The sequence below is a fragment of the Dicentrarchus labrax genome, unplaced genomic scaffold (assembly GCF_905237075.1).
Source record: "Dicentrarchus labrax unplaced genomic scaffold, dlabrax2021, whole genome shotgun sequence".
Taxonomy (NCBI): domain Eukaryota; kingdom Metazoa; phylum Chordata; class Actinopteri; family Moronidae; genus Dicentrarchus; species Dicentrarchus labrax.
This window is the reverse complement of record NW_026136714.1, coordinates 29,275,207-29,419,385: the sequence shown is the minus strand read 5'-3', so window position 1 is coordinate 29,419,385 and position 144,179 is coordinate 29,275,207. Positions and strand designations below refer to the sequence as shown.

Here is a 144,179-nt window from a genome sequence, read left to right as displayed (position 1 = left end):
CTGTTATGAATTGGCGCTATACAAATAAAACTGAATTGAATTGAATTGAATTGAAAAACTAAAACTAGAATTCACGGATGGGTGTGGAAGGATCTAGGAGGTTAAGAGAGCATTCAATTATGTATTGTAAATGTAAATTAATGAGACTTTAACATCTAACTTCTTTTAAATGCTACATTATCCTTTATCATCAAATAAAAGTGTATAAGTGTATTTTAATGTGACTTTTGTCATCTGCTTTGTGTCAAAGGAAATGTGCCATGGGTGCATGCTGAATGACATGCCACAGGCAGACCTGACCCAGCTCTTTGGGTCACAGCCCCTCTCTTCCTCCACACCCAACTAGCAGGAACAAAAGAGCAGAGTAGCATAGCGGAGACTCAAGCTGAAGTCAGGGGCATTTTGGGCTGCATGCCTCCCCAGGGCACTTTATTTGGGGCAGCCTGAGCCTCCAGGACTTTTATTTTTTGCACTTTGGAAAATATTGACACTCCCTGAGCTTTTGACCCTGTGCCATTGATTGGAGCTTAAGCTACACGGTTGGACTCTGACCAAAGCTGCTCCATAGTAATAGAGTGATTAATTAAAAAAAAAAAAACTTTTTTAGTATGGCTGACTGCATGGAGAGTGGCAGCAGCACTGAGAGAGATAGGGAGGGGCCGTATACACATTCACACAAGCTGATTGGCACACTGCAGTAACTGCTGGATGAGGGGAGGTGTATGAAAAACATTAACCCACAATGCACTGCTGAGTTTTGACAGATTCCTGCTCCAGGGCTGCTGAATTTATAAGCCATTACTTTAGCCAGCCCAGGATCTAGTTGGTGCATTATGTTCCATGTCAGCTGCCATTAGTGGAGCAGTGACTGACATCCATTGAGAAAGCCAATGCTCTCTGACACCGATAGGGCCAGCGTGGCATGCTTGGACTAGGATGTAGCCACATTGTTGTTTTGTTTCCAGGCCCCCCTTCTCTTTTTCTTGTGCATCCAGTTGAGTTCATGTCTGCAGTAATCAGGGGACAATACTGCAACCTCTGAGCCCTCACAGCAGTCATTGTGCTCTACAGTAAGCACCAGCTGGCCTGTTTCCATTTTGTTTTTTTAGGACACGGGACTTGGGTTATCTCCATGAGAAGGATTTGATGTTCATGTCATGTTTAGAGCCATATGAAGTTATATTACACTTTTTAAGAAAAATAATATGACAAAAAGGAGAGAGTCAAAAACATATAAGACTGGGAAAGGAAAAAAGTAAGAAATGAGTTGGTACTTTATGTGTACTTTATCTCAGAACATGTTATATCTATAATTATAAATATACATAGTTCCTAATACAGATCTTTGGGTACAACCAAAGAAGAAATTAAAAGATGGACATACCAGAAGTATTTGTGTTAGGGTTTTTTCTGTATGTTGCCAACAAACAACTGAGATATCCACACTCACAAAGCAGCAGCAGTACAGTAATGGAGCAGCATTCCTCCCAGCCAGTCTGTCCGCATTAGCTTACAGTCTAAATTGCTCTTAAATGTGATGATAGAGGTTAATAATGGCATTCAGTGCCGTCTGTTGTTGTTTACACACTTCTTAGGGAAGGTCAATGTATTGACCTATCTAGATAGTCTGACAAATAATCTCTGTGGCCTTGATGTTCCATTAAATGATCGATTCAGCTGGTTTGGGGTGGGGCGGTGGGGTTGCTCAGGGACTATGCAAAGGTCAGTATCTGTTAGTTCATTGGTAGAGTGATTAATAAATCAATAAGAGCTGGAGAGAGGCTCAGTGAATCAAACAAACTCCACAGAGAGTCCTGACTTCTCTTAAAAGGAATGAGAGGTGGGTGCATGGCAGGAGAAGTTGCCACCACACGTCAGCACTGCTCCACAGAAACACTCTTAGATTGTATGTATTCCTCTTTTCCTTTCTGCCTGTTTTTGGGTGTTAATGCAGTGTCTATTATCAGGCTCAGACATTTGAATTGCTATCTTACTCTCCCATAATGGGAAAGTACTAGTATATTGTAAGCATTTGGAGTTAGTCCCTAACACTACTTACCACAAAATGATGTAATTTCTTTTCTCACCTACTTACTATACACAGCTGTCACTCAAAGTGGCCACACCCTTAATTATGCATAACTTTAAGCCTTGATATAATTTAAATAAGTGAGTTGTATAAAAATTCAACCCCTGTACAGTTGTTATGAATGGGGAAATTACCAATACAAATTGACTTGCTGTTTGATGCTGTGTGTGTGGTTTCTTTACGAAACCAGTACGCATTTGTACTGGCAGTGTGTGGAATGCATGTCTCTATGACAGATTCAGGTTACTGATTGAGTCTTTCCAAAACTTCTCAGTATCTTTGCATTTGGTTGATTAGAAAAACAAGCTGGCCCAGTGAAACAACTTACCCTGTTCTCTCCGATGTACAAATTACATCAAAAAGAAACCTATGAAGAATAAATTTGACCCAATCATTTTTTTTCCATGTCCAGGATGAGCAGCAGTTACTCATTCTATGGGGACTTGGCTTGGAAAATGGAGGGTCGCCAGTTCAAGTCCAGCACAGACCACAGTATGGAGTATAGACTGGTAGCTGGAGAGGTGCCAGTTCCACCTCCTATGCACTGCTGAGGTGCCCTTGAGCAAGGGCCCAAACCCCTAACTGCTCCTGGAGCACCGCAGCCCATCACTCCACCATCTCTCCACATTTGCATGTCTATAAGCCCTGTGTCCATGATTCTATTTTGGGCCTCTGTGTGTGTAAACATCGAGTGAAAAATAATTCAGTCTTCTTCTTCTTCAGATATGATGGCATCTAGTGATGCAGTTGCAGATTACAACCATTTAAATATCACTCCACTTCCAACCGTGTATGAGAAACTACAGTGCTTGCATAAAAATGCAAGAGGCACATAGAGCAAGTGGTTGGTTTGGTACTGTAGAAACATGGTGGTTCAACATGGCAAACTAGAAGAGGACTTGTTCCCTTTGTAAATAAAAACAGCTCATTCTAAGGTAACAAAAACACAGCAATTCTTATTTTCAGGTGATTATACACCTTAAACACAACATACATTACATTCCCTTATTCCAATAGATCCTCCTAAATGTTACACACTTTAAGAATATGGAATGGAAATCCATGAATATCACATAAAACCAGAGCAAAATACAAATAAGTGTACAATTTCATAAAAAAAACCCCAAAAACAAATACGCAGTGAAAATATATTACAATGTAGACTTCATAGAAAATGAAACAAACTGAAGAAGATGGAACAATTAGAAAAGGGACATGTAATTGTATGTTTTTATGCTGTATTATGTTCATGACTTGAAAAAAAAACCCGAATATGATTATTAACCCAACTTAATAATCATAATAAAAAATCTACAGCACCAGCAGTAAAGGAGCAGAATATGAAATGAACTAAAAAGGCCAACGTATAAAAAGTGACCAAAGCATCCATGATAGTACAAGATAAGGGACCCATATAGCCTGCCATAAGAAAATAGAAAATACCTGTTCATGTTCATCTTCAATACCCGTTCAGCATCTTCATGACATTGTTTCAAACTAAGATAAACATCATCCCCAACAGGGCTGAGCTGGTACATACTCACCCAAAGTTCCCTTCAAAAAGTGAAGGGACCATTGATCAATTAAGAGCACAACACACCCACACACACACACACACACACATACACACACACACACAAACACGGTGCCCCCCTACATGTACCTGTGTCCCTCATTACTGAGCCCTGACGCTCCATTGGTTATTCATTTAATGGAGTTGGTGTTTTGTGATTGGGCTGTGCCTTCCTTGACATGTCCTGCTGTTGATGAAGCTTACATATGCGCTGAAGCGAGAAAACTAATAAACAGAGTAATTAGAGAAACCAAGTGTCACATGTGAAAGGGGGAAGCTGCAATTTGTGAGCATGCAGTTTGTTCATCAGCAAATTGCTCAACTTTGCAGGAAGTTCTGCAGTTCTGCCTTTAGCCAAAAGGGGGCAGTAGCACCCCATTCCTCAGAGGGCTTGTGTCCCATAAAGCCTGTGTACCAAGGTGAGGGAACAGAGATGGTTGCCATATGTTTATCATCTAATGTATCAGAGTATGTTTGAGTGGATTTCAAACATATCCCTTGGAGGCATCTCTTTTGAATGTCCTCCTCCATGTAGGGAAAGAATGAGATGATTCCTCCCTGCAGAAGCTTCCGGGGTAATGAAGGGGAACTGTGCGCGCGCGCGCACACACACACACACACACACACACACACACACACACACACACACACACACACACATAAAGCATTAAAGTATACAATATAGAGAAATACAGTCATGGTCCTTTAAGGCAAGTTGAATACTAATTAAGCTTTCGTTTTTCTCACATCAATAAGCTGGCTGGTTGGACAGCTTCCAGCATCATGTCCAGAACAGCTTGGAAAGTCTCACTACCAACTGTTTCAATAATGGCATCAATCAAGACTCTACTCCTTGGACTATAGCACTTCACTAAGAGCTTCAGCTAAAACACAGGTAAACACGAAGGTCAACAATGATTTACTGGATGTGACTTTGACAGCACACATAAAGGTTTCCACTATCATCACTCATAAGCACAACTAGCAAATGCTTCAGTATGATGGAAAGGTGGTGAAACTGAAAGCAATTTGTCTGTAAACCATCTGCAGTGATGGTAATAATTAACATGGGATAACTTTTGAATCTGGATAAATCATGTGGATACCAAAGAAGAAGCAAATACACAGATCATGGATGTACAGTTTAATGTGGGCTTAAAACAATTAAGGTGGGTGTCCTGAGCCTAAATTCACTGAAAGGAAAACATAACAAAATTGAAATAACAATAATAAGAAATAAACAAAAATGACAATAGCAATGACAACAGCTACATCAGGGCACCCTAGTCTGATCATCAAAGCACAAGACACAAGAGTTCCTGTCCTAAAGCTTCTTGATATACTCCAAAATGGACAATGATATGGATAGTGGAAACACACAGGGTTCTGTTCATACTACATTTGGACAGCACATGGGCATCCATAACGACATACCTATGTCCAAGGATACAGACAGACGTGGATGGTCATGTTTATGCAGAGGGTGTAAGTACAATTTAACCTGAAGACGTTACATTTTAAAGCTGCACTAAATGATTGTTTGGCCAGCAGAACAAGCTGTAAACCCAAAATTGATATATCATCATCTTACACAGTTGCCTATTTACACATCCAGTAGACACAGAGGAACCTAGGAATTAATTTAGAATGGTTTTGTGTCCACCTGATGAATATTGTCCAATATTCTATCGCTTTGAGATTTGGCGTAGTACAAAGAGTGACAAAGTCCTCTTCAGGTCATGTGAAACCAAAAGTCAACATTGGCTCATTTGAAGTTTTTCTTGCTTTATTGAGAAACGTAACTTGTATGTAACTTAACAAATCCCAAACCATGATGTATCCCAAACCTAACCAAATGGTTTTGTTGCCTAAACCAAATGATCACCTTTTAAAATGTCACAACGAAGGCCACCTGACTTCCTCATTTCCTGCAGGTCCAAAACAGTGTTAAATGGAATGAGAAAAGCTGACAATGCTTAGACATACAGTACATGCAAGTGGTGTGCTATTTATACTCCATGTCATAATATCCCATTTTCTTCGTGGCCAAGTTAGCAATTTTAAATATAGAATGTCCGGTTTGACTTTAAAAATAAAGCTTCGTAAGTTATGTTACGTACCCTATGTAACTTAAGTACATTAGTTAACAAGTAAATTTATGAACGTAACTTAAAATAAGTCAGTGTTGACTTTTGGTTTCACACAGGACTAGGACCATCTGCTGTTGTTTTTCTAGAAAGGACGGTCTTGAAAAATTTAATGAGCTGTTTGTGTGGGTTTGGCCACAATGGTGGACAGCAAATATAAGAGCATAATGACTGATTATGACCCTGAATATGTGACTGATGCAGCATTCACCATGGGAAAAATTGCAGTGCAGTAGTCGGTTCCTGTAAATTTCAGGTTAAGATTAAATTGAAATGACAAGTTAGTTGAGGCAGTCTGAAGCCCTGTCTGAATATGACATGAGTGAATTTTCCAGCTGGGTGGATATGTTTATTGATCTGACCAGCAGACACTCCCAGCACTGTGCTGATATCAAGGACGACATTTTGATTTCAGAGGTGGGGGGGACACAAGTATTTTTATTTTATTTTTTATTTTTGGCCTTTTGATGGCTTTATTTATAGAGACAGCTGTGGGGGGACAGTGGTGGTGGGTGGAGAGAGGGGGCATGGCACGCAGCAAAGGGCCGCAGGTCGGATTCCAACCCGTGCACGTGCTGCGACTCCGCATACGGGTAGCCAGCTCTACCGACTGAGCTAACCGGGCGAGTGCTCCCTACACATTAGTAGTTCTTCTAGTTTTCTATTGCTACTTTTACGTTTACTGTTCATTTTTTTGGTTTGACTGGTTGTAAAGCATGTAAATGTATATATAGAAAAAACATTCTGGACGCACGCACGCACGCACATACGCACATGGACAACGATTCAAACGTTAATATAAATGAAACCTCTGATATTACCTGGGCAACTCCAGCAGACCGGTGTGCAAGCAAGATGGAGTGACAGCGGGGATGGCCAATCACACATGAAACGGCAGAGCCAATCGAGGAGCTTGTGGGCGGTCTAAACTAAGGGATACAGGCTTCAGCTTGAGCGGCCGTTTTCCGCTTGGTCCTAGTGCTTGACGTGTCTCTGTTTACTATAGCGTAACATTGTTTTTGGACGGTAAAAAACTGCTGGGGACCAAAACGGCCTTTTGAAAAAGTGCAGGGGACATGTCCCCTGTGTCGTCCCCTGTGAAATTCTGAATGGAACTGGTTCAAGAGCCTGATCTGTACTTCCATTCCCAATAGTTCCTGTTTGACCAGCTGATGAAAACCAGTAAAAACACTTAATAAAGTTATTCCAACAAAAAAATCAGTGTTTCTCCGATGCTGTTAGGCAGACAAATTTTGTTGTGAGTTAAAAACCAACAAGATCTAAACAGTGGATGGTAAAAATGTAGCTCCAAACTGGATAAAAAGTCAATGTATGACAGCTTCTGGCAGACAACCACACCACTGACGCATCCACAAAGGGGATATGACGCCATTGACAGGTTACCTAAATAAAATGACTTTTCTGGGTTTGAACATTGTTAGAAGCAGTTGGGATAATATAAGTACACAACTTAAAGGTCCAGTGTGTAACATTAAAAAGGACCTATTGGCAGAAATTGAATATAATATTCATAGGCGGTTTGCGTTCTTTGCATGTTTTGTGGCCCCTGTAGTTTCTATTCGTGCCCGGAAAGGGAGAGTGACGTGAGTGAGTTGTGACAACACCACTAGATGCCACTTAATCCTGCACACTGGAAATTTAATAAAATGTAACATAGGACTAGTATTTATAGATATTGTAATGTGGAAATGTTGCATACTACTGCTTTAAGGTGGAATATGTATAACATAATATATAATACATGAGTAGTAGCCCAGTGTCTCTGAGTGATGGTGTGTGTAGCTCTCATGATAACAGATAGAATCTATGTAAAGTATCCTGCACAGAGACACACAGGGCTTGTCTGTCAGGTCATTCAAGCAGCTAACAGAGAGTGATTAATCACAGGAGAAATCAGGAGAGTCACAAACGAGTCAGTGGTGGACGCGTCGCTGTTGGTCGCTGGTCTTTGTCCAGGACTAATCTCTGTGCAAGATCGACTTCAAAGTAATGGCAGTGTTCCCAGTGCACTGCTGCCCACAGGCAACATCTCTGCTCTACCTCCATCCCATAAATCTAGGATCTGGTCACAATGACAGGCTATTGTTATTAATCTGTGTAGCTTGTTTGATATCTCTATGAATGACATCAAGGCTCACACTGGGTAAAACAGGGATGGCAGAGTATGTCCCTGCAGTATTCTGTCCACATGTGTGGACAAAAATTGTGCTTTAGACACAAACGACAGAATTTTTACAGTGGTGATAACCACTAACCACTACAGACATGGTTAAAACCAATTAAAAAAGGGCAGGAAACACCAGCAGTCAGACAATCAGACGCACTTCCAGGTTAGAGGAACTTATCTGAAGACAAATATTAGGTGAACAGAAAAAATCTTATCCAAATTGTCCGTTGTAAACATCTTTCAGTTCACAGAACCAGTCTGCTTCAACTTTGAACCTACAGTACTTGTAATTGTAATTGTGTATGCACAGGGATTATAAATGACATTTGAGGTGCGTACACTTTCAGACTGACCTGCAGATAAAGTGATTTATGTAAACATAAAAATTGGTTTTAACTTATAACAACGATGACCAAAACTACAAAAATAAGATCCAAGTTGTAATAAACTGGAATTATCCTCTTAACGTGACCCATGCGGACAATTGTCACAGCAGACGACAGGTTGTTAAATGTTTCCAATCTTCACATTTTGTCTCATCAACTCATATGGTTTAATGCATTAGAACATCGAGTCAGAATGTTTCGTCTGCATTTTTTGAAATTACTTACTCACAAATTATCTTATTTTGCCTTGTGTAGAAACATCTTAAAGTAATATGCCTATATGAATGTTTATTTGAATGAATGACTACATTTATGTTCCAACCCAGAGTCACAGAAAGGTGGATGGAGTACAACGTGCAGGACTTTGACTATGGTCAAGAGTTTACACCCAGACTCCCATCTGTGGATAGGTTTAGGCAACAAACGCACTTTGGTTAAGGTGAGGGAAAGAACATAGTTTCGATTAAATGTAAATAAAGATGGTGTGTCTCGAGTCAGAGCAGACTTTTCTTTAACCATTAAAAGTGAAATAGGGGCGCCTTGGCAGCTCACCAGAAGGCTGGCGACCCATGTACACCAAGGATTTGAATCCAACCTGTGGCCCTTTGCTGCATGTCATTCACTCTCTCCCCCATTTACTGTTACTTTACAGCTTTGTAAAATATCAATTAAAAAAAGACAATAAATTCAATTTTATTTGTGTAGCGCCAATTCATAACAAAGGTTATCTCAGGACACTTTTCAAACAGAGTAGGACTGTACTATTTCTAAAAATATTTACAGAGACCCAACAATTCCCACCATGAGCATAACAGTTATGCATTTAACTAACCTAATAGAATTTCATTAAACTTGTTATATCAACAATGTACCATATGAATATTGTCTAATAAAAGATTGTATTCACATCAACCACTACTACAGCTATATAATAACACTTGTTACCCATGTTCATTTATTCATTTTCATTTTTTGTGGGCTTTTAGAAGACTTCAATTTCTCTTTCTTTTTATTTTACACCCACTGGCAAAAACTGAAAAAACATTCTCATACAAAAACATAAACAGAGTGATCTTAATCCTTTGGCGAGTGGACCTCTGAAAGCAGATCAGTCAGTAGCCGCTGTGACCCTGGCGGAGGTTTTGTCATCTGGCTCCTTGCCATTTGTGGCTGGTGTGTGTGTGTGTGTGTGTGTGTGTGTGTGAGAGAGAGAGAGAGAGAGAGAGAGAGAGAGAGTCCACGTGTGTGCAGAGTCTTGTTCCACAAGCAGCTGTTCAACTATTAACACTGCCCCCTACCCCCTCAGCACACACACATTGTGCTCTCGCCCCCCTGTTGCCTCGCAGCATGCTGCTCCTCAGGTTGAGAGGTCCTGTGCTGCTGCTAAATGGCTGAGCTGCTGGTGGATTAGCAGCAGAGATGAAGAGAGAAAGTGTGGATGTTTTTATCCCCCAGCTCATAGCAAGCTGCAAGGAAAGCTCCTCAAAACTAACCCCAATCCCTCAGATCATGAAGACCATTTTAGACATGATAAATTCTGTCTCAATCAAAAACACACTTTCAATTGTTTGTTGTTTTATGAACAAGAGAAAAAATAGCAGGAAGTTTATTCAACCTAAATTTACCCTTTGTGTCATTCTTTAAAAAAAATAAATAAAAATAAAAAAATCTTTACAATTGTATGAGATTGCTTACAAATCATAGAGCATTTCTTCCTCAGACAGGAGGATGTGTTGCCACATAAGTTTGACATTGTCCAGCATGCTCAACCAAAGAGCAAGAGCTTTCAGGTTTTTTTAACTCTTTCTTTTCCTTCAAAAATGACTGAACCTGACACTGTTGACATCGTATATGTGCAATGTATTGTCCTTAGTTACTTCACCATGTACAGGTGTCAGAAAGGCGTATGTAAGACTGACTGTTACTCTATTGCTAATTAGGCTATTGTAATGCAAGGAATTATTGACCGTGCGAAGGCCCTATTGTAATTAGGGCCCGAGCACTGACCAGTGCAAGGACCTGCAAAAAAATGTGTATGAATGTTAGTTTCTGTTCGATGGACTTTGCCATCACTGAGTGAATGTGTGTGGAAGGGTGAATGTGGCATGTAGTGTAAAAGCGCTTTGAGTGGTCGGAAGACTAGAAAGGCGCTATACAAGTACAGGTCTATTTACCATTTACCATTCTCCACATTGGTATGTCTGATTTACACCAAGCTTGGGTCCATAGTTCCCCATGTCTTCCTTAGGCATCGTGCACAATTTCAGGCCATTGCCACATGGTGGCGCTCCTTAAAATTAAGAAGTTTATATCTCCGCATCGGCATGTGTGATTATGATGCTTGCCCATGGCTCCCTGAGGCTTGCTAAAAAATGTGTCAACAATGGACCCATACCCCAAACCCCACGGGAAGTCAGCCATTTTGATTTCTCTTGATTTTTTTTTTGAAATTCAGCTACGTTGAATTTCGCAGCCATTTTCGGCGATTTTTTGCGTTGCGTGAACAGACTCCTCCTAGGGAATTCATCGGATCTACTTCAAAATTGGTCAGTACAGATAGAAAATGTTGCTGATTGAAGGTTGTGCTATTTGTGCATGAACATTAAAGGGCATGTCCGTGGCGTGACATCAAAGTCAGCCCTTTAGAATTTTTCTGTCATTTTCTGTGATTTTTTCTGTTGTATTTGAACTACTCCTCCTCCTAGGGAATTCATCGGATCTGCTTCAAAATTGGTCAGTACAGTCAAAGTATGTTGCTGATTAAAAGTGCTATTTGTGCACATACATTAAAGGGTGTGTCCGTGGTGTGCCGTCAAATTTAGCCAGGTTGAATCAAATGTCAAACTGTGATGCCATTTACTGCATTTCGCAGTGATTTTTTTGCGTTGTAGTTCAACAAGCTCCTACTAGGGAATTTATCGGACTAACGTCAAAAAAAAAAAGTACGGTGTACAATGTCCAATGTCAACTAAACTTCACATATTCTGTAACAGTCCCACCCTGAACACGTCCTCAGAACTTCAGTGTACATGGTCCAATCTCAATGTAATTCACACGTCCTGCACTGAACACGTCTACATCACATATTCAGATAAAGTGAGCGTCAACTACTGGCAACGGGAAGTAAGCACTGCGATTATGATCGAATTTCCGCCAAATTTTCATGTTGTGGTTCGCATGTGTTGTGACGGCATATGACGCGGCCCGAGCACACCCCGAGTTGCGTGGAGTGCTTTGCAGCTTTAATTATTATTATATTTATATATTATATAGTTTTTGGAGGCTTTCCCATGCTTGAAAGCTCACGAAACCTTGCACAAAATTCAAACATGGCGAGAATTCATTCTTTTGTAACTGCGCACCGGCGTCACCAAATGGCTAAGCCACGCCCCCCTGAATCAGCCCCCAAAACGTGTACGACCCACATGTACCAAAATTGGTATGCATGTGTATCATGCTCAGACAAGCAGAAAAGTCTATTGGAGCCATCCCCCAAACCCAACACGAAGTCAACCATTTTCGTGATAATTTCTGGCGATCTTTGGACAACCTCCTCCTAGGGAAGTGATCAGATTGACTTCAAATTTGGTCAGTAAACACAATCAACGAAACTTCACAGAGTCCCGCCCTGAACACATCTACATATTCAGTCATACTCATAGCGCCCCCTACTACACCCTTAGACTGTTGACAATGACATCTTATGAATCTTATGAATTTTTATTGAACCTTGTTGACGTAGCGACGGAGCGAGCATCACCTTGTTGTTTAACATTTGATTGCATTTTGCGGGGGCTAAACAGGCTCAACAAGTCATGAAACTTGGCACACAAGTCCCACATGGCAGCATTCTACATTTCATCTGGGTGTTGCCCGTGGGTTTGTCAAAATGTCTCGATAGCACCGCCTGTAAATTAAAAAAAAAACAGCCCCTGTCCTGTCCTGTTTCGTGGACATGAATGAAAATTGGCAGGCATATGTATCATGTCAGGAAGTACAAAAAAGACTCTTGGAGCCATATCCTAAACCCCACAGGAAGTCGGCCATTTTGAATTTAATGTCAAATTCTGGCACCATCTGAATTTTACGAACTCCTCCTAGGGAACTGATTAAATCGACTTCAAATTTGGTCAACACATTCTGAAGACCTCCAGGAATAAATGTTTTGCTCTTCATGAATATACATATTGAACGGCGTGTCCGTGGCATGGCGTGAAAGATTACATTGTGCCATGATATAGGCATTGATTTTTAAAAATCAGCCCCGGCATCCTGTTTAACTGGCATGTATGAAAATTGGGTGGAACATGTATCACATCAGAATGTACAAAAAAGCCTCTTGGAGCCATATGCTAAATCCAACAGGAAGTCAGCCATTTTGAATTTAATGTAAAACTCTGACGTCATTTCCAGGAATTGCAAGGCTTCTATTTTAACAAACTCCTTGGTAATTGATCAGAACGACTTCAAAATTGGTGAATACAATCCAGAGAAGTTCAGGATGGTACGTTCTAAAATCTTTACATTCAGTGAATCAGTGTGTCCGTGGTGTGCCTTGAAAAATCAGCGTTGACATGATGATGGAAACCTTAACCCTACTACTAAACCTAACTGCAGTACAGATTCTCCATTTGGACCCAAACTTCACAAGTTTGTTAAGAGCCCTGGTCTAAACTCATCTAAGTGCCAATATTCAGCCGCTGTCATCGTGCCACCTACTAGCAAAAGGAAGTAAGCCTTGTATGGCGATTGTGATGGGATTTCTATGAAATTTTCATAGCTTGGTGTTGGCATGATATACTGGTGTAACCAGACTGTGGCACACCCCGACGTGTGCAGAGTGCGAAGGCCCGTTCAACGCTGCTTACAGCTTTAGTTTTAAAGTGTATTTGTTTTTTTTTGTCTTCCAGTTGTAATATTTTTTATCATTTCATTCATGATGATATAGTTCTGGGTATACTGGTTTTATTTTGCTGTATGATATGAATTTTTCATGTAGTAACCTCTGCATAGCTAAAATAACTACTGTAACTAATTTATTCCTTGTGCATAGAACACTTGAGAAATATCTTGTTGAGTACTTAAATACTTTGAGTATTCATTGTGTTTGTGCAACTATTTTAAAATATTTTGCAGAATAAAAAACACACACAACTGTGTCATGCATTCGGATTTCTTCACAATATGTGTTAAGCATTTTGGGTTACATTTTGCTTGTCTGAAAAGTGGTATAGAAATAAAATCAGACTGACAGATTCTTTAAAAAATCCTGTGATACATCTTTTTGGTCATCATGACATGATCTTATGATATTATCTTATCTTATATCTCTTATGTTTTTTCTTTTTGGCCTTTTTTATTTTTTTTGCAATAAGTTAATGTGTGTTACAATAGTAAGCGATTAAAAAAATATTTTAAGGTACTTTAGTCTTAGGTATGACATAGACTGTGCAAGTAAGGCCTATTTCTACATGAATCATGCTGTCATAAGTAAAATTGCCTTGTTTTCAGGCAGGAGGCCGAAGATCAAATGTACTGGATTCAGAGTCAAACCCCCAGCCCCGTCAATGGATAAGTAATTATTCATTTTGTGCTAACTTGGTTGTACATTATTTTTTATTATGCAACAATTATTCTTTGCTCAGTCTGCCCCCTATAAGGTGGTGGTACCTTAGTAGAAGTGTTAATGGCAGTTATAGGAATCACGGCACAGAGAACCTGTCATGGTTATGTCACATCTATACCAAGGTTAAGAAAGAACAGAAACAACTTTATTTCTTAAGGAAACTTAAGAAAGCTAATTCTGTGCCAAGTTCGTGTTCACTTTTACAGAGCAATAAAAAGCATCCAGACTGGAAACATCACCAACTGGAATGCTATGTGCTTGGCCCAGGACAGGAGAACTTTGCAGCAGGAGATTAAAACGACCAAAAGATCATCTGTACTCAGCTACCCAGCATCAGTGATATTAGAGAGGTGAGGTATCTGTGCAGAGCCCAAAGGATACTAAAAGACAGCATCCAACGAGCCACAACCTGTTCACCCTGCTGCCATCTGGGAAGTCTGGTAGTAACCAGACTTAAAGACAGCAGACTCAGGCTGTGAAACTGTTAAATCTTGAACCCTAATAGTTTCAAACTAACATCAAACTCTAAATGCTAGAAAGTCGTTCTAACTCTAAACATGCTCCCCATTTTTTTGCTCATAATTAAGCAGGCAGTTTAAAACTTGATAATTGTGATAATGCAAAAAAAAAATAAAAAATTAAATTCAAGTTAAATTCTGAATAATAGTTCAAAGTCTGGTGATTTTGGCCCATACTGAGCAAAGCATATTAGTTTTTAGTTTTGAGCAAGTGCTTATTTAGAATGGGGAACATATTCTGAGATAGAAAGACTTTATTTAGAGTTATTTGGACACTCATTCTTTTTTTCGTTTTGTTAATGAATAAAGAGCCAGTATGCTAATATGCGTGTTAATAAGCAAGTAGTCAATAGTGAATATGTGTACCTTAATATAAAGCACTTTACAGTTTACCAAAATAACTAATGTCCTGAACAATGCAGTTTTGTCTCTATGTCTGTATATTATTTATTATTATTTATTTAGAGCAGTCATGTAGTCCATGTCTGCCATCAGGTCAAATATCGATGAACTATATGAACTCTCTTAATTTTTAGGACCTCACTACTAAACAATGTGGATCTACTTGAAAATGAACATTGTACTTGACTCAGACACAATGCCTAACAGTACAGACTGTTTTCAGATGGAGAAAAACGTAATTTCCTAAAAGCACTCAGTTTTATTTGGTTACAGGTGATGTAGCTGTGCTTAATATGAATCAGATTTCTAGCTGCGAAGAAAAAGAAATCAGTGTAAAAGCTACCAGCTTCAGCCAATGAAACTTCACTGTGGAAGCCAAACATAATTTTTTTCCCTGTATGAACACCCAAAGCACAATCACCATAAAAAAAGGAAAGTACAGTACTCATAATAAAAAAGGACCAAATCCAAAAAGAAGAGGAGATAAAATAAGACATCTATACAAAGTGTATCTGGCATCTGCTGGGAGGCTTGATGTTCACTGGGAGTGAAAGGAGATTATGTTAAAGCCTAAATGAGGCTTTTACATTTTGTCAAATCCTGCTGGCATAATCTAATCTTATCTGTCTCAATCCAATTTTTAATGCTGGCTACACATAGGATTAAAGTAGTGCAGTTTGCTTTGTAGGCCATTTGACAGTGGAGCAGCATCTGTTGCTGATGGCTGGAAGATGTGCAGGTTAAAGTGGGAGAGATCACAAGCAGAGGAAAGGTCAAACTGGGTTTGATGTTTACAGAGGCAGATCTATAGGAGCAGAAATAACTGTGTTTATTAATGTTGTGCTGAGGACAGTGGTGACTATTTTAGCCATATGTTTTTCATTGTATTGAATGATCAAAATCTATATAACATCAAAAGTATCTATCTTCATGGTTTTTATAATAACATTAATATAACATTTTGTACTACGTTTTCTCTTCATTATTCAGTCTGACATGGTGTGCCAAATTAGCTGTTTTATTTTTGGGGGTGGGGTGGAGAGGAGGTGTGTTTTAGAGGTATGCTTAGGTAGGTATTTCTGGGTTTGTAGTGTTTGCCTTCAACATCACAGGTTCACATCAACACCAGTACAGCACTAGTTTGGGATTCAGGCCAGGCGGTCCACAATTACATACAGACTGTGTACTGACAAAAAGATGGAACTGATTACCTTCTTAATCTTCATGTTCATCATCATCAGTCACTACTATTAGTGTAGTTGTTGCTGCTGTTGTTGCTGTGCACCTCTGTCTGTCTGTCTGTCTGTCTGTCTGTCTGTCTGTCTGTCTCTCTGTCTGTCTGTCTGTCTGTCTGTCTGTCTGTCTCTCTTTCTCTCTCTCTCTCTCTCTCTCTCTCTCTCTCACCCCAACTAGTCAAGGCAGATGACCACCCACCTAGAACCAAAGGGTCTGTCCGAGGTTTCTGCCTCTTAAAAGGCAGTTTTTCCTTGCGCCTGTTGCCAAGTGCTTGCTCATGGTGGGAACTGTTGGGTCTCTGTAAATAATGTTTTAAGGAGTTCGGTCTAGACCTGCTGTATTTGAAAAGTGTCCTGAGATAACTTCTGTTACGAATTGGCGCTATACAAATACAATTGAATTGAATTGAATTGAATTACAGACATCCAGGGCCTGCCCTTCAAGGCCCAGTATGTAACATTTAGGAGGATCTGTGACAGGGGTGTTCATGTTTCACGGCCACTATAATTTCTACTTCGCACTTGGAAGGGGAGGGTGAAGCAAGGGAGATGCTATCTCAAACTACACCTCTAGGAGGTTTTATACATTCAAAATAATTTCCAACAAACCCATACCAGGCCTCTGATGGAGACCTGTATTTATTTGTCAAAATTTGTAGACACACCAGGCTAATAAAGGGGAGCTGTGTCTAATTGGGACCCTTCTTTTTAATTGAAGTTCTAAATTTCTGTAATTTACATGATCCATGAGTTTGACTTCTAAAACTACTGTTTATTTGAAATTAAAGCCATCTTAAAGGTTCAGTGTGAAGGATTTTGTAGCATCTAGCAGTGTAGTAGCAGATAGGAATGGCCTCGCTCCACCCTTGCCTTCAAAACATAAAGGAGAAACTACTTTGCCCATGAAATGCAAGTATGAACATGTATGCCCCTATCTAGAGCCAATGTTTACTTTGTCCCTTCTAGGTCACCGTAGAAACATGGCAGTTCAGCTTGCTTGACCCCATGGAAGGTGACGCACATGTCTGTAGATAAAAATTATTAGGTACAGATATTCAGGTGATTATATACTAATAATATCATATTCTATTCCATTTCTGATCCTCCTAAATGTTACACACTGGACTGTTGAGTCAAAGCTCTAGTCTGCCATTAAATGGCATCTGATACCGTATTTATGTCATCTTTAAGTATCAAAATACTAAATAATATACCGATATTGGTGCACCACTGATAATTTCTCTTTCTCTCGCATTTAGCATTTTAATCTGCTTTATTACATAATCAACTGTACTAAGAAAAGGGAGCCATGGCTGGTGCAACTTCTTTCCTTCTTTTAATTATTAATTAATTGAATCAGTCAGAATGTAAGTGTTAGGGATGCATCAATTTGTCGTAACTTTGTAACTGTAACTGTAACTGTAACTAATAGACTGATATTCTCTTTTTTCTTGTGATTTTCAAAAGACCCTACACCAAAAAATAGACTTAAACAGTCCTGTGTTTTCATTATTTCTATAAACTAAAGTGGATATAATAGAAGAATATGGAGACAGCTTTCAGCCATGACCCCAGGGACTAGGGTACCAGGTCATCTTGTCCAGGTCAGATTTCTTTGGAACAGATGGCTGCTCTGCTCTCTGCAGAGCTTTGCTGTGTAGATGATATGGGATTAAAGCTAAACTGATTTTAATCAGGTAAACTTCTCAAACTGCACATTTGGTGCAAAAGGAGCAGGACAAAATATCTATCATCCCTACTAGTAGAGACCAAAAACAGAGCTAAAAGAAAATTAATATTTGATTTGCATTCATAAGGTGAACACAAACATAGATCAATAATATTGCTTAACTGCATAACTTCTGGATGTAGAAATAAGAGGATAATGAGAGGTATACCATATCCTCACCAAGTGGCCAAATAAAATCACAAGTTTAAAATTGCAGATAAAAAACCTTTTTATATATTTGTATATATAGTGTATTTGAGTCAAATTTGTGTGGGGTTTATTTAGCTACATTAGTCAATAAACCAGTTCTCAAATCTATGGGCATACGGTCGCTAGTGGGACTTTTCTTTATACCTTACTTTTTTTGGTGTAGGGTTGTGACTGCCACTGTGTGACAAGAATGATGGAAGTCAGTTAGGGGTGCTGATCAGATCAATGTAGATGAGCTGTGAAGACAAGGATATATCAAATGGATCTAGTTTGTTACTGTGACTCCAGTCTATAGTTCATACACTTGATTGATGATCAGGCTTCACAATCTCTCTTTCTCACTCTCTCTGGAGAGAAATAGGCAATGCAGTAAGATAATCTTGACTCATATTTGATCAACAAAGCCTAGTTTGACAGTTTGATCTGAGTTTGGTGAGTTGTGCTGTTCTCACAGAGAATGTCCATCACAAGGTAACCACGCCCTAAAGCATACCCTGCCTAATGGTCTGTTTTACTCTAAATAGATCCATAATTTACTAAATTAACATCATGTTGTATGGAAGAAGGCTTGAAACTAGAGATTGAGACCATAAACTCAATTGTTTACTGAGCTAATAAAACAATTGAGAAGTAGGGTCTTTTTTCATAAGAATTCATAAGACTGTGGGACTTTATTTTTTGCAGCCCATGGACCTGACCCCTACTGGCAATTAGAAAGAATGCAAGTTTATGACACTTCCATGTTGGCTTCACTTCATAGACCTGGAAGCTCTGTCCACAGTGATTACAACAGAATAAGAACTAGCACCGATCTCTCCATCAACCCCACACAGGGAATTAAATTATTTAGATATTTTCCTGTGTAATGGTAGATAGATAGATAGATAGATAGATAGATAGATAGATAGATAGATAGATAGATAGATAGATAGATACTTTATTTATTAAATTCAAGCATCCAGTAGCAGCATACAAACATACATTAGACATACATTAAACATACATTAAAATAGAAAACTATACAAAAAGTAAAAGTAGAAATAAAGCTTTTATAAATAAAATAGCTTTAATTAAACTATGTGCAATTAAAATTAGGTTGTCGACCAATGAATGAAAGTCACAGCATTTAGCAGAGGTAGTGCAGATGGAGTCAGAAATGACAGTGAATGAAAGAATCTCCAGGAAAACAGTGCAAATGGAGGAGGAAATTGTCCATTGTCTATTGTCCTCCGTGCCTTAGTGAAAAAAAAAATGGTGAAACTTTGTCCAATTTAGCAACAGTCAGGAAGTCACCAAATGTATCTATCCATCAATTCATCCATTTTCAACAACTTGTCCAGCTTCCTGGTGTGGTAATTCCTCCAGCATGTTCTTGGTATGCTGCAGGGTCACCTCCCAGTTGGATTTGCCCAGAATACCACCACAGAGAGTCTTCAGTGTCAAGGGACCATGAATATCCATTCCATATTAGATGATAGGCTAGTAGGTGTTGAGATCTTTTGCTGTGGTCTGAAGTGTTGAATGGACAGACAAACAAATGGATATGTCATGTATCCAGACTTATGTGCACATGACTGAGCCCTATAAAAGTATGAATCTCTAAATAATATTTTTAAAGGGTAAATGGACTGTACTTGTATTGCACCTTTCTAGTCTTCCGACCACTCAATACCACACCTATCACACACATTCACTCATGATAGCAAAGCCCATCGAACAGAAACTAACTCATTCATTCACACTGACACACCGATGCACAGCAGCAGGAACAATTTGGGGTTCAGTATCTTGCTCAAGGATACTTCGACATGCAGCTGCCCACACAATGGTCCAGTGTGTGATCTATTGGTAGAAATGGAATATAACATTCATAATTATGTTTAAATTATTGTATAATCACCTGCATATAACAATCATTGTGTTTTTGTTACTTTAGAATGAGCCTTTTTCTATCTACAGACACATGGGGTTAGCATACATGGTGTCTGTCATGTTGAACCGTCATGTTTCTACAGCAGTCCAGAAAGGACAAACAAAACACTAACTCTAGCCACCGTAGTTTCTCCTTAGTGCTTGGAAGGTAAGGGTGAAACAATGGAGTTTTGATCTCTATACTGCTAGATGCCACTAAATCCAACACACTGGACCTTTAAAGAGACACTTAGACAATTCAACTGTTTAATATGTAACATTTTTCTATATTTCATTGTTAATTTTTATCAGCACTGGTCATTGTTTGCCTCATGCGATTTAGAGATTAGTGTTCACAGATCATACTATTTTCATTTTCTACTACACCACTGGCTCTGAATGAATTATAACCCCAAGATCATTCAGTATGTCATCTACTCTATGTGGCTGTCATGAACTCATTGTGCTATCCTGGTGACCTGCGACGTGGCGTTAAAAGTCCTGGTCCCATTAACCGCCAGGAAAAGATCATTCTCAATGGCCTGGTCAGCTTGTGGGTCATGCTAAAGGTGTTTATATAAGCTGTTTGAATAATGATACAGGGACATGATGGCAGATAGCGAGAGTGAACAAATATTTGACAGAGGATGAGCAGCTGTTTATCAGGATGCCATTAAGCCACCAGGTTGCATAGCACCTTCGACTTAATGCTTCAGTTTGTCCCCTCTGACAACAGTCCCACAACTTAACCATTGCGTGTTCAAATATGACATAGATGTGTAAAATAAATCTTACACACTGGCCTTTTATTGCCTTTATTTGATAGTGACAGCCAAAGAAAGACAGGAAAGGTGGGCAGAGAGAGAGAGAGAGAGGGGATGACAAGCAGCAAAATACCACAGGTCAGATCAAACTGCAGCAACTCCGTACATGGGTCACCAGCTCTGAGCTAACTGGGCGCCCAGAAAGTCAGACATTTTTGATTTACAGTGCAACTACAGTTTGCCATTCCCAGACATTGTACTTAGTGTTGAGTTAGGAGAAGAGAAAGGTTGTGGCAAAGGGGAGACAAACAGAAAGATAATATAAGATAATAATAAACAGAAGAGAAAACCACAGAAAGGTAATAACTCTAAATCTAAATAATTAAATCTGAAATGTGCTACATGGAACCACTCTCTCGCCACCGCCCCTTCAGCTCCAATACCTGCTCTCCCAAAGCCAGATAAATGAAACAAACAGCAAACTGCCCTTACTGCAGCAACACTCTCCACTAAATGGATCAGTGCTTTAACTTTAAACTGCTGACAAATCAGGTAACTAAAGTTACTTCTAAGCAGTAGACACCACAGATTACTGTAATAATTGTAAGAAAAAGAAAAAGAAGACTAATAATATTGATTGTACCTTTACTATGCAAGACTGACACTGATCCACATCTGTGGCTCTTTTAATTTAGGTATACATAAATCCCCTTGCCCAGTGGTATATGTCATATTAACATCCCTCAGCATGATATAAAGAAACACAACCCTTTAGCATTAGTATGAGATGTCTTTTAAATATGTGGTTGACATGAAAGGGTGACAGTTTAGTTAGGTTAAGGCAACAAAACTACTTAGTTCCTTCTAGAAAAAGATCACGCTTTGGGTTAAAATAAGTATGTTACGCAAGTACCAAGCAACAAGTCATGCGGATCATAGGAGTTGTTGTCTTCACCACCATTACCGTTATTGCAGTCAGCTTAGTTAGGATTCCTTCAGTGTTCATGTTCAGGAGGTTTCTACCAGGACCCACAGCAGTCTCCTCCCAAAGCAAACGGACAAAAACCAGTAAAAACACTGAATAAAGCAGTTCCACCTTAAAAATAACTATTTCTCTGATGCTGGCAGACAAAGGATCTCTGGGAAGGGTTGTGAGCCAAGCTGCTGCTAACATTGGCTCAGTTTGTTTCTCTGATAACTTAAGATCCAGATGTCCGATGACTAAAATTTGTTGAAATACAGAGTTTAAAAAACACTAAGATCTAAAAAGTGTATGATAAAAATGTGGATAGGCAACCGGTGAAATGCACTGTTACCTGTATAAAATTAGTAAGTACACAACTCAACAACATATATAACATAGATCCAGTGTTTATACACACACAGAAATGTTACATATTATAGCTTCAAGTCAAGGTCATTCTCTTTGGTAAGAGTCTATAGTAAATTACAACATCTATGCTGCCCCTAATCAAAAATATATCTTTTATCACATTTAAAAAAAAACTCAATCTCATAAAATGGAAATTATTGTAAACTGTGGTTGCTGTTTAGGGATATATGTTAAGAATTAACTGCAGCACACAATGAATGAGTAATACTGAGTGAATGAATTCCTTGAAGATCTTTTCCTTATCAAAGTCCCACCACTGACAAATGAAGGCAATGGTAAGCTTTTAAAAAAATGCCGTTTTTTTTTTCTTTCTCTCGCCAAGCTGTATTCCCTCTAAACTCACAAATGGCTGACCTTTGAAAATTGCTGTGTTTAAGCCTTTGCTTTTTAGCCTTCTGTAAATGTCACATAATGTTATTGGGCTCTAGCAGCACAGGATCATTAATCTTTCCTGTGCCGGCTGGCTGAGGGAAATACGGCGGGTAGAGTAGCTATATCACTAAGTAGGGACATCAGAGCAGAAGTGTAAACATCATTTGGACAGTGCAGTTTTTTCTGCTCAAATGGGTTTGATGTTGATGAAGAGAGACCTTATTTTTAAAGTGCAGCGATGCACAGTGTTTGATCGATACTGCCATGAATGTTGGTAGTTATTCCACCACTGGAAGAGGTGGAAAAGGTGGAATCCTCCTCTTCAACAAAGATGGAGAACAAAGTTGTCTTATGTGCTCCATTTTTCCACTCCAGCAGATAATGCTGCTAGTAATGAATATGCTGAAGCTAAAGGCAGGGATCTTCTTGCTGAACATTTGGTTCTATATCACATCAGCTTTCATTTGCTGTTCTAAAAGTAAATTCTCTCAACTCCCATTGTCTTAGCACAGATGCAATGTCATAAAGCCGTGCCTGGTGGAATTTACTCCAACCCAATTTAACCTACAAACATTTCTCATATAGTGAAAGTTTATGCTCTTGAGTCACGGAATATAAAAAAAGAAAATCCTATAAATAACCATTTGCCTATTATATCTCAACCATTCTATGCAGTACATATTCCATTTATATTTAAAAATAAATATATTTACAGTAGAGGTGGCAGCTTTCAGTTGTGGTCATAAGGTCATCAGTGTCTGTCGTGGTGGCATGACCACTGGAAATATAGTACCCAACCAGGTAATCAGTGGACTGTAAAATAAAGCCTTACCAATGTACCCTTAGACATGTAAATACAAATTTTTCCTTAGTTGTTTGAGGGTCTTGGAAAAAATAGGTTTGCTGCTGGAAAGTAATTGATCAGACCAAAACAAAACAGTCCCCTTGTGCAGTTCTGTATGTTTCAGAGTTTCTAAGACAAAGGTCATTGTGGATTCAGGTGTGACAGTATTTTCTTTATACACTTGTTTTAGATTTTTTTGTTAAAGTTTTCTATAATGCGGTTTTCCACCATTTTTGTTATTTGTTTGTTGAACCATTTTTAATTTTGCTATCCTGTTGCCATCCTTTCATTTTTGCCAGAATATTGCAGCTCTTCTCACTGCTGCCTAATGTATTCTGTGCCCTTCTGTTAAGAACAGTAAATAAGCAATAGGTTGTGGCTGATATACATAATGAACATATTCAGACATCCTTATGTAAGTACATGCACACACAATCTGAAGATAGAGTATCACACAGGAATGCTCCAGTGCCCAATTAGATTCTCAGGAAACTTTGATTGTGCTGCCAGCAGGCCTTGTTTGGTATTGGCAGGTAGTGTCATTGGTTGGTGACAAACTGTTGTTTTCTGCTTCACAACACCAGCAGCCTGGAGCACTTTCAGACTTTCATCAAGTAACACACACACACAAACACACGATACCACGCACACCCTTTATGTTATTCATGCATGCAGACTGTACACTTGCATGCACATGCACACACCTTGCACTAATTTGCAGTCTTTTCACACAACACACACACACACACACACACACACACACACACACACACACACACACACCCAGAGCTTCTCAAGCATGTCACAATGTCATCTTAGCCCTGTGGAGTCACTTTATTATGAAATGTAAAAATCCATTCAATTTTATTTAATCAGATGAAAAGATAAGGCGTTTTCAGGTCATTAATCACGTAGACCCTTTCAGAGGGGACCCTGTCTACCTCCACACAACACTCTCACAATCATTTAGGAGAAAGAAAGCAGACATAGAGGATAGACTGGATTCAGAGGGTCTGAATAATGTCCTAAACAGCAGCAGCCTCTTTCTCTAATGGAATAAACAAAACACCCTATGTTCATGAGACAGCCCTGTAAGACACTGATAGAGCCTCTGGTTGGATCTTTTTCCCATGATGGCATGTTGTTTTCCCTACATGGATTTTAATTATTTTGTCCGTGCTTGTTAATTGCATGGTAGTAGCAATGACATTACATTTTTTAAATAAGATCAAAATCTATGGCTGTGTTACTGTGATGGACTTCAGAGGTTGTAATGTTTATTACAGCTTACATTTCAAAAAGTATTGCATGGAGCCAACAACATAGTTACAGTTTAGAAATGTTTAGAGCCTAACATTCAATATAAACAAAAGCTAAACATTTGATTGAATTTATCCAAAGATATATAGCATACTCTTCAGCCAAATTTTATTTAATTCCAAGCTTAAGCCTAATATTATTATTGCTATTAATGGTGTGAAAGGTGTTTATTTTAGCAACTCAGTTCTTGACTTACAAGTCAGTCTACGTTCCAACCCTCACCTATGGTCTTGAGCTTTGGGTAATAACTGAAAGATTAATATCACAGTGACAATTGGCCAACTTAAGTTTCCTTTGCAGAGTGGGTTCACCTGTAGAGACAGGGTGAGAAGCTCAGACACCTGGAAGGTGCTCTAAGTAGAACTAGAATGAAGTGCTTCGGGGCAGCTAGTTAGAATGCCTCTGGGATATCTCCCACTTTTCCCGGTGAATCCAACTGGGAGCAGGCCCTGGGGCAAACCTAGAAAATGCTGTAGTTATTAAATGTGGTCTGGGGATTCCTTGGGATCCCCCAGGAAGAGTTAGAGGATGTGGCTGAGAAAAGGGATGTCTGGGATACCTTGTTTAGCTTTGCTGCTACTGCAATCGGGACCAGAATAAGCAGTAGAAAATGGATGGTAGGATGTGCAGGAATTCTGTTTAAACCAAAGCAGGCCTGTATAATTATGCTTTATTGGTTTTGTTACATCCCAATATACAGTACGTCCACCCACTGCTTATTGTATACCCATCTGAAATCACATGGGCAAGCTGAATTGAAAACACCACAGTGCCAAGGGATGATAGACACAGACTTTATTTTCGAAAGCAGCTAGGAGTGGCATCGCAGTTAGCTAGCCAGCTAACTGGCAAGTCAAAATAGTGCAGACTGACAAAAAACCTGAATGCATCCCAAGCTACAGACAAGGTCAGAGCCACCCAATGTGTAAGAAATCGGGAGCTGAAGCTATTATCTTTCCCTCTTTGCTTGCAGAGCAGTGCAGTGACCTGACATTATAACAAATGGAGGGGAAAACTCTGCCATGAGATGTAAATTCCCACTCTGCTCTCCTATGAATGGTGGAGTCTCTTCAGAAAGTGAGGCACTGACCCGTGGCTTCAACGAAGATCTGACATGACAGAAATGGAAGGATTAGAGCAATGGAAGGATGCTAGTAGAAAGAGGTAGGGGAGGGGCGGACCTGCATACGAGAAGGCTGTGTAAAAGGGAATTATGATTGCAAAGGATAAATGAGATGTCGTGGCAAGCAACCTATAACTGTCAAATGGACTTCTGTAGTGCTCTATACAGTACATAACAGGCAGTGGGCAAAGTAGTGTGTATGAGGTGTGTTTAGTGTGTGTTTGTGTGTGTGCGTAAGCCTCTGTTTAAGGAAGAAGGTGGGGCCTCACCTCATATGTTCTTTTAATAAGAAATGTTTAATAAATATTGTACATTGATAGATAGAATAATATACACATTATACAAATTTTGAGTCAGTGGAAGTTGTATTTCACTTTCTATAGAGATATATTTTTTCTTTTTTTTTCTCTTAAGAATGTGCATAATTATAGTATTTTATGCAAAGGACCCCAGTCAACCAGATCAGTCTGGGTTAGTCTCACCTGATGCTCAAAGCATTTTGGAGGCAGCAGAGTGTAAGCAGATATGGTTAAGGAATAAGAAAAGACATTCTATCATTCAAACTGACATGTAGACCGCTCTACACTTACATTAATCACAAAAACAGGCAGATAAATATGTGACTATTAAGTAAACATTAACTTATAATTAAGTAACTGTTAACTGTAACAGAAGAAACCTACAAGGCTGTTATTATAATAATACTACTGAATTGTATGTACAGTATGTTTTCTATTTGATCATTAAAAGCCATGTCATTGTTCTTATAGACCACTGTAGATTCCTGTGTCGTTGTGTTAAATGTACAAAGCTGTATCTAATGCAGTCTAAGTCAATGGCAAGGGCCCCCCAAATGGCAGTCGTTTATAGTCAGAGCCCCCCTTTTGCAAGATGTCTTTAAAATCCCATTAATAATGCTAAAATAAATGTAAAAAATCCCCCCTAAAAACAACTTCTGAATATATATTTTCCCTCTTCCTTCCAAATCTGTGATGGAAAACCAGAAAACAAGCATGAATAAAAAATGTAAATAAATTAAAATGTGTTGCTTTGTAAAGTAATGACAAACAACCTAATTTGTCAGTGAGTTTGGAGGACATGTTGAACTGAACCGGAACTAATGCAAGTCAGTTAATAAGTGTATATATTTTGTACATACTTTATATTTATATTATTATTATGATAATAACATATATATGTTGAATGTCTATGGTATGCATTATGATGCCAGTTAGGAAAAAAATGTTTGGAGTGTTTTTGTGTTTTAAAATAGACTAAATAAACATAATCTGCAGAAATTTTATAAAAATTATTTTTTTAAATACATTTTTGGGGTTTGTTGCCTGTAGGCAACATTGTACCATAATGGTGCTAAAGTGAAAATATATATATATTTTTAATTTGAACATAATTTATTAAATAAACATGTGTAAAAGATTCAATAGCTTCAACAGGTTACAATACATGTCATTTTAAATTGAAAAATATTATAAAAGGAACTATTTTAAAGGGTTTCTTGGCTGAACGTTGCCTGTAGGCAACATTGTACCATTGTGGAACAACCCACTGAAATGAATGTTTCGAAGAGTTGTAATTCTAAGCGTAAGCGTAATTCTTCAAACTTTAAATGAACTTATTATCAAAACAAAGATCATAACCATTTGCCAAACAAGAAACTGGTGTCAGATTCCAGTGTTTGATCATCACTCCTTCATTTCAATGCATGTTTCCTATCAGTCCCCTGTGTCTTTCATGACATGCGTTGCCATTATTTCTGGTGTTGCTGCTCAATGCTCATGGAACTCCATGAAGCAGTTTTTTTCAGGAGTGAAGCACAGCTAGGTGACACATTGTGTGCACTGCACTTCCACTATACCCTTACATCCAGGGTATTTGCACCTGCCCTTTTTCTCCACCCAAATAGGTCAATGGTCAGTGTGAGGTGATGATGGCACTGCATTCTTCATCACTAATTAATTCTTATTCAACTTCACTATGCTCAACATGAAGTGTGATTTATACTCTCTACCTCCTTAAAGGGGTATAGAATGAGGCTGAATTCATTCTGTAAATGGAGGAAAATGTGTGGAAATTATAAGCAAAGAAAACGAAGTTATAAGGCTAAATAAGGCAAAGTTCACTATGGCCTACAGAGTATAGTAATAGTCTGAACTTTACTATACTGCAACAAACAAATGTATCTTTGTTAAATTGTAAAGATCACATGCTTTTGAACATTATACTGTATATGCTTTTGAACATTATATATACCAAAATCTCATGCTGCCATGGTGATTCCATAATGGTTCACTGTTGCCTCAAGGCAACATATGCAATTGCCCATAATGGTATGTTGTTGCCTCTGGGCAACAGTTGCATTTTATCAAGTTTCCATTATTTAATTAGCAAAAAAATTGCATTAAACTATCAGAAATGAAGGGTTAGTCACATAGTAGTGTGAATATTTTTTTTTCCAGCTGGAAAAGTTCCCGGAAATGATGTTTTCAGACCCTTTTTGTGGCGCAAAATTGCAAAGCTGTTTCCTTTAAAAATGTCTGCAAAAAAGGGTTTCAATATGGCTTCCTGAAAGTCATGTGACAAATAAAAGCATTGTTATTGGTTCCCTATGGTCTTCCCTCTTTTTAAAAGTATAGTATCATTTAAAAAGATGCATTGTGGAGATTTGACAGGCCAAAAATGGGTGTGTTGCCTGAGGGCAACACTGTACCATAGAGGGTTAATTGTTGAGTGATGTATATATATATTTTTAGTGTGTTATTTCTATTACTTTTTTTTTTACTTATGTGAAGTGTCTTTGAGTTCCTAGAAAAGCGCTCTATAAATAAAATAGATTATTATGTAGTATATATTTTTTGATTCATATTCAGGCCAGCAGGATTGCATTATGTTCAATTTTATCCTATTATTGGACTGACAATAATAATTCAGAAAATAATTGTTAGTTTATATTTACATAGATTATTTGACATAATTTTTGTTATTGCTACAGTCTATAAATGAAAAGTTGGATAACTGAGTCATTTGAAACTAAACAACATTTTAATCCATATAGAGATTGTTTGATCAGTTTTGTTTTACATACTTTCATTGCATGCATAAAATGATTGTGATCACTTGATGCAGGCCTGGATTTGGCTTCATGCAGTTTGCTAATATGAAAATTGCTTCCACTTTTGGAATTGCTTTTGCTGATCTTGGCAGATTATTTTTCATTGCTTTACACTGCTATTACAGTTTTTTACAGTGAATTTACTTTTTCGAAACTGCTCCTTTTTACCATCAAGTAACGATGAAGATTCTGAGATGTGTTTTGTTTGCGTTGTATGGGAAGAGTTTTAAAAAAAGCTGTTCCGTATATGATGATGATGATGATGATGATGATGATGATGATGATAATGGTGGTGATGATAATGATGATAATGGTGGGGATGATAATGATGATGACGGTGATATTTTATTGTCATATCAAGTCTGAAATTTCAACAACATCAGCAACATCACAGAAAAGACATAAAACACATACATAACATATACATTTAACACAAAAAAATAAATTCAAGGCCCTTCAGTGTACATTTAATCTGGGATTAAACTCTCTATCTAATTTTAGGATTGGTGCACAAAGGAGTGCTTCAGTCTAACTTTGTTAAATACTGGAACCCCGTATCTCCAGTTTGATGATAACAGTTTGTATTCACTGTTTAGGACGTGGTTTTGGTTAGAGACAATGTTGTTAGCCAGACTTAATACATTATTATGTAAGCTGATTCATAGAGTTTCTCAAGTGTTGGCCAAAAATCTTTGAGCAGATTTTTATTTGTAGGAGCAGTTTTGACTTTAATGTTGTAGGCAAACATTTGCAACGTGTTGTATTACAATACTGCAGAACACCATAACACTCATATAGACAAATGTGTGTTACAAATTGTAAAAAAACTGCCTCTTTTTATATTGTGTTATTCATCTAGTTTATAGTTTTATTCATACAACCACCTTCAATACCTTCAAAGGCCTTTGACCTTGCCCTCTACCTGTATCCCTTATTTTTTGTTTCAATGCAGAATTTAACAACTCCTCTTGTAGTTAATGTGGTTATTGCTTCAGAAAATTCCACCATTTTAAGACCTGACACTGTGAAAAATGGTTGCTTTGTGCTTTACATTATTTTTCTCTTTTCTTCACCCTTTCTCTGCTCTGTCATTGTATTCTACTGAAGCACTCACTGATGAGAAAAGAGACAGGCTGCCGCTGAAGAAAGGAGCACCACTCCCTAATTTGAATCCCTTCTAATTATGAGACTAGCAGGTGGTATATGGAGAATATTGCTATTTAATAAAGGTTCATTTCACAGATATAGTGTTGCAAATAAGTGCAGCTCTACATGAGCTTGGCTTTATTCTCTCGTATGAACACATGCTCACTTTGTTTGGGTGTATAAATCAGTTTTGTTATGTCTTTCACAGATATTTTTTTGAAGACAGTGTTTGTTCAAATTTACCCCTTAATTTTGTATTTTCTTCTGCCTGCTATTAAGACTGAACCATAGTAGCAAAACACTACATATTACAGTTAATTCCTGCAAATAATATTCAAATACTTTTTCTTGTTTAAAAATTATACTACCATCAATGAGTATGTGCATCTATAAGCTTTTGGCCATAATTTAAATAATAAAATAAATAAAGATTTTTCTATTTTATAAAGATTTTTAAAAAAGGATTTTTTAAATGGGGTGGCACAGTGGGGGCCGAGAACTAGTCAGGGGTGGCCCATGGGAAATCAGAAAATTGTATCAGACATAAATGCAATATTCAATACAAACATTTTATATTGCATTAGTAGTGCATTAGTAGTGTACCAGTAATCGGTGACGTGCTACGGTAAGCGCACTGACTCATTTCCGGTTTACTTCCTGCTCTGTGTACACTGTTTGGTGCTGTAGCTCTGTCAGTGAACGCTAAATCTAAATTTGTTTTACTCGTTACAGCGGTTATTTTCCCGCTTGACATTTAAACGTAGACTCGTTCTATCTGAACACTCAGAGTTACTCCGTCTTTTAGCGACTTTTTGCTATTTTCAAAAGTTTTCATACACGCTAGCTTCATTAGCGTTAGCAGTTAGCTATGGCTTCTCCCTCTCCCTCTCCTCTGTCCTGCTCAGTATGCCAGATGTTCAGTTATTCCTCTGCCTCCTTTAATGATAATGGTACATGTATTAAGTGTAGTTTATTTACTGCGCTGGAGGCGAGGCTTAGTGAGTTAGAGGAACGGTACCGTACCACAGAGATATCTTTAGCCGCTATAGTTAGCCAGCCCCCAGTAGCCGGTGTGGTCCGACCGAAGGTAGTTTCTGCTAGCCGTCCCTCGGCAGATCCCCCGGTAGTTCCCGAGCAGCCGGGAAGACAGGGAGGCTGGGTGAATGTTCGGAGGAAGACTAAAATGCGGGCGACATTGAATCAAATTTAAAACTGCTGCCTAAAGGTAAACGTAAATACAGTAAGATTGTTATTCACGTCTGCGGTAATGACACCCGTTTACACCAATCGGAGGTCACTAAGATTAATGTGGAGTCGGTGTGTAACTATGCTAAAACTACGTCGGACTATGTCTGGACCCCTGCCCTATGTGACCAGTGATGACATGTATAGCCGCATGTCGTCGTTCCACCGCTGGCTGCCGAGGTGGTGTCCAGAAAAAGATGTGGGCTTCGTGGATAATTGGCAGCCTTTTTGGGGAAAACCTGGTCTGATTAGGAGAGATGGCATCCATCCCACTTTGGATGGAGCAGCTCTCTTATCTAGAAATATGGTGAAGTTTATTTCTAAAACCTGACAGTCCAGAGTTGGGGAGTTAACAAGGGGAGTTAAACATAAAAACCTAATAAAAATTCAAACTAACTCCTCAGTAGCACAAAATAAGAGAATGAAATGTGGACTGTTAAATATCAGGTCTCTGTCCTCTAAAGCCGTTTTAGTGAATGAATTAATATCAGATTATGATATTGATTTGCTTTGCCTTACTGAGACCTGGTTGTCCCACGAGGAGTATGTTAGTCTTAATGAATCCATCCCCCCCAGTCATATTAACACTCACATTCCTCGAGGCACAGGCCGAGGAGGTGGAGTGGCAGCCATATATGATTCGAGCGTTTTAATGGACCCTAAACCTAAACTAAATTATAATTCATTTGAAAGCCTTGTTCTTAGTCTTTCTCACCCAAACTGGAAAAAACTGCAGCCAGTTCTATTTGTTATAGTGTACCGCGCTCCTGGACCGTACTCTGATTTTATATCTGAATTCTCAGAGTTTTTATCAAGTTTAGTCCTTAAATCAGATAAAGTAATTATTGTAGGTGATTTTAATATCCATGTGGATGTTAACAATGACATTCTTAGTAACGCATTTATATCATTAATAGACTCAATTGGCTTCTGTCAGAGTGTAAAAAAAACAACTTATTGTTTTAATCACACTCTTGACATTGTTCTATCATATGGCATTGATATTGACTATTTAATAGTCTTCCCACATAATTCTTTCCTATCTGACCATTATTTAATAACTTTTGAATTTATATTATTAGATTATAAGCCATTAGGCAAAACTCCCTACAGCAGATGTCTATCTGAAAGTGCTGTATCAAAATTTAAGGAGGAGATTCCATCAGTGTTTAATTCAATGCCATGTCTGAATATAACAGAGTCCTATAACAACTTTAGTCCCTCCGAAATTGATAATCTTGTTGATAGTGCTGCAGGCTCACTACGACATTAGACATTAGACTCTATCGCTCCTATAAAAAGGAAATTATTAAAACATAGGAGAATAGCACCGTGGTATAACCACCAAACCCGCCAGTTAAAGCAAATAGCTAGGAAATCTGAAAGGAAATGGCGCTCTTCCAAATTATCAGAATATCGCTCAGTTTGGCAAGATAATCTTAAAACTTATAGAAAGGCCCTCCGTAATGCCAGAGGAGCCTATTACTCAGCACTAATAGAAGAAAATAAGAATAACCCTAGGTTCCTCTTCAGCACTGTAGCCAGGCTGACAGAGAGTCACAACTCTATTGAGCCACATATCCCCATAACCTTAAGTAGCAACGACTTTATGAGCTTCTTTTATAATAAAATTATTACTATTAGAGAGAAAATTAATCACCTACTGCCATCAACAATTATCAGTGGCTCTCCAAGTTCAGGGACTTTTACTAATGTAAACTCAGATCTATTTTTAGACTGTTTTTCTGCTATCGATCTTCATCAGTTAACTTCAATAATTTCTTCATCGAAGCCATCAACCTGTCTATTAGACCCGATCCCAACTAGGCTGCTTAAAGAAGTTGTTCCCTTAATTGGCACTTCTTTACTGGATATGATTAATATTTCTTTATTATTAGGATATGTACCACAGTCCTTTAAAGTAGCTGTAATTAAACCCCTTCTTAAAAAGCCCATTCTTGACCCAGGGGTTTTAGCCAACTATAGACCGATCTCTAACCTCCCCTTCCTCTCTAAGATTCTGGAGAAAGTAGTTGCCAAACAGTTTTGTGACTTTCTATAAAACAATAGTTTATTTGAGGATCTTCAGTCAGGATTTAGAGTCCATCATAGCGCAGAGACAGCTCTGGTTAAAGTTAATAATGACCTTCTGATTGCTTCTGACAATGGACTTGTCTCTGAACTTGTATTATTAGATCTTAGTGCTGCATTTGACACCACTGACCATAATATTCTTTTACAGAGACTTGAGCATCAAATTGGCATTAAAGGAACCGCACTAAGCTGGTTTAAGTCATATTTATCAGATCGTTCGCAGTTGGTACATGTTAACGATGAATCTTCAATAAATACTACAGTTAGTCATGGAGTTCCACAAGGTTCTGTACTTGGACCAATACTATTTACTTTATATATGCTCCCTTTAGGCAACATTATTAGGAATCACTCCATTAACTTTCAGTGTTATGCAGATGATACGCAGTTATATCTCTCGATCAAGCCCTCTAAAATTAATCAATTATCTAAATTACAAACACGTCTTAAGGACATAAAATCCTCCATAAAACTCAGAAAAAAACGAAATTCTTGTTCTTGGCCCCAAAAACCTTAGAGACTCACTGTCTAAAGATATAGTTACTCTAGATGGCATTACCTTGGCCTCTAGCACCACTGTCAGGATTTGTCTTTTAACTCCCACATGAAACAGACCATACGTAATATTACAAAAATTAGACACATCCTATCAGAGACAGATGCAGAAAAACTAATCCATGCATTTGTTACTTCAAGGCTGGATTACTGCAACTCTTTATTATCAGGTTGCCCCAATAAGTCCATTAAAACGCTCCAATTAATTCAGAACGTTGCAGCACGAGTACTGACAGGATCTAGAAAAAGAGATCACATCTCTCCTGTACTAGCTTCTCTGCACTGGCTTCCTGTAAAATGCAGAATAGAATTTAAAATCCTCCTCCTCACCTATAAAGCTCTTCATGGTCAGGCCCCTTCATATCTTAAAGACCTCATAGTACCCTATTGCCCCACTAGAACACTACGTTTTCTGAATGCTGGGCTACTTGTGGTTCCTATAGTCTCTAAAAGTAGAACAGGAGCCAGAGCCTTCAGTTACCAAGCTCCTCTCCTATGGAACCAGCTTCCAGTTGTGGTTCGGGAGGCAGACACCCTCTCCACATTCAAGAGTAGGCTTAAGACATTCCTCTTTGATAAAGCTTATAGTTAGGGCTGGATCAGGTGAGTCCTGAACCATCCCTTAGTTATGCTGCCCCAACTGGTCGAGGCAGACGACCACCCACATAGAGCCGAATGATCTGTCCTAGGTTTCTGCCTTTTAACAGGCAGTTTTTCCTTGCCCTTGTCACCAAGTGCTTGCTCATGGTGGTACTGTTGGGTCTCTGTAAATAATGTTTTAAAGAGTTCGGTCTAGACCTGGAATTGGCGCTATACAAATAAAATTGAATTGAATTGAATTAAAAACACCACTCACGTCTGTATTTGACGACCAAAAAATGTCTGTTCTGGTCTACTATAGAAACTTGGCAACATGGATAGATATAAAATTGCAGATATAAAAGGCTTATTGTAAGTTAACTAAAACACAACAATTCCCATATTCAGGTAATTATTTGCTAATAAAAAGATACCTATGAATATTATATTCCACCCACCTTCAAATATAGAGGTATATGTTGCCCAAACTGCTGCAAATCCTCTGCTTCTGTTTTCACTATTTTGGTGGCAGTGTTTGTCTTTTAAAACACATTAATGCTTATACATAAGATGATAACTGAATAATAATAAAAATGTGCAATATACCATAATATTTATAATTAGAGCCCCAGTCATGTCTCATGGAAAATTAACACTTACGGCAATGTAGCATCTCACAGTAATTTTCTGACTTGCTTTCATCAATGTTTCCCCGTTTTGACTTTTTCCTATTCTGATGAGACTCTTCAGCCTTTAGCTGCTGAGTATGTCTTGAACTGACAAGATCTTCTTAGTGTGATGTTTCTCCTTTTTGTGTTTTTGTTTTGTGTACTCTGTTGGACAGATATGTTGTACCTGTCAGACTTGTATAGTGTGGGTGAGTTGTTGAGGTCAGTAGACTGTAGGATGAGTAACATTTAATCAGGAAGTCATTGTCATTTAGCTCAAGATCCGTCACAAGTGTTTGATGGTAATCTTCAGCCAGTTGTCTAATATCAAACATGAGGCCAAGGATAGAGTACTCAAGCTCTTTAAAGTGACCTGAGTGTTTGACCCAGATCTTAGCTGTACAATACAGGGGATGCGCAGCCTAATTGAATATACAGCTAATGAGGGAAATTGCAGGCCCAGAAATCAAACGCAGGTGCTCTCTTGGATGTTCTTTGTAGAAAACCCTGCTCTTATACATTAAAAGACATCTTAAGCAAAAAAACAACAAAAAAACCAAAAGGACTCTGAGTGTAGGGGACACAAGCCTATTCAACCAGGTTGTCAGTGATATAGCCTCCTTACAGCGGCTTTGTTTGCTCTGCACAGGTTCTTAGACAGCAGAGAATGAATTTTAAGAGACTTCAGGGTGGAATATCAATTAGCTGGCTGGTCAATTACCCAGCCCTTTGGCAAAAATTGTACATATATTTGCAATGCAAAATGCAAAGGAAATGCATTTGCATTATTATTCAGTTATCATCTTATGTATAAGCATTAATGTGTTTTAAAAGATAAACACTGCCACCAAAATAGTGAAAACAGAAGCAGAGGATTTGCAACAGTTTGGGCAACATATACCTCTATATTTGAAGGTGGATGGAATATAATATTCATAGGTATCTTTTCATTAGCGAATAATTACCTGAATATGGGAATTGTTGTGTTTTAGTTAACTTACAATAAGCCTTTTATATCTGCAATGTTATATCTATCCATGTTGCACCGCCAAGTTTCTATAGTAGACCAGAACAGACATTTTTTGGTCGTCAAATACAGACGTGAGTGGTGCCTTTTAAAAGGCAGAAACCTAGGACAGACCCCTCGGCTCTAGGTGGGTGGTCGTCTGTCTCGACCAGTTAGGGAGAGAGAGAGAGAGAGACACAGACAGACAGACAGACAGACAGACAGAGGTGCACAGCAACAACAGTACCAACAACTACACTAATAGTAGTGACTGATGATGATGACGACGACAACAACAACAACAATGGGGGACAATGAGCAGTGATTATAGTAATAATAGTATCTGTAGTAATAGTAATAATAATAATAACAATTTACAAACAAAATGTAGGTGGATATATTATCAAAAATGTAATATAATATTCATAGGTATGTTTTCTTTAGTGTATAATAATTGTGTATTGTTGTGTGTTTCATTAAGTTATGAGTCTTTTCTATCTACAGACGCCATGGGTCACATTTTGTTGAGGCCTGTTGAAACACGATGTCATTTGTACCTTTCACTGCCACCATAGTTTTTCCTTTGTGCTTGGAATGTAGGATTCAAATTATACAGTGGCTTTCAGGGGAGCCCTAATTTCCAGTGTGCACCGCTACTAAACATGTCACATGTGTGGACGTGTCCCATCAACTGCAATTGTTACTACAAAAAAACAGTCTACTCTTTCTACTCCCAAATCAGCCCCAAAGACACGTACAACCGACATGTGTGAAAATCGGTACGAGTGTGTTTCATGATCAGACAAGCACAAAAGCGTCTTGGCTTACCCCAAACCCAACAGGAAGTGTCCATTTTGGATTTAGTGGTAATTCGGCGATTTTTCGCGTTGTATTTGAACAAACTCCTCCTTGGGAATTAATCGGATCAAATTCAAATTTGGTCAGTGCAAACTAAAAGTATTCTTGATTAACAGTTGTGCTATTTGTAAATGTTCATTGAACGGCGTGCCCGTGGTGCCGCATCGAATTTCAACGAATCACCATGAAACGGGAAGATGTCTTAACTTCAGTGTACATTGTCCAATCTCAATGAAATTCACATGTTTGATAAGAGTCGTGCCCTGAACACATCTACATGCCAATATTCAGATATAGTCATAGCGCCCCCTAATGGCAACAGGAAGTAATCCGATTTTGATCTGATTTACTCGAAACTTTCATGTTTTGGTCCACACGTGATACACTGGCACGTGTCACATCTGCAGCACACATGCGCGGAGTACGACAGCCTGATCACACTTTAACGTTTTATTTATTTTTAATCATTTTGAGGCTTGGACTGGTGGTTGGACAGAGGAAGCATTATGAAGTTGTGACTAATTGTGACAGCATTTATCACTATTTTCAAAATGTTTGAGTGATGCGTTATGACATTTTTTTTTTAACCAGTAATTTTATCTTTAATACTTTGAGTAAATTTTTCTGATTGCATTTACATACTTTTACTTAACATTTGCTGGACGTTTGTAACAGAGTGAGTGCAGCATGGTATTAGTATTGTTAACGATCTAAAAAGTTCTTCCATCAGTGTTGTGTGGCTGTGTGTGCGTGTGCTCAAGATCATGGTTGAAGAGTGAGATTAAAAGCTCTTAGAAAAGCTAATAAGTGAACATTGTGCAAGCTTCTATCAGGAATGAACATTAAAGCTCAGGGCTTTCTCTTATATAATAATTATTATTTATCATTTGTTGAGAACATATTTCATAGTGAAATCAGGCTTCTTTTGTCTGTGCCCTCTCCTTTCAAACTTGTGTAGAGTAGCTACCCCTGTGTGATGAATTGACTCACACAGTCCCAGGTAGTTTAACCCTATATTATTGACATAATTCACACTTATACCCATGGCAGACTAACCTTTTAATCTGCTTTTAGGTTGCATTGCCCTTTATTGTTTGAACTGATGTCCAGATGTTCTAGGATACTGAGTTTAAATTCTCTACACTGATCCCCTTTTCTTCTATCTGTGGTAGCAAGGCTGCAGCTTTTGTCCCTGAGCTTCTTGCTGATCTCCAATTTGGTTGATTCTGATGGGGAACCACAATGTCTGACATAAATCGCCAGTGTGTCCCAATTACCTACAATACACTTATATTATAAAATATACTATGCTAGTACTCAATGCTAATATTTACAATGCAGTTAATATATAGTAATATGTCTTAGGGTGGGGGAAGCACATATGACTAATTGGGGGAGGGGGAAGGGTGCTTGGATTTCTACATAGTATTTTGATAATTGATTCCAATATTAACATTAAAGGAACAATCTGTAGGATTTAGTGGCATCTTATGGTGCAGTTGCATATTGAAACGCCCTTGCTTAACTCTCTTTCCAAGTGTGAAGGAGGCCATGAATTTTGCGGAAAATGTGAATGTCCCTATCGAGCTAGTGTTTGGTCTGTCCATTCTGGGCTACTGTAGAAACATGGTGGTTCAACATGGTGGACTCCATGGAAGCCTACCAGCGGCATCTGTATTTTAAAAAAGGCTAATTTTAAGGTCACAAAAATAAATATTCTTATTTTCAGGTGATTATACACTAACGAAAACATACCTATGACTAGGGGTGGGCGATATGGGCAAAAAATAATATCTCAATATTTTTTGGGATTTTGGCGATAACGATAATCAGTCGATATCCTTTAAAATGTGATTAGAATTGTCTGAGCTGGACTTGTGTCCACCAAACGCGTTTACAGCGCTGAGAGAGCTCAAAAACTCATTTTCCGAGCGCCCAGGGGTGTTAAAAGTTGAACAGATTTCAACTTGAAGCGCTCTGAGCGCTGCGCTAAAAAAAACCCGTCTCCGCTGACATCTTTTTTACCGCTGAAGGCGCTTAGCGCTCTGAACGCTGAAGCCCATAGGACCCACGTCTCGGCACTAAATCATCTGAAGTACCGGTAGCTTCAGGGACTGGAGGTGTTTGCATTTTCTCTCTACCATCACAACGCGCTGCTAAACTGTTGCAAGGAGGATGCTAGCGAGAGGTCACGTGATCACGCCATGTGATCACGTAGGCCCACTAGTTGTGTGACTGAATCCTGCCATGCTGTAGAGAGCGCTGCTGCACCGTGTATTAATGGATGTGAGGAGTTTCCGCGGGCGTTTCATTGTTTTTGTCGAAGTAATTTAAATACTCGATAATGGAAATTTGCACATCGTCAAAACAACAATGACGATATTATCGCAAACGATATATATCGCCCACCTCTACCTATGACTATTATATTACATTTCTGCCAACATATCCTCCTAAATGTTAAAATGTTACACACCTTTAACCATCTGTTCAGATTTAAATGTGAAAACATTTAGTGTATATATGTATATATATAATATATTCAGATATGTAAATATGTTATGTTTTAAGTCCACTGTTTGACATGTTTTGTCAAAAAAAAGTGTCTGATTTTAATCAGTCCAAATTGAGTAACCTAATTTTTTGACCTGACATTTTTAGATCATCATTTTGAATTTTAGTATGGTGGAAATTTGTTTTTAGAAATACATTTTTATGACAGGGAAACACTGCAGTTACTGCCACTTCCTAACACATGATGATCACAATGTCCCCCATCCTGTAGTCAGTGCCAGTCAGACAGTTTGGCTACAGCAGAGGGCAGTCTTACTTTACACAGCAGCTGCCTCTCACCTGGTGTTATTATTCCAGGCATGAGTCTTAGGTCTGTCTCCATTGTCTTGAGAACCATAGTTTATAGTTGATTAGAAATTTTTTGAGTGGTTTCTAACGGACTGTTACAGAATATTGGAATATTTTTTTCTGATTTGACTTGAAGAGTGGAAACACTATGGTAATTTGGTGGCTTATGATATAAAACGCAGGTAGATTTTAGAATTGTTTTAGAAAAAGGTTTCTGTCAAGGTTATAATGAAAATTTGCTGAAGCTATTACATTTAATGGTCAAGGGACTACATTGGATTCTTCACTAAAGGTACATAACTACTAAATCTAATTTTAAGCCAATTAATTAAGCAAATTTTGCAGAGGTGGAAGAGCTTTTCATTCAATACCTACCTACAAGCACTCTTTTAGAATGGTGTCATGCATTTTGAGGAAGTATTATTGATAAGTAATTGATGAATTGAAAAATATATTTACTTTCAGAATATTCATCAATTTCACTTGCCATTGCTTTTATAATGAGAAACACACACAAATTGAGGTGCCAGGTTGTGAATAGTGGCTGAATAGTCAAAACAAAGTGTGCTTGTTAAAGCTGCTATCGTCGCAGTGAACCTGCAGTTTGCCAGCCATATCAGCCCAGCAGCATGTACAGATTGCTATCAGGTGGCAAAGATAGAGCAATCACTGCTGCCATGGCACTGAAAAAAATATTTTTATAGTATGATGATAATATGAGGATGATTAAAAGCAAATGGCCTTGAGAATAAGATTTCTCCAACACAATGTAGCATATATTCATCATTGCATTGAGACTAACTGAATGTGGCTTATGAAGGCAGAGCAGAGGACAAAATAACGACCCACAAGCTAATGTGACTTTGCAAAGGAATTTCAAGTTGTACAGGTAGGATTTTTGCTAATAATAATGAGAGGAAGAAGACAATGAGAAAAATCAATACTTTATCGCACAATAGCATTGTGGAGAAATGTTTGCGACGAGCACAGTGGAGCATTTAGCAGCTAAAGAGCCAGATATTTCTCTTTAAATATAGAGCTAAATTGAGAATGAATATTGGACTTAGACGGGGCTGTGCACATTCCATGCCATGCTTAGCCATTTGGATTCGTCAAGTTTCGCCACGTTTGAATTTTGTGCAAAGTTTCGTGAGCTTTCGAGCATGGTAAAACCTCCAAAAATGTGTTTAAAGGGGCAGAAAAATAATAATAATAATAATAACAGAGAACTCCTTGAAATACAGTAGGTCAGGGCTATTTAATTAATTTGGAATTTGGGCCAGTTCATGAAACTGAGGCAAAATAAGGGGCCGGAGAATATGAGTAATTATGGTAACAAATAAAGAAATTACAACAACATACTGAAGGAGTCAATATATTCTATTTTGTAAATGCAGAACAACATATGCACATTGTGATGCACTAAGACACATAGGCCCAAGGCATTGTTACATTCAAACGGCAATACAATGTTGAAAAATTAGAGAAATGCAATTAACTAACAGAAAACATCCACTTAATTGCACATAACTGTACCAACTTTACAGCTCGTTATCCTCAATTGACAATGAGGAGATACATTTCAGACACCTTAACAATCAGTCTAGGTCAGCCATATAACAGATATTTAAAATTGCACTCATTTGAGTGACAGGCAACATCAAATGTAACTCCACCAACAAAAATAAAACCAAAGTGCATAGTGTGGTACAAACTAGAATTAAAACAACATAACAGTGCATGGTATTTTATCAAGGCAATGTATTTCAAATTGCATCACTCAGTTTAGGTGAGCCATATCAGTTGTTTAGAATTTCATTCATTTAACTAACAAACAACTTCAATTCCAAGTGCGCAACAAAAATAAAACCAAAGTGCATAGTATGCATCTGAATAGAATTATAACAACATAACAGTGCATGATATTTTATCATGGCAATGTATTTCAAATTGCATCACTCAGTTTAGACCAGAGAAACACCAGAATCTCTCTCTTAGTTTACAAAACCGTTTCAAAGCGTTTCCTTTGCTCAGCCATCTAATGTCATTGTGAATGAGCAAATCTTTATATTCAGTAGAGATGTCAGTCAACAGCTTGCGGAAAAGGCGGTGCTGTCAACTGGAGGTACAACGGATGAAGTTTATAATTGCCATGACAGAGTCCATGGTGTCTTTTAACTCAAAATTGAGCTTGGCACACAGGAGGCTTTGGTGGATGAGGCAATGTAGAAATCTCACCTGCGGAGCCACAGCTGCCATCCTCCCGGCGAGCCCCTGATCCCTGCCCGCCATTGAAGGCGCACCATCCGTCACCAACATGTTGACACGCGCCAAATCCAAGTTGTTCTCCTCAAAGAATGAAGCAATTTTGGTGAAGAGAATCTCACCGGTAGTGTGGTCCTCCATGGGAATTAGTCCAAACGGATCCTCAAGAAAACATTCCCCATCAAAAAATCGCACATAGAGGCACAGTTGTGCAACATTACTGTTATCAGTCGACTCATCCATGGCCAAAGACATCACCTTGGCCTTCCTCAGCTTGTCCAAAAGCGTCTCGAAAACGTCTGATGCAAGGGACTCGACTCTCTTTGTATTTGACGTGTCAGAAATTGGAATTTGCTTGATCGAATCGATAATGTTTTTTCGGGTTTTCTCATCTGTTACCACCTCCTCAATGGATGCCACCAAGGCCCGAAACAAAATGCGATGTCTTTGCTCATAACAAGATGTAAGCCCTGTTATCTTCTGCCTCCGAGCAGCAGAGCCCGGTGGGAAAGTAGCATCAAAGTTAGCATGCGTTGTCTTGAAATGCCTTCTCAAATTACACTCTTTGCACGCGACGAGGCACTCGTTGCAAATTAAGCACACAGGATTCGCATCAACAGCAATAAATGCGTATTTCTCTGTACATTCATTGTTGAACTGCCTGTTCTGAGTCAATTTTTCTTTTTTTTAAAGGTAGAGAGACATTTTTTCTTGTTAGCCAAACTTCGTGCTTGGCTTGAAAGAAAGTCAGAGTGGTCAGAGCGCGAATGGGCGACTTTGATTGGTCATGTGTGGTCCCCCAAAATATATGTCCAGCTGAAACAGGTATATAGTCTACCTGTTTTGCCACCATGGCTTAAAAGGGTGCAAACCGCCTCCTATTGCACGAAAGAATGTACAATTAACCATAGTCATGCGCTGTATGAGACTACCCATATGTAATAACTACACTTCACTCCAAGGGCCGGTACAAAATTCCTCAGGGGCCGGACCCGGCCCTGGGGCCGCCAATTGAAGACTGTCAGTGGCAAGAACAAGCACTTTTAGAGGACGTATTTCGACCCATTTATTTCGAGGCAGATGTTAAAGATGTTAAATTTTCTATTACATGTTTTGTTTCAAACTGAATTCGCCTGTGTGGGTGACCAAGATAAGATGTCCTGATGTATTTGTCAAGTCAGTATTCACTGCTTTATTTTATGTTATTGCATGCCATCACTTTCTTTTTGCATTGAATCATACTAGAAAATTTGCTGAAATTCATTAAATGTGGCACTGTGTACAGTATAAAACTGAAACTAACTAGTAACTAAGCTAAATAAACTGTGCCTGTATCTCTCATATTCAGTCGTACTTTAGGGGTTGCTAGTCTGGTGTAATTTCATCAGAAATATTGATATATCTTGACAAATGACAGGGGAACGCAGCTTTATCGCAAGCCTTTTTGATCTTCTGGAGAGGTGCAGCCGCTACTCCAAACAGACCAATGCGTCTCATTGTGTTACACAAGACAGATGCAACAACCCTTGATCTAATTTTACTCAAAATAGTCAGACAAAATTACAGAAAAGTATTGCAATTTTTTCATTTTCCTTCAAAGGGATACAAGATACCATTGGATGAGGTGCAGTGATACAAAATAATGCCATTTTCCCTACAAAGACATATTTTTTTGTTACAGTCCCAGCTGGTATTTTTCTCTGCTCCTTTTGCGTATTCCACATCTGAAAGAGAGTCTAGAATGTTGTAGTGTGGATTTTAAGTCCAGGTCAGACGATTGTGTTATAGAGGTAATCTCTGATAGGTGCAATGAGGATGACAAGCAGTACTGCTCAGCTTTGATCTGCAGCAACATACATCAAGCACTTTTCTTCCTTGCATATAATTATCAGACATTATTGATTTATCTTATGCGAAATTCAGAGATACCCTTCATTTCATGCAAACACAAATGTATTCAAATTGAGATATGCACAATTAAGTACAAGGTTGGTCCTCTATAACAGTGGTTCCACACCTGGTGGTTGAGACCCCCACTATGGGTCACCAAAGCTTCATGGGGGGGTTGCAATGCCTTCTTGAATTAAAGGGTCTACGAAAACTCAGTTCGATTACTATTTAAGATAAAAACTGTGAAGACCTGAACACAAGCTATATTCACAGAGTCTTTAGTCAATGATAAACAGCCTCGTACTGCATTAGAAAAGTTAAAACAACCAAAGAGCAAATAGAAAAGTGAAAAGAAAACACTGAATTTGTCAAAAAAGAAGCCTAAAAAGCATGTATGATTGTTAAAAATGGAAAACTCATCTCTGATCAGTATTCACAGGAAATAATTCATCCAAATGCATCTACCTGCAGTTATTGTGTTCACTATTTGGGTTCATTTTACCATTTATGAGTTGCTCTGTACTGTTATTGTTAAATATTTAATATTTTATACAATATCAGAAAATATTTCAGTCTGGGGTAGTTTACTCAATGATAGAAAAGGGGTCTCCTAAGGAAAAAGGTTGGGACCACTGCTCTATAACATGGGTCCCATCACACACACATACATGTATGTGTGCTTGAGCATTCACATGTGTAGGCACACACACACACAAGCTGTAGGGTCTTTACAGAGTCCCCAATTAATGGCTAATTATAGTTTTTTTTCTCCTGATGGTAGGAGGCAAAACTCTATCAGTCGCCTAATGGCTGTGGTGCTTTTGTGCTCCTAGCAACTGGCCGTTCTTTTGTATGGGCTGCATACACTCTGAGGCCATGTGAGAGCTGCCTATGGATCGCTTTGTTATTTATAGAGCAAATAAATCAGTTATGATAAACTGGTGTCTGCTGGGACAGTTGCATAAATTCCATGAGGAAAATAGTCAAATCTACCTTGGGTTTATTGCTGAGACAAAAAAGTTAATCATGTATGAACTCATCATATCATCACAGGGAGATGGAAGGTCTCTAGGATCTGTATATCTAATAGATTCACAAATATTTTAATGCTATGTAGGGTTTAACCAACATAGATTAATTAAATTAATTAAATATTTTTAAATTTGACTATTTTAAGACAAAACATGTACATTTGTGATTCTTAGAATTTTCTCCTAGTCAGGCTGAAATAGAAATTATGCCATCACACAAAACCCTCCAGTGAAACCCAGTGAAAAGAGTCTGATGAACTATGATATATTTTGTGTCTTCAGTAAATGTATATTTTAACTAAGTCTTAAAATAAAGTTATTTGAACAATTTTGAAAAAAAATATAGTTGATTGTTGAGTCTCATACACAGGTTGTCAAATACCGAGATTTTGGTTTATGGCAAATGGGAAACAAAAATGGCTCTGAGCGAACTGCACAACACAACTGGTGGCGATTGTACAAGACTCAACAATCAACTAGCTTTCTCCAGAATGACTGACCTAAGGTTTAAAGGTCCAGTGTGTAACATTTAGGAGGATCTATTGGCAGAAATGGAATAAAAATGTGTAGGTATGTTTCCATTACTGTATAAATATGAAATAGAGTTTCATGGCCACCATAGTTTCTCCGACACAATTGACGAACGAGTGATATTCAGTTGTTGCATCTGCCTTTAAAGGACAAATGTGCAGGATTTAGTGGTATCTAGCGGTGTAGTTGCAGATTACAACCCTCTCTCCTCACTCTTCCCTTTTAAGCATGTAGGATTAACTAAAGTGCCCGCAAAAATTTGCAAAAAATGATAGAAAGACCCTATCTAGAGCCAGTGTTTGTCCATTCTGGGCTACTGTAACATGTTGGTTCAACGTGGCGTTATTTGAGCCCACTGAGCCAAAGACCAATTGAGAGGAAAAACAAGTATATAGCAAGGATATTTAGATATTTTTTACTAGGGTGAATTAAGGGTTTAATTCAGCTATCTTAACAACAGGGAATACAGTAACAATGTAATTCACACAGACTGAAATCCAGACTCTTAAGCGCTCGGTATACTCGCCATTCTCGACCTGTCGCGCGACATTGTGACATCACGGGAGCGCCGTTAATATTTATACTTGTGCGTGGTGGTTGCGACACTAGTTGCAGTCTTCTCCTGAACAGAGGTGTCGCTACTGAGGAAGGGCTACCTACTTTGCTATTTCCAAATCGGTTCCTCCAAATTTTCCAGCATATGGCCTCCTCTTTTCCAACATTCATGGCGATTTCTCGCCATGAATTCTGGCACCTCTGGGCATCTCTGTGTTCCTTCATTGAAGGATCGTACAGATTGTCCATCTTCCTGTTTCCGGTTTCAGCTGAAAAAAAAAGAGTGGTGTGCGACAGGTCAGGAACAGTGAGTATACACAAGCCTTTACTCTGAGGAAGATGGGGACACGGCAGGAACAAGCCGGGGCAAGAGAGGCATGAAGCAGTTAAGGAGTAAAAGGGAGTAGAGATGGGATTTATGGCTCTTTGAAGGGAGCCGGATCTTGAGGAGCCGTTCTTTTCAAAGAGCCGTTCAAAAGACTGGCTCATTTTTATATTTATTTATTTTTAAGAAGCTAGCCTGGGGGTTACCCATTTTATCTGGGAAATAATCACTGGGAGGAATGATAAAGTAAGGTTTGGATCAGAATAATTCAAATTATGGGCTGTGGCTCAGAGGCAGAGCTGTGGCTCAGAGGCAGAGCAGGTCGTTCCTCAATCGGAAGGTTGTGGATTCGATCCCCCGCTCCTGGTGCCACATGTCGAAGTATCCTTGAGCAAGATACTGAACCCCGAATTGCTCCCGATGCCGTGCATCGGTGTGTGAGTGTGTATGAATGTTAGTTTCTGTTCGATGGACTTTGCCATCACTGAGTGAATGTGTGTGAAAGGGTGAATGTGGCACGTAGTGTAAAAGCGCTTTGAGTGGTCGGAAGACTAGAAAGGCGCTATACAAGTACAGGTCCATTTACCAAATGTAGACAGATATTTGAATTATTTTGAAATATTGATTATAATTTCATTTAACATATTATTTTGACAGATGTTACACTTTGCTTTGCAGTTTCAAAAGTCCAAAAAGTGCATCCAAATGCTGCTGCGCTTTCTTTGGCTAATTGTAGCTGCAGCACTCACGTGAAGGCAGTGTGACACTGTGTTGGACAACTCAGATGATGTCATGCAAAATTTGCATATCAAATTAGCACCCCACGTGTACTCTGCTGCTCCTCCCCTTGTTGTGCATGCTCTCTGTCTCAGTGGAGTAGCAAAGGAGGAGCTTGTGTGCGCATGCTGTGTGTGTGACAGCGATTTAAAAGAAAAAAATAAGAAAAAGAACGGATCTCAACTGCGACTCGGTTCCCATCGTTCGTGTTAAAGAGCCGTTCAATAGATTTGGTTTGTTCGTGAACGTCACAACTCTAAAAGGGAGGCAGGGCAGCAACAGCTCATAGAGCCAGAATATTTTCACATCTAACTTAGTTAGACAGTTAGACAGCAGAGATGCTGATTGTTGGAACAGTGGAAAGACTAATAAAGACTGTTTGGCGAGTTTTATTTGGTTTGAACATATCAATTCAATTCAATTCAGTTTTTCAATTAAATTTTATTTGTATAGCGCAACAACAGTTGCAACAACTACACCAATAGTAGTGACTGATGATGATGAACATGGAGAAGACGATGACAACAACAACAGCAACGATGGGGGACAATGAGTAGTGACAATAGTAATAATAGTAACTATAGTAATAATAATATTATTAATAATAATAATAACAATATCAGTGATATTAGCAATGGCAGTCAAGCAGGACCATGGCAGGAGGCACCACCAGGATTGATAAGAACCTGCGAGACGAGAAAGCACAAGAACTCCGGGGAAGAAGTAAAGTTAGTAACATGCATTAATGGGACATGAATGAGTGCAGAAAGAGAGAGAGAGGAAGAGAGGAGCTCAGTGCACCATTGGAAATCCCCTGATAGTCTAGGCCTATAGCAGCATAACTAAGGGATGGTTCAGGACTCACCAAACCCAGCGGGATACTGGCAAGGACTACAGTCTAACTCTATATGAACATTGTCCTTAGAGAACTTCTGTTATGATGTGACATTATACAAATAGAACTGAAGTGGTAGTTGTGTACATTGTAGGTTGGTTTCAAAACAGTGACAATAAACCTACATGTGACTGCTACTATATCTATTTGATTTGAGCAACCAAAAATACTGAATCTGAACTTCAGAGGGAATGTTAGTTTAGAATCTCATTCACTGTTTTATTCCCTACCCCCCAATATTTGGTTTGTCTGTTCTAGGCTACTGTAGAAACATGAAGGTTCAATATGGTTCAACAGCTCATTCTAACAAAAACACTATTCTTATTTTCAGGTGACTAAACACTAATAAAAACATACCAATGAATATTATATTCCATTTCTACCAAAAGAACCTTCTATATGTCACACACTGGATGTTTATAAGATAAAATAAAAAATGGTAATGGATTACTGACATGTATGGACTCACGGATGTTAACAAGTAAAGGTGTATAGAATGTAAATGGTAAATGGTAAATGGACCTGTACTTGTATAGCGCCGTTCTAGTCTTCCAACCACTCAAAGCGCAGACATTGAACACTATCACTGTTGAAACTACATAAAAGCCAACAATAGACTGAACAGCTTTACATTTAGGCTCAGCGTATTTGCTTGACTGACCATTTCTTGATTTTAGATTAGCCTTTTTCAGCTTTGCAGCCATTTGACACACAAATCAATACAACTGTTAATAGCAGGTGGGACATGCTTTATGTAAGAAGCAAATTTAAAGACACGGGAAAATATTTGACTTCCATGTCAGGGGTCAGAGTATAGGTCACAGGGGAGTGAACAGTAAATCTTTTTAGTCATGCTGCCACGGATTTTTTTCTTTTCTTATTGAAAATGCCCTGACATCACAAAGAAATTATTCACCAATAGGGCAATAATGTCTATGGCCTTCACTACATAGTGCATTTTTGTCTCTGTCCAAATTTCTCTTAACATGTTTAAGGATTTTGTTAGGGGAACTCTTTCTAGACAAAAATGCACCCCAGAAACAAAACTTTTTAAATTATACTACATATTTAGCTCCTCTCAATCCCTTTTAAATAAAGCTACTTTATTCAAACCCTATCTGTGATTGCTGGCTTCTACAATAGTCTATTTGTCAGCAGTCATTCCGTCACTCAGACTGCACTGTCACAGTGGAAGCTCCATTGTGTCCTTTTTCAATTCAAGTCAATTCAATTCAGTTTTATTTGTATAGCGGCAATTCATAACAGAAGTTATCTCAGGACACTTTTCAAATAGAGCAGGTCTAGACCCAACTCCTTATAACATTATTTACAGAGACCCAACAGTACCACCACGAGCAAGCACTTGGCGACAAGGGCAAGGAAAAACTGCCTGTTAAAAGGCAGAAACCTAGGACAGATCTTTCGGCTCTAGGTGGGTGGTCGTCTATCTCGACCAGTTGGGGTGAGAGAGAGAGAGAGAGAGAGAGAGAGAGAGAGAGAGAGAGAGAGAGAGAGACACAGACAGACAGGTTCACAGCAGCAACAGTAACCGTAGCAATAATAATACTACATAAGAACAGCTCATTCTAACAAAAACACAAAGATTCTTATTTTCAGGTGATTATAAACTAATGAAAACATACCTATGAATATTATATTCAGTTTCTGACAATAGATTATCTTAAATGTTAAACACTGCACCTTTAAAAGATAAAGTAAAAAGTGGTAAAGGTACACACATTACTACAACATTTTGTCCTTAAGTTGATGGGTTAGAAGCAGGAAAAATGGGCAGCCTAAGGATTTGATTGACTTGATTGGGCAGCTATGGTGCAGAGGCAGAGTGGGTCGTCCCCTAATCGGAAGGTTGTTGGTTCAATCCCCGGCTCATCCTGCATACATGTTGAAGTATCCTTGAGCAAGATACTGAACCCCAAATTGCTCCTGATGCTGTGCATGACAGTGACGACAACAACATACTATGTATGAATGTATTTCTGTTCGATCACTGAGTGAATGTGTGTGAAAGGGTGAATGTGGCATGTAGTGTAAAAGCGCTTTGAGTGGTCAGAAGACTAGAAAGACACTATACAAGTACAGGTCCATTTACCATTTGTGATGACTAGACAACTGGGTCATCTCCGAAACTGCAGTTCTTATGGGGTTTTCCTGGCCCACAGTGGTCACTACCTATCAAAAGTGGTCCAAGGAAGGAAAAGGGGTGAACCGGAAGGGGGGCAAAGGCTGGCCTTCTGACTTGAAAAGTGGGATCTGACGTCTCTCTTTTCTGTACACACTTATATACTAACCCACACAAACTCTTGTTGCATTATTTTGTTTATTTTGCTTCTGTTTGACATGTGTTGCATGTTTTGTGTCTGCTCCTAGACTCTGTTTGCTGTTTGTTTACTTTTGTGGATAATATATTTTTTGTATCTGCTTGTAATGCTTATTCTCCCAAGGTTTTAAAATCTCACCTGCACATTGCTTCTTTTCTTTTATTTGTAATTCGGTTGTGTTATATTGTGCAAATAAATAAATCTCAATTCTAAGTCTCTGACTTGGAACACTGTGTTCAGTTCTCTCAATAAACCCATGGTACCTTGGCCAACTAAACAAGTTGATGAAGTCAATACTCATAAGCCTGCAAAGAGACACATGATATATAGTTTTGTGGAATTAATGTTAAAAAATGTAAAAACTTTGAACAACTGTTGCCTGTTATTGGCCAGTTGTTGGATGTACTATAAAAATGTAAACTTTAACATGGAAGAGGTGAATTTTGACACTCTACCTTTCCTCTGAAACATTTGTTGTAATTCATGGTTGTGTAAACACCCAGTAGTGACAGAAAAATAAATCAAATAAATCATAACCTCTGAACTTCTCTTGATCTGTGAAGGAAGATTGTTTTGATTTATTTAATTTGTAAAAGTATGCAATGATGTAACATTTTGGAATAATTGTGCCATCACCTATTTCTGAGCCAAGATTTGTGGTATGTTTCCAGGGCAACAGTCATCCACCAGTTGTGACAAGATGCAGAGTAGAGCTGTGTTGTCCAGCCTGTGTTCTCCCTGGCTCATAGGGTGTGATGAATTTCCAACTTTGTTATCCACTGCTTGCGAGTGTGTGTGTGTGTGTGTGTGTGTGTGTGCGTGTGCGTGTATGTGTTCTGTTGGTCAGACAAGTCCGAGACAGATCTTTCTCTCAGCCAGGCTGGAGACAGAGACTGCCCTCCTATGTCTCCAGGGAAGCTTCTAGTGTATCTCTGAACGTGGTGGCGGCACGTTGGGTAACCAGATCACTACACACCCAGAGCTAAAAAGCTAACAGTCTGGACTCAGAAAGCATCTGTGGTCAATACTTTCTCTCTTCCCTTTCTCTCACTTCCTTATCTCTGTTTTCTCCAGTAGGAGAGCATTAGGGCTGCTGCCGCATACTACACATCAGTGACAGAGGAGCAGAGAGGCAGGAAAGGAAAAGGAAAAAATACAAATAATGGAAATTCATGTTCTTATCAGTGCAAGAACTTTAGGTTCCTCTACATATTGCAATTCTCCATGCAAATATATAATATTATTTGGAGCTTATTAAATGAATTCACCTTATCAATTTTACATTTTTAACACATTGCTACAGACACAAGAACAAGTAACAAGTACATTTTACTCAATATTATGAAAGTACCGTAAAACTTCTAATAATTATTTTAATTTATAATTTATTTGCTTAAATCACTGAACTCCCCCTGCCTTTATTTGGGACAGGCGTCTATTTGGGACAGGCGTTTAATTCCTTTACCACAAAAACTAAACTAAACCCTAACTGCTGCTTCTCTTGACATTTTGTTCAGCAAATTTGACAACTAACAGGCAGTTTTTCCGTGCCCCCATCGCCAAGTGCTTGCTCATGGTGGTACTGTTGGGTCTCTCTAAATAATGTTATAAGGAGTTCGGTCTATTCCTTCTCCATTTGAAAAGTGTCCGGAGATAACTCCTGTTATGAATTGGTGCTATACAAATAAAATTGAAATTGAAATTGAAAATTGAAATTATGATCGCTTCAGAGGTTTTTTTCCTTCTCTTTTGTTTACCATGTTCAGAATGAATTAACGTTATACTTTGTTGTTGATTGTTTTCGTAAAATATAGTAAACGATTGAATTGTGGATGTGCAGCATGTACATATTTACAAAGGTTTAAACATTTAGATTTGTGTAGGAGATTGAAACGACTTGTTCAAGCGGGCGACCCGGTGGGTTTTAAGAGTTTTTATACATCAAGATAATTTCTATAAAATCTAGCCACACCAGGCTTTTAAATGAAACGGGCGTCTATTAGGGACCCTGCTTTTATTGGAAGTTTTATGATATTTGCATTATCATATATGTTCTTTACAAAAACTAGTGCAGTGCCCATAGGAAGTATGTATCGCTATAGAAAAGTGGGAGGTTAAGTAGCTTTTTCATGGATGGCCAAATGAGGTTGTGTTTGAAGGTGTAGCAGCTAGCTACAGACGAACATCCACAGATTCCGATTCCAGTTTGTTGTCCTCACATATCCGGATCTCCTCAGACCGGAACAGACCAGACAGTCAGTTTAGATGCACAGAACGGGACCGAACAGCCGGCAAAATCTGCTGCAGGTATAAAGCCGCTCGCGCCGCTGAAGGTATAGATCAGCGTGTTTCTTAAGGTGTGTCGTGGGGGTGGGCTCTGCAGTGATTGGCTCTGGTGTGCACGTGGCTATGGTGGCTATGGTTGACAATGCTAGCGGAATTCGTAAATCATTTATGAAATAATTTATTAACGGTATCTTTGTAGTCCAAACAAAGCCAATGTTGCACACCCTTAAACCACACAGCAGCCATGTTGAAGCTCTCAGGTCAGTCTGATCCTGATCTGCAGAGATATTTGAGGCACACACACACAGACAGACATACAGAGACTTCTTGCTTTTATAGAGAGATGACTGCATCTGCATTGCATTTTTAATAAGCATGACAAGAAAATGTTTGTATTGAACATATTTATCAATGTGGTTTGCTGTTAATTCAAACTAAATGTTTCCTGCATGTTTACTGGTTTTCTTCTTTTCCACAGCACTAATTGCATTAGCGACATAATTATGTCATACAACAATGTTTTCATTCACTAATTATTTTCCGTCTTGCTTTCTATTACATATATATGTATATATGCAGTGTATGTTCAGTATATGAATATATACTATGTCAACCGTAGTGCATGTAGATGCAGTGGCCAGTAGTTTCTTCAAACTCTGTTTTTATTTTTTATCTGTTTTCTGCTTTGTTGCGGAAACACATATTACCTATGACATAAATAGCCAGTCATCAGAAAAGGAATTGGATTAAAGAGCAGTGGACCTTGAGATGTTTTACCAAGCCAGATCAGCTGGATCAGGCACCATGGTGGGTGTTGTGGTGGCCTCAGGAGGAGAGGAAGAGAACTGAACAGGAGCCATGCTGGCTGAGCTTGAACTTAAGGCTTCTCTTGGCTATTGGTCTTGATGAAATTGGTCTGGCCAAACAACCAGAAATCAGACTGCTGTGCCCACATCTTTATAGAAACCTGCTCCATCAACATCCCAGATGCTCAACAGGTGGACTGTGTTTCAAGCCAACAGATGAACCTCAAATTGTTCCTGAAGGCTGTGCCACTGTTACCAAAAATGATAAAGTTAAATTAAGAAGACATAATAAGATTAATGAAAATAATTTCTGTGTGGGGACAGTATTTATATATATTTGTACAAGTTAAAAAGAGAAACAGAGCATTACCATTTAGAGTACATATTTACTTCCCATATTTAACAACAGGCCTGTATTTGTTCATACTGGCAGTATTTGAATACTGGCGTTTATTTTCTTGTATATTAAAAAGACATTTGACATTTCAGGTTAGCAGCATTTTTTTGTAAGAGACAAATATGAGTATATATATATAATATAGAAATATGAAAGTTGTTCACATTGGTTGTTCTTTGCTTTATTAATACCATTTAAAGCTTGATATCTCCAGAGACATAGACTGCTGTCAACAGCAATTAATGGGAAATATCCAGCAACACTTTCAACAGCAGAACAGAAAAAGTTCTGCAAAAAAGAATTAAAGGTCAAGTGTGTAACATTTAGGAGGATCTATTGGAAGAAAGGAAATATAATGTTCATAGGTATATTTTCATTGCGTATTATCACCTGAAAATAAGAATCGTTGTGCTTTTATTAACTTTGAATGAACAGAGGAAGCAGATCTTCAAGGAGTCTGCCATGTTGGGCCACCACGTTTCTACAGTAACCCAGAAGGAACAAACCAAACTGTGGCTCTACATAGGCCTTCCAAAGTTTTTGCAAGTTTTGCAGCCACCATAGTTTCTCCTACACGCTTGGAGAGCGAGTGACATTAAGTTTGTTGCCACTAAATTCTACACACTGGTCCTTTAACTCTCTGCAAATACACTCCATCAGTGAGCCTACAACCAAAACACCTTTCATTTACTCACATAAGCAATTGGTAATCACCCCTACTAATAATAAGTACCTATAGTTCTCAGAAAAGTCAACAAGAACAGACTCAGTGGAAGAGAATAACAAACAAAATACAAGCTCAGTTGAATCACAGTTACAGGCAGTTGATGACTGACTGCTGACATTATTACAAAGTGATATACATGTTTTGTACATATCTTTTAGAAATCAGTTTTTTGATATGGGATTTCTAAAGCATCAGCCACTCATTAGTAAGGGTTCACCAAAACAGTGGTTATTACATCTCTCTGGAAACACCAACCAGTTATCATAGAAATTTCATTGATGATGACTGTAATTATCTTCAGTAATTAAGATTTGGATGAATAAAGGTTAAATAATTCTAATGGCCTAAAGGTGTGATTAGACTGATTGCAAAAGCTGTCTCTGTTTCTATCACAGTATATTCATGTCTACTTCTATCTGTGAGCTGGTGTACATCCATCTAAACCTTTTAATAATGCAGATAGGAATTTCTTTCAGATTTTTGAAGCAAACTGAAAATGGTTTCTTACATTAACTTTTTCTGTACTCCTTGTGTTGGTTGATATGCAGAAATTCAGATCCATGTCATGTTAGCATATTCCAAATTTGCAAGGTTATTTGGAACAATAAAACAATTACGACCAGAGATTAGCATACAAACAGTTTAAAGGTCCAGTGTGTAACATTTGTTTATCAGCCTTGTGAGCACAGTCATTGGCTGATGACTAGTTTTCATTAGTTTATAATCACCTGAATGTAGAAATCATTCTTCTCATTATTTCTTTGTTACCTTAAAATGATGTGGAGATATTTCATATCTTCAGGCGCCTTCCTTGGAATTCACCATTCTGGACCACCATGTTTCTCCAGTGGCCCCGAAGGGACAAACCAAATACTGGCTCTAAATAGGGGCATTCATATTTTTTGCCTGTTTTGTGACCTGTAATTTCTCCTTCTCACTTGGCAGGGGAGGCTGAAGCGAGGTACACTGCTAGATGCCACTAAATGGACCTTTAAAAAAAAGAATTATAATGTAATGTCCAATATTAGAATATCTTCTATATATGCTCTACATCCTTACCATCTCAATACGTGTGTGGTGCAAAAATAAAATCCCACTAATTAGAATGGAATGGTGCAGTAGAGAAGTTCATATGATCACCTCATTTGAGTCATTGGAGAGGATGTTTATTGGCTTCCAACATATTTATTCAGTGGTATACCATATTATTGGAAGGGGAGCTATATTTTCTGCACAGCTCTTTATAATGTATCCCAATGGAGTATAAAACATTAATTGCACTGTGTGTATCCCAAAGCGTAAGATCACACTAATGGCACTGGCAGATCAGGGTTACACACCTCCCACCTGCACTTAAAAGGATAAATCATCCATCACTTCCCTTTCAGAAAATGTATTGTTCCATACACTCTGCCTCATAGCCCCAACAAATGAAGAAGACAGTATCAGCGTGGGTCCCAGGCCAGACGCACAACAACGTATTGATGTTCTCCCCCCTTCACCCTCTAAGTGAGTATAAGGTATCCACAAGCTCCAAGGTTGGCGCCAGCCTCTGTCTTTTATGCACCGCAAACCAGAATTAATTGCAAATCAATCGAACAAAGTACAACTGATCAGTAAACCAATTAGTAATTTTAGCTCTTTGTCGAGCTTTAGCTTTCCTTGGGCTTCCACTGCCTGATGTTTTTTTCATTCATATTTCTGGTTTCTCATCTTAATACTGATTTTTACATTGTAAAGCAAATTAACTGGAGTACATATAAACCTCAAACACTGATACATACAGACAGGCAGAGTCTGTCATTGGCACTGCAAAGATTTTAATGTTGTCTTATATAGTGAGTGAGGCATATTCTTTTCAGTTTTAGCTACACATAAAAAGCTAACCTTTTCTCCCCAAAATTATATTTATATTATACAGACAAGTACGGGACACTGGACACTGAGATTCACGTCTTGCATCCCATGTGTAGTGAGGTTCAGGTATAGTACTGGTGCCCTAGCCCCCAAAGGATGCTACTGCTGTGCGTAAATTATGTAAATCCTGCAGATGATTGCACATATTCCTGCTGCTGTATGATGACTACAGGTATTTAACTGATGGAAAATAAAGGATTTCATATTATTTATATTGTCCAGTCAGGATACTTTCTATCACTCAGTAAAAGTTAACAAGAACCTGGCACAGGAATTCTGCTTTCTTTTTTTACCAGGGTTGAGATATGAGGGTACCGTCACAGGTTGTCTCTGTGCTGATCCCTAGGAACCTAAAACTGTTCACCTGCTCCACCTCAGCTCTACTGATGTACACAGGGTTGTGTGTCTTTGCTTAATTTTTCCTAAAAAATAACTTGAGGGCGTAGTCCCTTGAACAGAAGCAAATGTTGTTTTGGGGCACTTACTGAAATGACTGATGCTGTCTTGATTTATTGTGTCGAGACTAAAATGACACGCTATGATATGCTTCTATTTAGAACAGGTAGAAACACTACAATAAGCATCATAAGCATAGTGAGACCTTTACAACTTTTAAGGTTGCAGTCATTCTCTGTTCAGGATACTGACTCCATTGAATCTTTACATAGCATTCATTCATTCAGTTTTAAATATCATATTTAAAATCTTTACGGATGGGTGAGCTTTTAGGACAAATTCAGTTATGCTTGGTACCTGAAAAAAGTCTTGGACTGGACCTGAACAGATAGACAAAGACGCAAAACAAAGTAGTGTTGTCTATCGTGACTGCCATTCACTTGAAATATCCAGGTGAGCAGATTTTTAATGAAGTGCACTATGTATTTTAATCATCAGTGATGCATGGGTACACTAGTCTGTAAAAAACATGAGGAGGCTCTGCACAGAGCTGTCACATTCTGACAGACTGAATGTGGTATCCAGGAATATGGGGATGTGATGTTTGTTTAGTATCTATTAATCCCTCCAACAAACTGCAAGTCAAATTGGTGCTGTTGAATCAGAGATGGTTCTGATAATGATGACAGAGGCATTACATGTCTGGCAGTCTTATCAGGCATCCAAGTATATCTCATGTCAGTTGTTTGTGCTGACACCAGGCACAGTCAGAACTATCAAAGTATTTATGCTGTCATGTTTCAACAGAAAATCACCTCCCAATCCTGCCTATCCTTCCCTCTAGCATAATAATCCCTAATTTCAATGTGTGCAGCTTCTTGGGTTTTTGTGGGCATTTACTCAGTGGAAGGGTGTAATATCAACATGGTGGGAGGATAGAAGAATAGAGCTATAACACATTCTTGACCAGTAATTTCCCCCTGACAGCTGATAAGTAATTTTCATGTCCGTTCAGAGGTGGACCAGAGCTACAATTAGGACAGCGTATGATAAAGACTGTGGTAAAATACCTGCTTTCCTGTCCTCATTCCTCAAATTGTCATTGGACGCTGACTCTGCTATAGAAGCAGCCTTAAGAAATACTATAATACTATGATTTAATTATGTTACAATAAAGCAGCTTCTTAAACAAAGGTATTAGATACATTTTTCTCCCTCTGTGGAAAGGGTTAGGGAAAACTGATAATGTTCTGCTTTTCATCCCCCAATAAGATAATTTCACAGTTTTGTATTTTAAAAAGTTCATAACTTGTACTTTATGTTCATGTTCAGTTCATGTTAGCAAGGTCTGATACATAAGCTTTGACTCTTAGCATCTCTCATCTTCATGGGATGTCAGTGTTGGCTGGTTGTATGATTGTAATATTATAGCCAAATATTGAATGGAATGCCATGAAACTCTGTAAAAACACTGTTGTTGTCCTAATGATGTTGTTGATCCCCAGACTCCCCACTAGCACTACCAGCAGGTAAAAGTTTTTACTTTGGCACAACATTTTGTACAGTCATTCCTGGTCATCCCACTCTGATGATGTCCTGGGTTTTTCTGTAGCACTAAAACCAGGTTGACATTTTTGATTCAGAGTGAAATGTCTTGACAACCTTGGCTGCGATATTAATGTTGCCCACAAGATGAATTGTAATGACTTTGATTGTCTCAAATGATGTTAGCATTTAGCTCAAAGCACCACTGTACACTATTTTATCCAGTCAAAGCTTTTAGTGTGGCTGTAGACAGACTGTTCACACATATGCACTCAAAATGAAGTGGCAGCCCAGGACAACAGACTTAATCAATTGACACCCAGTGGTGTTACAGAGGAAGGTTCAGAATGGCTCAACTTTATGCAAAGTGCTCCAAAATGTAAAGGGTTCTTCCTTGGCCCATGCTACATCCTTCCACTAAGTTTCAAGTTTCATTCCAACGGTAGCTGAAAGATCATTGCATACAATGTCGAAATACTTATGGCTATATTCATCAAATCTCTACTTGTTGCATTAGACCAATTGGCTGTGAGTTAATACAAAATGTCTAAAACAAAACAGTACTGCCGCAAATTAGGTGCCAAAAGGAAACCAATTTAATAATTAACCAACAGTTACAGGATGTAAAACACTGGTTCTCTAAAGATCCCTTTTTCTCAGCCTGTATGAATGAAGAGAAACTTTACCAAAACAAACCTTTACTTATAGTGGCAATCAATGCCTTCCATTATTGATATGTGATTCCCACATTGGTTATAATTGTGATTTGATTCCCATTGATGTGAGAGTTGAAATTTAAAGTGATACTATAAACCAACAGGAGAGGCCTTTATGTGGCTTTGCTGGTTCTTAATGATAACATTCCAGCAAACGTACACATGATAGCATGTGCTGAGATAAGAGTATTTGCACTCTGCTGTTTGCACAGATTGATAAAAATGGTTTTACTTGACAAACACATTTGAGACCAAGAATCCAGTCAAAACAAGAACTGAACTTGTTCCCAAGGTCTTTGAGTGTCTTGTGACACATTATCATGAAAATTCTTTAGATTAATTTTCATAAAACATGAAGTTATCCAAGTTGTATATCTATCTATCTATCTATCTATCTATCTATCTATCTATCTATCTATCTATCTATCTATCTATCTATCTATCTATCTATTAACAAAGAATAATTATATATATACAGTATTGATAGATTGATAGATAGATAGATTGATAGATTGACTTTATTAATCCCTGAAGGTAAATTGGGTCGTCATAGCAGCCAGGTACATTTAAATACAATAAAATACAACAATAGAATAAAATACAACAATAGTACTGAGGTAGAAAAGATAACATAAATAGATAGATACGGTGCAAAAAAGTTGTAGTTGCAAGATGGTGGTAATAGTACTGATGATATGAAGGGTAGTGTTATTGTTAACAGTATATAATAATACTAATAATATGTATATATAATATGTACACATATATGATATATAGCATATGTATAATAGATACTTGACTATACAAGAAAGATATACATACAATAAATAATACATTATATTAATATTGTAATATAATAATAATAATTATTATTATAATATAATTATTATTAATATAATAATAATATATTGTATAAATATAATATATAATATCAACATGGTATATATTAACACATATCACATATGATATGAAGTATATGTTCCACAGGTAGATTTAGTCTAGTTCTGTAATTGTGGATCTGACAGAGGCAGATGAGTTATAGAGTCTTATTGTAGTGGGGAGGAACGATTTTCTGTATCGTTCCTTCTTGCAGCGGTGTTGAATGAGTCTGTTGCTGAAGCTGCTCTTTAGCTTGTCCAGTCTTGTGTGGAGGGGGTGGGAGGGATTGTCCATGATTGCCAGCAGTTTTGCAAGCATCCTCTCCTCCACCACCTCCTCCAGGGTGACAAGCTTAGAGCCAACAACAGACTCAGCCTTTTTAATGAGTTTGTTCAGTCTGTTGGCGTCCTTTGCCTTGATACCCATACCCCAGGACAACGCAGCAAAGAAGATGGTGCTCGCCACAACAGACTGATAAAACATCTGCAACGTCCTGTTGCAGACATTGAAGGACCTGAGCCTCCTCAGGAAGTAAAGCTGGCTCAGGCCCTTCTTATAGATGGCCTCTGAGTTTGTGAACCAGTCCAGTTTATTGTCCAGTGGTGACACCCAAGTACTTGTACGCCGACAAGGTTATTAAAGTTAAGGCTCTATGATTGCTATCATTGTTGTATGAGTCGGAGTTGGTCAAAACTTCTTTATCCTGGGACAAAATAAGGCGAGTGGGACACAGTTGGGAAGTAGCAGGGTCCAATTTCAGGGCTAACGTTTTATGTGGCATCGGATCAGTGCACAGACATGTGTACTCACCAATACCTGATACCACAGTTTAGACAGTATCGGAGGAATTTATGATTTATAATGCCAGCAGCATCTACCATAACCTCTTTAGCAGCAGCCATTTTTTCTTAGAGAAGTCACACATGTTGTCACACACACACCTACTTTTAAGCCACGCCCATAGCTAATGTTGTAACTCCTTTCAAGTTTTGGTGCTTTGCAAGCTTAGGTAAATTGGAGGGGGAATTTGAAATTGAGCTGCAATCCCATGCCAAGCCATTTCAATGGTTAGATGTGTTAAGAGAATAAGAACGACCCACAATACAATACAAGAGCTGGTTTCATTACCTTGCCGCCGTTGCCAGGTGCTCGCTCAAGTCTGCTCTACTCAGCACATCTATTACTCAATTTGGGAGATCCTATTCACCTAGCATAGGATACTACCTGTAAGAGATCTACTGAGTGCAAAGAATGTGTGTGTCCACAACAGAGGGTTTTTTTTTTTTAAGTATTATTTTTTTTTGCCTTTTATGCCTTCATTGAGAGATATTGCTAGAGAGAGATAGGAAAGGGGGGCAGAGAGAGGGGATGACATGCAGCAAAGGTCCGCAGGTCGGATTCAAACCCAGACTGATGCGTATATGGGTCGCCAGCTCTATCGACTGAGCTAACCGGGTGCGCAACAGATGGTTTTTGACAACAACAAACAAGAAGAAGTTTCAAAAGAACCTTCTTGGGGTACAGATGATAGTTTCTGCTGATGCATCATCTTGTTGACTTGGAGCTGTATTGTTTCAGAGACGAAAGGATGGCACATTAGAAACAGTTGCCTATGGTTCAAGGGGTTCTCAAGAAAACTGACCCTTAAATAGAAAAGGAGGCTTTAACTGTCAAATGGGCATGGGAGCGATTCTCAGACTTCCTGATTGGTGTTTTACATAAATACTGAACATAAGCCTCAGGCACTGCTTCTGGGATTGAAGAACTCCACACATTCATAGATTGAGAACGAGACTGAAGAGATACTCTGTTTCACATGTTCCATACACGAACACGGCAACCACTGATATGCTGTCCAGAGGGACAGAAAGGGCTACAGGTGACAACAGAAGCAGTACTGTATTAGAGGCTGGCCTGTAAAACATATCACAACAGGACCATGTTACCCACAGCATTATGGAAATCTTCAATTGAAAATTGTATGATGCTAAAAAGGCTTTTTGTGATGCTGAAAGACAGCAAAAAGCATCTGCATTGAGCTGAATCTACAGCTGAAACAATTCATAATTTTCAGACCTATGTATTAATTTACAACTGCAGACTTATTGATTAACATTAGAGATTTAAAAGTTTTTAAAAGATGCCATAATGTAGAGGGCCTTATGTAGTATAGTATACATAGTACTTAGTATACTTCGGGACAGAATTTAAAAATGTCTTCAAAATTTTACATCCAGGCTGCAAAACACAAACGAGCTATACCTAGTGAGCTGGAGATCCCATTGATTATTTCATTTAGCAAGGTGAAAGAAAAAAAAATAAATCTGCAAGGAAAAATGACTGAGGCTAATACCATGATGTACCATCTTAAGGCTCTAAGATCTTTTTAATGTAGTCTCCTCTGTAGCCAGGGCCTGAAAGGGAAAGGGAAAGAGGATAGCTGAATGGATTCCATTAATTTAATTGAAGCAAGCCCTGACAAGAGATAAAACATCTTGGGCCCACATCTCTTCAGGGTTGGCGCTGGGCTTCATAGTAAACAAGCCGTGATCCGTAAACAAAGCCCAGAGAGCACCGCCACGCTCTACAGAGACTTCAAGGCCATGGAATATGTCAGAGATGGGTTTGAATGGATACTGAAGTGCACCCCTCCCCCTTCCTGGAGCCCCCCCCCCCCAACACACAAACATCACACACACACACACACACACACACACACACACACACACACTTAAGTATTCAAGCTGTATTGTGACCATTTTGCCTCAGCTTGTGGATATTTCGATGCTGGTAGCTAGCTATTTCATTGACTGTACCTGCAGTGGATCAAGCAGAAAGAGAGACATCCACTCCAACAAGGGCACTGAAATGTGGATAGTATTGTTGAATTCTAGAGATAAAAACCACTTCCACTTTGATGTATTCCCATCAGATAATATACACCCACATAATAATGCATTGTAAGCTAATGCACGGCATTTCACACACAATATTCATGATTAATTCCACAAATTTTGATTTCAGTGTAAGTAGGGACAGTACACTGTATTGGTGTATGTGACAGTATGAGTCTATACTGGTGAAATAATATACTAGGTGAAAACAGTATAACTGTTAATCCAGCCCACTGGTGTTGAAAGCTCTGTAAATGTGGGGTGCTGAATACTGAGCGTGTGAAGCGCATGTTTGGCCACTCAAAAAGCAACTGGTATTTGGATATGTCACATTCTTTCCTGAATTGTTCCTCAGCAGGCACTGGCTTTTCACTGAGGTTGAATAGCAACACAAAACCCAGCAGAATCCATTAAAGGACGAATAGCTTTATCTTCAAAACAGTGAGAGTAGAAGGCTTGGACAATACAAGCCATCTACCGCAAACTGGGCCTGCATGGTCTACAAATGTGGCTTATGAACAGAATGCCAAGGTTACAGCCTTTGTCCAGATCTCTATAAGCTCTGCTGGCAATTCAGCTGCATTGTGGTGTGGAGTGTGGACCTGTCTCACCTTAAAATCACTGCATACAGGACAGGTGCAGCCTCTGTAACTTTGACATCAATTGTTTATTGTATGCTTGTTTAATAAATGTGGCTTCAGTATCATTAAACTGATCCAAATTACAGATTTGATGCTGACACAAAAACCAGGATAAATACTACATTGCTATCCGGTGATCAAATACTCTATAACATCATGCAAAAGAAGAATCGAGTTTAGATTTACCCATTTGTGCTTTTCCTGTTACACATAGGAAAGAAATGCACAGATGAATCCATGTGGAAACTAGGACCGAATGCTTTTGAATTATTGAGAAATGAGAGGGTTATGATTAACATTGTTGGGATGTAACATACAATGCTGACATTACAGAACTAGCACTCACAATTCTTCTAGTCATCTCACGTCTTTGCGTTGAACACACTACAAAGACTGCAGCCGAAGGCCAGCTGGACAACAACATGCAAGCATGAGAATCAATAACTTACATTGTCAAGTATACTGAAGGTCTTACCACTTCTCACGTTCTTCACCAGCAGATGAAGTTTGCTCAATTCTCTGACAATGAAAGACCTCGAAAGTTCTTGGTTGTGTTTAGACCATGAGGTAAGATTGGTATTTAAAAAAAAAAAAAAAAACTTCATAGTCTCACAGAGGAGAGAACATATTTTTGGGAACTCAGTGGTATGTTGCAGATCACAAGTGCATGTTACTCAGTACGTCTAGGGAGTACCAATCGCACCTTTGGTTATTTTGTGTCCAGGCTTGCCTAGTGCCTAGCATTGCATTTGTTGCACATAACCCCTGTCTTTGGTTATAATCTGTTGCACCAAATAGTCCAGTGATTACGATAAACTGCTGAACTGGCATTGCCACACCCTCTACTGTGACTAATTTCAGCCCAAGAAAAGGCTACTTTGCCATCAGTGTATGAATATGGGTGAATGTGGCATGTAGTGTAAAGGGCTTTGAGTGGCTGGAAAACCAGATTGTGCTATATACTTATACTTGTATTCATAATGAAGCCATTTACTGTGATCAGACTGCAACATCAACTTGTTCACATGGAAATGAATAAATGCACAGAGGTCAGTAATGAGATAAATAACTGAATCCTTCATGGCAAAGAAAAGGCTTTGTTCAACCATGCTCTTACAGTATGTTTGCACATTTGTCTCTGGAGCTTGTCTCTCTCATCAAAGCTCATGATGTTATTTAGAAAGTCAGCCTCTATATGTCAGTTCTTTTCGCGCATTGATACTATACTGGCACACAACAAAGTAGTTTTTTTCAGTATTAGTATTCCAGTTTTATTCCAGTGCCAATAGCTCATTAAAGTGAGACACTGGGGGTGTCTCGAGTCATAACATGTAACTGCAGTGTCCCTGTTCGGGTTCCAAGTGAACTTTGCTGCATTTTTTGCTTAATCATTAATGCTGATCATAATGACACATTATTGTGATTCACCAACTTCTACGAAGTATTATAGCAGTTGTTAAATGTTCCCCCCTGTGCTTTTGTATGTACCTTAATAGGAGCCCCAAATTGAGAAACTGAAAGATGGCATTGATGCTGACAATCTGCCTCCAGATCCACTTGAAGCCATCACTTTCGTCGTTTGCCAGCATATTCTCAGAAATAATACAGAAGGACCTAAAAAGGCCTGTGAAATCAGAGTATAATGACATTTTGCGATCATTTAGCCTTGGAGATGCTGCCCAGGAGCTCTAAAAGTAACATAAGAATATTGTGGTGAATCAATAATGAAACTATCTAATGTTTTACCGTCCACCTATGCTTTTCTTACGTCAGATTGATATCACAGCGTTGGACATGAGTTGTTAAGTGGATTCTTGCTGTGGAACAGCAATCCAGTAATAGAGCAAAAGATGCAACTGAATCATGCAATATGTTGTTTAGGTGGTAAACCCTGAATAGTTCATATATCACTGTTAAGTGATCTGAGATGATCTGCACCATCTCTCAAAAACACTGTATCTTATTTTGTGGTGCATCTTCTCTCTTTGTATTACCTCATTAGATCCCAGCTCTTTGTTGTACAAAGGCTGACCTTGCAACCATTTAGAGAGAAAGATCATACATCTTAGCTGAACTTTTGTTTCATTGCATTTGAAACCCAAACAGTAGGGCTACACCATTAAAAACAGAAAGGTTGTTAGATTTTTGCTCGTGAGGAATGCTTCACAGTAGCCTTATCAGCCTCACACTGGATAGTTTTGAGATAATCTTCCTATTACAAACAATGGAAATCCTTATCAGGAGAATTTCTTTAAACGCTTGAGTGATTATAATGTTTGCCAAGCCGCATATACAATTTGTCCAAAAGATAACATTTACACACCTATCAAAAGCACAAACACATACTTAGAGGCATGAAAGATTATGCTTGTTCAGTGTGGAATTTTAAACTTTTTTTATCGTCTCTGACGTCTAATATCAACTGAGAATGCCAACCTTCTTCTCTTTACTTTTGGTAAGACTGTTGATTTTCCCACATTGAAGATAAACTTCTTTCCCATGTCCCTTTAACACAATGCAGTGTAACATTAATATTTATATCAATTTGGATTTAATCCGCTATTTCATTGGTTAAATGGTCTATTCAACAAATTAATTTCCTTGTGCATATTGTCTATCAAATACAAACTACAGTGTTACTATAGTGTTGCTGTATTTATTCACACTAGAACTGTGCAGGAAGAGCACATGCTCTCAGATTCCGAAAAGGACAAAAAGGTTTTCAGATTCCTACCTGTCTTCTCCTCTAAAGGAGGATCATTGCCAGTATCTCCTTTTGTGTTAAACTGAAATACATGATTCTGATTGAATAACAGTCTTTGCTAAGATCGTTGAATTTCTTTTTCCAAATTTCATGATGCTTTACATCACTTAACGTACAACAACTTTTATCTCAGTCTGCTTGATCCCTCTATCAGGGTAAATCAAGTCACAGCGCTGTCTTTACAAATGCTGAAAGTCTGCGATGACTATCTGACAGGAGGACACTGTCACAGATTCAAATCTGCAGTTTTGTCATGTTGCTCCCTGTCTTCAGAGATCACAGCTCATCTTTCAAAGCAGGCCTGATGCTGGTGTTGTGGACCTCCCCCCTCTCCTCCCCATGTTTCACCTGTTGGCCTTCTAATCAGATCCAACCACGCTGTAGCCCACACCTCGGGCCCGCTTAATCTGCTCCTGAATCATCTGATAACCTCTTCCTCAATCAGCCCCCATAACTGGATGAAAAGGAGAAACAGATCAGTTACACTTGAATGCTTGCGTGACCTTTATTTCTTGCTTAACATCTGTGTGCAGAGTGCAGCGGGGAGAAGGAAACACCAGCACTTGTGCTGATTGAGCTGAGATTGGATTCACAGCCAGAACAAAGAGGAGAAGGAGGGACATGGAGACTGATTCAGTTTTTAGGGTTAGGATTTAGATTAGAATTAGCATCAAGGGCCACATTCATCAAAACTTTAGGAAATCAGTCTTGGCCTAAAATTCAGTGTTACATTTTCTGTCCCACTTTTAGGACTAGAGTAAAAGCATTTTATCATCTTAATTTACTTCTATTTTTGTTCCAGAGGTGTCCTATCCTATCAAGAGTTACCTTGAGATGGCGTTCAGCCGTGTGCTTTTTAAAAGTCTCCCTATTAGTTTATGAAAATAATGTCTTGTAGTGTTGTGGGTTAGTGTCATCAACAAAAACGTCAATAAAAAATGTACATTCAATGTATCGATTGACAATCCATTGAAAAGTACATTTATGATGACATGTACTGCACCAACATACTACTATCAACATATCTATGATATCAGTATATAGGCAATATATCTGCTATATAAGGCAATATAATCTGCATATCATCAAGAATCAAACAAAGGAAGATCAACACCTGGCCTGAGTGACTCAGAGGCAGAGCGGGTCGTTCCTTAATCGGAAGGTTGTGGGTTCGATCCCCAGCTCCTGGTGCCAGATGTCGACGTATCCTTGAGCAAGATACTGAACCCCAAATTGCTCCCGATGCTGTGCATCGGTGTATGAATGTTAGTTTCAGTGTGATGGACTTTGCCATCGCTGTGTGAAAGGGTGAATGTGGCAAGTAGTGTAAATGCGCTGGAGTGGTCGGAAGACTAGAAAGGCGCTACACAAGTACAGATCCATTTACCATTTACTAAAACTGTTACAGTGGAGTGATAGAAAGCATCCTGAGAGGAAACAACTGGCATGGGATGTGAATGGCCCAGGACAGGAGGACTCAGCTACCCAGAGCCCAAAGCATACTAAAAGCCACCCCAGCCACAGCCTGTTCACCCTGCTGCCATCTGGGAAGAGGTAAAAAAGCTTCCACTGCTGTACCACCAGACTTAAGGACAGGTTCTTCTCTTAGGCTGTGAGACAGCTAAATTCATCCTTAGCATTTCATCATTCAAAAAATAGTATGTTTTTATTGTATATGTATATATTTATTGTTTATATATAATATTATTGTTATATTGTAAAACAATAAACCTTGGACTTTTTCTGCAGAACAAAGGCAGGTGGGAAGAAGCTGAGGTTGGATTGGAAAATGATGGAAAAGCTGAATACTTATGTCATCTCTCTCCAACTTATTTAATCATCAGGAGTGCTGGGGGAAGACCGACTTTGATTAAGACCACCTCACAGATCAATAAGTCCTTGAACTTATGTCAGTGCTTGCCACTCTCAATATTACTGATAACTGCCCCCAACAAACAGACACTGTCTGGCCACCTCACCTGTGTGATTGTTTTGACCTCAGCTTTCAGGGTAAACAGGAATATTATTTTTATTTTATAAGGAATATTCCAGTATAAAAATGGTTGCACATACAAAGCTGTGACATTGCATGAGAAGAGGAGGGGGGAGGTTATTTTCCATTTGTGTGACCCAGCTGAAATGACTTGGCCTCAATATTGGGTTGCGGACGAGACAGAGGTTGAGGTTGTGTACTGTGTGCAGTGCTCTTATTCTCCCAGCCACCTGTCCCAGATGTGCATCCTAAAACAAACAAGGGATTACTTTCATTGATTGAATGCAAATTGAATGAGTTCCCTGGCAAAAAAATGCTGTGTGCTGTCAGAGGTGGCTCACCTTCGTCATTGGTTAACACAGGCTGACAGATTCAATCTGTTTCAGCTTGCCACCAGGGTTATACAGCATGTGTCACTCAAACAGGAGCTCATAAAGACAAATGCCAAGTAAGGACCAGCTATCAACAGAGCCCCAAGACACATGCACTCTCTCTCTCTCTCTCTCTCTCTCTCTCTCTCTCTCTCTCTCTCTCTCTCTGTCTCTCTTACACACACACATGCACACACAGAAGCCAGCTCAGCAGTATCAAAGTTCAGAGGTCATACACACACAGTTGCCATGCCCTGAAACTGTGCTTATGAGGTGCTCTGTGTTATTCAATCAGCCATAAAGAACCTGCCAGTAAGTGTTCTGTTGAAAAAAAGAAAAAAAGTGTAACTGAAAATGCCTGGCCACCCCCAGTTTGGTGTCCAATGCCGTCAAATACAAATATAGATTAATTTTAAAAATGAATTGACACATACTTTAATGATCTATCAATGAAAAAAATCATGTATCTGGAAAAAAGTCAGAAGATTTGTAAATAAAACAATTTATTGATTTCTAATACAACCTTTATATATTTCTATTCAATGCTTTACTAATGTGCCACAATCATGTTTTTGAGTTCTAATATCTTCATTTGGGGGTTTTTCCACACAAATATTGATATATGTGATTGTCTGAAATTAAATCACCATTTATTATTAGAGAGAGAGAGAGAGAGAGAGAGAGAGAGAGAGAGAGAGAGAGAGATGCACAGCAACAACAGTAGCAACAACTAATAGTAGTGACTGATAATGATGAACATGAAAAAAATGATGGCGACGACAACAACGATGGGGGACAATGAGCAGTGATTATAGTAATAATAGTAACTGTAGTAATAATACTAGTAATAATAATAATAACAATAATATCAGTAATATTAGCAATGGCAGTCAAGCAGGACCATGGCAGGAGGCTCCAGCAGGATCCATGAGAACCTGTGAGATGAGAAAGCACAAGAATTGAATTGAATTTTTTAGAGAGATATAGTTCAGGAGCACAGAATGCTTTCCAGTGCCTTAAATAAGACACCAGCTCTTGGTGGGTGGCCGTCTGCCTCGACCAACACACTTCATTATAACCAGAGGAGTCATTTTATGAAGATCTGTGAGATTTGTTAGCAAGGGAGAATGAGAGACACTCTGTGTGTATGACAAATGAGCACAGTGGGTTTCGCCCCAGTTCCCCCAACACACACACACACACACACACACACACACACCCCTCGAGGTGCTGGAGCAGGTGGCTTCCACTTGTTTTCAGCGAGTAAACCATGCTCATAACCTTCAGCCTGCTGAGGAGCCTTTATGGAAACACTTGATATCTAGCTATGAATCTCTCTTTATTAACACAACTTTATTGACTGGTGAAAATAGACCTGTACATGTCAGGACAGTGCTGCAAGGTCTAATGTATGGTGATCTAAAGGAGAAAGAACACAGATACAAGAGCAAAAATCCATCTGTTAAATGTTGCATCGGACATATACTTATCTTCTTTGATTATTCTTTGCTGTGGCCAAGGTTGGTGATACTTAAATAAATGCAGCATGGACTATGCCCTCCAGCTTGGAAGCATCATAAAGCGCAGAGCCAGTAGTGTGTACCAATAAATCAGACATTTGACACTTTCCTTGGAAAGATTATATTCTTATACAACTGGATAATGTTTCATCGTGGTTTAAAAGGGGCAACAGAATTTAAAGGGTCACTTCAGTACACCAAGCTACAGTATCACAACAAACACTAATGTTGTTGTTGTCACATCACCTCTCCCAAGATTTCAGAACAAGACTTGACCACAGATTAAGTGAAAGGAGCAGAAAAAAGTTTTATTTCTCTGTGGTCGTGTTTTCAGACGTAGTCCAGACTAATAATAGCAAAATCAAGCACTTTTAATGCTATTGCCCATAGGATTACGTTGTAGCAGCTGAAGGCTGCCGCTCTCACTCAGCACTGGACCAAATTAAAGAGCTTGTCCCCTTTGGGCTGTCCAAGCCCAACCTTCCCCCGAAACCGGGGTGTCGTGTCGGGTCCAGTCAGGTTTGAGCAAAGAATTGAGTCCCCATCTGTCACTTCGATACAAAAACATTAGAAAAATACCCTTTAATCGGAGCACAAGTTCACTGCCTTATTTCAGGCCAAGAAATTAATCCATACTAACTTTTAATATTTTGAAATAGCCCTATGGTTTCTGTCATTACTATTGTCTATGAACCTCAGATACTATCTTCTTGTATATTCTTGTATTGACATAGCTTCTACTGTAGCTTTTTCTTGATGCCAGTGTATCAGTACAATTTCAGTCCCTCCAGGAATCCCTGTGAATTCTGCACATTACAATTTTGTCTAATCACTGCATAACATATTATACAAAAAAAAACAACAAGACAAGCAAACAAGAACTACTACTTACTTACTACTTTTACATTTCTTTTCCAAAATTTCAATGAAAAAAAAATGCCTCAACATGCATCACACTTTTTAAAAAAGCTGAAATCAGTCATTTTTGGCCACAACAATCTCACAAAAATGCTGCGAAATCCTGGATGGACTGGAATATTAAAGGGACTGTGCGCTTTACAGATATCAGAGGAGAGTAGGCAGAATATTCATAACACACCTTAATCAAGATCAGCACACCCAACCTAGTGATACGGGCCAAACTGGGAACTGGACATTCTCAGACGTTTCCAGTTTACTGTCATGAAACTAATCTTAATTTTCCGTATTTTCAAGGGCATTAAGTCCACTAAATTGGCCCTTGTCCTGGTCATGTACACAAATAGTACACCCATACAAATAAGTAGGCTAATTTTAGAAAATGTGTCGTCATGATGTACTATAACCTCAACACTGTCCAACACTTAGTGTCTGCTTTTGTAACCTGATATATGACTGTGGCAGACTGGGCCTTGAGACGATGTTTGGGTCCACATCAACCAATTAACCCATTTAATTAAAGGGTTAGGGTTAGGGTTAGCACAAAAACACAGTCCATCTTAGTGCAGACTGATAGGTTTGTGTATGTTTTCATTACCATATCAGAGTGATAAAGAAATCAATAGAGAAAATCAATAGGATATGTTTTATCCTTGTCTTTTGTTCACATGAAGGGGCTACATAGGGGTGACAACTTTGAGCTTGTACAGCAGTAGTATATCACAGCCTCCATAAACTATTGATTTTATGATAAAATCTTTCAGACAATCAATAGTAATCAACGGTATAGATCAAGAGAGTGTGGCATATTGAAGTAGAGAGAGAGCTTGAGAGGATCTTTTGTCTGAGTGAACAATGTTGGATATTATATATTTTTTTAAGAGCATATCTATCATTTTCTAGTCAAAAGAGGGAAGAAGGGCAGAATTTTCTCTGAGATTAAATTAATTGAATGGAACAGGCCACAGTTAATAGCAAATTAGTGGAAACAAAACGGTAAGTGGTACTTTTTAACATCAGAAAGGCATTTATCACAAAAACACATTTTCCCCCTCAAAATGCTAATGGCTGTGCTTGCATTATTTCTAGTAAAATGGCTCTGTGAATCTATCATAAATTTGCCCTACTGGCCACTTAACAATGAGTCAACTATCTGAATAAACTTCCCGCCTTGGTCTGCACCACAACACAGTGGATAACCAAAGAATGTGGCTGCTAGGTGACTACTGATAACACAACACTGACTTAACTATTCTTGTCTTTGAAAGGAAACATCTCTCAGCAGGCTGTGGTTCACTTGTCAATTGCAGTCTGAGCACCTGATAAAGACAACAATTGGGAAAGACAAGGATGCTGTTCATACATCCTCAGACAGGACGGGACAGGCCTCGCCTACCAGCCACAAGTCCACACTGCTGTGATGACTGAGGAGGATGGAGCCTGGGCAGGAGGAAGTTGGAGGACAACAGTTGTGCATTGACTGTCTAAAGCCCTGTTAAAACAGAGTCCATCCCCTCCCATGTCTTCTCTGTGGTCAGAGGGAACCTGACACCACTCAGTGTTTGGACAGTCTGTGACAACATGGATATCTGATCACAGATAAGACAAGAGAGATGATGGCTGTATTTGAAACTGCCTACTATACTAGCAGTGCATACTGATTTAGTCAAAAGTAGCATGTAGTATGCAATGTAATTTCATTCAGATATCTTGAGGTCAGAGGGCAAAGGATTCCTTTGAAAAGGACCATGCCAGTTTTTCCCTCACCAAGATGTAGCCTGGAACGTTATTAACATGCCAGCATAACATGATTAATATCAATGGATGTGCTAGATCATCTAGTTTCATATGATACTAGTATATTCACTACTTTAAAACAGAGCCACATTTTTACCATACATTTTTTTGTGTTGGTGGTTAGTGGTCACCAAATGAAGGATTTCACCTTGCAGCCCCTCCTGGACGTTGTTTGGAAAAACAGTGATTTTTAAGGTAACTGATTGGGGAGGTGGGTGTGGTTTGCACTCAGCTGCAGGAGAGAGAGGTGTGGGGAAGGCTTGTGAGAGCAGCACCAGGTGAGTTTATTACCTCAGCTGCTACTCATTGTGTAACCACTCTACCCTGTATGTTACAGTAGCGTGCTAGACCTGCAAGACACACAACACAAGAGACACAGGAAACCTTCATGGACTTTGGAAGTGAGCCAAGCTGTCTCTCAGCCAAGCTGTGCCAATAGTAATAAAGTTGTCTTGCTTGTTAATCTCTGTTGTGGTCCGTGTGCTGAGTGAACCCTTGGTAGTAGCGAGTCTTGCTACACTGATGTCACTGTGTCTTTACTAGTGTTTATCAGCAGGTTTTGGAGAGAAGGACACCTCTGTGGATAATCTGGCTCCTGGTAGAAATGTCCTGAACAATGAATACTGAAGGAATCCTAAAGCTGAAGCTGACTGCAATGACAGCAATGGTGGTGAAGCCAACTTCCAAGATCCTACGTGATTTCACCAAACAGCGTATTTTATTTTTCTTTTGATATGAGTGACCCCATAGTGGCAGAATTTGCATACTGTATGTTTAAGAAATGATAAATGGCATGAGTGTAACAAAGACAATTTTGCCCAAGCATTAAGAAAATATAAAGTAAAAAGAAAACAAGCAAACATTAGAATTCATAAAATCAAGAAAATATCAGAAAATAAATTAGAAATCTGCCGATAATTAATCATCAATTTTTTAAAACTCCTGAATATTGATATTAGTATCAAAACAGCTGTGAGGGAAACTGTACTCCCTTACTGTTGTATAAAAATAAAAGCATTCTTGTAGTGGCCATAGTTATATTGGAAAGTTGAGCTAATCTGGGCAGCAAGGTCAAACAGCTCTCAGATAGCCACCTGCCTTTGAGACTTGCCATTCTCTAATTGAAATGTTGTGATAAATTTCCTAAGCAGGTCAAATGTTACATGCTGCCTAAGCATGGGTCAGGAGGACAGAGGAAGGGGGGTCTCCTATGGGATCTGCTCTTGGAACATTTCTCACCTGTGAAATAGGATGAATGATTACATGTAAGATGCAGATTTATTATTTATTTAGGGACAGTCATTGCAAATTAGCTTAGACTATATGTGGTGTGTGTTGTGGTGTGTGGATGTTGTTGTGTGGGGCCTTTGTTTATGATACATACTTGTCCCTATACAAATAAACAATTAAAAAAAGAATATTATTCTATGTCCAGTTAGAAAATCACCACCTCATAATGTGAGGCCTGATGGGACTATATAGGCAGTTGGCAGGTTAGAAATTAACTATGGAGACAATTCATGGAGAGCTTGTAAGACTTGTTGTCCAAAAAAGGCATAACAAAAGCCACAAAAATAATTTAAATTTAAATTTGTTGTCACTAAATTAGCAGAACTGTGCTGTCAATGGAACCATTTGGCAACTTTTTAAAAGTAAACTTTCCATTCAGAATATTATTGGCATCCATTTCGGCGTCTTGTCTACTACTCTTTAACAAGTGTAGTGCCTGTTGTTTTGTTTCCGGTCTAGCTAGAGCCGGTGTGGTGTTGTAGTTTTTCTAACGTTACCAGTTGTTGCAACAGCATGTGAAAAAAACTACAAGGTATGCTAGGCCAAAAAGAACGTTAATCTTGCGATAAAAAAATTGACGCCGTTAAAATGGGTTTGCGTTAACACCGTTAATAACGCATTTAACTGACAGCACTAGTTATGAGTTATGTTTCCTAATTATATTGCCAATTAGCAGCACTGCCCAATAGGAGTATTTTCTAAAGTTTGAAATAAAACAAAGAAGAGGGTTACAAAGAGTTAATAAAAATAATGTGGGGATGAGATTCCACTGCTCTGCTATGTGCTCATTTACCTCTACTCTGTGCTCTTACTTTGCATGACAAACTGCTTGACTGCTAGACGTGAGGCCTCCATTCAGATGTAAATGGAAATCGGGTTCTAGTATTTGGAATTGACATGGCCAGACAGAGACATTTTGTGGCCCCAACTGTCTTATATGACATCAGCTGTGAGAGCTACATGGTTCTGCTTTTGTAATGCTGAGGGGACTGACTGCTGGAGATAAATGAACAGCTGTAGGATCCTCTAATACCCATAGATATGTGGATGGCCTGTAGGTCTGGTGGGGCATAAACAAGTAGGACACACATGGAGATATCCAGGCAACAAAACTGATGGTAACCCATCAGATGGGGTTGCTTGTAATGCGTTGTTAAAAGGCCAGTTTGGCATGTAAACTGTAGATTATGTTTTATTGTTTTTATTGTCATTCAGTGGGTTTAAGAAAACTGGGTCAAGAGGCATAAAAACAAGGCACTTGCTTTACAGCACAATTTAGCATTAAAAAAAGAAAGTGACAGTCATATCAACTTGTTCTCCTGTGATAAAAAATGGTGGCCTCAAGTGACATTATGTGCAGGTCTAGTTCATTTTCATTCAGTTTTTGTACTGGTAACTTTGAGCCATAATAATGGGCTTACAAAGCATTGTATTTATCATAGACCCTATAACATCCAACATCCTAGCCATCATAGGTACGTATTGAGAACTGATACAATATCACAAAACAAAATATTGACTAAATATTTTTCCAGTATTTTCTTACACCCATAATACTTATCCCATGGTAACAAGCTGAAATAATGAATATAAACACCATTTGTCATCCCAAGATATAAAAAAACACAAACGGGTAATTTCACAGCATTTGTGTTCTAGTAACAGGTTAAAAAAATAACTTTTGTATAACCATAAAATTCCAGAATAATGTAATTTAAAATGTATATATATATATATATATATATATATATATATATGACAGCTTTATTGGATTATTTAAAGTTCCCGTGGCATCTAGCAGTGTAATTGCAGATTTGCTTCACCTTTCAAAGTGCAGAAGAAACTATGGTGGATGGTAGAGCCAGTATTTGGTTTGTCCATTCTGGGTTACAGTAGAAACATGGTGGTTCAACATGGCAGCCTCCATGGAAGTGTTAAGATAATGAGCTGCTTTTGGTTCCAGCTTAAATGTTTAAAATGAATTAACCTATTCAATAATAAATCAATGAGTTTGTATGTCTTTTTTTATTCTCACCATATGACTATGGAGGCCTAAAACTTCCCACCTCTTAGTGGTATTTGTAGCTACACAGTAAGAAATCCAGTTAATTGAGAATAATTTGTTCCTTGGGTGTATTTCCATGAGTTATGTTTAAAACATTTGCTTACTTTGGAGTTTAAAAACCCATTAAACTGACCACAAATCTTGTGTTTCTAAACAGTGTGCGGATGTGGAAATGGTCTTTTATCATTTACACAACTGCAACAGAAATACATTTGTTTTCAAATAAGACATCTGATTAACTGCTCTTAGGGGTGTTGCTCAAATTGCCAAACTTGATTTCATTCTTAACCATATTTCAAACAGCAACTCTGTTGTTCTTTGACCCTCCTATCTTATATTTACATTTTTTATTGATATTTGTATTCATCTGCACACATTGAGATGTATGAAAATCCACAACTTGATTCATTTGGTAACAGGCACGACTGTTACAGTATTACATATCTATTGATCTAGCACCATTGACTGGTGAAATGATCCACCATTGTACCAGATCCTTCACAGTGGTGGATGGAGCTTTAAAATTATTTTCAATTTTCATATTCAGAGACATTTACAAACTATTACACATAACATAGCAGTAAGCATACAGTATACACTTTCCAATCCAATCCAACTTTATTTGTTAAGCACTTTAAAAACAACCAAAGTTGACCAAAGTGCTGTACAGGAGAATAAATAGGACATCATAAATGTAAACAGTGATGGTGATGATGAAGACCACTGTTAGGAACATAGACAGTGATGGCGACAACACTGGAAAGTTCCTGTGGCAGACAACATGGACGAAGTCCGACGGCGATGAGCTCGATGTCCGGGCTGCAGACGCTCTTTCACACAGACGTGCCCGGCGTTACACCACCTGTTGTTTATGAGCACGGACAGTCCCCCTCCTTTCTTCATGCCGGTCGCGGTGGTGTCCCTGTCGGCTCGAACCGTCTGGAAGCCGGGAATGGTGACGATGGAGTCCGGTATCTGCTCGATGATTGCAGGGATGTAGAGTTTAAAGCTCCTCTTCTTCATCCTCCGTTTAACCCCCGCTCTGCAGCCTCACTGTCTCCTCCTTAGCTCCTCCGGTATGGAGGGTCTCTCTCCAGTCAGGATGCTAGGGGGCCTCAGGGCGATCGGGTGAAAACAATGCAACTCCCCGTCGCCATGGAGACCAGCGTAAACAAAAAATAAAAAGTGCTCAAAAACGCCAAAAAAGTATTTAGGCGACATGAACAAAGTAGTAAGAAAGTAAGAAAAGAGTTCAAAATAGCAAAAACACACTGAAAACACACTAAAACTACAACAATGAAAGGAGCAGCCATGACAGGCTGCCGTTGTCGCCGGCGCCATTCCATGGAAAGTTTGTATGGTTCAATGTAGATATAATTCCCTAACAAGTTATTTGTATGTATAGTGTGCACGGAAAGTATTCAGACCCCTTTAAATTTTTCACTCTTTGTTTCATTGCAGCCATTTGCTAAAATCAAAAAAGTTAATTTTATTTCTCATTAATGTACACTCAGCACCCCATCTTGACAGAAAAAAAAACAGATGTAGAAATTTTTGCAAATTTATTAAAAAAGAAAAACTGAAATATCACATGGTCATAAGTATTCAGACCCTTTGCTCAGTATTGAGTAGAAGCACCCTTTTGAGCTAGTACAGCCATGAGTCTTCTTAGGAATGATGCAACAAGTTTTTCACACCTGGATTTGGGGATCCTCTGCCAGTCTTCCTTGCAGATCCTCTCCAGTTCTGTCAGGTTGGATGGTGAATGTTGGTGGACAGCCATTTTCAGATCTCTCCAGAGATGCTCAATTGGGTTTAGGTCAGGGCTCTGGCTGGGCCAGTCAAGAATGGTCACAGAGTTTCTGAAGCCGCTCCTTTGTTATTTTAGTTGTGTGCTTAGGGTCATTGTCTTGTTGGAAGGTGAACCTTTGGCCCAGTCTGAGGTCCTGAGCACTCTGGAAAAGGTTTTCTTCCAGGATATCTCTGTACTTGGCCGCATTCATCTTTCCTTCAATTGCAACCAGTCGTCCTGTCCCTGCAGCTGAAAAACATCCCCATAGCCTGATGCTGCCACCACCATGTTTCACTGTTGGGATTGTATTGGGCAGGTGATGAGCAGTGCCTGGTTTTCTCCACACATACCGCTTAGAATTAACGCCAAAAAGTTCAATCTTGGTCTCAGACCAGAGAATCTTATTTCTCATAGTCTGGGAGTCCTTCATGTGTTTTTTGGCAAACTCTATGTGGGCTTTCATATGTCTTGCACTGAGGAGAGGCTTCCGTCGGAACACTCTGCCATAAAGCCCCGACTGTTGGAGGGCTGCAGTGATAGTTGACTTTTTGGAACTTTCTCCCATCTCCCTACTGCATCTCTGGAGCTCAGCCACAGTGATCTTTGGGTTCTTCTTTACCTCTCTCACCAAGGCCCTTCTCCCACGATTGCACAGTTTGGCTGGACGGCCAGGTCTAGGAAGAGTTCTAGTTGTCCCAAACCTCTTCCATTTAAGGATTATGGAGGCCACTGTGCTTTTAGGAACCTTGAGTGCTGCAGAAATTCTTTTGTAACCTTGGCCAGATCTGTGCCTTGCCACAATTCTGTCTCTGAGCTCCTTGAGTAGTTCCTTCGAACTCATGATTCTCATTTGCTCTGACATGCACTGTGAGCTGTAAGGTCTTATAAAGACAGGTGTGTGCCTTTCCTAAACAAGTCCAATCAGTTTAATTAAACACAGCTGGACTCCAATGAAGGAGCAGAACCATCTCAAGGAGGATCAGAAGAAATGGACAGCATGTGAGATAAATATGAGTGTCACAGCAAAGGGTCTGAATACTTATGACCATGTGATTTTTCTTTTTTAATAAATTTGCAAAAATTTCTACATTTCTGTTTTTTTCTGTCAAGATGGGGTGCTGAGTGTACATTAATGAGAAATAAAATGAACTTTTTTGATTTTAGCAAATGGCTGCAATGAAACAAAGAGTGAAAAATTTAAAGGGGTCTGAATACTTTCCGTACCCACTGTACATAGTAATATTACTTACAGAAAATCTGTACAAGCAAACAAATATATTTGTTTTCTCTACTGAGTTGTAAATATCACAGGTGTAACTGTATAAATCCTGATGGCAGACATGAATGAGAGCACTTCACTTCCAGTTCACTACATGTCAAATAAACAGCTCAAACTAACATCAAACAGGCAGCAAATGACCCCCTCAGATTCATCCCCTTTGACACAATCTCTGACATTATCCATAAAAAATAACACTAATCCCCTCTAAATAATCCTAATCCTGTTCAAAGTAAGAAAAAACCCCAGAATAAATCCTTGAATAAAGATACATCTGTCAATGGGGGTGCAGCTATTTAAACATAGCCTGCTATGGAGGCGGATGCATGTCACCCAGAGTAGAACAATTGGGTGAACAACTCCCTCATGGCCCATATTCAGCCTGGAAGCCATGTGGCACAACAAAGCCTGTTCATCCTGCTGCCGACCTCCTCTCTGTCTCCCAGCAGCACATTGTTAACACTCAGCAAGCCTCTGTATTGACTTTGTGACCCCTCTGCCTGGTGGCAGTATAGAGCCACACTATTAGAATCCCAAAAATGAGGGGAGCAGAGAATCTGTCCAATTCCAGGCAGACGGGGAGACTCTTTCCTTTTGTCAAGTAATAATAGTGACGGTTTTACAGCAGAATTGAATTTGACAGTGACAGTATCCAGGCTAGTTTTACCTATTGATGTAGGTTAGAAAAATTATTTACGTATTAGATTCAGTGTATGTTGATGTTAATTGCTCTAAATGGAATCCCATAAATTAGCCCGTAGAATGACCTTGACAACAAGATGTCAGAGTTTTTCTGTAAAAGACTTTTCAGTTGAATGATGTATAAGTAAGACAGTGTTGTTGTTTTATAATAGAGCATTATTTATAATTCAAGTTTAAATTATAGGGTATATTTTTTTTCCTGGCAGTTATGATGACTGGCTGTACGTAGTGGTTTACTTATTTGCTTATTGATGACTCGGATCAGTTTTTTATATGACCACACAAATCACGTTGAATCTGAATTTCTTCTCAAAGATGATTTGGACGATTTTCATATGTGGTCCCAAATCAGATTCAAGTCTGAATTTTTGCTTAGTCATATAAGAATTCATGTGAATTTTATGTCACTCTAGACTCTAGACTGGCTCAGAGGAAGAGCAGTCGTCCTCTAATCGGAAGGTTGTTGGTTTGATACCCGGCTCCTGCCGCCACATGTCGAAGCAAGATACTGAACCCCAAATAGCTCCTGATGCTGTGCATCGCTGTTTGAATGTGTATGAATGCGTTAGTTTCTGTTCGATGGACTTTGCCATCACTGTGTGAATGTGTATGAAAGGGTGAATTTGGCACGTAGTATAGAAAGTGCTTTGAGTGGTTGCAAGACTATAAAGGCGCTATACAAGTACAGGTCCATTACCAACTATGAGATTGCTAAAATAACATTTATTTATTTATTTACAATTTTTTATATTTTGTTTCAGTATCTGCCTGCTACATAGTCACATTCAAGCATGTAGTGTCCATACATCCATGGTTTATAAGGAGCTTAAATGTGATGGTAAGATAGTAAGCAAAGGTAAAATGAATGGTTCAAAAACACTGCAATTGTGGCTCCAAACAGGTACTATTAGGAAGAGAAGTATGGATCAGAAGGACCCCTTTTACACAAAATTAGCTCTGGTTCTTGAACCGGTTCCACTCAGCATTCAACAACAGTCAGCAATAAACCTATGCTTATATATTTTAACATCGGTCATAATGACATTAAGAACATTAATGCCCAAAACACCACACTCAATCGGCACATCAACAAAACATCATATCGAACATATTTTACCCTTCCAATAACATCAACTCTATAAATACTCTATACATTCTATACCTGAAAAGGGGAGTGAATGAATGAAACGTATGGACACGATGCTTCTCTTCTGGGAGCTTCATTCAGAATGAGGCATCGTGGCCCGAGAGCTCCCCCTTTCAACCTCTGCAGGCATAACTAATCGATCACAGGTGGTTTCTCAGAAAAGGATCAACAGATGATCACACATTAATTGAACTTCTGACAGGTAAGTATCCTTATGCCATTAATTTTTAACTCTGTTAATTAAACTTCTTTGACAGGTAAGTATCCTTATGCCATTAGTTTTTAACTCTGTTAGTTCAACTAACTCTGTTAGTTCAACTTTTTAGCATGTATTCTGTATTCAGGCTTTTTTAAACAACTGTTTTTTTTTTTTTTTTACATAAAATCAATCTATCACACACTCCCCTGCTAAATTAGATGTCGTCCTGACATCTCAATGTTCATGAACCAAGAGTCCTCAACATAACGATAAGTATAGATGTACTGCTTATACATGACCCTACTCAATTTGGTGATATTTTCTCTTCAATTAAACAGTTTCTTTCTGTACTGACCAGTCCACACCTGTGTCATGCCTAATATCTCTGCATAAGTACATGTTGGTAAATTTGATATGGATTTGTCCACATTGGCTGAACTTCTCTATATAGTACAGGCTGATACTGGTAAAGCATTTCATTTGCATGTGCTGCACTATAACATGTTGGAGTCCCAAGCTGGTCATAGGTGAAGATTTTAGGAGCTCTTCTTTCTCTCCTCTGCAAGTCATGTCTTGTTCCCGGTCATCCTCACCTGCATCTGGATCTGGGGAATCTGGAATCTCATCCTGTGTTTCTCCCACTGGTTGTAGATCCTCACTCTGATCATCTTCTTCTTGCAGCCCATTCTCCTGCTATATCTTAGGCTCATTTGTGTTTGTTAGGAGTCTTTCTTCAAACACTGGCTCATCAGTGCTCAACACTGGTCATCTTCTTGTGTGTCGTCATGCTCCATGGTCGTTTCCTCTGTTAGTTCTCTGTTAGTTCAACTTTTTAGCATGTATTCTGTATTCATTGCTTTTTTAAACAACTGTTTTTTTTAGTTTTTTTTTTTTTTACATGAAATCAATCTATCCCATACGCGTGTAAAAAGTGTGAGAAACATTGATTCACACTGGAATCTGATATGGGTCAAAAATAAACATGATAAACAGCTTAATAAACATACAAACAAAACCTGAATTGTGTTCTAATACAGTTTAAAGTCACTTTGAATTCTTTTCAGAACAATGCAGCCACAGAAACATAGATTAGTTTCTGAAAGAATCAAAGGTTCAATATCTAACTATGACAGTAAAAGTTGCTTGATGAACATTTAAATTAATGTTTCCTTAGCATTCTGTAGGATGTTTCCAATTAAATTAATTTTCTATGACCATACACTATCTCTAAAAAAAAAAAAAAAAAAATCAACCAGACCATCATTGGCTACAAATGACTAGCTGAATCTTTTGTCCAGTGGCTGCAATATCTAAAGCAAATGTAAATTTACATTTATATGTAAAATGTAACAAACTCACAAAAGGTAAGGAGAGTCCATGCAGTTGCAAAGCACATGCTAATACACACCTACTGACCTGACTGTGAAGTGATTCAGACAGACGACTCAATTCCTGTCAATGAGTAGACACTCAGGCTTTGAGTGGTAGCTTGATAGTAGTACTTGTAGTAACAGTAATGGTAATCTAGTACAATACATTATTAGTCCAACTTCAGCATGACACACAGGTTTCCTCCATCACATGAGATTAAACATCTGCTAATGCTGTCAGCAGCCAGTCAATACATGCTCACTAATCACAGGTTTAACTAAATATTATCATATTTTAGTCTAAAATTTCATTCCAATACAGTGACACTGAAAATAAAAACATAGAACCTACAGTATAAAACAAGAGACATGCAACTGAATCTAATTTATCCTCTAGCCTGTCTCCTCTGATTTGAATCTGCCAGTCATCTAGCTCCCTAGCGAGCCTCTAATTACATCCTACATCTTGTGTATTTGTGCTGACCTCTGGGGTGAGTCATCAATCTATCAAAGTGTCTGGCATCTCAGACCTAGTTGGGCTGAGAGTTGCCCTGTGAGTTACCCTGCACGCATTTACCACGACAAGACTGTGAGCTAAGAGAGAAGAATAGGCTCACTGAGGGACACGTCCTCAAAGAGAACACATTTAATCTGGAGCTGATATCCAAAGAGGCATGATCGCATTGGGAGATTCCACTAATCATTCTCTCATCACTTATTAGTATACAGCTAATCAATACCGTAATTCCTACCAGGAAGGTACAGTTTTTAGTCTAACACATCAAAATGTGTTAGCAAATTTAGGTGAATCTTTCATATGTCATGGGTGCATCAGAAAATAAGGGGGGGGGTTCATTACTTGCATTAAGACTATTGTTACTACAGAGACTATTTTTTTGTACTACAAGTTTTCTGAAATTTTATGTTTAAATATTGAAATCGGGCCTATTAAAATGTACTACTGCATACATTTTTAGAACAGAAATCTAAATACTGGTTCAAAATTCTTGTTTGATTTTGTTGACATATTAAGGATTTTTACAGAGGAGATTTTGGATGTCTCTTTTTATTACTCCATAAATACGAAAATATTGAAATAAAAAATAAATAGAATAAAACTGCTGAACTGAAAGTTTTATATATTTATATATTTATTTTCCATGACAATCCAATGTTGATTTCAGTGTAATTATTTCTGTAAATTAACTTACAGCTGCAAACCTCTCGTCCATGTTTGTCAACATATTTGTGGCCATTTTTCTATCTGTATTTTTTATGGGTGTTGCTCGATAGGTAGCTGTAGATGACCCCATTCTTACTCAAAGCTCTGATTGACTGTGTTTCTCCAATAGGGGGAAACAGCTGTCAATAGGCACATCATCAGACATTTTTGAACCATAACAATATTTAATTGTATTTATAATATATTCTTAGAAAAAAAAGTGGTCTCTCTTCACTGCAGTGTAGTGTTAATTCAATTCTATTTCAATTTTAGCATTAGGATTAGTAACACTAGCATTCCCCAGAATACTGCCTGTCCTGTTCCCAATAGGAAGTCAATGCAGTAGATGAGTCAGTGCAGCACAGATGGATGTCTGAGATTCTAACCAGCCTGCTATGGTCAAACTGTTGTCCTGAGTGTCTACAATGATAAATGGCTGTTTCTTTGATTGAGATTAGTGAGGTGGGGCCCGGCCCTGTTTGATGAACCAGAAAATGAAATGATTACTATTGGGCTTCTATTGACTGCACTGCTGGTGACACTCTTGCTTCATCCCAAAGGTTAATTGGACTTGAACCCGGAAAATCAAGAGGTTAAGCAGGGTCAGTGTGACAGCAGGTCCTTCTGGGAACAGCCCTCTCAAATGGCTGCTAACCAGATTTGTCATGGGGCTTTCCTTATTGTAATGCTTCCATGTGCATCTCTGTTGTTGCTGCCGCACACTACAGTATTGATTTTAATATAATAACATTACCCTTGCCAACTGCAGGAGGGCAATTATATTCACTTATTTGCAGTCAAGAAAATATGGCTTCCCTGCTGTTTTCCTGATATTTCTATTAGTGTTTAGCAACCATCTATTGACGTTTGTGTGTATGGCTTAGACTTTTCATATTAAGTCTCTGCATGAGGAAAATGGAATGGCTTTTTGATATTAGGATGTGATTAAGACTTTAAAAGAAAACATCTATGGGACACATGATTTCTATTGGCTCAGCTGACATGATGCAAAAATCTGGTGATGAGAAGCATCTGTGATATAATTAACATCAGTGAGGAATAAAGAATGTCTGCACTTGAGTCATTTTAAAAGGAAAACCCCTTAGTTCTTGCCTTTCTGGTGCTTTGAGCTAAATGCTGACATTTGCATGCTAAAATACTCACAATGACAATTCTAACATACTGATGTTTTGCAGGTATAATATTTACTTTCACCATTGGAACATTTGCTAATTATGACTTTAGACACAGTACAGTTGAAGCTATTGGGAATGTCAGTAGTTTGGCTTGTACTTGTTCATAAACCAAATCTAAATGAAATCCATCCAATAGTTGTCACGGTGAGTTTCACTTAAAACAACAAATGTGAAACTCATCGTGACACTGGAGGACCATTCAGGGCATTACTTCAGTCATTAGGACTTATTGTCTGGGAACTATGCAATGATCCATTCTGTAAATGTTGAGATATTTCACTGGATGAATGAAAAACAAACCAACAAAAAACAAACCTTGACCTGGTGGTGGTGCCAGAAAAAGTCAGTGCCCGTGGATCACAACAGTCCAATCCAAAAGACAGACCAACATTGCCATCCCTACAGCCATATATGGCTAAAGAGGTAAGTCTAAATTGACTCTGAATAAAAGCTCGTTTTTGAAATGAATAACCCCTTACTTGGATTGTACACCTATTTAACTATGTTTCTCAAAGAAAAATCTAACAAAAATTTTATTTGTATAGCGCCAATTTATAACAGAAGTTATCTCAGGACACTTTTCAAATAGAGCAGGTCTAGACCCTACTCTTCATAACATTATGTATATTTATATATTATTTACAGAGATCCAACAGTTCCCACCATGAGCAAGCACTTGGCGACAGCAGCAAGGAAAAACTTCCTTTTAAGAAGCAGAAACCTGGGACGGACCCAGGCTCTTGGTGGGTGGTCGTCTGCCTCGACCAGTTGGGGTGTGAGAGAGGCAGAGAGAGAGAGAGAGAGAGACAGAGAGAGAGAAAAGAGGTAACGACAGAAGGTCAGAGACAGAGACAAAGGTGCCAGCAACAACAGTTAACATGAAGAAGATGATTACGACGACAACAACAGCGATGGGGGACAATGAGCAGTGATTATAGTAATAATAATATCTGTAGTAACAATAACAGTAATAATAATAATAATAATTAAAGCTGCAAGCAGCGTTGGGCGGGACCTCGCACTCCACACAACTCGGGGCGTGCTGCGGCCGCGTCGCATGCCGTCGTAACACTTGCGGACCACAACATGAAAATCTGCCGTTAATCAGCTCAAAATCACCACGCAGCGCTTACTTCCTGTTGCCAGTAGGTGGTGCTATCACTATGTCTGAATATTGTCATGTACACGTGTTCAGGGCGGGACTGTTACCAAGCATTTGAAGTGTGGAGCCGATTGGACAATGTACACTCAAGTTATAGCTAATTTGTGTTTTGTGGCGGTCCATCAAAATTTCCCGCCACCCCACAGACACGCCCCCTCACTACAGTCAACACATATCATCAACAATGTGTTTTGCATTTTATAAGTAAATTTCAGCTGGATCTGATCATCCTGCGAGGAGTAGATCATGAAAGTATAAAACGTGATACTTCCTGTTACCAGTATGTGGCGCTATCACTATGTCTGAATATTGTCATGTAGACGTGTTCAGGGTGGGACTGTTATCAAACACGTGAAGTTTCATTGAGATTGGATCATGTACACTGAAGTTATGAGGACATGTTCAGGGTGGGACTGTACACTGAAGATATGAGTAATATCTGTTTGATGGCCAATCGGTGGAATTCGACACGTCGTCACGGGCACGTGGTGTAACGTACAGTCACAAATAGCACAACTTTTGATAACCAATGTGTCTAGATTGCAGTGATCGAATTTGAAGTCAATCTGATAAAATCTGTAGGAGGAGTTAAAACAGAAGCCCTTAAATGCTGGAAATGGAATCACAGTTTGACATTCGATTAAACCTGGCCAACTTTGAGGGCACACCACAGACGCGCCCTTTAACGTGCCGTCACAAATAGCACAACTTTTAATTAGCACCATTTTTTGAATGTACTGACCAATTTTGAAGCAGATCCAATAAATTTCCTAGGAGGAGTTCGTTCAAATACAACGCAAAAAAACGCTGAAAATCATTGCAAAATGCCGGAAATGGCATTACAGTTTGACATTTGATTCAACCTGGCCAACTTTGAGGGCACGCCACGGACACGCCCTTTAATGTACATGCACAAATAGCACAACTTTTAATCAGCACCATTTTTTGACTGTATTGACCAATTTTGAAGCAGATCCGATAAATTCCCTAGGAGGAGTTCGTTCAAATACAAGGCGAAAAATTCACCGAAAATCCGCACGGAATTCACTATGGCCAACTTTGAGGGCATGCCACGGACACGCCCTTCAACGTACATGCACAAATAGCACAACTTTTAATCAGAACCATTTTTTGACTGTACTCACAAATTTTGAAGCAGATCCGATAAATTTCCTAGGAGGAGTTCGTTCAAATACAACGCGAAAAGTTCACCGAAAGTGAAACTTTAAATCACAATGGCCGACTTCCTGTGAAGTTTCGGGTATGGGTCCAAGTGGCTTTTTTGTACGTCACGGCATGTTACACGTGCCTACCGAGTTTCGTACATATCGGTGAAATGTGGCGCCGGGGCTGCAGTTTTTTTATCCTGTAGGGGGCGCTACACACACGACAAACACGATTTTTGGTATGTGAGCTTCAGGCACTACTCTACACGTGCCCTGTGAATTTCATATTCATAACTATTACGGTCTCCGCACAGTGATTTATCATGCCAAAAGAGTGCCACCTAGTGGCGTATTTTTTTTGTCCTTTTTAAGTGAGCCTCAGGGAGCCATGGGGAAGCAAATTATTCAAATAACTTTTTTTGCCAGGGCGGTCCCCAGGTGCTAGGTGAAAAATTTTGTGCGAATCGGACAAAGCGTGTAGGAGGAACACGAACTTTAAGGACATTTCGCGCTCTAACGAAAAAAAATTATAGGCGGAATTGGGCGGGGCCTATATAGGAAGATTCAGCTCCATTCACCGAACGCGTGGATATAAGTTTTTTGAATGTGCGACAAACTATGCAGAAGTTATTAGCCTAAACGCATTTTTTATGATAGTAGCGCCACCTAGCGGCAGACCCGAAAGCGACACATAATATCCCCATTTTCACCAGGTCTGACCACTTTGCCAAATAAAATTGACTTTTCGTATATGTTCAGGGGGGCAAAATCAAAGTCAATGGGGGCTAAAAATAATAATAAGAAACGAAGCAAAAACAATAGGGACCTTGCCGGTCGCTGGCTCAGTCCCTAATAATAATAATATCAGTAATATTAGCAACAGGATTCAAGCAGGACCATGGCAGGAGGCTCCACCAGGATCCGCGAGAACCTGCGAGACGAGAAAGCACAAGAACTCTGGGGAAGAAGTGAAGTTAGTAACATGCATGCAGAGGAAGAAAGGAGCTCAATGCATCATGGGAAATCCCCCGATACTCTAGGCCTATAGCAGTATAACTAAGGGATGGTTCAGGACTCACCTGAGCCAACCCTAACTATAAGTTTTATCAAAGAGGAACATCTTAAGCCTACTCTTAAATGTGGAGAGGGCGTCTGCCTCCCGAACCACAACTGGAAGCTGGTTCCACAGGAGAGGAGCTTGGTAACTGAAGGCTCTGGCTCTTGTTCTACTTTTAGAGACTATAGGAACCACAAGTAGCCCAGCATTCAGAGAACGTAGTGTTCTAGTAGGGTAATAGGGTACTATGAGCTCTTTAAGATATGAAGGGGCCTGACCATGAAGGTGAGGAGGTGACCATGAAGGTGAGGAGGAGGATTTAAAATTCTATTCTGAATTTTACGGGGAGCCAGTGCAGAGAAGCTAGTACAGGAGAGATGTGATCTCTTTTCTTAGTTCCTGTCAGTACTCGTGCTGCAGCGTTCTGAATTAATTGTAGCTTCTTAATGGATTTATTGGGGCAGCCTGATAATAAGAAGTTGCAGTAATCCAGCCTAGAAGTAACAAATGCATGGATTAGTTTTTCTGCATCCGCTGTGACAGGATGTGTCTAATTTTTGTAATATTGTGTAAATAAAAGAAGGCAGTCCTGGAGGTTTGCTTTATGTGGGAGTTAAATGACAAATCCTGATCAAAGATAACTCCAAGATTCCTGACAGTGGTGCTAGAGGCCTAGAGTAACTAAACTACAAAATATCTAAACTAGACAGTGAGTCTCGGAGGTGTTTGGGGCCAAGTACAAGAATTTTGTTTTTTGAGTTTAGCATCAGAAAATTGCAGCTCATCCAGGTTTTTATGTCCTTAAGACATGTTTGTAATTTAGATAACTGATTAATTTCATCGGGCTTGATCGACAGGTATAGCTGGGTATTATCTGCAGTTTCAGTTCCACTGCAGTTTGGATTCCAGGAGAAGGTGGGTGTGAAGGATGCCATCCTCTATCTACTCCTATGGGCTGATATTTGTGTCAGTAGAAACTGAATCTGAATTGCCCAACTTGAATAATTGCATTAAAAACCTGAATTTGAATTGCATAATTTGAATTTGTATTGTTAAACTTGAATAACTGTATTGCAAAGCTGAATCTGAATAGCATAATTTGAATTTGAATTTATTAGTTTGAAACTGAATTTGAGCCTCACTAAAAGTTCAACTTTTTATGTTCTTTCAAATTCAGATCTCGAAATTCAAATTCAGCTCTCGAAATTCAGATTCAGCTCTCGAAATTCAAATGTCGTAATCTCAACTCAATTTCAAACCACTAGATTACAATTTTAAGGTCACAGACGGGTCATGGTTTTCAGTAAGAGCAATCGAGTGCAGATGCACAGAGCTCCTTTTTGGCTAAGCAGCACGTTTGTTTTGACCATTTCCTGGACCTGTAGACATTGGCTAGAGAAAAACATGCTTAAGGATTATTCCCCTTTTCAGGTTCATTATTATATATATTTTTTAATTTATTTATTTATTTTTATTTTGGTTTCGTGTGTGAACCACTTTGTGTCGGACTGTTTTCACAACCTCGGTCAGTACAACACTGGACTGGCTGAAAGACTGTTCCTGAAAGAGGGATTGTACCAACTGTCTGTGGAGAGACGGCAGAGGAAGTAACTGTAAGTATTTTTAAGAATTGATGCTGTTTTTATTGTTGGTGTACCGCTAGCACATGCTAACAGTTGTTAGCTACAGGAGCTGTTAAATGTTTGTTAAATGTTTGCAAGATGAACTTGAAACTTATAAGGTGAGGTTCATTTATTAAGCCAGCTGGTGCAGATGTCTCCATATTCTCCACTGCTGATATTGTTATAGAGATTCACACAAAGTTTATTATAAGTTTATGCTGAGAATCACCAAGTGTGTGTCTGTGCTGCTGTATGTAAACGTACCGGAGGTAAAGATAGAGCTACCGTGAGAGAGAAATAGTCAAACTGTGATCAAGCCTCCTTAGAAGCTAACGTTAACAAAATACGGGGAGTAAGTTATGGTGATTATTGTTCATGATGCTTCTTGTGTAACTTTATACTGACGTGCTAACGTTATCTCAGCTAGCGTTAGCTTTGATGTTCTTCTGCTTCGTTCAGGTGTGTGTGTGTGTGTGTGTGTGTGTTACTGCTATATATATATATATATATATATATATATGTATTAACCTCTATCACATAATGTTAGTGTTTATACCTTAACTATGAGAACCAACACTGTGTTTTATGCTTGTCTTTACAGGTACAGCAGTGAGCAGTGACCTAGAGTCTACACAGCCCAGTAAGTTAAACATATTATATATTACATAATATTAACAACATTAGTCAAGAAATTGTTTCTAGTGAAGAAACACCCACTAAATGTACCAAAGTAATCAGAGTAATAGTATGATGATTACTGTAACCTCCCATCTGTTAATTCTTTATACACATTAGTTTACTGAGACCATGGAAACTTACATAATGAGGCAGAAACCTGCCTGCAATACTTGATCCTGTACAACATGTCAACATAACTGAAGGAAATACTCATCTAATAAAGTAACTTGTACTGTACTGTATCCACATTTCATAGTCTGATATTTTAACTTGAAAGTATTATTACCAAAGTTAACCTTCAGATATTTGTAAAAGCTGCAATTATGTTTTACGTTTTATATCATATAGTATGTCATTTATCTTCCAACAAAATAAAGTTTGAATGTGAGACAGTAATGTATTGTGTTGCTTACAGTCATTAATACAGGTTTAAATTTCACATTTTCATATTGATAGATGTTACACGAACCAGGTTTTCAACTCTTCTACATGCAGGAAATCTTCATAAAACCTTTGTGAAATAACATGTTATTTATATAAAACCACACTTATTACTGAATTTAAAAATGACCAAAACTCTTCTTAAAAGTAAAACACTTTATTTATATTTCATTCATATTCCAGTTACATATGTTGTAAGTAACAAAGCTATAACTTTTATGTAAACTGTGCAGATCATGTTCTCCATCAAGGTTTATGGTTTCTAGTATACTGAAGTGTGAGCTGGTAATGGAGCTCTGCAGTCAGTGTTCATCTTCATCAGTCTTCCTTTGGATACCCAGACTGTCCTGATGCTGCAGCTGTCTCTGTCCTCTGATGGGTCCAGGAACACCTGAGCTTCATCAGGTCACCTGTAAAACATGGCAGATTCAGTGTTACTTGTAAGACAGCACATAATATACAGTATAATATAATATACAGTATAATATAATATACAGTATAATATAATATACAGTATAATATAATACAAGTACAACAGCTCATTGTGGCTCAAAGTAGTCCTAAGTTATAAACTAAAATAATAAAGCAGTGTCTCTGGTGGTTCTCTTGTTGCTCTTGTGACTTTGACTATTTCTCTCACAGTAGCTCTATCGTTAACTCCGGTGCACGTAGATCAAGTTAATTTACACACCATAACACACACACACACACACACACACACACACACACCTGAACGAAGCAGAAGAACAACAATGCTAATGCTAGCTGAGCTAACGTTAGCACGTCATCTGCACCAGCTGGCTTAATAAATGAACCTCACCTTATAAGTTTCATGTTCATCTTGCAAACATTTAACAAACATACAGCTACAGCTCCTGTAGCTAACAACTGTTAGCATGTGCTAGCGGTACGCCAACAATAAAAACAGCATAAATTCTTAAAAATACTTCCAGTTACTTCCTCTGCCGTCTCTCCACAGACAGTTGGTACAATCCCTCTTTCAGGAACAGTCTTTCAGCCAGTCCAGTGTTGCACTGACTGAGGTTGTGAAAACAGTCCGACATGAAGTGGTTCACACACGAAACCAAAATAAAAATAAATAAATAAATAAAAATAATGAACCTGAAAAGGGGAATAATCCTTTAAGCATGTTTTTCTCTAGCCAATGTCTACAGGTCCAGGAAATGGTCAAAACAAACGTGCTGCTTAGCCAAAAAGGAGCTCTGTGCATCTGCACTCGATTGCTCTTACTGAAAACCATGACCCGTCTGTGACCTTAAAATTGTAATCTAGTGGTTTGAAATTGAGTTGAGATTACAACATTTGAATTTAGAGAGCTGAATCTGAATTTCGAGAGCTGAATTTGAATTTCGAGATCTGAATTTGAAAGAACATAAAAAGTTGAACTTTTAGTGAGGCTCAAATTCAGTTTCAAACTAATAAATTCAAATTCAAATTATGCTATTCAGACTCAGCTTTGCAATACAGTTATTCAAGTTTAACAATACAAATTCAAATTATGCAATTCAAATTCAGGTTTTTAATGCAATTATTCAAGTTGGGCAATTCAGATTCAGTTTCTACTGACACAAATTCAATTAAATTCAATTCAATTTTATTTGTATAGCGCCAATTCATAACAGAAGTTATCTCAGGACACTTTTCAAATAGAGCAGGTCTAGACAAATATCAGCCCATAACCGTTTTCTCTCCCGTCCTCTTCACCTTGTACACATCTGACTTCCAGTATAACTCTGGGATCTGCCACATGCAGAAATACTTGGATGATACTGCAATAGTTTCTTGAATTTCCCTTGGGATAAATAAAGTACCTATCGATCTAGTTGGCTGTATCAAGGATGGACGGGAGGGGGAGTACAGGAGCCTGGTCGAGGACTTCGTGAGGTGGTGCATGTCCAACTGTCAGCAGCTGAACACCCCCAAGACCAAGGAGATGGTGGTGGACTTCAGAAGGAAGAAACCACATCTCCAACCCGTGTCCATCGAGGGAGTCGATGCTGAGGTGGTCAGGACTTATAAACATCTGGGGCTGCAGCTGGATGACCAACCCGTTCTCATTCCCAACTCATCGAAGACTGACGCTTTGTCTCTGCCCTTTTGGCGTCCCCAGACGGAAATGTATTATTTGTTCCGCCGAGCGCCTTTTAGCGCTCAGGTGAAACTTTGAATGCTTGCCCGCAAAAGAGAATGCCGTTTCCACTGTGGTTGTCATAATTACATAAGTTAACTTATGTACTCTTCGTGATAAGCAGCAATGAGGTTTGTTGGCTGTTGAGCTGCTGTGAAGGTGTAATTAATTATTGTGTTTACATGTTTCATTTTCGGTTTATTCAATCAAACTGTAAAGTGTCTAGCTGTATATATGCTTGGTTATAGCACAAGATGTACTGTATGACACACACATACAGCATTATTTTTTTAAATATTTTTTTTCTTTCTTTAACCCAGTTCTCACGGGTTGACCAGCAATAAAGCCCTGTATTTTAATCAAGACCTCTTGCCTCATGCCTGTCACTGGAGGAGCTATATGTGTTGTTACTAATTTTACATTGTCGATGTCTAATTGTGCAGCTAACATAACTAACTCACTTCACTTTATACTTTTTTGTCCTAATAATGTTGCAAAATGATTCCACAATCATGCGTCCCATACAGCCGCTGATGGGTATGATGGAAGTTTCTGTAAACGTCTACAAGTGCCGCGGATGGGTTTACATTAGAGTCAATAGAAAGCCTGGTGCGTCCCATACAGCCGCTGATGGGTACCATATGCAGCTGTATGGGACGCCAAAAGGGCAGAGACAAAGCGCCAGTCTTTGACGAGTTGGGAATGAGAACGGGTTGGGATGACAGGCTGGACTGGACAGCAAACACAGGAAAGGGCAGAGCCATCTGTACTTCCTGAGAAGGCTGGGGTCCTTCAACATCTGTAAAAAAACTGCTACAAATGTTTTACCAGTCTGTGGTGGCCAGCGTCCTTTTCTATGCTGTGGTTTGCTGGGGAGGAAACAGCAAGAAGAGAGACGCCACTAGACTGGACAGACTGGTGAGGAGAGCTGGCTCAGTGGTGGGCACAGAGCTGGACTCTCTGGTGACAGTGGCAGAAAGAAGGACCCTGGACAAACTGCTGTCCATACTGGACAACGCCCACCACCTTCTACACAACACCTTCACCAGGCAGAGGAGTGTGTTCAGTGGCAGACTGCTGTCCCAATCCAGTCAATCTCTCAGTCAAGGCAGGGAGGACAATAGACAATGGACAGTTTCCTCCTCCATTTGCACTGTTTTAATTTGAATGTTGTTCAAACATGTTTTTTTTTGTATGTTTGTATGGCTACTGGATGCTTGAATTTCCAAGCAAGCACTTGCCGACAGTGGCAAGGAAAAATGGCATACATTAGCAAAATCCAAGTTCCACGTATAAATCTAAAGTAAAAGTAATGGTAATGGAAGTGAGAATAATATTAATATTAATAAATACTACTACTACTAATAATAATAATAATGATAGAAATAATAATAATAAAAATAATCTGCCACTGGATTCAAATCCTAAATGTATATGGTTTTCACAACAAATCTAAAAAAAAACTCACCCTTTAATTTATCAAAATAAAAATGTTGTGCAAACAGTACTAATTACAGTAAGATATTGAATATCATCACACTTTATCACTGTCCATTCATCGTTTGACAAATCTAAACACCATTTGAAACGTGATATCTAGTACCCACACAATCTTTGTTTGGATTTTGGTATCATTTTAATGAAGAGAGACTTTTGGAGATTTAGATGTGAACTGATTTAGCATATTTTCAAAAATATAGAGTGACAGATTTCTGAATTGACTATAAGTTGCAGAGAGGCAAACTTTGGTTCCAATTCCGTGCATGTGCTGAAAATATTTAAGCTTTGTAAGAACTACAGGCGATCTGTTTAGATTTTTTGAAGTTTGAAATGTGAATTGTCTAGAAATATGATGTAATAAATCATGCCCACTTTAAACAATCATTACTAAATGACCCTAGATTGTGCTAATTGACTTTTGTATGAATCCATGTTGCTGATCACCAGACACAAACCTTTTAAATTTGTATCGCATCCTAGTGGCAGAGTATGCCAGGGCTGCTCAGTGTAGCATCTGAAGATGTGCAGTGAGTTTGCAGTGAGATTTAAAAATGTATAATTTCAGAATTGTAAGGTATATCAAAAATCCCACCAATCTGATTGAAAAGAACTTCCCCCTGTACAAATGATACAGATACCAGAAGGCAGAAGTATTTGGCAAATTGGGAGTGAGACCAGGTTGCTCAAATAGGATTGAACAGCAACAACAGCCTGCAGTCAATGTGAGCGTGACAACACTCACTATCAATTAAGGTCTATGAGAAGTCCTATGAGAAATGCATTTACATTATTAGAGAGAATAGGCTTGTGGCTACATTTTGATGCCTGTTATGTTCGTGCTTAGGAAGATACATCTGCCGAACTGAGAGCAGTTTAGAATGTTTTTTCTGGTCCCAAACAAACCACTGCTCCACAGGTGGCCATGTGACACACTAATTAAAGCGCCAAGCTCCAAAAGCTGTAAAACCCTTCACTAAACATTTTGAGCAAATGCACAGTACAATGTTGAGAGATCAAAGTATTTTGAGTACTTTCTGCCCACATGTCAACCATTACATCAAATATCAGCACTAAAAGTAAGCGCATACATTTCATGAAGAAGATTTTTTGACATTGAAAGAAAGTTTGTGGGACAGGACTAGATAGACACTGAAAAACGGTAAAATAATAATAATAAAGAGAAAGAGCTGCAGCTGTCACAATTAACCCCCTGGGCAGCACTGACCATGCAGTCAGCAGGGGTAGGGGATATAGTATCATAACAGTAGTTCTTACTTTCCAACACATTTATTACCAACTTTTAAACTTTACTTAAATTCAATTTTGCAGTTAGACAGCATGACCACTAGATGACACCATGAGATAACCTCACTTATTATTATTATTTTTTATGTTGTGGGTTGTATTAATATTTATATTTAGATGTGTCTTCTGTGTGCGCCAACAGACTAACAGAGTTTCGCAGTGGCAGTGCTTTGCAGTCTGCTGTCTGCCACTGATTCATACAGATGTAAGACTGTGTGAAAGGAACATCCAGTCTGTGTTGCATGGTGACTGCTCAGAGGCCAAACGATTTTGCTCATCACCCTCTCAGACCTGCAACTGACATTTACTGTCAGAACAGACCCAATAAAGCTTCCTGTTGATCCTTTTGATAGTATGGCACAATGGAAGACATACATACCCTCTATAATTTACAGGTAAGTGTAGTGTTATGAGGCATATAGTTACTTTATACGTTTATAAAATTCCTTTTTGAATGGATCCATTTAATTCTTTGGTTTTTTCATGTTTTAGCCTGTCAATAATGTTTCAAAGCAGTTTTGTCTTGGATATTTTAAATGTTTCTTCAACCTTTCAGGCAGCTATTGTTTGCTTTTTTTTATTTAATACATTTTACAGTGAACATCATATCAGTTATGTTGCTGTTGTGTGGTAAGGCACTTACAAATTGCACAGCACTGCAACATATTACATAAACTGTATGGAATCCAGTGGAAAAAGCTGATGTGCTTTAGTTGCTAGTAATTTGAAATATAGATGATTTATAGTAATGGAGCTAAAACATGCAAAAGTAATGATAGTGTCCTTAGGACCTTTTAAAAAAGTTCCAGTGTATATAATGGGCAAGTAACTAGTATGACGTACAGCAGTTGTAGCTTACTGACACAAGCCTTCACAAATGCAACCAGGTCAAACTGTTGGTATTAATTCAGGAGCAAAACAAAACAATATCAGAATCACATTTAATAAACATCTAAAAAAAAGTTATTTCTTTGCAAAACAGGGTGTGATAAACAGGACCTCAGCCAAGCAGAACACATGTATTGGTCATCTCTGCATCAAGTTACAGTTATGTGTATTTCTCTGGCCTGTGTGACAGTCAGGTTAATTTTCATTGTCCTGAAATACAGAGCTGGAAAAAGGTTACATCTGACAAACGCATGAGTTGTGGAAATTAAAGCAGCGTATTTATGCAGGAATCTGTGCATGCAGGGTGCTTCAGGCGCTTAAGCTCTACCAATCCCTTTTCCATTCTCTGAATGTGCTGCATATAAAGCAATCCATTAGTCTTAGCTTTGCCAGAGATTTTAAGTGGACACCTGTCCATTAAGACCATCGTTTCAGCGGCGGCTCATCTCTCAAATTATTTGCCCCGAATTAAATTCTCCCAAATGTAATGGAATGCATATTTATAGTATTTTCTCCCCATTTCTGCCATCCACAACTGTCTATTTCGTTTTATCACTTCTTGAAAAAGGAACGTCTGTTTCATATTAATATTTTGTTCTATACAGCTTCCCTCAAAAGCACAGTGATGCACAGTGACTGCCTGGATTTGAGCATTTACACAAGCCAAACGTGATGTGAATCCTCTCAATCAGACAAAGGATATTTCACAGTTCTTAAAGAAAAGCCAAAAAATTATGATACACAGTAGGATCACACAAATTACACATCCAAAGGAAATATTTTATGGAACCTACTGTATTAACATGCTTCTAAAAGTAATTTTACACACCTGGACATTTTCATGGACTGATATCACTGACACCTGTCTGCAATCCGTTGATACCTCATATTTTATTGACCTATTTATGTTTACAGTTTCATCATGGACATTTAAAAAAAAGATGACTGTATTTCCTTCTAAGTTGGCAACAGGTTTTTTATTTCATTTTATCTGTATATTGTATAATTTTTGCCTGTATGTCTGTAGGTTTTCAGTCACACATATCTGTGTATGAAGGGTGTCAATAAACTAGAGATAAGACCATGGTGATGGGGCATTCTGAGTCACATCAGAAAATGTATTGATAGAGTGAAATAAAGCAAATCTTTATGTATTTTCGCACTAATGTTTTATTGTTCTGTTGCAAGTTGCAAGTGCAAAGTCTCATAATTTGATTCCAAGTTTGTAGCAAAATGAATGGGAAACAATGGCAGCCTGGAAGGAAGAAAAAAAAGTATAATCCCCTAGAAAATGGTCAAAAGTTGGTTTCACTCTCTTTCCTGAAATCACATTTGTTGAATCCACATGGTCTGCTCTTTTTGTACATATCAAATGAAAAACATTCATCTTCTCACTGATAAGTTTGCTGTAGCTTCTGTTCAGTATTTCATGACTTGAAATTAAATGGTCTTGGCTTGTGAGGAAGAGTCAAACCATAGGTGTGTGTGTCTGTCCTTGTGTTTGTGTGTGCATGTATAGATCAATTGACACTTTGCATATTTATCAATGATAAAACATAGACACCCACAGCCTCATCTCCACAGTGCCGGTGTCGCCTTACTGGGGTCTAAATCAGGAAGGAGTGGCCGTGAGTGATAAGATCGAAGGCCTGCTGGTTCCTCCTCTCTCTGCAGGGTTTTCCTCTGAGCACATTATGGCAATGAGTTTGAAGCTTAAAGGGCTGGTGTGTCAGCCCGGTGCCAGAGGCATAAGCCCCAGTCATTCCATCAAGCCTGAAATTAATTAAACAAAGCCCAGCCTCAATCACGAGAGTGCCAGCCAACAATAAATGCTAGGGAATAAAAGGTATTGTTTTTTTTTCTGTTCTTTAATGAGCCCAGTGTTGAGGGGTGACTGTGCTCATATAACGGACTTGTTTATAAACCTCATGCTTCACATTAAAGCTACAAAGCAGCATTTTGATGTCATGCTTGTGTAATGTAACATACAATATTTCCAGCTAGAATGGTAAAACACGTATGTCAAGTGGTTTAGTGCTTTTTGTGCCTTGCAATTTCTAGTTTCCTCTGATTTATGATGGGAAATGGGAACATAGTTTTAATTTCCCCAAAACTAATGAAAGAAAGAACAATGGGGAGATTTAAAATAGAAGACGCTTATTTTGTAAAAATCCACTCTGACCAGAAAAAAGAAAACCTTTTAAAAAAATGACAACTTTTTTATTTTATTATCTCCAGTCTTGGGCTAAGAGTGTAGTCTGTATGAACAATGATGCTAAAAGATAGGAAATATAAACTCTTACATACTTATACTGGTACAATTACAAATAACCTATTCACTGTATTGCTGTGTGGCTAATTATATGTCTTTGTTACAGTAATTATCTGCAAGAGTTATTTACAAATAAATATTTGGGCTCAACAATCACACAATACAGAAGGAGAAACTGTTAAACCTACAGCTTTAGTCAGTTGTTTGGTCCAGTGCACATACTACTGTCCACCATGCAGGCTCAACTCAGCCCTCTGAATAATGGTGGGGAACGGTTGTGGTGGGGGGTTGATGGATAGCTGCTAACCATGGGGCCTGAACGCCCCACAATCCAGGTATAATTAACAGCAGCTATTTAATCGAGTGGCGGCTGCCAACAGAGAGCAGAGGGAGGAGGCTCAGGCTGTCTGGCCTGGGAGGGATTGCAGCTTTGTAGCCTCTGCAGGATTTGTTTCACCTCTTTGTCTGCTCAGCCTAAGTGGCCTGACAGGCAAAATGTCTCCCGACCTGGCATTGTTATCTGGCTGAAATGGACCTGGTCCAATCGCATGACAAGCTCTGTCTCGGTTCAAATATCCCCCCCCCCACTCCCTGCTCTTTCTCTTTGTGAACATTCTATTTGTTGTGATAGTGTACAATGTATGACACGCTACCAGAATATAGCAGAACCTTTTTTTTCTAGCAGTCTCTGGAGATCAGGAGAGACAGCATGATGCTGAATAACTTCAAATGTACTGTCCTTTACCAAATTTATTGCAAATTATGGATACAATAATTATTTTTTGAATATGTCATTTTTATAATATCATATACTTATTTATTACGTATGTCTGCTTTTATTGTTATTAAAGTTGTTTGTTTATTGCGGAGTGTAGAGTTGAAGTCAACAGTGGCACACAGAAAGTCAGGGGTTTGCAGTGTGAAAGTAGGGTTAAGGTGGCCTGGGTATTAAAAGAACAACCCCCTCCACTTACTAAGTGGTATTGTGAGATTTCATCCTTTTTCTAATGGTGGAATTAGGAGCAGAACACTTGTATTAATACTAAGGAGAGTGAGGATGGCAATCTTGGAACCACTTCTGCCTTCATTTCCACCTCACACTGTGAGCACTCAAAATTAGGTTACCACAAATTCAAACATTATAAATAACATTTCTAATCAAAAGCTCCTACATATGATGTTTTACATGCAGTGGTCAGAAACCTTTTCATGTATGTGCAGTATAGCAGAGAAATTATATGTAATGAGCTGATTTCTTCTTCTTTTCTTTGAATTTGGGGCTTAATGGTTCATGTTCAGAATTACATATTTCATGTGATCTTTTTCACATGCACAAAAGAAGCTCTTTTCACCATTTCCCTCTTGGTGGTGGCCTGTCCTTTTGACTGCCTCTGTTGTCCTTGTTTCCTCCCTTGTTGGGATTGATTCCTTTAAAGGATCTAAGTGTATGTTTAAAACTGTCTTTGATTTGTCAGCAGGTGGGATTATCATGCAGAAAACACTGCTTCGTTTGTCAGGGACGGGGGACTGGGGACGGGGGACTGGGGGGGGGGTAAGTTACACACTTGGAAAACAGTTACTTTCAGGCCCTGTTTAGATCCATGATTACCTCCCCTGCACAATCAAAGTAGTTATAATGAAAATGCAACAAATCACCATTGAATCCCCAGTCTTTTGTCTGGCCCACCTCCACCCCACCCCTTCCCTTCGTACTGAAAGAATGGCTCTGACATTTCAGCCTGGGAGTGGAGAATAGAGGCAGTTTGTAATGTGTGCAGCCTTGCCTTTTCTTTCTGCCCTTGTAGTAGTACTTAAGTGTCATGTTAAGCCCAAGGCAGGGAAGACTCTCAATGACCTACTCTGGCTCACAGTTTGTGTTTACTGTATTCTGTGGTGGCTAAAGCGCCAGTAGAGCCCCGTCTCTTATCAGCACATAAAGTCGAACAGATTGGAGACTCAAATTTCCCCTTCCAGCCAATGTTGGTTTTCCATTGTCTGTGCCTGACAATAGTTTCACATACCCTGGAGCTTGAGTTTCTCTTCTCTTTATTTTGCTGCATATTATCCTCTGTGTGAGTGCTCAGTATTTGCAAGCCAATAACGGAGTTGCCCAAAACAGGCCCCTTGCCGGGCGCCAGGGATGCCACGCTGTCGAGGTGATTCCTGTGTAAAATGTCACTGGAGGTGCTCTACAATATGTCTCTTTAAATAAAGACAGGACATGAAAAATTCCTCATACCTGAGACAGAATGTTCCCCACAAAACAGCAGAGTGCTGTTTATGTATTTCACCAGTAAAATAGTACAGTAATCTACAGACTGTATTTATTTTAATCAAGGGAAACATACATTTACTCTGCACAGTATTGCTGCTAGGGTCTGCAACTATCAGTTACTTTAATTTCTTAATCAGATTTTTTATTTTATGTACTATAACAGAAAATATTGGGCTTTAATTTCCAAATCCCTTGTTTTGGTCAAAAAACCTGAAGATCATCTAATTACAATCAAATAAAAAAAAGAAAGACAAAGAGAAGCTAGAACAATAAATTCTTAGTTATTACTTTCCCTTGAGTAAATCTGAGAATGTCTTTCTTCACTGATTTTGGTGCACATTAAAAATATAGGGTTTTCTATCTTTGTATTTTAAGTAATTCAAAGAAAACTTTCATAGCAGTGGGGCTAGGTGAAAACCTTTTCAGGGACTAAGAACAAACTGATATCATTCCTCTTTCAGCCAGTAAAGGAGCATATATCCAGTGGATCTAAAAACAGGAGATTCTCACCTAAAAGTGTCAATTTTGACATAACTATATCTTAAACCCAGACTAAATGTGATTGATGCATATAAGAGATTTTTTGGATTATCTTCAATGATTGAGTAAGGAAATCCTCACTCATTTATGTATCTGACTCATTTACTCCTGTACAACAGATGCAAATTGTTCCTTTAAGGTTCTTTTTGTAGTCCATATTTTGCTCAGTACTCAGTTACATGGATGTTTGACATTCTTCTATCTGTCCTCCGTCATTAAACAGTGAGTGTTGTAGTAGTAAAGAAGCAGTTGGGGGAGCTATAATGTTAGCCAGTCTGGAGTAGTCTGGCTGCAGACAGGCTGGGGTGGGTATGGTCACTGAAATAAACTACCATAAACTATATGTAAATTATTTTATTTCAAACAGTATTGATATTGATGTGCAATGTTTTTTTGTGATTAAATATATTAATGTAGGAATATGCAACATGTCAGCACAAAACTGAAATACTGAAGGCCTTGAAACTAAATTACATGAATTATGATAGGGGCCTTAAGATTAGGTCATAAACCAGGACCTCGTTATCATGTTGATACTGTGCTTCACTGGTGCATGCTCCCAAACACATTTTCAGTGAAAACAGTGTACACAGTACATCTGGAGCTTTAAGGGCCTCTGCGAACCAATTTACATTTGCAGTCAAATGGAAGTACAATTTTGAGGTACTAGTGTTCCCATTTTATGCAACTTCATACTTTGCAGACCATAACCAGCTGCAACATTAATTTACCCTGTTACTTTTACTTGTAACACTACTTTTACTAACTTTTACTTATAATAACCGTACTGATAATCAGTCTTTCCATAGTTTCATGCTGCTATTGATAGATAGTGTCCTTTAAACATGTACATGTATACAGTGTGCAGATTGCCAAACTCAGCAGTTGATGGTGGTAAGGCGCCATGAGAAATGTAGCAATGCTACAGCAAGGGCATGGGAGAAGAAGACTGCTAGCCAATGTAAACCTGAGTGTAAACCAAGCAGGTTTCCAAATGTTTTATCAAGAAAAATTAATACACCAAGTTGGTGTTGTATTGTGACATTTTTATTATTGCAAGAATAAGTCTTGGTTGGGATAAATGGTGTGATAGCTTGTAGTTAAAAAACAATAATTTTGATGTGGTATTCAGGAAATTCCCTCTGTTTTGGATTTAGTGACCTACAAAATCACTTTTTAGGTATTTATAATTAAGTTGCAAAGCTCTGCTATGAATGTGGAGGTAAAATTCTAAATACTGAGGGAGCCTGAGAGAGGTGTAAAGACACCTAAACAAGTCATTGTTCTCTACTCTCACTCTCTCTCTCTCTCTCTCTCTCTCTCTCTCTCTCTCTCTCTTACACACACACACACACACACACACACACACACACACACACACACACCTACACAAAGACACTTTGATCATCCAGTGACTGGCTGTGGTTAATCAAAGGCAGTAAAAACAACAAAGTCCAAGCTGCAGGTTGGAGTGCAGCTTGAGAACAACCTGCCTGAACACATCCACTAATCCACGCTTCTTCTTTTTCTGGGTTACTGCGGGCTTTTACCTATTCAAACATGCACTGAATCCTAACTACTGGGTACATTTCTGATACTACACAAGAAATACACACTTGTAAAGACCACATAACAGCACATTGTCTTCTCTGATGACCTTGAGGCAAACAGTGGTTTGAACACAAGGTATTCTTCCTGGAATGTCTGCTTACATATATTCTGACCAATTCAATATGTTGCTGGATGATAAAAGGAGACACAGTGTCAAAAGTTCTAGTAGGTTGACATTTTTTGCCGGACGACCCTGCGTTCTGCTCGAATTGTGTGCACCTCAAATGCTCCAAAGCCAACAAGCCTTCCAAACAAAACAACAAGTTATTCTGTATTGTTTTTCATCGTCTAAAATGACCCATGTGAGCTTTAATCTGGCGGTCTTATCAACTGTTAATCAACAATGTTAGTCAGTTTCTTCCAAAACCATTACAAATGTTTCTTATTTTATCTACCACCACTAGGGCCTTTTGGTTGCGCTGAGTCAAACCATGATTTGCATTTCCCTTACCAGTTTAAAGACGCCAAGCCAACTCTGGAGTAAGGACAAAATGTGCGAAACTTCCTCTAAGCAGGTTGCAGTGCCGTCTTGCCCACCGCAGCTAACCTCTGATGACCCGCCTTCTCCCCCTCAAACATGCATATGTTCCGAGACTCAACTCATGACTTAAGAGACCGATAGACAGTCGCAGATGTTTTTAAAAGTCTCTGAGTGTTCTTATGACTGAATCACTGTGGTTTGAAGTTTAGTTTCTCTCTTGTGTCCCTGATTGTACTTTCAGATAGGTATGAAGAACGTAACCGCTATCGGTTGTCTTTCTTCAGTCTTGAGCTCTCTCGACCATCGCTGCTCTTTCTTCCTGTACAGACACACCTTCAAGCGGGTAGCCCTGTTGTAATAGAGATGCAAATCTCTGCTACGGTGGACTGGTGTGCTTAGTCAAACCAAGTCAAGCCAAGCCAGCACGTGTTTGGAAAAGGGCTATATATTTTGCTTAGGTTTTCATGAAGGGTTCAGGGATGCACAATATATAATTTTAGCATCAAAATCACAAGGTGTGCATGTCACATTGCAGGACATGCAATGTAAGTAAGGGAAATTAACTAAAACATGTCATACTACAACTTTTTTTACAGCATCGTTGTGTATGTTAAGTCTGCATATCACCTACCACACATAATGTTGCCTGGATGCTAGAGGCAGTTCAGTCATGCAATGTGGCTTGTATCTTTCTCCGGTGCGGTGGAGATAGGTCTGGCTATGTGAGATCAGGACATCATAAAACACATCGTGTCTGGAATGGCTCATATAGTCATATGGGTTGTTATGGAAAACATTGAATAATTAAGACTATCCTTTTTGAGAAAAATCTAGTGCTCTACTCATTTGGTCAGACAACCAATGTTTACATTTTCCTAAAAAGATCTGATTCAAGCTCTAGTTGAGCAAACTCTAGCTTTATTTCAAAGAGGTGGATAAGGGAGGTTACTTGGGTTTACCGCCCCACTACAACCATGCTCTGTGGCTCTCTCACAGTCTGAATAACCTATTTACTGGCATAGTAAATGGCATCAAAACAGGAAAGAAGTGGTAATGTAGTAAAACTAACCTCTTGCTTAATTTGATTAGCTGTCTGGGCCAAGTGTGACATTGACAACCTCACCTTGCACTGAAAAGTTGAACATTTTTACACTTTTATGTGTGTCTAAAAACTGCAAAGTACCAAAGCAAAACAATGGTTTTGCAGGTTTTCTAGTGATGCGTCTCAGTGTGATCGGCCCCATAGTCTTGTTTTTGCTATGTCTCCATCCGTAGTGGTAAATGCTCATTGCTGTGATTTTGTGTCTGCGTGTTTGCAGTCTGAATGTTGTGTAACCAAGGTTAAAAATCTATCTTAAAAAGAGCTAAATTCATATTAAAAAGTCAATTCATGATGATGTTTTTGGTGTCTAATCGATTAATCGACTATCAGCTCAGCTAAATAGATTCTGTGCTAAAATCATTTAAAAAAGCCTTGTTCCCTGTGTCAGCACCATGTTTTTGATGTGTTTGTGTGTTTGGAGCTACAGAGTGGTGTGTTTCTGATTGTCTGAGCAGCCCCACAATCATTCCAAACATATGTTAAAGATTAAAAACTGATATTTGTCTAAAAAGCAATTGAACTGCGATAAAAACTGTGATAACTTTAAATCACAGCTGTGATGCACACTAAGATTTGTGTCAGAGTGTGCATTTTTATGTGTTTGGCTTATCCTTCCCATCCTTGTATTAAAAGGGAAGCGTTTTTTTGTTTCTCAAATAAAGTACAACTGTGTATTGTTTGGTTAATCCTGGGCTCCGTAGTCGAACATAGAACTTCTGACCCCACTAGCCATAAGTAATCATAACATCCAGTAATCCATTTCTATTCCTCGTCTCTAAAGGGTTACATTGGCTGTTATCACAGCTCATCTGCTGTGTGTCAGTCCTCTACCATCAGTGAGTTTAATTTAACTAGGGATGAGACCTTGGAAGTGAGCATTCAGGGATCCATCACTACTCACACATTGTGTTGCTTCAGTTGTTGCCTCTGTCCAAATCAGTGTTTTTTTTATGGTAATAGCACAATTCAGCTGGCAGGTTTCAGCCACCAGTAAAAAGAAAGGCATCAATCACATTGTGCAAACTCCCAATGCTGTCTCTTCCTGGTCAACTGAGAAGGGTTCAGCAGCCGGCAGTGCCCTGCCTTTCCTCAGCCCACACTCACCACACATGATGATATCTAGGGACACACATATGAAGAGATAAATAAACCATTTTATACCCCAATAAAACAGGAATTACATTTCACATTTCTGTCAAATTAACATTAAGTTATGAATTTTCTGGCATCAGTTCACCCACCTTCTGCTTTTTGTTAATGACCTTGACCTCAAGGTGAAACAACTGTCAAATTTAACATCTTAAGCTGTCCTTATAGACCTAATGTTAACCACTGCCAAATGATATCAATTCAGAAAAAGGCCATCAAATCAATCAATCAAATGTTTTGTAAGACAAACTGAATGTCAAAGCTGCAAGAATAAACAGTGGATATGCTGACAACACAGTCTGCGCACTCTATTTTGTTCATTTAATTGTTAAGAAGCCCATCATAATTATTCAAACAAAACCTGGTAAACTTGAAATGATACATTAGACTGGGTCTGGTGTTCCATGCTGTTTTAGTGGCATTTCTTTTATCATATTTGAAATATTAGGCAGAGAAAAACCGAAATAAATAAGGTCACATTTAGAAATGAACTTTACACCATAAGCAGTTTTGCTTTTGTCAATCTTTCCTGTTTTTGCTTTGTATTTATTACCTTATTGTTTGTACTGGCACTTTATGCATTTCACTTTGAAAAAAGTATTTGTCTTAAAGCTGCAGTAGGTAACTTTTATAAAAATAACTTATTGTCATATTGCTGAAATTCTTACTGTATCCTGACAGCAGTACATGAGACAGATAATCTGTGAAAAGATGATCTGCAAGCTCATGACTTATTTTCTTAATAGGGCCACATCAGCCATTTTAATGTCAAGATCAGTTTTCTAGTCTTGGTTAGTACAACTCAGCCTGTGAGAACAGATGTGTAATGTCTTCTGTTAACGATGAATCTTCAATAAATACTACAGTTAATCATGGAGTTCCACAAGGTTCTGTACTTGGACCAATACTATTTACTTTATATATGCTCCCTTTAGGCAACATTATTTGGAATCACTCCATTAACTTTTATTGTTATGCAGATGATACGCAGTTATATCTATCTATCAAGCCCGATGAAATTTATCAATTATCTAAATTACAAACATGTCTTAAGGACATAAAATCCTGGATGACCTGCAATTTTCTGATGTTAAACTCAGAAAAAAACGAAATTCTTGTTCTTGGCCCCAAAAACCTTAGAGACTCACTGTCTAAAGATATAGTTACTCTAGATGGCATTAACTTGGCCTCTAGCACCACTGTCAGGAATCTTGGAGTTATCTTTGATCAGGATTTGTCATTTAACTCCCACATAAAGCAGACCTCTAGGACTGCCTTCTTTCATTTACGTAATATTACAAAAATTAGACACACTATCACAGACAGATGCATAAAAAATAATCCATGCATTTGTTACTTCAAGGCTGGATTACTGCAACTCTTTATTATCAGGTTGCCCCAATAAGTCCATTAAAATGCTCCAATTAATTCAGAACGCTGCAGCACGAGTACTGACAGGAACTAGAAAAAGAGATCACATCTCTCCTGTACTAGCTTCTCTGCATTGGCTCCCTGTAAAATGTAGAATCGAATTTAAAATCCTCCTCCTCACCTATAAAGCTCTTCATGGTCAGGCCCATTCATATCTTAAAGAGCTCATAGTACCCTATTACCCCACTAGAACACTACGTTCTCTGAATGCTGGGCTACTTGTGGTTCCTATAGTCTCTAAAAGTAGAACAGGAGCCAGAGCCTTCAGTTACCAAGCTCCTCTCCTGTGGAACCAGCTTCCAGTTGTGGTTCGGGAGGCAGACACCCTCACCACATTCAAGAGTAGGCTTAAGACATTCCTCTTTGATAAAGCTTATAGTTAGGGCTGGATCAGGTGAGTCCTGAACCATCCCTTAGTTATGCTGCTATAGGCCTAGACTATCGGGGGATTTCCCATGGTGCACTGAGCTCCTCCCTTCCTCTCTCTTTCTGCACTCATTCATGTTCCATTAATGCATGTTACTAACTTCACTTCTTCCCCGGAGTTCTTGTGCTTTCTCGTCTCGCAGGCTCTTGTCGATCCTGGTGGAGCCTCCTGCCATGGTCCTGCTAGATTGCCATTGCCAATACTGTTGTTGCTGTGCACTTGTCTGTCTGTCTGTCTCTCACTATCTCTCTCTCTGTCTCTCTCTGTCTCTCTCTGTCTCTCTCTCTCTCTCTCTCTCTCTCACCCCAACTGGTCGAGACAGACGACCACCCACCTAGAGCCGAAGGATCTGTCCTTTCTGCCTTTTAACAGGCAGTTTTTCCTTGCCCTTGTCGCCAAGTGCTTGCTCATGGTGGTACTGTTGGGTCTCTGTAATTAATGTTTTAAAGAGTTCGGTCTAGACCTGCTCTATTTGAAAAGTGTCCTGAGATAACTTCTGTTATGAATTGACGCAATACAAATAAAATTGAATTGAATTAAATTGAATTCTCTGGCTCTGGAGGAGCTTTGTCAAGTCTGAGAAAAAACTCCTCGTCATAATGATGTCATCAAGCTCTCTACTTTGGCCCGGAGACAAATTCACAAGAGAAAGCTTGCATAACAAACGGCGGAGTGGAGTTTGACAGAAGTGGGAATTTAAAAGGCACAGAGGATGTAACGGTGCTATCCATTTGTCTCGTAAACCCCCAACCCGAGTTGGAAAGTGTAAATCTCGCAGCTATCTTGCGACATTTCACCGAGACACACCCCATTTTGGTCGTAATTTCAGCCATCCAGCTCGGGGTACCTCACAGTACACCGAGCTAAACGAGGACGAACGTACGACCCGCAAAACGAAGATGGCAGCGCCCATATTGAGATGTATTTTCTTTGTATTTGTACTACGTTGGTTGTTTTAATGTCGATTTTAAATGCTCCTGCACACTTGTTTACATTGCTGCTTTAGTCCGGTCACCAATTTATGCATTGCACGGTGTTGCTGTGCGTGCAATACAATGTAAAGTTTTGTTTTCGAGCTGGTTTGCTAAATAGGCTAATGTAGCTAACAATAACACTAGCCTGCCACTGCCCCTAGTGGCTCGAGAAAAACGCCACAGCACTTGTTGAAATTGAAATAGGCGAAAATGGCAAAATATTATTGAAATGTAAGACTTGCAATAACGGAATTACTTGAAATGTTAGTGTTTCTGTAGAAAAACATATTATTATTTCACATTGAGCTTGTTTAAAAGAGCCACAAGCAATAACAAGACAGCTGCTGCACTTCTTTCCGACTCGTAATGCCCAAAGACAAATGGAACGCTATAAGTGGTACAAGCCAGGCAATTACGTCACGTTCTTGCGGGCAGAGCAACTCGGGCGGGGGATTTACGAGACAAATGGATAGCACCATTAGTGAGATGCTATTGTGTTGCATTATGGGAGATGTAGGACTCAGAATTTTTGGTGCATACTGGACACATTCTAGAGACTGAAAGCCAGGATATCTTGGCTCCCATTGCACAAGTTTCTTTTATTTTATGCTACGTCATACTTTGTTATATGTCAGCAGGAATATTAAAATTTTTACTGAGAAAATAAGAAGCGTGTTTTTGTTACCTTAAATTGAGACATTTTTATCTACAGAGGGAGTGGGTCCTCTGGGATTGCCATGTTTCTACATTAACCCAAAAGGGACAACTAAACACTGGCTTTAAAAAGGGCCTTTTATGTTTTTGTTGCCACTGTAGTTTTTTCGTAACGCTTGGTTGACTCAAGGGGTTTCAGTTGGATGCAAACTGCAATCTCACAGCTACATGGCTCTAAATCCTACGCAATGGTTCTTTAAAACTAGCTAGTCCAATTAATTAATTAAGCAAAATCAAAACTCATCTACCAGAGCTCCAACCAGTGGGGACTGTAAAATACCATTATAGAAAAGTTCCTACAGTCAGCCTTTTCCTCTTAAGCAGCACATTCCTGGAATATAATACCCACTGAACTATGAAACATCACATCTCTCAACTGTTTCTCAAAATTTATAAACATTGGTTACAATGACAATCCAATATGAGGTCATAATCAGGAGTAGTATTTTAGTAATTGTTTGTGCTTATGTGCTTTTGCATGTTTCCTTTAATGTATTTTATATGCTTATATGGTTACATGAATGTTTTACTATTTGTCAAAACATTTTCTTACACAGTAGCCTATGCCATCAACCTGCCTGGGACTGCAGGGACTTTAGCTTGCATGGCTAAATCTGGCACCTTTACATGATAGAGTGTGCTCATGTTATAATTCACATTGTAAAATAAACATAAAAAAACCTTGACATACACACATACACACCCAAGTGTCACCAGCAAAAGGGCCCGAGGTTTAGACTCAACTATATGGAGCCCAGTCTACCAGTTGAGCTACTGGTCACCTTGATGTATCAGTGACAGAACAATAATCTTTTGCTTAAATATTTTAAGTACATTTTGCAGCTAATACTTCTGTACTTTTACTAAGGCTACGTATAATTTCTCATGCAGAACTTTTACTTTTCACATTGCTGTATTTGTGCTTTTACTTAAGTAAAAGATCTGACTACTTCTTCGGCCACTGGAATGGGCACAGGAGTAAAGCTGGCTGTAACAGGGCAGTCTGCCAGAGGGAGATTCAGACAGCACCTGACTGACATGGAGGGAATGAATTTGTGTTTCTGCATTCCAGCTTTTATGGTGCACTGGTTTTATTTAAAGTTTGGGGGGTGTAATAAAATCTTATCTCTTGCTTTCACTGTGGACAAGTTGGCTCTAAACTGCTGTCTCTGGGGCACTCTAAGTGTCTGTTTGCCTCCCTGGCCCATAAACGGCAGGCATGATTAGCTTAGCGGGAAAACAAATCAATAAAAGCAGCCACTGCTAGCTGAGCATGGAGCAAACATTAAAGATGCTAAAATGTTGAGATTTATAAGTAGCAGGAAGGCTTGTTATGACACGCTTCCAGAATTGTATGGATGGTGTGTCTCTTTATAATGTCAGATTGTTGATTTGAATGAAGGTTTTCATTAATTGCTGGAAATGACAGAAAATGATAAATAGAGTTGGAAAAAGACTAAATTAAGGTACACTGCAGTCCTAGATTAATGAAGAAATTAATGCACTTTGGTATTATAAGTAGGAGTAGGTGATGCCATAAAATTTGGTTTTAAGACAATACCAACCAAAACCCTGGTTCCAGACCTCTGAAACACTGCCCTCACGTTGCTCAGTAAATCAAACAGGTTGGTGTCATGACTAGCAGCTTTTCCCCCAATTGGAGAAAGTTAACCAATTAGAGCTTTGTTGGCAGCATTTCATCTGTCCACATAGCCCATGTTCAGACTGCCGGCCAAAGTGGGCCAAATCAGATTTGTTTTTTGCTTCTGTGTCATATGACAGTGTGAACAGTACAAATCATATGGGATTTTATCATTTCAATTCTGATTTCGGCCATTTTCAATCCAATCAGATACAAGTCTGATTTTTTCCAGTGTGACCATAGTGTGAACAGTCATATCAGAATTCCCATGACTTTTACGTCACTCTAGACTGACATTTGTCATTTTGGTCACTTCAGGACTGTGATCTGTTCACACTGGAATCTGATATGGACCACATTTTTAAAAATGGATGTATAAGAAAGTTGGATAAGGCAAGCCAAATCTGCCAGAATTGTTTAAATTAACTGGATCTGGAGATTTTGACTATGCTACAGTTTATCTGGTTTTAATCTGGTTTTTATTGCTGAGACACATATCACCTATGACAAAAGTAGCCTACAGTCATTGGAAAAGGATGTGTGGGGTTTGGATTAAAGAGCAGCGGACCCTGATATGATCCACCCAGCCAGGTCAGCTGGACCAGCCCCCCACAGTGGGTGCTGTCGCTCCAAGAGGAGAAGAAGAGAGTCAGATTGGAGCCATGCTGGACCAGCTTGGATTTAAGGCTGCTGCTGGCTAATGTCTGCAAAATGGGACGCAGGCTGCCCAAACAACGGGAAATCAGAGACTGTTATGCCTACATCTTTATAGAACTGCTCCATCAACATCCTGGATCAAGCACTCAGCACTGAGCCGGTAGAGTGCAGGACGAGGGGAGGTGGACTCTTGATGATGCTTGGTTCTCAAACGCAGTCAAAGTGGATGGACACTGTTTCTTTTTAAGTAAACATGATCCATATCATCATCACTGTCTTGTTGCTGCTGTTTTCATTCAACCAGACGCAAATTCAAAAGATGCAATGTAGAATTATTTCCTGGGTGTGTACATATCCATACAACATTGAATGGTTGTTGGTTAATGTACTACACAAGTTCCATTTAGTGGCTGGACCTTTCAATCATATCTCTCTAGCCTCTTCAGCTTTGGACATTTAAATCTAAAGCCGAGCTGCTGCTAACATTATCTCAGCTTGTTTCTCTCATAACTTAAACTAAAATCTGTCATCCAGTTCAAATATACTTGAAACCACCAATATCTAAAACGTGTATGGTAAATATGTGGCTTCAAACTGGATTAAAAGTCTGACAGCTTCTGGCAATTCTGATGCATGCACAAAGGGGATATGATAGGTTACAGGCAAAATAAAATAACTCTGGGTTTGAACATTGTTGGAAACATTTGGGATAATGTAAGTACACAACTCAACTACATATAGAAGATAGTTCTAGTAAATAGACATTTTAATGTAGAAATGTTACAGATTACAATTTTAAGAACATGCAATTTAAAGGACTCAGTTATAGACAAAATTAGCTCATAAAGAGGAGTATTCATTTTGAGGTAAACAGTGGCTCCCTTCTGTCTTAAATGTAAAAAATTATGATTTCATAAAAGGCATAAACTGTGCTAAAGTTGTACACAGAGAAAGAGAAACAAAAAAAGAAGAAGAAAACTAAGAAAAAGAATTATGGTAGAATAAAGGTATTTTAAATCAAACTGTTGACCTCTTGCTGTTGAAACTCTCTCAGTGAGCCACTGTTGCTGCCGTCAGTGATCTGTCACTGGCTCATAACTTTCTTCAGTTTTGCTTTCTGTAACAGAATGAGAGAAGGAAATGAGTTTCAAAGCTGTGACTGAGAGCTCAGCATCTCTGCATGGATCCCATGGTGCAACACAATGCAAATCCAACTTCTAATCAGCTTACTGTATAAACAACTAATTAGCCGTCCGCTGGCCCCTAATGATGTGCTGACAAACACATAGAGCGAAACACTGGAGCTGATAAACAGCAGGAGCTGACAATTTATTCAGACCCTTATCTCAGCAAAGTTAAGACAAAGGATTGATTAGAAACAGTTCTGTAGAGGAAAGTCAACAGTGTAGGAGAAGGTTGATGGAGGAAGTGTGTCTTGCTACCTCCCAACAAGATTAGAGGGAGGTTGGCAAATATTCTCCATCTATGTATGGTCTCATTTAATGGGCTATATTTGGTTGTAGTCCAATGAAAAAAGTTCTAATTCAAGGTTTATTTTTAATTACTTATACAGCTTTGTTTTATAGTCTCTGGTCTCCAAATGCATTTCAGATGAAATCTTTAACACCAATACTGCACCAACCGTGTGAAAGGAATGCGACTGTGTTGACTGTAGTCTGATGTAGCTGCATTCATCAGTCCATTAGCAGCCTGAAGAAACAGTGCCCACTTTGAAAAGTGGGTTTCAGATGTGCAGAAAAATGTGTTTTACTTTTTTACTCACCAACAGTAATGTATTCAGTTTCTGGCCTTGTTACTACAACATTATTTCAGGCTCTGCTATTTATCATTTTCAAAACTTAACATTATTCGCTCCTGGGTGTCAAAAGGTTAACCTCTAACATCAATATCAGTGAACGACAGCTACGCCTGAATACTTTTATCAGTGATCTGTTCAGTATAGCTCTTTACATTCCCCTTCCTTTTGTCTGCTGTGCATGGTGGCTATGAGCTACAAGTGCTTCAGCCATGGAGTGAGTAAAAAGTGGCTGCTAGGATTCACATCATACAAATCACACGTTTATAACAAGATATAATGTCTGCTTCGCTCCAATACTTCTAGTGACAAATCATCAAAAGTCAGTGAGAGAGTTAGTTTGTTAGTGGGAATGTAGTTCTGTGAAATCAATTCTTACAATTTGTCTTCACTTAAGAGCATCTTCCAGCATTCCCCTTCATGCTTCAACAAAAGTTTATTCACTGTTAACTGAGTTTGACTTTTGACCGAATTCTTTTAGTTTATTTAGTTTTAAGGGTCCGGTGTGTAACATCCATCCCTGTCCATTCGCCGTTGCACCAAGTAAGGTCCCTTCCAGTGGGGAGCCAGTTCACGGCGGCTCTCTTTGGGGTCATTTAACCACACAAGGTCCCCAACCTCGTATGGTTCGTGCCTCAACCTGGTATCATAGAAAGTCTTTTGCCTTCTGCTTGCCACAATGTTGTTTTCCTTTGTCTGACTAAAAGCAGTGTCCAAGCACCTGAGGAGAGAACTAGCAAAGTCCTCCGGGGACCCATCAACCGGCCTGCCTTGCACCAGCGGGCCCAGTACCACATCCACCGGCGTCCGGGCCTCCCTGCCGTGTGTGAGGAAGTAAGGCGTGAACCCGGTGCTGGAGTGTACACTGGTGTTGTATGCAAAAGCAACCTGCAACAGGAAAGAGTCCCACTCTCCCTCACATGATAAGAGCGATTTAGCCAACTGGTCAATAATTCAATTTTTCAATTCAATTCAATTCAATTTTATTTGTATAGCGCCAATTCATAACAGAAGTTATCTCAGGACACTTTTCAAATAGAGCAGGTCTAGACCGAACTCTTTAAAACATTAATTACAGAGACCCAACACTACCACCATGAGCAAGCACTTGGCGACAAGGGCAAGGAAAAACTGCCTGTTAAAAGGCAGAAACCTAGGACAGATCCTCCGGCTCTAGGTGGATGGTCGTCTGTCTCGACCAGTTGGGGTGAGAGAGAGAGAGAGAGAGAGAGAGACAGAGAGAGAGAGAGCGAGAGACAGATAGACAGACAGGTGCACAGCAACAACAGTGTTCTATTAAACCTTTCAACCATACCATCAGACTTTGGATTGTATGGAGTGGTATGAGTTTTCTTCACACCCAGCAGCCTGCACAAATGTTTCACCATATCTGATTCAAACTGCCTCCCCATATCTGTGTGCAGTGTTTCCATCACACCATGTTCCAAAATGTAGTTCTGAAAGAGACACACAGCCACTGAGGTGGCTTTTTGATCAATGATGGCATACAGATTAAAGAACTTAGTGAAATAGTCCTCAACAACCAGAACATACCGGTTGCCCTTAGAGGTGACCGGCAACTCAAGTATGTCGGCTGTGACACGTTGGAAAGGTCTCTCCGCCTGTGAAGTCCTCATAGGGGCATGATGTCGAGGAACTGGGGACTTCCTCCTTTGACAGGCATAACACTGATCACACCAAGCTTTAACATCACCGTACATAGTGGGCCAATAACAAACACCTCTGGCACATGACAAGACCCGTTCATACGCAAGGTGAGCTGTCAAAGGTGTGCCATGGAGGGGTCCGAGGACCTCGGGGACCAAAACAGCAGGGACCACAACTTGTATTGTTTGGCCCACATCAGACAGCCACACAACCCTGCACAACAGTCCATCAACGAAAGTCAGTCGGGGAAACTCGTGCCACAGTCTCTTTAAACCCCGACCAGCATCCTTCAGCCTCCACCTAGGGGGTCTCTGACCTTCCTCCAGCCAGGCCAACACCTGTCTGATGTCAGCGTCACTCTGTTGGAGCTCCCTGACATTGGAGCCATTGTGTGACAGAGTGTAGATCAAGGCTCGGTCCACACCAGCCTGGGGGTCAGAAGGCAAATGGGGGCTAGGGCTGGAGCCGGGGGCAGCTGTAGGGGCCATGGTGGAAGTGGGAGTCTCTATGGCGCACACGGAGCTGGGGTCATTGTCCATAACTGTTTGGGTACCTGTGTGCACGAGAGTGGGGGTAGCATCGGGCGAATCATTGTCCATTAGCTCTGCACTGAGGTCGGGTCTGCGTGAAAGAGCATCTGCGTTAGTGTGTTGACTTCCACTTTTGTGCACGTTTACCCAGTCATAAGGGTCCAGTTCCAGGGCCCAGCGGCTGCGACGCCCCATTCTGTCATTATCAATGGGAAGCCGTCGAAGACCCAACAACGGCCGGTGATCTGTAACAATGGTGACCCAAATAGTGTCTGAAATGACGAACAGCCCACACTATCGCCCACAGCTCCCTGTCATATGTAGACCATCGTCGTTCGGCCACCGTGAGGGAGTGACTAGCATAAGCCACCACTTTCTCCAGACCGTCAGCATCTTGTGCCAACACTGCCCCCACAGCGACCTTTGAAGCATCGGTGTATAGAATGAAACGTTGAGTGTCTGGGTGACTTATTATAGGTTCAGCACAGAGAGCGTCCTGCAGGAACTCAAACGCCTCCTAGCAATCTGCAGTCCACTGAAACGGGACATCCTTCCCAGTAAGGTGACTGAGGGGGGCGGCTCGCTGGGCAAAACTCCTCACAAACCTCCTGTAGTAGGAACAGAGCCCCAGGAAGGCACGCACCTCCGTTGCGGACCTCGGCACAGGCCATGACTTCACCTTCTCTGTGTTCTTGGGGTCAGGGCGAAGCCCCTCAGCAGAGATGACGTGCCCAAGGAGGACCACATGGTCCCGGGCCAGGTGGCACTTCCTGGCATTCAGCCATAGCCCAGCTGCTCTGATCCAGGTGAAGACCTCCCCCAGAGCAGAGAGATGATCCTCAAACGACCTGCTGTATATCAAAATGTCGTCAAGATACACCATGCAGATGTGCCATGGCAGCCCCTTTAACACCAACTCCATAACCCGCTGTAACGTCGCTGGTGCATTTGTGAGCCCCATGGGCATGGATCTGAACTGGTAGAGGCCCTGGCCGGTGGTGAAGGTGGTCTTTTCACGGTCCTCCTGCACCACCTCCACCTGCCAGTAGCCGTCTGAGAAGTCCAGGGTGCTGAACCAGGTGGCTCCTGCAAGGGCGTCCAGTGTATCATCGACACGCGGCAGTGGGTGGGAATCCTTTATTGTCACAGCATTGAGGCCCCTATAGTCAACACAAAATCTCCATGTATTATTCTTCCTCCTGACGAGAACCACAGGAGAGGACCAAGGGCTGCAGCTCTCCTCGATGATGCCATCCTCCAAAAGGCGCTGGACCTGCCTGTTTATTTCCCTCCGCGTGTCAGGGAAATGCGGTAGGCCCGTTGCTTTATTGGGGGGTGGTTGCCTGTTTGAATGTGGTGTTTGATCAGGTTGGGGCTGCCTGTTCCACCCCTTGCAGGGCTGAACACTCCTTGATGTTTAGCCAGCAAGGCCTGCAGCTGCTGCCTCTGATCGTCAGACAGCGGACAATCAGCTACATCCGGTAGGGGGGCATCCACCTGTTGAGAATCAAAAACCTCTGCAGGGGTGAGTATGTCACAGTCATTAACATTAACACCCCCAGGTGAGACCCAGGGCACAGTTTCAGTTCCTGGTTGGTCGGGTTGAGTAGCCGTGCCACAGTGCATCCATTTTTCACTGGCGCTACAGTGTGTGCGACCACCAGTCCTATGTTGTCACGCACCTCAGGCTCTAAATAGCCCAGGTAACAGTCAATAGTTGGTCCAGCAACATGTGGAGGCCCCACCTGAACAAGGACAATCATTTCACTGAAAGGTTGAACAGTAGCATCAGTAGACATAGAGATGTTACAACACTTTGGAATAAAGTCTGTAGCTTGCAAGAGAGGAATGTTAATGCCCCCAATGAGTCTGCCGCATGAAATCAAAACCCAGCAAGATAGCCTGTGTAGCTCCCCGCACAACATGCACAGTTTGTTCATAAGACCTGCCCCCCAACTTTATTGGAAGTGCCACAGTACCTAAAGTGTCCAATAACTGTCCATTCACTGTACGTGCATACATGTACTGTGTATTCAACACACGTTTACGTAAAGCTGGAATGGACATCCTGAACTCCTCAGAAATCAAAGAAACATTAGAGCCAGAGTCAATTAACACAGTCACATCAACCCCCTCTACCAGTCCTTTAACATAGGCCGTAGACTCGGACTCACCCACCGAACAGGAGTCCACCATGGGGTCCAGAGTTGCTGCTGCAGAGTTGTCATTGTGACCCTGTGGTGGCGACACTGGCATCCGGGTCTCGATGCCAGCTACTGGAAGTTTCCCCTCTCTTCTCCGTGCGGGGATGAAGATGGTGACCGTTGTGAGGGAGATAGAAACCTCACTCCCCGTCGCGGCTGACATTCCTCTGCAAAGCGCGGCTCCCTCTGGCCCTCGCTGTCCAGCCGGCGCGGCGAGAAGCCAGCAGTGGTGTCTCGGGTCCCCCGCTCTCATGGAGACCATTCCCTGTCACCGTCCATCCAGAAGTCCCTGGAGGTGGACCTGCATCCAAACCCGCCACAAGCGCAGTGACAGGTGCGCCGCTTCTCTCTGCGCTCCCCTGGGCTCCGCTGACGAGCCCCAGGAAAAGGGGAGCCACGACAGCCACACTCAGTCCCACAGGTACGTGCTCTCAAATCCCTCACCTCCATTTGTAAATTGTCCATCCTCGAGGTGAGTCGTTCCATGGCATGAACAAGCTTCGTTAGCATTACAGTCCAACACACTTGGTGACGCCGGATTGAGAGCGGCCACAACAGCAGGATGCGGGCTGGAGTAGGGTAATCCAGGTGTGCTCACCCTCAGAGCCTGCCTGCCCCGTTCACAACGGCCTGCTATAGTCAAAGCCTCCTCCACATCTGTCGCACCCTGTTCATGGCATTTAGCTCACTCACTGACGTCACACACGAGGTGTAAGGGGAGGGATCCTCCACAAGATCGATGTTACAGCTGCCAAACTGGAGGTCTGGCAGGGACTTTTGGGGGGTTGTTGGCAAAACCAGGAGGTGGCTAGGAGGTGGTGGAATACAATAAGAAGTGAGGGTTCTCATGTTGACGAAAATCAGAAGTGATGATACTCAGTACTGGTGAGCACTGGCCCATTTCAGGCACTGTTTCTAAAGTAGCCCAGACGGGACAAACCAAACACTTCTGCTTCGTTTCGTGCTTAGAAGGGGAGGGTGAAGCGAGTGAGTTGAAATTAGTTGAACTACACCGCTAATAGCCACTAAATCCTACACACTGGACCTTTAATTCCAACTCTTTTGACCCCTTTTATTTTCATTCAATTAATAATATTTTCAAAACTTGCAAGCAGTATAATCCAAGTTATGTCACTTTTAATCTTTGACTGCATCTGTTTTTTGTGACTCTCCTCAAAAAGGTTTGCAAATATTTGTAAATTAAAGGTTAAGTCTGCAGGATTTAGTGACATCTAGTGGTGTAGTTGCAGATTGCAACTCCCTTGCTTTACCCTCCCATTTTACAGAAAGGTAAACAAATCTCATCCATTATAAAAACTGAACAATGAAAATTTGCGAACTTTTAAGCTTTGCAAATTCAGTAATTTTGGGCCACAATAATCAAAAACACAAAACTGATTGTTCAACATCTGAAGTTAAAGAGGAACATCTCAGTGGCTGTAATTGAGTATGGCCATAGACAGAGTGTGACTGCATTCCTATGGTCCTGCAGTCAGAGCTTCAGGGCCATCCTCCACTCTTCACACCACAAGGAAACTGTGGCTGTCACTCTGCAGAGCTGGAGTGCTTCTTGATCAACTTTACTGCCACTGTCTGTGCATGTGTGTGAGGAGCAGTGTGTTTTATTGGGCAGTCCATTTCACTCTGTGCTATGTTGTGTCAGACCTAGTTGGCACATTCTCCCTGCATAAAGCTGCCTATCAACAGACCCCTGCTCACATAACATGAAAGACAGTGAAGCCCAAGCAAACCGAGTGGAGTGCATCGCTCTGGGCCTGGTAAGGGTTGGATTAATATATGAAGTATCTTAAAATGTAACATCTCCGTCTCTCTCTTTCTCTGGGACTCTGCCAAACATCTGCATGGATGTGTGTCAGCTAATCCAAAAATGGGCAAAGAGGTGGAGTGTGGGTGGGGTTGAGGCGGTCTGAATGAAACCTGGTTACTGGAAACACCCGCCTGTGATTGCACTCACCTGGCACCAAAGTGGCCACGCCCTTAAGTTTGCATAAATTTAAGTCTTGATATAATGTAAATGGGTGAGTTATTTAAAAATGTACCATTCTCATGAATGGGGAAATAAGCTATAGAGAAAAAAGAACAGTTTTTTTGTACCTGGCTTTAAACATTTCTACTGTAAAGTTGGGCAATTTAAAATGAGACCATATCGAGATTGACTCACTTCTGGAGCCTCAAGTGGCCATTCAAGGAACTACAGTTTTTGTAACTGAAGTGTTTGCTTCATTTGCCAGGCATTGGAGGTTGCAAGCAGATGCGCAATGCCTATTGAGAAGTAGGAAGAGAGACAGCATAGCCAAAATACTGCACTAGCCTAGTGAGCCAGCGGGCTGAAAGTGGAGCTTCTGAAACTCCCCAACGATTGAGAGGAGACAGATAATCTCCAAACCTTCCTCCGCAACTCCTACTCTCAAGAGCATGGTGGTACAAAGTTCTGTTCTGGAGTTTAGTTAAGTTCATCCTGGAAAAGGAGCTATATTCATCTGGTTGATACCAGAAAGTTGATCTACTAACCAGTAAGGCAGTTTATTTATTATTTTCATTTTATGGTGTTGGTAGTTGACTGAAATGTGTGTATTGTCACCACACCTATGGTTTATTGCTGGTAGTGCCATATTCTGTGTTGGTATGTTGCCGTTGTCAGATTTGTTATTTTTAATTTTTGAGGAAACCTTTCCAAAGCAAGAATATGGCTTTTTGTCTTATAAATAAATAAGAAAATATATAGCTACTTTGGTCTTAGGTTGCAATTTTGGTATCATGTTACATACTATACCCTTTATTAACACAGGTTAGTCTGACTGCAGTCAATTATTTTATAGGACACCGTTTACATCGTTTCAGACATGGTCCTATTCACTCCTGCTTCAAGATGCCCTCCACATGTTTTCTGACAAATAAAGGGCAGCTGTGTCTCAGGAGGTAGAGTGGGGTCTCCACTAATCAGCAGGTTACCAGCTCCTCCTACTGCATGTTGAAGAAGCTGAACCCCAAATTGCTTCTGGTGCCATGTAGTGGTGTGTGAATGGGTGAATGTGACATGGAGTGTAAAGTGCTTTGAGTGGTAGGAAGATTAGAAAGGTGTGATATAAGTACAGACTATTTGCATGTCTATGTTTTTTTTTTTTTTTTTACAATAGCAAAAGTTCAGGTTGCTAATTTTTTTTTATTTACAATCTATATACTCTGTCCCCCTTATTGAAAAATACAGGAAAATGCAACGACAGGACTGAAGAAAAGTTCATGCTTGTCTAAGTGACCAAAGTTTCATGTTTGGCTTACAAACAAGTTATTTTGTCACAAAATCCTGCCGTGACATACATCTGTTAAAGTGAGATTTAATACATCAGCAAAGCTTAAATATTCAAGTGCAGTAACAATAAGAAAAACAAACCAAAAATACTAACACAATACTAACTGAAATGATACAAATATTAAAACTAGATTTACTACTAGAACTAGACCCAGAGGTCTTTTTTTATTTTTTTTTTTGGTCCATACTACCAAACAAATATTTAAAGGTTATATACAAATTTCATTGCCAATAGATGTCACACTACAGGGCACAGCATCTCAGACCAAAACAAATGGGTGCTTTAGCATCAGACGCAATTTTACCATGCACACAATTGTAAAATACATTTCAAACTGGACATAAATCAAATAAAACTCACCAAAATGTCTTGCTTAGTCTGCCTAAAATATTCCAGCTCTAAAGCTGTTTTCACTGTTGCCTCTCCGTCCATTGGCTGAACGACAATGGCGATGTGAAATATTGACACGGCAATGAAAGGTGACATGAACAAATTCAATCTCCCAGTACAAACAGATTATTTTTTGACATATTTACCATGATAATAAATACAGTTCTGAGCATTGTAACCCTTTAAGTTAGTGTAATTTTTTCACAATCTTCAGTTCTTTCTGCAAAAAATGTCATAATTGATCTAAATTGCAAGCCATGAGGACATTTGAAGGTAATGGTTATTACAGGAGAAAACGGGTGCTAATGAGATCGTAAATTCCTGTATTTTTGGTGAAGTCCGTATGTTAATTCACTCAATGCTAGGAATGGAGTTCTAGCTTAGGTGTTGGCCTGGTTGGTCAGTGAGCTTTCCCAAGGCCGACAGCAGCAGCAGCCTCCCTGCTTCTGCAGACTGTCAGCCACACCACAGGTGTTGATTTATACAATTAATAATTCACAAAGTTGCTTGCTCTCTTCTGTGTTGGCCAGATGCCTCTCTCCACTGCCAGAGCGTGTCAGCTGCATACTGAACTGAGCATGTCACAGATGCAGAAATAAGACATAAATATTTTAGAAAATATACACCAGAAACAGCCAGTGGAACAGGCTGCACATCTAAGAGGACTGCCATGTTTTAGAGGGCATCTTCTCTTTATTCTAAGGGTGGAAGAGAGATAGAGAAACGTGCCATCCAGACAGGAAAGCCACATATCTCCCTGTTCCTCTGATTGCTGCTCTCTAATGAGCATGGCGGATGGTGAATCTTTTCAGAGCAAATTGTTGAAGACATCTGGCCAAGCTTTCTCTGTGATGCAGCTGAAATGTCCCTCTACATGGCGTTGGCATGGCAACCTCTAACTGCTATTCAGCAGCGTTATGGTTTGAAAGGTTTAGGGTCCATAGTTGAAAATCCATTTGGGCCTCTAGCAGAGCGCTCTGCACTCCACTCCCCAGGCTGGAGGTGCAATAAATACTCCCTCGCCCAAGGAAAAATAGATCCTCTTTATGAATTGATGGCACTCATGGCACCAACATGTCTTTGTTGTTTGCCTTTGTTATAAGGGCCTTATTAGTGGTAACACAATGGAGTGGTTTGGCAATGGTAGTATCTAGAAAAATCTTGCCTTAATGGAAAAGTTAAGACAATTTTTGTAACATTTTTGTATGCGCTTCTATGTGAATTACTCTTTTTTTAGACTTGTTAAAATCCAAATATAGAAAATTGCAATAAATTGTACACTGCTCTACAATACTATAGTAGCACAGCCATTGCAATGGAAGAACTAACTGCATGTGGGGAAGTGATAGTGGGGAGAGGTGGGGGGAGAGGAGAAGGGGGATGGGGGGCTTAGGTCCATCCCCACAGTTAGCTCCCCACAACAACACTTAATGACCCCTGTACTTCAGCTGAGATGAGACACTCCATCCACAGAATTATCTGAAGGGCGCTATGTTTGAGAAAATTATCTCATCCTAAGAGACAAAATTGCAGGGAACTTACAATTACAATTAGCATACTTTGGTCCTTTGGTGCATTTTAAGTAGGCAAACCAAATAACTGACCACAACAGATTCAGCCTTGCACACAAGATTCATTAGCAGTTCTGCATTTGCTAAAAAATTGATTTGTTACTGCGCCAAGCACAAGCGCTAAATTATATTGCCATAATGAATCTGACTGTGAGGTCCCTGCTCTTTTCCTTAAATCTTAAATCTTAATGTATCCAGCAGGAACACAGGGCAGGTACATCAATGAGGATTCTAAGCTCCTTTTGAAAATAGTTCACTTACAGAACCACTAATCACTAGGTCTGGAGCCTATAATGATTACTTAAAAATAATAATAATAATAATAATAATAATAATAATAATAACACATTACATTTATAGAGCGCTTTTCAAGAAACTCAGCCCCAGGTATGAGGCTTGGTCCTCAGTGGTGGAGACAGGACGTTGGCATCAGAGGAGCGGAGGCTTCGGGAAGGAGTGTCGCGATGGAGCAGGTCTGCAAGGTAGGAGGGGGCCTGGTTGTGGAGGGCTTTGTGAGTGAGGAGAAGGACTTTAAACTGGATCTGTTGTTGGACAGAGAGCCAGTGATTGATACCAGATCAATATGCAGAAAGAACTGCCCACTCATAAAGAGATACAGCATGTCACCCTAAGAAAGTCCCTACTTAATAACAACTGCACATTATATATACCTTATATATAATCTGTGGTACATCAACACTAGCAGAAACTCAACCTCTCTTAGCATATCTAAGTACAGAAAAGGAGAAAGTTGACCAAGCTTGTTCAACTGTCAATTGGGACAATTCTTCTTTTTGGTGTCCAACTAATGAGGGCTAATTTAAAAGTAGGCCTATCCTAATTTAAATAAAGAGAGATAATGTAATAAAAATAAAAGCAATTTTAGAGTAGTTTTTTCACAGTAGTTAAAATGTAATGCATATTATGTCATTTATCTTATGTATGATTCAATTGTTGAAAGGATTTGCATGTAAAACAAATATGACAACTAAATAGATTATCCTGCATGTTTCTAGTCCTACAGTCAGTACACTGCACTAGAGTTTCCAGACAAGCCGGAATAATGCTTTAGCTTTATTTTCTGCCTCTGTGTTTAAATGTAGCTCCCAGAGATCCCTGAACTCCCTCATTCGCATCTCAAATTTATGATGATTAATCTCTCAGCATTCAACCTTGACAGGAGTTATTCACAGCTGAAGAGTTACAAATGTGCTGAAGGCATATGCATCACTGGCTCATGTGACCATCTATTGCATTTTCCCCTGACCTAATTGCCTTACATTTCTCCATATTCAATACAAATTCTCTTTGCTGCCAGATGACATCCATTGTCTTGCCACTGTGCAAAGACATGAAGATTGGTTCAAGATTCTGCTCATTATTAGGTCTCTGCCTCTGACTATGCAATACAGCAATGGAGCAGCAAACTCTCTCTCTCTCTCTCTCTCTCTCTCTCTCTCTGTCTCTCTCTCTCTCTCTCTCTCTCTCTCTCTCTCTCTCTCTCACACACACACACACTCACTCAAAGACAGCAGGAATCAAGATTTTACAACAGCTTTGCTATACCTTCTGTCACCTTTATTGTACATTTGTCTTAAAAGTAAAAGTCAACATTAACATTTTCAACATACCAGATGATGAATTGTTTTGAAACTATCTATTCCAGTGTTTTCTTTTTACACCTGGTGCCACCTCATGAAATATTACACTCCTATGACTGATGTTAAAATATGTGTCGGCTGACCCTATTCAGCTATGGACAGTTCACACAGGAGGCAGGTTTTTCCTAATAAGAGGTTTATTTATTGTTGACTGTTGTTGAAACCTGACAAGAACCAACTCAAGAACCAGTACTTATCTGGTGGAAAAGGGGCATCCTGGTCCACACTTCTCTTCCTAATAGTTCCTGTTTGGAGCCTTGATTGTGGTGTTTTTGAACCATGAACTTTATCTCCACTTACCATCTTACCATGACTTTAGCTCCTAACTAATCATGGATGTATGAACACGACTATGTAGCAGCCTGATATTTAAACAAAATATTACAGGAAACGCAAAACTTATTTTAAATGACATTTCAGTAATCTCTAGTAGCTTATGTATTTTAATTCAAAATTGTAATAGTATCATGTGTTTTTAAATTAATTAATTAATTAAATTCCTCTGTGTACCACTAGAGGCAGCTTGCATACCAACATACCACAGTTTGAGAACCAGTGATCTATCCCATAATCTGTGTGCACTTCATGAAAGCTGTTAATTGGACTGCTCCTGGTATCTGTGGGCTCTTTCCAGAGGTGGCACTAGTGTCATTAATTGTCAGGTTTTCAAACTTTCCAAAACAAACCATAATGTGTTTTTGACCAAATGTAATGCCATGATAAACACCAAAAGAGTAATAGTTAGTAGTATATCAAGTAAACACAAGGCAAACATTTGTATTATTTTGCCAAACTTACTCCATTTTAAGAGCACAATTCATCCTAGGAATTCAATTTACATTGGACAAATCTGCAGTGCCAACGTTCAATATCAGTACAAGAAATGAAGCGTGTCCTTTGTGTAGCAAACCAGAGGCTAAGGGTGTGGAGGACGGGATGGTAGATGAACGTGTCGCACATCTGGCTTTGGTTGCTTAGACTAAAGTCAACCTTAATTGTCAGGTAGTGGCAACATGCAGATTAAAAAAACAACAACTGACATTTGAAAAGACATAGTATGAAACCATGGCCCTTTCTTTTTCCTTTTTTGTGACTAACCTCATTTTCACAATGACTAAATTCACCTTCATTTTTGTATATTTTGACATACTGTATATTGGCCATAACAAAACATGTTTTGCCTTTGTAAAACATGCAAAAATCCAAAGTGATCTTAGAAGGAAATAAGGATGTAAAGAGATTTACGGTGGGATACAGCTTTTTCTCATAGGCTTCCATACTGTTGTGCAATAGTCCACGAAAACTACTTAGTTAGGTATAGGAAAAGGATCATAGGATCGTAGTTTCAGTCAAAGTAACTATGATACTTTACACAAGTTAAGTTACGTATGTTAATTTAACTAAGATAAAATAAAAGAGCTTTGGCTTTGGGTTTCACACAGCAAACTAATAGCGGCCTCATGGTAGAAAGTTTATGTGACCCATAGGTATGTTTTCATGTTTTCAAGTCTATATTCATCTGAAAATAAGAATTGTTGTGTCTTTTTTAGCTTAGAACAAGCCATTTTTAATTTACAGACCAGCATGTTTTTACAGTAGCCCAGAACAGACAAACCAAACACTGGCTCTACATAGAGCTGTTCATCCTTTTCGCGGCTTTCACAGCTACAATAGTTTCTCCTTGGAAGGGAAGTTGAAGTGAGAGAGTTGAAAGATACAATATTGGCTGGTTATTCATACACTATTTGGTGATACCAGGCTGGTTTGACATGTACTGTATGTTAAACCTCATCTCTTCAGTATTCAAGCTGTACTGTTCATTAACCTAAATAAACTAAAAGCTCAGTGTGCGGTTGCCAAAATAAGAGGAGCACTGTGGTGGACCTGAGCAGTCTGGCCAAGCATGCAGTAGGGTGAACGACTGCAGAACATGATGAAGCAACAGTTGAAAACTAGCTAGCTGAGCACACTTGGGGCAAGGCATGCAGCTGATACTTTATATGTTGTGGCTGTCCGTAGCTGGTACAGCCATAAGACTCAGTAGTGATTAAGTCTCTTGAATCTAAAACAACTGTACCAGTGCACATTCATACATACCTGATATAAATGCCACAATAATACTGCATCTTTGTGTAATATTCAAGCTATGGCTTTTCATTATTATCAGTGAGGCTGTAGCAGCCACCATTATATAAATCAAGCAGGAATATTTGTTCTCATGATGAAGACAAATTCAAAGCATGTACCATCAGGGATTTCTATGTGTGCTCCCTGTATTTCTATCCTTTTTCACTGCATTTGCTGGTCAGTTGCTATAGCAACCCAAGCAGAGGAAGGCTAGTGTTTAATTGATCCACTAATGCATTTAGCTGCACACTCACCGCTAAGTTGCCTTTGTTTCCAGGTCACATTTTAGGGACAGGCATTTACATAAAAGCATTTGCTGTTGCCAGAACCAATCATTATAAGCAGTTTTTACTTTTTGTCCATTGGCAACAAATGTGGTGTAAACACTGACTATTAAAAGCTACAATATTGCCTCATCAGGGAATTATTATAATACTAATGCTGGTGGGAAACATAATAAGTTTGGCAGGCCCTTTCTCCAAACAGTCAGTAATATGGGGAATGCTAATTAATAGTTGCATTACAGACAAAAGCAATCCCCAGTCACCATTAGACCACTATATCTATTATATACTTTTCAACGTATGCAGTGCCAGCCACAAAAACATCTGAAAATAACCAACAGACAGGGAAGGTGACAGAATTCTAAGAAATGCTTTGACTCTGCTTTAACCTTTTGATGCATAACAAAAATATGTATCAATTTCCTATGTTATTTCATGCATGGCTGGGTGTTTCTTTGCTATATTTAAATAAATTTATTTTATCATTTAATATTCCAGATATTCATTAGATACCTTGTTTTGTTTTTGTTTTTTACCACAAATAATTATTTTTATTTTTCCTCTCTTACTGTATGAACAAACATAGGGTTTGTTCTTCTACACAAATTTTACATACATGGGTCAAAATTATATTTATAAAATTAGACTAAAATAGAGATGAATCTGGTAAATAGTTTTTTTTATTGTGATAAAATGTTAGAATTTGGAGAGGCTCCCTCTGAAGCTGAAGGTAAAGCATTAAGCCACAAGGTGAGGTAACATGCTGTGGATGTATTTGCCCCATGTCACTTGAAGCCAAAAGACTGTGTGTGCACGATGTGACCAAATCTCACCAGCCATTACTGCAATTTGGAGAAAATTGACGGCATCATAGAGGCAGGCCAGTGAAAAGCAGAAAAGTGTAAGACTGAGTAATTCCCCTCAAAAATGGGACAGCATGAGCGGGTAAGTGCACGGTGCTTTACAAGTCCCCAGCAGATTCCAGTGTATACAGTAAGACATGAGGGGTAATTATTAATTATCCCAGACAGTAATGCTGGAATAGATAATTATGTGACAAACATGACATCTTCAGTCTTGCCGTTAAGTGATGAATGTCATGAGGAGACTGCAATTATGTCATCTTATTCATACGGGAGTATTGTAATTGCAAAATTAAAAGCACTTCAGCTAATTTTGGCTTATTCCTCAGAGTCTAGTCTTGAAGATAGGCTTGTAATCACTGAAGCACACAGGAAAAATAGACTGCTGTGCATATTTTACATTGAAAATATCAAGCCTGGGATAGAGCCACCAGAGACTCAGTGCTGACAGTAATGATTCAGACGTACAATGTAAATCAGCATAAAAATGCGGTGCAGCTGTATACATATACATACAGCTAGTATATACCTTACTAGACATCACTGCCAAATTAGTTTTTTAGCCTGTCATGTTCATATCTACATTCAAAATGCATATCTTTATTATTCTTCCTTGTTCTTCTGGACACTTCAGTTCAGTTTTTAACATGGGTATTGTTTGGATTTTATCTTTACTATAAATTCATTTTACTGTGCAAAAGATTGTAGCCATTTAATCACATTGTACACTTCTTTAGTATGTCTAACAACATATTTGTACTAGATAGCTAGCGTTGCCCACTGCTGGGGCCTAATGTGGAGCCTAATGTGGGGTGTGGCCTAGTGCTGACATAGGGGGGAGGGTCTGATGATGCAGACATGGGTGATATTACAGAGGTATGACTTATCGCCAGTACTGAGGGTGGGGCCTGATGCAGTAATGGGACTGGGTAAACTGCCAAACCTGGAGGGGGGGGACAAAATTATATTTATATATCCACTTTTATCCAAACAATTTTGCAACTTTTCTATGGTCATATTTATGCTCTGGCACTAATTCAGAGAATGTCTGCATAAATTATTTTAATGTAATTTAACCGAAATCTCTCTCCAAAAGCTCTTTTGTTGCTTAAACCCAACCACAGACATGAGTCTGGACACAAACATACAATCGTCTCTGAACATAATCCAGGCAATGGATTATTATTATTATTGTCCTGCAATCCTAGAAACACATTTGGTGTACCAGAAAAATTGTATGTAAACATAATCTTTAGGAGACAGGGTTTGGACAAAAGGAACAGACGATCAAACTGCTAACAATATGTTCAGTGTACAAGCCGCTCTGGATCCTTAGCCACAGCTGCTCCATGCACAAAACTTACTTGTTCTTCACTTATCCCATATTTCAATTAAAGCTTCAAGTGGTTATCAGGATTTAAACCGTGATCTCCCGCTCTTCAGGTGGGCACTTTAGCCCTATGTAGCTGCTGGTGCTGGCCCATGCCCAAGACATTTAACAGCACTCCGGCGTAACTATATTTCTTTGTTAAAATGTAGAAGTTTAACCCCCATAAATTACAGTTTTGGGGGTGTAATTTTTGATTGATTGGGGGTGCACTGTCCAATGGCACTTAAACAGAGACAGAATATTCATTTACATTCCCTTTATGCACTGTTTCTCCCGTAAAGGACCAGTTTGTAGGATTTAGTGGCATCTAGCGGTGAAGCCTTCCAAGTGTGTAGGAGAAACTATGGAGGCCACAAAAGGCCATATCTAGAGCAAGTGTTTGGTTTGTCAGTTCTGGGCTAGAAACATGGCAGTTCAACGTGGCGACCTCTATGGAAGGCGACCTGCTCCCTCTTTAGATAAAAACATTCTTAAGTAACGGTTCTTATTTTCAGGTGATTATACACTAACGAAAAAGTAGAGGGTTGGAAACAGTATGCCTCAGGAATAAGTTAAAAGAAGAACAAGTAAAAATAGACACCCCCTATTTTCTTTTTATTTTCTTTTTTTCATTTATTTCACTAAATGAAGAAATACATAATTTTGTGGTATTTTAAGTCACTACACTGCTATTGCACATCCAGGCTGCTAGATGGTGCATGGCGCTTTTGTGAGAGAGAATAGTATCGCTGGCATACACACAGGAAGAATAAATCCTCCTGTCATGAGGTAAACATCAGCTCAACCTGTGTGTCTCTTCTATTCTTAATCACAGGTCAGTAAATATGACATACATTGAGTGTATATGTGTTAGTTTTCAAGAGTTGAACATGTACCTTATTACCATTACCATTACTATTACATGGACCTTTAAATCCACTGCCTTTCATGTGAATTAAAAAATAAATAAATAAAAAAAAATGATGAATACAAGAATACTGTGCCCTTGACAGTGCTGATCTAGTTGATGGAAACCCATGTTCATTTGCATTTACTTTTTCTAACATTTTGGAAATTCCCTTAAGGGCTGCACAACATTTACAAGGAAACACAGCTAATGGCTGTGAGAATAAAAAAAAAAATTCCTAAGGGCTTTATCAGTAGTATTGCTGGGGTAGAAGCACTGAAATGATGTGGATCAAGACTTGAAACTGGGCACTTCACAGCCATTTATTAGGTGCAATTACATCTCAGCAGCCCATGGTTAAGCTGATCATATGCTCTGTAAGTGCCCCACTCTTGTTGACTTCCTTTAAATGTCTATTTTTGGCAATTAGTTTCAAATCAAAAGAATCAATGAAAAGGGGCATCCATCTAGTCCTCAGTCCAGGACATAAAATCAATAGCTTTCAAAATAGTTCTGAAAGCCAACATAAAAAAAGGCTATTTACATTCCATACTCTTCTCTCAGTGAAAGCCTGCTAAAATGAACATTGCTGTCCTTTTATATGTATACAAAAAAATGCTTCATGTTATGCTCCTTTGGTTTTGCCCAAAGAGCATTTTTTTTGGCACTGAGGTGTCCGCATTAAGGGAAAGGCTTGAATTGATTGTGCACTGAGGTGCAAGTGACAGAAGTTAAATGTATCCGCTGGATGGTGTCTGTGATGACTGCATCCCACTACCATTTTGTCATGCTGCACGGTCCAACTCTAGAGGCCGGCGGCTGCTATTGAGCTATTGAGGATCCTGATTTAACCAGGCGTGTGGCTTTTTTTGGGAGTTGTAGGTGCACATGGGATGCCCCAGTTGAAGGGTCCCAGGCTGATTGCTGGTTACTTGGGTTTGATTGGTTCTGCTTCTCTCCTGACAATGGGACTAAATTCATAGGACGGCACATAACGGAGAGGGATTGACCATATTGTCCAAAGGACAGTAACCAAAGCAAAGGATGAATGAGGGCTTGTGATTTGTAGTTAGTAGAGAACTTGCCATGATTGTAGTGACTTCTGGATCCTTCTCTTGTCCCCAGGAAATAAGTGGATTTTTTTTATGTTCTTATTTCCAGTGTTTTTTCTCCCTCTCTTTGTCCCACTCACAACTGTTCCTTTTCTAGTCTGACTACCTGAAAATTAATTTGCTTAATCAATGCATTAATATTATTCAATTTTCACAAAGTTTGGGTGTTTTTTCATTAGCATAATTAATCTAACCTGAATAATGGTTAGCCCTCAGATTCCCTGACTTACATGTTATTCAAGAGAAAAGGTGTTACATGTTAAATTGTAAATGGACTGTACTTATATAACGCCCTTCTAGTCTTCCAACCTCTCATATACCGATGACACAGCGTCAGGAGAAATTTGAGGTTCAATATTTTGCTAACTAGCAGTTTTTTTTCAGCAGCCTATGAATCCATAAAAGTTAACGTTTAAAGCAAGGTATCCCTTTTAAACTGCAGGACACAATAGAGACATGTTTTTTTTTTCACCTGGAGTTCTTCTGTTGCTCTTATATCCAAGGATCTGTCTGAAAGACGGAGAGCATTTAATCCACCACATATCAGCCACAAGCTTCATTAGTTCTTTGTTGCTTGTAGTCTGCTGTACGCAATGGAATTTTTGTTTGCTTTGTTCATATCAAATTAATAGGAATTCTAGCCACAGAATGTGAGTGTTTCCATCTTCCAACCTAGCCTCCTGCTTGGTGACATGCACTATTACAAAAAGGATGTGATTGGATTGTTGGATTTCAAATCTTATTATTATTACTGAAATGTATTAGTGATTTGTAACACTACTTGTTACTGGGGAAAGTAATAATATTACTGTAATGTTATTACTAATAATGCGTTACTATCCAACACTGCAGACTTAGTGTTAAGTAAAACCAAAAGGCCATTTAGCCAGATGTTAGTTCTATCTGTAAGTAGGAGACTGAACAGTGTCAAAGTGCAACATGTAGTATGCCCTGTCTTCAGCACAATACCTATTCTCCCAATAGAAGATATAGAAGTAATGTTGATGTGTTGTATTTTGACAGAAATGCACTTGAACATAAAATGTGAGTGAGAGTCTCAAAATTAGCAGCATACATACACTACCTGGGATGTAAAATATGAATATTGCACTACTTCTGCAGAACTAGCTAGAGATAAGGAACAGATTTTGTAATAATCTGTCTTTGCTTTCTTGTTGTCAGTCCAGGCTACAGAGGAGAAAAAACATTCACATGGAGGATGCAGATTTTCCAAGCAGGGAAGGAATTAGTTCTCTTGAGATGATATTGAATGGACATTTCCTTACTGCACTACCTTTCCAATTTCCTCTACCTTCTGCAGAAAGATTTAGTTAATTTGTTTGGGGGAAACAGCAGTTAAATCTTTTGCTCATGATGCCAAGCTCAATTTATCTTGTCCTACACTTGCTTGTGAAGACTACATTAAAACATATCGTTCAGAGCAAGGAAAACACAACTCTGCTTACATGCTGATCATTTAAGCTTACCTGCGAGACCTAAACCAGACATGAGATGGGATTTTTATAATCAAAAAATATATATTTTAAAGGGTTTGTGAAATGCTCAGTATAGGATTGTGAGTGTTTTTTTTCCCTTTCCTCCATGTCCTTTTTAATCAGTACTGGTGTCACTCTTCCTACAGGCTGATGATCACTGCGGTATTTGACAGTTTGTGTCTGTGGAATTAAATAGAGACGTGATTTGCATGTGACATTGAGTGTTTTAGTGCTTCAAATTGTATCTCCCTAGAATTAGCATGCAGACAAGCCTATCTGTATGTATGCAGCTGCTGTGAGAGGTTCAAACCACTGCTTTGTGTCGGGGCAAGAGGTTATGTAGAGACTAGAGCCAACCCTCTTCTCATCTCGACACTTACCTCCCTCTTTTGTACTCCAGAATTGATGCACTCAATAGTACAGTAGGTTTTCTTTTAATCTAGCTGAATTGATGCCACTGCTTTTTGTCCACCTTAGCTCCGGGTTCAGAATAGATGCTCTCAATGGTGGGTGCTCTTTTGATATCATCAATGAATCTTACCCCCCACCCCCCAAACTTTTTGAAGCACGAATGTACAACCTACAAGAAGTGTAACATTCGCGTTTGTATTGCGTGCGCAGCAATAATCATTTAAGACTTCTTCAAGTATTTCTTTATTTTTTTCTTTCAATCAGAAAAATGTTATCTCATTCTCTTTCAATCAATTCTCACCCCAAAGCAGCATTCAGACACCTATTATATTTCAACTCAATATGATGCTCTCACTCTAAATCAATTTTGTGCCTCAGAGGTTCACTTCACTTCTCAAAAAGGGAACAGGGAAACTCTCCTGGACGACTGAGGTAATTCTGAAATGTTCTTGAATGCCTTTTCACCTTGTGCTGTCAGTAACATTGACAATGATTCTCTCAGATGTGAGACGAAAGAAAGGAGAAGCTTTGCCAAAGTGCCTTTGAAAGTGACTTGTAGGACCATGTCTACACTTTTTTTGCCTTGTGTTACTGCAGCCAGTTCACTTCAGTCATGGCTTTGTTTCTCATGGAGTGCAGTCAGGACTGTGTATTACGGAGGTAAGTCCTGCACCTGCAGTGAGTAAGGGAAGGTAAGGTAAGGTGAGTACATCATTCATGTACATGAACGTAAACAAGGTGGCGTAAATTGAGGCTTGAGTTGATCATCTCAGTTATCCTGGGCTGCCTGAAACTGCTCCAGAAAGGTATGGAGCAGAAACTCCACACTCCACACACAGCAGGTGTGTATTAGCTAATGTACATACAGAGGCAGAGGAACACATCCATCAGCTGTTTGTGGGTTACAGACACAGGAAGCAATAAAGTGAAGCAAAAGTTGTTGTTTAGTGTTGTTTTTTATTACCTAATCATCATTATTATTATACCATCACCTTAAATTGCTTGTCACAGGAGAAAGTGTACATTGAAAATAGTAAAAGAGCTGCACATGAACAGCATTTGTTTGAGATACAGAAGTAATAATTTAAAGTTTTACTTAGACTTATCAAGTTTGTGTGAGTTTTTTGCCTTTAATATTTTAACATTCTCAAGTGAATTTAATCTTGTTTTATTTTCATCCCAGGCGTATTGGTTTTTAATGATTAATAGTTTTTAAAGTCGTTAAATATATTAATAATGATTGCATACAAATTATCCTATCACCTGCCACAAGACTGATGAGAAACTAAACACTGATCTGCTGGCAAATGCACACAAATTGCCAGTAGTAGCCAGAAGGGAATATATTGGTGAAAATGTGAAGAAAAGCATTTATCTAATCATGTCTGAAATCACCCGCTGAGCTATAAAATCAATAAATGTGTTTTTATCCCCACAGCTTATCTTGAGACTTTAACATTAACCTTACATTAACCCTTACACAAGCACTTAATTGCACCTCAGTCAATAATGTTAATTGAGAAAAGCGTTTGCTTTACTTTTAGAGATATGTGTATTCATGTTATGGTAAAGTGGTGATCTTTGGAAGGGGCTATTAGAAGTTGAGAAAGCTAATACAGAGTGACATTTTTCATGCTGAGATGAGTTACAATGCTGAATGTGTTTCTTTGCACTACTCTGAGTGAGAGGTCAATGCCTTTTAGGACAGTGATACCAAAGTGATGGGGATACCCTCTGTCTTGCCTTAACCTCCCACTCTAATTTGGCCCAGTGGAATACAACAAATGGTGTGCATAATTGAACATTACTTCCCTGATGATTTCTGGCAGGCCTGGCGGGGGTTCTCCCAGGTCAATACTTATGTCACTTTAAGGGGAAAAATGGGACTAATTTTGCTCTTTGATCTCTCTTAAATGATATTAGAGGCCAAGAATCATTATCCGTCTTTAAGGAAAGTAACACGGAGAGAGTGACTTAGATATATAATTTCACTACCTTAACTTACAAGACAGTATGCTGCTGTATTCCTACAAAGCAAAACAGACATAGCAATATGGGCAGGTGATAAAGTGTCTAATATAATATATTCATTGCTTTCACCTGGAAATAATAACAACACTAATGATAATTATAATGTATAATGTTACCAAATCCTTTCTGGTTATATCAGGGTAGTCCATGTTTTTTCATAATCAACATACTACATTTATCTATGATCATGCAGCATTAGGATCCATGGCCATTATATTTATATATTATTTGTCTCTTTGCGTAACTGATAATTCTGTGCAAATTGACAAAGACAAGCAGTATGACTTAATGACTTGTGCATGAACTTTACTTTTATTATTCATTATTATGAACTTTATTATCTCGCCTTGCCTGTACCACAGCCACTCAAACAATGAAGCAATTTCATCAACACATCCAACAGTGTGCTTTGGAGACACTGACGATGAATGGGATTTAATGGAACTACTGGTTGCCACACAGCATGCATTGCTTCCGCCTTCTCTGATGACAACAGAAGTCTATAGAAAGTGTCGGAACTCTCTTCTTCAGTGGGTCTGATGTCCACATCATGATATGACATCAAACACTGTGCAGTCAAGAAAGCATTTTTCCCCAAAAAAACTAATTTATGTTATTTCCTTTTTATGTTTGTATTCTATAAATAACTCTAAATAGTTATGTTCCATCACAGACATAAATATCATATTTAATTGGGAGGTACTTATGTACTAAAAGGGTCACAAACATTGTTTTGACTTCATTAAAATGGTACAATCCAATCTTTGAATTGTAAAGAGAGCACTGGTGCGACATGTAATATAAAATAAAATGTAAGGCAGTCAGCCAGAACAGGTCTCAAGTACCCTATGGTATAAAAACATGTCCAATGCTAGTTGAGATGACTGATTGACTGGCTCTACAGCCTGCAGTGGGTTGATTTGGTTTGATTTCAGTTCATTTAATAGAATGCTGTACACAGTCTTTCCCATCCACAGCATCATTTAAATGTGGATGAAGTCATTTATTTTTACCATGTTGGGATCTTATTTCATGCAAGGAAGAAAGTTTGGCAGCATGATTCATCACAATTTCCCCAAATGCCACTTGCAAAAAAAAGTAACAATGCAATTACTGTGTCAGACAGTAGGAAGAAATTACTTCAGTTTACAGAGGGCTCTGTGACAGGTGCATTGTGGGAGAATTGATTCTTACATAGGGGGTAAGTGAATTGTCATTACCTGTCTGTTTCTTATGACACTTGGCTGGGTGCCATCTGATTTGTTACAAGAGTTTTGAATTGGCTTGCTGCCCTCGCTTCAGCTAGCAGCCGACTCTCTCCAGATTAGCAGAGGAAAGATATAAACCTTCTCTTTACAGGTCAAGGGCTTAGCCACTCAGAGGTTAGACATCAGTCAAGCAGGGTGTGAGATTTGTGAAGTTGAGCAGCAAAAATTCAAGCGTGATAGATGTTTGCTTTTTCTCTCTGCTTATTCAAACATCACAAGAGGTGGATGGAGGGGAAAGAAACAAAAAATAAGAAATGTGGGGTGTCTGCTCTGCTTGGAATGGTCGTCGATTCATTGTGAAAAACACGGCAAGAGGGATCAATACAATATATGTTGCCTCCATTAGCTTGATTAAAAAGAGGGATGGATGAAGGCTCCGAGCTAAACAACTTTATTCCATGGATTATACCGGGATAAGGGCTTTGGCTATAAAGAACCACAGATTAAGATCAGACAGGGGAAAGGAAGAAGATCACTGCAGTCAGGGAGCAGGACCAGCACCAGACTTTCAGGGGCCCTATAAGCAGGATTGGACTCACTACCCCTTAAACAACCAGCACCACATTGTTACTAATATGGCAGTATGTCTTCCAAACTATCCATCATATGGTGACAAAACAGTCTACACTTTATGGCCAAAAATACGTATGATATATGTATGATTATAAAATGTATCATTATTTTGAGTAGTATTGCTGTTGTTGATGTTCCATTATTATCTCAAATAATTATAAATACATTAAAGCTGCAGTATATATTTATAAAAATAACTTTTTGGCATGTTTGCTGAAACCTTCTCTATCCCGATAGTAGTTAGTGAGACAGATAATCTGTGGAAAAAATCTGGTTCCACCAGCTCCGCCTAGTGCTCTAATAGTATTTGCTAATTTCTTGGCTGCTTGTTTGTTTTCATTCCAACATGGTGGATTCTTACAAATACCATTAGGAGAACTATGAGGAACCAGAGGAACCTGATTTTTTCACAGATTATCTGTATCATGTACTACTGTCAGGATAAAGTGTTAGAAATATGTATAGCAAACACCCTCTGCTGATTGAAACCTGGCTATTACAAATTCCTTCCACTACTGGCTGATTTGGAATCGTGGTGACGCATGTGGTGGCAGTTCACCAACCTGTGTCACCAACCAACCTGCACACTTCTCTTAAACCTTTCTCAACTCAAACAATGGCTAGCTACATAGTCGTAGCCTGACACTCCCCCACAGACACAAGAGAGCTGGCCTCTCAGAGCTGCTAGCTTAGCTAACGTTACAACACAGACGGCCGTAAATGTGTTTCTTGTGGTGTTCCTCCTACGTCACACACTCTGTAGCCACCTGGCCATGTCCCCTATATGATTGTTTCTGCTGCATTTGCTGGAAGTGAGGGAACTAGCATAATTTAGGGGTTTAATTACACTTAAATCATAAAAAAAAATGAAACCGGAGTATGTGCAAGATCTGATGGTTAAAAAATTTGATTTTGCATTGAGGCTCTTGGTATCCTTAGCAGTTTGGGAGGTGAGGGTGGGGGTTGGTCAGGGCTAAATGACTGAGGGGGCCCTAAATGGGACAGGGCCCCTGGATCATGTTGGGGATTATTGACCTTTCAAGCTCAGTTTGTGTGAACTGTTGTTGGGGCCAGAAGCAGCTGCTTAGTTGACACTGTCAGGTCCTACTCTGTCAGGAGGGAGGATGCCAGATGAGAGAGTGCAGATGAGAAGCTGGGGAGGGAAGAGAAAATCCATAGAAAGCGAAAGCTGTATAGCAGTGGGGATATGGGGTGAAGTGGCAAGGTTGGCAGGTAATGCAGTTGATACTTTGCAAAGTGCTCGCTGGCCTCTAATTGGCCTATCGATGGCACTAATCACACTCAGCAAGAGGCGGCAGGTTGCAGCTCACAGGACTGCAACACTTGATTTGGATGGAGGATAAGGAAGGCCCAGACTACATCGAGCCTCCTGCCACCTGCTGTCTGCAGCAGTCTCACAGGAATGTTACATATTTCACAGCTGGCAATAGATGTGTGCTTAACACATAGAATCATTACATCAAACACACTCTAACAAAGACTATAATAAGATTATTTTTTTATTTTGATGTTTCTTTTGATGTTTTAAAGGTCCAGTGTGTAACATTTAGAAGGATCTATTGGCAGAAATGTATGGGAATAATCTTTTGTATCTAGAGATGGCGCGGGTTTGCCTTCCGTGGAGTCCGCCATATTTCTACAGTAGCCAAGAACAGATAAACCAAGGCTATGGGAATGGTTTAGATATCCAATCCAACTTTATTTGTTAAGCACTTTAAAAACAACCAAAGTTGATCAAAGTGCTGTACAGGAGAATAAATAAGACATCATAAATGTAAACAGTGATGGTGATGAAGACCACTGTGAGGAATATAGACAGTGATGATGATAACACTGGAAAGTTCCCGTGGCAGATAACACGGACAAAGTCCGACGGCGACGAGCTCGATGTCCGGGCTGCAGACGCTCTTTCACACAGTCGTGCCCGGCGTTACACCACCTGTTGTTTATGAGCACGGCAAGTCCCCCTCCTTTCTTCATGCCGGTCGTGGTGGTGTCCCTGTCGGCTCGAACTGTCTGGAAGCCGGGAATGGTGACGTTGGAGTCCTGTTGGAGTATCTGCTCGTGTAGCCACGTTTGTAGGGTTTAAACCTCCTCTTCTTCATCCTCCGTTTAACCCCCGCTCTGCAGCCTCGCCGTCTCCTCCTCAGCTCCTCCGATTTGGAGGGTCTCTCTCCAGTCGGGATGCTCGGGTACCTCAGGGCGATCATCTGGTCGCGGGTATAAACAATGCGACTAGGAGCGTTCGCATTTTTTGCGGCCACTGTAGTGTCTCCTTTGCACTTAGAAGGGAAGGGTGAAGTGAGGGAGTTAAAAATCTGCAACTACACCACTAGCTGCCACTAAATCCTACACACTGAACCTTTAATGTTTAATGTGACCAAGTCATATTCTTTATATATGCTGTTTGTTTTTACTAATAAAACAGAATTTTCAGCATTTGGTCAAATCTGCAAATATCACAGATTTAATCCTTTAATTACTACTTTGAAGGTCAAGTGTGTAGGATTTAGCAGTATGCCAAGGTGTAGTTGCAGACTGCAACTCTTCGCTTCACCCTCTCCATCCAAGACCAAAAGAGAAAATATAGTGGCTGTGGAATTTGCTAAAAATTCAAATGCCCCTATCTAGAGCTGGTGTTTGATTTTTACATTTCATAGTTTTTTTTCACACTTTTTTCTAAGTCATCAATATGTATCAATGTGATTCCAAGCAGCACATGATGAGCAGAAAATCTGTTTTACCAATACCAACCTTCTGACATATTTATTTTACAGATGGCTACTTTGTGTTGTTTGGACTGAAGAAGCCTGCTGCTAAGTCAGGTAAATAGGTCGGATGTACAGCGGCACTGGCCTCTGTCCACAATGACCCGCAGAGAGATCAGAGTCTTTCATTCCTCTGACAAAAGTGTTGAGACTTTTTTTATTCTGGCCTGAAATCTGATCAGATGGAAGAGAGAAGTCCCCAAACATTGGGCCGCTCTATAAAAAGTGTTTCAGCTCCACATGAGGGGAGGACAGCTCTGATCTTAGTTAGGCTGCAGGACACACCCAGCCAGCAGAACAAACATGAGCACTGTCACTGTGTTTGGCATTTGAGATGACTGAAGTAACACAGTGCTGAGCAGGCACACAGGGAGTGACATCAACAAGGTCTGAGCAGTAAGGAACTTTCAGATGAAATAACTAAACTAAACTAAAATAATGGTTTGGAGGTGCAACCTAGCTGTAATGTTAAAGGTCCAGTGTATAACATTTAGGAGGATCTATTGTTAGAAATGGAATATAATATTCATAGGTATGTTTTGTATAATCACCTGAAAATAAGAATAAGTTTTTATTACCTTAGAATGAGCCATTTATATCTACAGATGTCTTAGGTTGCCTTCTATGGAGTCCATCATATTGAACCGCCATGGCTGCAGTGGTTCAGAAGGGACAAATCAAACACTGGCTCTAGATAGGGGCATTCATGTTTTTTGCACGTTTCACAGCCAACGCAGCTTCTCCTTTGTGGTTGGAAGGAGGGTGCAACAGGTGATTTGTTATTGATGTAATGTTTTATTTAATGCCTAAAATAGTATTCCTTATTGTTAAAAGTCCTGTAAAATAATAAGGAATGTCTGTAGTATATTGTAGATTTGATCTATGGCATGTCAAATATTTCCTTAAACAGTGTTGTCTCATGCTTTCATAATTTTTTCCTGATTTGGAAGAATTTGAATTATCACGTGAATCACGTGCAATGACGTGTGAAATGAATGAAAAGCAGAATCGATGAGATGGAGGAAAGGCTGTTCTGTGATAGATTAAACAATATTCGAGAGAAAAGTACAAACAGGAAAAATATTGACACCAAAATGACTGACACCAAAGGGCTAATGAAGGAAGGTGGCAGGAGTCATTGAAACATGAGGATACTGCACTGCTGTGCTAGTGATCAGTTTCCAGAAACATCTAAGCGAGGAAGAGCTGTGACTTTACCCCTCATACACTGCAGTCTAATACCAGCTAAATGCAGCAGGCCTCCAGCTGTAAGAATCCATTTAAGATGAAGAGAACATTACATCAGAGCCATAAGCTTATCTTAAAAGAATGCATGTTCTCTGTGGCCATTATGGAATAGAGAACAGTGACTGTTATCATTTAAAGTTCAGGATTTGCCATAAACATATTTGATGAAAAATCCGACTGTTGTGTTAACAACTTGAATCCGACACCTCAAACGCTATACTTTAGAATAGTGGGACTTCCACTAGGGGTCACCAAAGCTTTAAGGGGGGTCACAGGGCCTTCTTGATTTTAAGGGGTGTAAAAACATGCATAATGTAGCATTCAGTCAATTTCTGAGAAGAAAAGCTAGCTGTATTCACAGAGCCTTCACTCTCTGACAAACAGCCTCCTCTAAACCAAAGAGCTGATAGAAGAATGAGAAGAAAACACTGAATTTGTCAAAAAAGAAGCGAAAGTATGTATGACTGTTAAAAATAAAATAAGCACATAATCCGGACAGAGAATTGTATAAAAAGTTCCTAAAAATATTATGAAAACCCTTCTCTGATCAATATTCGCATGAAATAAGCGGCTCAAAATTCATCCATATTGCTCCTTTTACACAAACTTCCTGCAGTTATTGTGGTCACTATTTGGGTTAATTGTGTGGTTTATCCGTTGTTCTGTTCTGTGGGTTAAGGAAAAAGGTTGATAACCAGTGGCCTAAATAACTCCTGATGTGTTTGGTGTTGGTTAGTTGTGTACAGCAGGCCCCGGACCATCAAATTTTACAAATAAAGTAATGATGTAAGACAACATCTATAAAGAATTTAGCAGAATCCAATATAACCATAAATAACTCAAGTGAATGGTAGAGATAATATCTGTTCAACCAACTAAATTATCTGTATCCTTATCTGTTTGTGGGGCAACCAGAACTTGTTAATTTAAGTCTGAAAGTGATATTGTTTGATTACAAACCTATTTAGAGAATGGCTTAAGAGTTGTTTTGTTATAAAAGTTCCTATATTTATTAGAAAACTGATACTGACAGGTTTTACTCTCATGGTATTACGTACATTAGAGTACAGTTAGTACAAAATGCAGCCGCCAGACTTTTAACGAGAACCAGCTGCCGGTCCCACATTGCTCCTGTTTTCGCATCCCTTCATTGGCTTCCGGTAAAATTCAGAATCAATATAAGATCTTACTGATTACATATAAGGCACTTCATGACCTGGCCCCTATTACATACATTTCAGATCTCCTTGTTCCTCATTCCACTCCTGAGCCACTTCGCTCCTCAAATCTCGGCCTTATATCCATTCCCCGCTCTAACTGCAAAACTGAAGGTGACCGTGCCTTTGCTTTTTTAGTGGAATAGTGTTCCCCATTCACTCAGATACACTGAATCTGTGGACTGTTTTAAGCGGCTCCTCAAAACCCACCTCTACAGGCAAGCCTTTTTTTAAATCTCCTTGTTTGTTTTCTCATCTGTCATCTCTCTTTTAATTTATCCTTCCCTCATATTTTATCTTCCTTATGTTTGTATTTACATGCTCCCTATGTTGGTTTGATTGGGTATGGTTATACTCATATGTATATTTGTTGTTTGTAAAGCACTTTGGATCTCTGTGTCAAAAAGGTGCTATATAAATAATGCTTTACTTACTTACTTACATCAACCGTTGCAACCAAGTACTCACTCAATCATAGCGAACATGGTGTATGATGATTTACTCCAACAAATACAAAAATAAAAGCAGAGCAGAGGACGTGATTTTTCTCTGGGCTAAATTCTTGTCAGCACCAGAAATTGAAGTTAATTGTGTGAGTCTATAGCATCTCAATTAGCAGCGGATGCATCACTCTTCTTCCCTGTTCTACTTTATGAATC

At 39.3% G+C, this 144,179-nt stretch overlaps 1 long non-coding RNA gene across 1 annotated transcript; it reads right to left on the bottom strand.

The window, feature by feature from the left end:
- Positions 1-91,674: 91,674 nt before the first annotated feature.
- LOC127375972 (uncharacterized) lies at positions 91,675-140,261 on the bottom strand. The gene is made up of 2 exons (XR_007887474.1): positions 140,227-140,261; positions 91,675-91,946 (listed from the first exon to the last, which is right to left on the bottom strand). It is a non-coding gene; the product is annotated as an uncharacterized LOC127375972 (long non-coding RNA).
- Positions 140,262-144,179: the final 3,918 nt, after the last annotated feature.